Raw genomic sequence first — 144,179 nt, 5'->3', positions numbered from 1 at the left:
ATATCCGGATGACATGGATCTTCAGAAGATCAAATCATCAAAGAATTCCCTACACAAGTAATGTTAATTGGGCAATAACAATGCATAGCAGGCATGTTGAATGTCTCCATTGAATATCATGTTATGGTATTAGTGTGGGTGATTATAAGAGGTATGTTACTAAGGCATTAGCATGGATAAACGGTTAGTGAACTGTTTATCGAATACGACCAATTACGATGAATCACATGGATGTGGTCAATGATGCATCGTAGGATTGTGCTAGTGTACCACTGATCCTTAGACCTGAGACATCACAATTGGATTCAACATAGGATGCATATGGTTCTTATGGTGTATAAGCACAAGACTAGTCATGTCTTGTGTAATAAGCTGGTTTGGTCATATGTTATTCATGTGCGAGGACAAGTGATGGTCAAGATGGGATCCGATAACTCAAAATAGTCAAATCTTGAGTTCCCAGACGAATGTTAATAAACATTAGAAAAGGAAAATCTTTGGCTAGAGTATAATGAATGTCAGATGAAAAGTAGTTTCATGTTTACGAGTTTCATTGTATCGATTGACAATTCGATTAAAGATTAAGTTAAGGGTTTTGACATACCATAAACCATTCTTAATCGAGATTAGATAACGGAGGGATTTAACTACATGATATGTACGATCAAAATAGGTTCATTGGAGTTTACACTTCATTGTTGTTTAGGGGTTATGAAACATTACTAGACGTCTACCATAATCAGTAGGAGTTTCCATTATAAAGAGTTATAACGAAACATATCAAAATCCGATATTGGGCCCACGGCTAGATTACAGTGAACCAAAATGGTCACACATAAAACCAAGCTCAAGAAGAGAGAGTAATACATATTATTAATCAAATTAATGATGTTTGGATGTAAATAGTGCATCCGAATTAATGTATTGGTGAGAAATGATTATCCATGGACAGCTAGCACTAACCAAGGGTAATAAGGATTTATTAAATATTATTATTGAATCGGATTCAATAATGGGAACAAAAATGCATTGGTTTTATTCTAAAGAGTTAGAATATTTAATGGGATTAAAATTTAGGCTAATTATGAATTAACCATAAAACCAAGGACTTGACATAAATGCTCTTTTCCAAGATTAATTTTAAAATTGTTTGAGGACTTCCCAAGACAATTTAAAATTACACTTTGTGCCCATGGTATAAACCAAGTGTTATACCATTTTCATAGAATTGAAAGAATTGAAACAAAATCACTCTCTCATTTTCTCTCTCACTCTCTCGGCTCTCTTTTCCTTGGCTTGTGTGGATCACATTTTGAGGTTTTTCAAGTTCACTTGAAGAACTAAGACTCCAAGAAAGAAGATTCAAGTGTTGAATGGCAAAGAAGTAGGTAATATTCCATCCTTACCTTGAAATTTTTTGGGCTCATGTGTTATGTTTGTGTTCTACCTTGCATCCATCATCTTGTCCATCATTTCTACACCTTTTCCATGTCCAAAATGCATAAATCCTAGCATATAATAGTCGACTACGATTGACCCACCATGTGATTGGACTTATCTACTTACGTAAAAAAGTGCAACAGTTGCCAAAGATTCGCTCAAGTATCCCACATTCCACCAGAGCAACTCAATTCCATCCTCATTCATTAGCCGTTCATGAAGTGGGGGATGGGCATTGTGGAGAAGCTTCCAACCGCAATAGGGTAACGAGTATACATGCTCGCGGTTACTGATTATTTCACCAAGTGGATTGAGGCAGAAGCATTCGCTCAAATCAGGGACCAATAGTAAAAAACTTCATATGGAAGAATGTCATTTGTTGGTTTGACATACCGGAGGAAATAGTCACTGACAATGGCTCCCAATTTATCAGCTTTGGATTCCAAGGATTCTAAGAGATGTGGGGCATCAAGCTAAGGTAACTACAATCGTTGCTTGGTTGTACATTTAACTGCTTCATGAGACTTGCACTCCTTCATGAGATTTGCACTCCACATTCCTGCGGTCAAGGTTTTCTGAACTTGAAGTTGGATCGATGAATTTCAAATAAGCTAATCAAGAGTGAAGACTAGGACCCCAAATTGATGACATCTGAATCAACTTGGTTTGGTTAATAATCATTTCCATGATTAAGTTATTGAGGAATCTTCGTCATTAATGGAGAAGCAACTAAGTGGTATGAAAACCCTTTTTTTTTTTTTTTTGGTGAACAACTCATAGTTGTTTATCACAACCATTTAATGTATAGAATTTATAAGGAAAATGAGATAGAGAGAGATAGAGGTGGATGTATATATGTACACAGAGTAAGCAAAAATGTAAAAGCTTTTCAAGTTGAGCATAATTAAATCACTGAACTAATCTTTTTCTCTTGCATCTATCACAAATTCGGGTTAAAATTCGAGTACCCAGTAATCGAACCGAAAAGGTCAAAACCGGGTCGTGTACCTAGTTTTGAACACACTGTTAGATCAGGTGCCTTAGAGCTTGTCAATTTAGTGTAATTGACTCTAATTTATCATGTTCATATATTAATTAAGCAATATTTATATTATGTAATTCGTATCTCGTGTATGTTATAACCATGTCCTTAGGATGGCAAAACCCTAACAAGGGAATTAGGCATTTTAAGTCTTGATTGTGAGATCCCTATAAACACATATGGTGGCCATTCTAGAAACGTCCATAGCCCTAGTATTATTCTAACCTAAGGTACAAATAATACGGTAAGACTATCATAGCGTTGAACAACCCCACTAGAAGGTAGTGATAGGTCTCACATGTCAAAGTTGTTAGGTAAAAACTTGGTGCAACACATAGGTGCTTACTAGATGCAAGTTCACTGGACTGACCCACCAAAGGATTCCATGCAGATGGTAAACCCATTGTCTATGGAAAAATTCTCTTAAGAATGGTGGTGCATGTGATCCTAAGACTTAAGATCACCGGACTGTTGTGTGTACGTAGTGGTGTGGTTTGACACTAGCCTAACGTAATCCTTTTTAGGGTTATCAGTATGGTGGTGATTGGCTACATCATAAAATGTATCATGGCTATGGTGGATCAACAAAGGATTCATCACTCCTGGTTTCGAGAAAAGTTATCCCATTGCGCAGTTTGGTTATATGGCAACGACCATAAAATTATTGCCACAATGGAATTGAATAGTTGCTCAAATCTGATTTAATTCCAGTTGTTAGTTCGATAACCAAACACCAAATACATCAAGGGGATGATCTAAGGATGACACTATTTCTATTTCTGAACTTTGATGAGATAATGAATGATGAAAGGATTGGATTACATGGTAACCATACCATTGACAATATCAATTCTTCCCAGATCTCTAATCATTGGGTAGCCATGACGCCTTGCTAGAGACTAATCTTGGTCTATGAATAATGAGACAATTAATTGGTTATTAATCGCGATATTACTCACTACCAACATGATAGGGAGCTTATGGGTCACACACATAAGAAAGGTGATTGCGGAATGTATATTTAGTCAAAGAAGGGTTAAAGGGTAATTTAGTAATTCTACATGGGTAGGCACCTATGTGTATTAATTGTGTAATAAATAAACTACCAAATTAATATTTAATATATTAGTATTGATTGTATTAATTAAATTACCCTAAGTAATATTAAATGTTTATATTTAATATTAATTGAAAAATAAAATTCCTAATTAGTTGATTAATATATATAATATATAAATGCTATTAGGAAACCTAATTAATAATATTCTTATTTGGTTTAGGATTAAAACCAAACAAGGAAAAGAATAGTATTGGTTTTAAATTGCCTATATAAGACAACTTAAATTAGGTTTAGAAAGAGAATTCATTCAATCAAAAATTGAGAGANTCCATCAGTTAATAGGTTAATATATTCATGATGTGGAAGATTTTTGATCCCATTATCAATTATGTTGAATGTTTGATAATGCCGGGTCTCTGGTGCTGACTGCCTTGTATTGGGTAATGGTATCTAAGGCTTGCATTAAGTAAGATATTTGCTTATTCTTTAGAAATATAGCTTGGTTAGTTAGCTCTACATTCATTTTTATATCTTACCACCCCAATTCTTAAGTTTTACTTTGCTGCAGTTTTTCATGTTCCAGCCTTGGCAGCTTTTCTGTTTCTTCGCCAACATGGAAAAATTATTCTGTCCTTGGTCCTGACAAAGGTCACACTTTGTTGGTCCTCTGCATAAGTGTCTCGTTTTTGAAATTTTTTTCCTTCTTTTTTTTTTTTTTTTTTTTGTTTTTGGTAATCTTGTTTAGTCCGAAAGCTGTTCTGGAAATAAAATGAATAAGCATGGAAGTCATCACTCTGTAGCATAAAAACGGATTGCATAATTTGGTCTCAGTTCTAGGGAGTGATTTGCATAAATCAGTGCTATACCACTTATTTAGAAATGGACTATATCAAAAAAAAAAATATTTGCTTAATCTGCTGTATGTCCATAAATTCGTAAGAAAAGTATAATGTACTGAAAAGACTTATTCATAGTGTGCAAAATTAATGATGTCTTAACTTAAAATATAATATTTGGAACTTCTGAGATGTTATATTGACCAAGTTAATTACATAAACAAATTTGCTTTGCATCCTAGATGGAAAGTTTTAACTACTGAGTTAAAATGTTGGGATGAAATTCCTTTAGGTTTTTATTCGCTTAGGGTTGAGAGAGGGCCTGGCTGGATGAAGGTTTTGATTTGAGTAGATTTTAGTTTTCTTAAGCGATTTTTGGCCAAGATAGACATTCCCTATTTTAAACAATTTCACTTATTATTTTGCATATCATTCTCACATATATTGTTTGGACAGGTACCTGGAACATGGAGATGGATGTTAGGAGTATCAGGTGTGCCAGCTGTCATTCAGTTTGTCTTGATGCTTTTTATGCCAGAGTCTCCCCGGTGGCTTTTTATGAAGGTACAAAAAATATCTGTCAACTCTTATAAAGTTAATTCTGTGACTTGTGAATTCTCTCTTTTTCGGCACATTATCATATTAACATTCTATATGTACAGAGTGATAAAGATAAAGCCACTTCCATTCTTAATGTACAGAGTGATAAAGATAAAGCCATTTTTCGATTCTTAATGTACAGAGGGATAAAGATAAAGCCATTTCCATTCTTAATGTACAGAGTGATAAAGATAAAGCCATTTCCGTGCTTGCTAGAATTTATGACATTGATCGGTTAGAGGATGAAATTGATCACCTTTCTGCTGCTTCAGAGGAAGAACGCCAGAAAAAGAGTACTGTCAGATACTTGGATGTTTTTAAAAGAAAAGAGATCAGACTTGCATTTCTGGCTGGGGCTGGGCTTCAGGTACGAATTCAGAGTTTACTGGATTATCCTCATTAATTGTACACCACTGATTTTCTTTCTACTGCTAATCAGTGACGTAGTCAGAATTTTTAGTGAGTGAGTTCAAAACATTTAAGTTGATAAATCTACAAAAAAAATTTTTGGGGTCAATATGAATTTAAGTGGGGCCAAATTGTAAATATTATAAAATATAATATTTTTTTATTTTTTTCAAAGTTTGAGTGGGTTCAACATGAATCTCAGTGGGGTCAGAATTGTAAATACTATAATATATAAAGGTTTTTTTATTTTTATTTTTTTAAAAGTTCGAGTGGGTTCAATTGAACTCATATGTTATAGTGTGGCTACGTCCTTGCTGCTAATACAGGTTGAGAGTTATGCATCATCAGCTGTTAAGATGTTAGTTGCCTCTTTTCTTTCCTTTTGGGTAGAGCTTTGTTGTGATGATTCATTGTTCTTATTTGTTTTTTGAATAATACTACACATACATCATTTTCATACAACATTTCTCATACAACATTATGTGGCAAGATATGATTGGGTGAAAGCTTAATTTTAACTTTAAATTAGCCAATCATATCTTACCACATAATGTTGTATGAGAATGATGTATGTATAGTATTACTCTTGTTTTTAATGGACTGTGATTATCAGAAATTTCCCTTTGCAATAAGTGTTTAGATGGTAAGGTTTAGGCAAACTCGCATTAAATGGTGTTAAGAGTTGAATAAATAGACAACATACTACAGACGATTGTTTTTGAATTGTTTACATTTCCATTTGGGTTATCGATATCATTAAAGAGAAGCTGAATGTTTGAAACATTTACTAAGATGAGATAGGTGAAATAGTCAAGCTCAAGTTGGACTAAAGCAGCTCCAAATCTTGTGATGTAGCATCTTAAGTTTTACTTCATGCTTCAGGTTCATATTTTTCTCCAAAGAAAGATCTTTTTAATACCAATTTGTGAACACTCGGGCATGGATTATTATATATATGGAAGTGGATGGATTTAAATTTTGTTGCCAATGCCTGCTATTTTGTTTTTCATACCCTTACAGCTACCTCCCAACTCCAATTTTTACTGCTGGAAGTATTTTGCATATAGGTCACGGTCTCCATTCTTTTTCATTAATTAAATTAGTAGAGCTATATAAAAAATGTTGCACAAAAATTGTCAGAATTATGTAGTGACTTTGAAATCTGTGATTACTCAGGCTTTTCAGCAGTTCACGGGTATAAATACAGTTATGTACTACAGCCCAACAATTGTTCAAATGGCCGGCTTCGAATCAAACCAGCTCGCACTTCTCCTATCTCTCGCTATTGCCGCTTTAAACGCAGTTGGAACAATTGTTGGGATTTACCTAATTGACCATTTTGGAAGGAAAAAGTTGGCCCTCTCAAGTTTATTTGGTGTAGTTTTATCCCTTGTCCTCCTCGCTTGGGCATTCTTTGCCGAATCATCTGGTTCCTCTAGTGGGCTCTATGGGTGGATTGCAGTTCTTGCATTAGCCCTATATATTGCTTTCTATTCACCTGGAATGGGACCTGTGCCATGGACTGTGAACTCCGAGGTGTATCCTGAGCAATACCGAGGGACATGTGGGGGTATGTCCGCTACTGTAAATTGGGTCTCAAACTTGATTGTAGCCCAAAGCTTTCTTTCAGTAGCTGATGCTGTTGGTACCGGAGCCACTTTCTTGATTCTCGCTTGCATTGCTGTACTTGCAATTGTGTTTGTGATCGTATTTGTGCCAGAGACTCAGGGATTGACATTTCTTGAAGTGGAACAGATTTGGAAAGAGAGAGCTTGGGGCACTATTTCCAACACAGAAAGCCTCCTGGAGCATGGAAATGACCCCTAAGGTTCGTGACAACCCAAAACCGGTGTTTCGAGTTTACAGATTTCCAACAGTGTAAAGTTTGTGATAAGGTGAGTAGCATTTTAAAATTAGTACTGAATTTAGAGATTCCGAACATGGTTATAGATCATTGATGTACATGTGGATGCATAAAGTAAAGTTTATTACTAGGAACCCGATCCACGCAGACCATGGAATCAACTTTTATGTTCCATGGTTTAAGAATGTCATCATGGACGGGCATATAAACCTTAGGGATGTACGAGAGACGAGTAGACTGTTGTGTTGATATAAGGCTTGTGTAGTCATGTACTCGAGAGTGATTTGTTGTACCTCTAGTAAAGGTACATTGGAATTGTTTATATTGTTTGTTTTTGTATCAATGAAGCTGTTATTTTGGCTTGATAAACAACGACCAGAGATGGGATTGGAGTGACCAATCTTAGATGTAGTAAGGGTGAAAAATACTTTATTACGAGAAATTAAGATCCTTTCTTGATACGAGTTTTTTTAATCTGAAATCTCTAAACTTTTAATAGGTATTATGTCTTTTAAGTTGAAGAAGCTTTTGAAATTTGAATAATTTTGAAGGAAAGATTGTGTTTCTTTCAATGAGAATTTGCAATATGTGAAATCAAAACCTAATTCATATCTAATGACTATCTATTTGGGAGTCTCTTAGTTTTGCATCAGTGTTTGGGAATTTTTAATTTCTCTATAGGAGATGGAAGGTGGCTCTAACATGGTAATCCAAATTGAACTTTAGACATGTTCCCCACTAGATAAATGAGCAGCCAATGATTCTACTGGATGGGTGCTCATTTATCATCGACTTCCAGTATTAGTTGGTGAGAGTATTGTCATTCTAAAATTCTTATTACTTTAAAACAAGAGAGGTAATACCAGTCTACTAGGAATAGATAAATAGCAGACCGAATTTTGTAACTTTGAGTTAAATTTATGCTTCTGCTTTCTTTGGATAGTGAGGACCTTTCTTTCTTACTGAGTAATTATGAATTTGATTTTAGGTCTATATAGCTCATCCTGGTTGAACTTCTCTTCATTATTTATTTCTAAGAATGTTATCCATTTTAACTTTTTATTGCAGGTGTCATATCAGGAGCCCTTCTGTATATAAAAGTGATTTTGAGGTGGTAAACAGAGTAGTTTCCTGCAGGTAACAACTAGTAAAGTTTCCAAATTTTGTTTTTCTTCTTCTGATGAGATGGTTAGAGTTTATTTACCTTTGATGTATATATTGCATTTTGTGTTATCAAGGGAAAGCAAAATATATATATATATATAATATAAAAAAAAAAAAAAAAAAAAAAAGTTTTTCCTCTTATTGTCTTTGGTTGAGTTGGGAAAAGCAGAGACACTAAATGATTTATGAGCAGTAATGATTGGTATTGATGGTGATGATGGCAATTGAAGCTTGTTATCATAGTGAAATGCCGGCAGTATTCTCTGCAGGATTTGGGGTGCTTGGATGGGTGTTAGGCATGTGAGTTGTGTTTGTTTGTGTGGTTGGGAGAGAGGAGGAAGCAACCTAGAATTTATCCTGCCAGTTCTATGATTTCCTTATTTAATTTTGTTGCTTTTTCTTCTTTTTGAAACATTCTGATTCATTTAAGTTGTCAGGAAAACATTGTGAGCATGGCTTTGGTTGGTGCAATAATTGAGCTGCATCAGGTGGTTGGATTAATGATGCATATGGACGTAAGAAAGCTACTCTTCTTGCTGATATTGTATTTACGCTGAGCAATTGTCATGGCCGCTGCTCCAGATCCATATGTTCTAATATTGGGACGGCTTTTAGTTGGCCTGGGTGTGGGTGTGGCATCTGTAACTGCTCCAGTTATATACTGAAGCAGCCCCATCAGAAGTAAGGTGGACTTGTGAGCACAAATGTACTTATGATAACTGGTGGACAGTTTCTGTCCTACCTCGTAAATCTTGCTTTTACTGAGGTCAGATTTACCTTGCTTTATTTACTTTGCTTTCATCAACGTGCAATATTTTGTAGATACAAAAAATTCCGTGTATAAGAAAGTACTTTGGTTACATGGAATGTCTTTGCTATCATTTGTGTTTTTTCTTATCCAACCTAAAGAGGTCTAATAGCACTGTATGAAAAAGAAGTGAATATTATACTTTTTTTCTTTTTTGGTAGAAATTAAATTGAAATTAGGTTGGCAATGTTTTGCTAACTAGTGTTTGGGCATTCATGCTAGTCAGTAAAATGAAATTTTTGTGAGGAGCTGAATAAATCCATTTAGCCAGAGATTGAGGATAAAAAGACCTTTTGTTCTTATAGATAAACTGATCTTACTTTTTTAAAAGTTATGTGAAAAGCTATGGTACATAACTATTTATAGGAAAAAGGGGGAATGTTGAAGAAGGTTTTAGTAAAATAACTAGGGAATGTGAAGTTTAAAATAACCTTACAAGTAAACTTTGGGGATATTTATAGTTTTCTAATTTAATGAGCTAGGCAGTTATTCGCTTTCCTATTTCTACTTGGTTCAAATTATCATGCAGTCCTGGTGCTATATATCATTGAATACTACAATTGTGAAAGGGGTTATCTAAATTATTGGTTAATAAATCATTTTGTTCTGAAACTAGTGTATAGAATAAAATTTTCCTTTTGCACTTTTTCCGTTATTAGTGAATCGATTATCTGCTTCTTGAAGGAATTGGTTTTCTAAGTTATAGATGTTCTTCTTTTCAATGTGACCATTCTTGCTGGAATTTGTGTCATGTCCCTGCTCATTATATATCTCAGCTTGTGTGAAAGGTTTCTATTTTGCGTTTTAAGAGGCACTACCAAGATAAAATTTCGGGTTTGCATTTAAGAAACCCCCCTTGAGACACATAATTGAAGAATTCTCTCCTTTCTGGCATATTTAGATTACAATAACATTGTGATGTAAATAGCATGTGCATGAGATGGATTCCTCGTTTGGTTAAGTTATTATAGCTGGCTAATGGCAGTGTAAGCTTTGATTTTGATAAAAAGAAAAAGACATGCAAGTGAGTTTAAACCTTTCCATTAAGTGTTATTTGGTTAGCCTTTAAAATTTGGTTGTCTCTTTGATAGAGTGTACAAAAAGCTAGAAAGAGCAGTTTTGTTTCACTGAAGCAAAAAAAAAAAGATTTATTGCTTTTAAAACCAAAACTTTAATTTGTTGTAGAAGCAATGTTCTACTTGGATTTTGGAGTGAAAATGCTGGTGATACCTCTCTTCTCATTCTTGTTTTCACTCTTTCATTTTTCTTTGACATATGTACGAAAGACTAAGAAAGTTGCAAGTTGGTACTATAGTGAGAGTTATTGTTTTTCTCTATGTTAAGAGGAGAGGGAGAGTGACAAATAGTGAGAAAATGAGTGTTGCTAACATTTCTCTTATGTTATGTTAGGATCTACATTAAGGGAAAAGGGTGGGCATGTGGGTTTAAAGGGTTTGACACCCTCCCTTGGCAAGCCGTTTTTCAAGGAGAGTTTTACTCACGCCCACAAAGCCCACTACCAGCCCAATTGTTTGTTGTAGATGGGTTCATCAGTTAATAGTTATAATTCATGATGTGGAAGATTTTTGATCCCATTATCAATTGTGTTGAATGTTTGATAATGCCGGGTCTCTTGTGCTAACTGCCTATATTGGTAATGGTATCTAAGGCTTGCATTAAGTAAGATATTTGCTTATTCTTTAGAACTATAGCTTGGTTAGTTAGCTCTACATTCATTTTTATCTACCACCCCAATTCTTAAGTTTTACTTTGCTGCAGTTTTCATGTTCCGCTTGGCAGCTTTTCTTTTCTTCCGGCAACATGGAAAAATTATTCTGTCCTTGTTCCTGACAAAGGTCACACTTTGTTGGTCCTCTGCATAAGTGTCTCGTTTTTGAAATTTTTTTCCTTTTTTTTTTTTTTTTTGTTTTTGTATTCTTGTTTAGTCCGAAAGCTGTTCTGGAAATAAAATGAATAAGCATGGAATCATCACTCGTAGCATAAAAACGGATTGCATAATTTGGTCTCAGTTCTAGAGAGTGATTTGCATAAATCAGTGCTATACCCACTTATTTAGAAATGTACTATATCAAAAAAAAAAATTTTGCTAATCTCTGTATGTCCATAAATTCGTAAGAAAAGTGGAATGTACTGAAAAGACTTATTCATAGTGTGCAAAATTAATGATGTCTTAACTAAATATAATATTTGGAATTCTGAGATGTTATATTGACCAAGTTAATTACATAAACAAATTTGCTTTGCATCCTAGATGGAAAGTTTTAACTACTGAGTAAATGTTGAGATGAAATTCCTTTAGGTTTTTATTCTCTTAGGGTTGAGAGAGGGCCTGGCTGGATGAAGGTTTTGATTTGAGTAGATTTTAGTTTTCTTAAGCGATTTTTGGCCAAGAAGACATCCTCTATTTAAACAATTTCACTTTATATTTTGCATATCATTCTCACATATTTGTTTGGACAGTACCTGGAACATGGAGATGGATGTTAGGAGTATCAGGTGTGCCAGCTGTCATTCAGTTGTCTTGATGCTTTTTATGCCAGAGTCTCCCCGGTGGCTTTTTATGAAGGTACAAAAAATATCTGTCAACTCTTATAAAGTTAATTCTGTGACTTGTGATTCTCTCTTTTCGGCACATTATCATATTAACATTCTATATGTACAGAGTGATAAAGATAAAGCCACTTCCATTCTTTTTACAGAGTGATAAAGATAAGCCTTTTTCGATTCTTAATGTACAGGATAAAGATAAGCCATTTCCATTCTTAATGTACAGAGTGATAAAGATAAAGCCATTTCCGTGCTTGCTAGAATTATGACATTGATCGGTTAGGATGAAATTGATCACCTTTCTGCTGCTTCAGAGGAAGAACGCCAGAAAAAGAGTACTGTCGATACTTGGATGTTTTTAAAGAAAAGAGATCAGACTTGCATTTCTGGCTGGGGCTGGGCTTCAGGTACGAATTCAGAGTTTACTGGATTATCCTCATTAATTGTACACCACTGATTTTCTTTCTACTGCTCATCGGACATATAAAATATTTTTATAATAATTATTAATAATAAATTAAAACTACCATAATGTATAAATAGTAAAAAAAATTGTAGGTCGGCCTACAAAGCACGCGGGCTGCCCCGTGTGCTAGGCCCACAGCACGCTGTATAGCGGGCCGTGCCGTGGGCTTTCAGATTTGATGGGCCGACATGACATGACAAGTTACGAATTTCTGCGGCTATAGCACAACACGACGAGCCTTGAATTTTAGGCATGACACAGCCCACTATCGGCTCTAGCCAATAGGAGCATTTTAATATTTTCTAGAAAATCTTTGGAAGACTTTAAATCTCTTCGACCAATAAAATTTACCCCAAAATTAATTACTTATGAATGTTCGAGTGGTTCGATAGGAGACTCTTGAGTGTATTACCAAGAGGTCTTGAGTTCTAGTTACTAATAGAGGTAGCTATTATAGTTCTTATCAACTAATAATTCTGATATCCCAAAAGATTAGTTAAAGTGTGCATAAACAGACCAGATAACCCAGCCTTAAAAAAAAAAAAAAAAATTACCCCAAAATTTGAAGTAGAAATCTTAAAAGAACCAGAAAAGCGAGTAAAACCAACGCGAACAAAACGCGCGTAAGGCTGTTGTAATCTCGTGAAAAATGTTGTAGTAACCCTTATCTAGAACGCCACGTTGTAAAAAATTACACGGGTGAGTGCGAAAATAAATTAATTAAAATGATAAAATCACACGACAGTCACAGATTCCTCCAACAAATGTAAGTACTTTATTGGCTGCCTCAGTCACCTGCAAGAACAACCTATCATTTTATATATAAAAATTACGTTTCAAAATTTTCCTTTTAAGTTTTCTCGCCGTCTGGGCTCAGTTTCTTTCTCAACAACCTCTTCCCTTCTTCTTTCCTCCCAAGTTCCCCATGAACAAAAATTTTCCCTAAATTTCGGGAAAATTCGTCGTCTGATAGAATCGAAATCCTTTTCTCAATTCATTTCTGATTCTTCCTTGCCCTCCGTTCTCTCCTCTAGACGACCAAAACGTCGTCGTTGGGAAGACATTGTTGCTCTAAAAAAACTGCTTCAGTTGTCTTCTTTTCGAAGCTTCTCCACAAAATTAAAATCAATCATTTTGTTTTTGCGTTTTTGAATAGACTGGAGTAGTAGCTTTATTTTGACCTCTTTGACTTCCGTGATTTCTTGATAGTTTTAACCGTCGAGAGTCTTGAAGCAATAATCGTTTTTAATATCGTCAAGAATCTTGAAGTGATCAGTTTTGATTGTTTGTTTGTTGAAGTTAATTTCAGTGTAAAACGATGACGTTGGATTCGATTCCCGGTAGTTCGGGTTACTTGGACGCATTCCCGGAGAGGAGAATGTCGTACTTCAGTAACTCGTACGTTCTTGGATTGACGGTAATTGCCGGCATAGGTGGACTCCTATTCGGCTACGATACAGGTATTCTACTTTTTCTTTCTCTTAATTTGCTTCAGTACCAGTAACAGTACCGGATTCTGAGAGATCTCGGTTTTTTAAAAATTTTCGTACTGGTCCGGTAATGTTACATGAGTGATACTTACGGTAGGATTTACAGTTAAGTTTGTTAGTGATGTTAAGCAACAACATTAGCGGTTAGTGTTCTCACTTTGATGTTTAATAATATAAAAGTCTTAACATAATCACACATTTCCGGTGCTTTATTTTGTGCTGTAGGTGTGGGGTAAGTTTGCCACCATTTCAGCCCTTACATCAACTCCAAAAAAGTGATTGGGAGTTGATCCAAGGGCTGAGTATGGGGGGTTATCCTTACCACTCCAGCAACATGGCAGCTTCCACAGTTATTTTAGTGATTTCATCAATTAATGTACAGGGGCGACAGTGATTTGGTCAAGTCACTTTCAAAGATGTTGCTAAAGATGCGTTTTATACTTTTTCTTTCTCTTTTTGACTAAGCATACGGGAGGGGAAAGCTAGTTTCGCCAACTTTTCTGATTTGAAAATGGATTTTAGTTATGTGACATGTTGATAATTTGTGGTTTTTAATGTTATTTTTGATAATGAAAGTAAGAAATTTGGTCTCAAGAATTTAACCTAGTTTCTGTTTGGACTTTAGCTGAAGGGGCTGTTGGAATAAAAATTCTTTGTTTTTTAGAATAAGATAGATATTTCTTTTTGTAAAAGTAACAATTCCATTGTTTTTTTTGGAGTTTCCAAAATTACTTTTTCAATAAATCCTAAAGCTAGTTTAAAATCCAATAACACTAAAAAGTTTGTTTATGGTGTTCTATATCATATTAAGAGGCGTTAGATAGAATAGTATCTTAATTCCAGATAACTTTTTTCAGATTGTGAATGAAACACCCTGACAATTTTAATTTTAATATGAATTCTCTCCCTGCACTTTCCAAATTTTGGATTTGGCCAGATTTATGTAAATATAATATATGGTTCTTGTAGGTGCAAAATTTTTACGAAGATTGGTGTTATAATTTAATGCCATAATTTGCTTAATTTGGGATTTCTCTATAGGAGATGGAAGGTGGCTTTAACATGGTAATCCAAATTGAACTTTAGACATGTTCCCCACTAGATAAATGAGCAGCCAATGATTCTACTGGATGGGTGCTCATTTATCATCGACTTCCAGTATTAGTTGGTGATGAGTATTGTCATTCTAGAAATTCTTATTACTTTTAAAATAAGAGAAGGTAATACCAAGTCTACTAGGAATAGATAAATAAGCAGACCGAATTATTGTAACTTTGAGTTAAATTTATGCTTCTGCTTTCTTTGGATAGTGAGGACCTTTCTTTCTTACTGAGTAAATTATGAATTTGATTTTAGGTGGTATATAGCTCATCCTGGTTGAACTTCTCTTCATTATTTATTTCTAAGAATGTTATCCGATTTTAAACTTTTTATTGCAGGTGTCATATCAGGAGCCCTTCTGTATATAAAAGATGATTTTGAGGTGGTAAAACAGAGTAGTTTCCTGCAGGTAACAAGCTAGTAAAGTTTCCAAATTTTGTTTTTCTTCTTCTGATGAGATGGTAGAGTTTATTTTACCTTTGATGTATATATTGCATTTTGTGGTTATCAAGGGAAAGCAGAAAATATATATATATATATATAAAAAAAGAAAAAAAGAAAAAAAAAGTTTTTCCTCTTATTGTCTTTGGTTGAGTTGGGAAAAGCAGAGAACTAAATGATGGTTATGATGGCAGTAATGATTGGTATTGATGGTGATGATGGCAATTGAAGCTTGTTATCATAGTGAAATGCCGGCAGGATTATTCTTGCAGGAGTTGGGGGTGCTTGGATGGGTGTTAGGCATGTGGAGTTGTGTTTGTTTGTGTGGTTGGGAGAGAGGAGGAAGGCAACCTAGAATTTATCCTGCCAGTTCTATGATTTCCTTATTTAATTTTGTTTGCTTTTTCTTCTTTTGAAACATTCTGATTCATTTAAGTTGTCAGGAAACAATTGTGAGCATGGCTTTGGTTGGTGCAATAATTGGAGCTGCATCAGGTGGTTGGATTAATGATGCATATGGACGTAAGAAAGCTACTCTTCTTGCTGATATTGTATTTACAGCTGGAGCAATTGTCATGGCCGCTGCTCCAGATCCATATGTTCTAATATTGGGACGGCTTTTAGTTGGCCTGGGTGTGGGTGTGGCATCTGTAACTGCTCCAGTATATATAGCTGAAGCAGCCCCATCAGAAGTAAGAGGTGGACTTGTTAGCACAAATGTACTTATGATAACTGGTGGACAGTTTCTGTCCTACCTCGTAAATCTTGCTTTTACTGAGGTCAGATTTACCTTGCTTTATTTACTTTGCTTTCATCAACGTGCAATATTTATGTAGATAAATTCCGTGTATAAGAAATTACTTTGGTTACATGGAATGTCTTTGCTATCATTTTGTGTTTTTTTCTTATTCGAACCTAAAGAGGTCTAATAGCACTGTATGAAAAAGAAGTGAATATTATACTTTTTTCTTTTTTTGGTAGAAATTAAATTGAAATTAGGTTGGCAATGTTTTTGCTAACTAGTGTTTGGGCATTACATGCTAGTCAGTAAAATGAAATTTTTGTGAGGAGCTGAATAAATCACATTTAGCCAGAGATTGAGAAAATAAAAAGACCTTTTGTTCTTATAGATAAACTGATCTTACTTTTTTAAAAGATATGTTGAAAAGCTATGGTACAAAACCTATTTATAGGAAAAAAGGGGGAATGTTGAAGAAGGTTTTAGTAAAATAACCTTAGGGGGAATGTTGAAGAAGGTTTTAGTAAAATAACCTTACAAGTAAACTTTGGGGATATTTATATGTTTTCTAATTTAAATGAGCTAGGCAGTTATTCGCTTTCCTATTTCTACTTGGTTCAAATTATCATGCAGCTCCTGGTGCTATATATCATTGAATACTACAATTGTGAAAGGGGTTATCTAAATTATTGGTTAATAAATCATTTTGTTCTGAAACTAGTGCATAGATATAACATTTTCCTTTTTGCACTTTTTCCGTTATTAGTGAATTGATTTTCTGCTTCTTGAAGGAATTGGTTTTCTAAGTTATAGATTGTTCTTCTTTTCAATGTGACCATTCTTGCTGGAAATTTGTGTCATGTCCCTGCTCATTATATATCTCAGCTTGTGTGAAAGGTTTCTATTTTGCAGTTTTGAAGAGGCACTACCAAGATAAAATTTCGGGTTTGCATTTTAAGAAACCCCCCTTGAGACACATAATTGAAGAATTCTCTCCTGTTTTCTGGCATATTTTAGATTACAATAACATTGTGATGTAAATAGCATGTGCATGAGATGGATTCCTCATTTAGTTAAGTTATTATAATGCTGGCTAATGGCAAGTGTAAGCTTTGATTTTAGATAAAAAGAAAAATGACATGCGAAGTGAGTTTGAAAGTTTTTCTTCAATAAATAGTTTCCATTAAGGTGTTATTTGGTTAGCCTTTAAAATTTTGGTTGTCTCCTTGAATAGAGTTGTACAAAAAGCTAGAAAGAGCAGTTTTGTTTCACTGAAGCAAAAGAAAAAAAGATTTTATTGCTTTTAAAACCAAAACTTTAATTTGTTGTAGAAGCAATGTTCTACTTGGATTTTGGAGTGATAAATGCTGGTGATACTCTCTTTCTCATTCTTGTTTTCACTCTTTCATTTTCTTTTTGACATATGTACGAAAGACTAAGAAAGTTGCAAGTTGGTACTATAGTGAGAGTTATTGTTTTTCTCTATGTTAAGAGGAGAGGGAGAGTGACAATATAGTGAGAAAATGAGTGTTGCTAACATTTCTCTTATAGGTTAATGTTAGGATCTTACATTGAAAGGGAAAAGGGTGGGCATGTGGGTTATAAAGGGTTTGGACACCCTCCCTTGGCAAGCCGGTTTTTCAAGGAGAGTTTTACTCACGCCCACAAAAGGCCCACTACCAGCCCAATTGTTTGAGTTGTTAGATGGGTATCTATCAGTTAATAGGTTAATATATTCATGATGTGGAAGATTTTTGATCCCATTATCAATTGTGTTGAATGTTTGATAATGCCGGGTCTCTGGTGCTAACTGCCTTATATTGAGTAATGGTATCTAAGGCTTGCATTAAGTAAGATATTTGCTTATTCTTTAGAACTATAGCTTGGTTAGTTAGCTCTACATTCATTTTTATATCTTACCACCCCAATTCTTAAGTTTTACTTTGCTGCAGTTTCTCATGTTCCAGCTTTGGCAGCTTTTCTGTTTCTTCGGCAACATGGAAAAATTATTCTGTCCTTGGTCCTGACAAAGGTCACACTTTGTTGGTCCTCTGCATAAGTGTCTCGTTTTTGAAATTTTTTTCCTTCTTTTTTTTTTTTTTTTTTTTGTTTTTGGTAATCTTGTTTAGTCCGAAAGCTGTTCTGGAAATAAAATGAATAAGCATGGAAGTCATCACTCCGTAGCATAAAAACGGATTGCATAATTTGGTCTCAGTTCTAGAGAGTGATTTGCATAAATCAGTGCTATACCACTTATTTAGAAATGTACTATATCAAAAAAAAAATATTTGCTTAATCTGCTGTATGTCCATAAATTCGTAAGAAAAGTGGAATGTACTGAAAAGACTTATTCATAGTGTGCAAAATTAATGATGTCTTAACTTAAAATATAATATTTGGAAGTTCTGAGATGTTATATTGACCAAGTTAATTACATAAACAAATTTGCTTTGCATCCTAGATGGAAAGTTTTAACTACTGAGTTAAAATGTTGAGATGAAATTCCTTTAGGTTTTTATTCTCTTAGGGTTGAGAGAGGGCCTGGCTGGATGAAGGTTTTGATTTGAGTAGATTTTAGTTTTCTTAAGCGATTTTTGGCCAAGACAGACATCCTCTATTTTAAACAATTTCACTTATTATTTTGCATATCATTCTCACATATATTGTTTGGACAGGTACCTGGAACATGGAGATGGATGTTAGGAGTATCAGGTGTGCCAGCTGTCATTCAGTTTGTCTTGATGCTTTTTATGCCAGAGTCTCCCCGGTGGCTTTTTATGAAGGTACAAAAAATATCTGTCAACTCTTATAAAGTTAATTCTGTGACTTGTGAATTCTCTCTTTTTCGGCACATTATCATATTAACATTCTATATGTACAGAGTGATAAAGATAAAGCCACTTCCATTCTTAATGTACAGAGTGATAAAGATAAAGCCATTTTTCGATTCTTAATGTACAGAGGGATAAAGATAAAGCCATTTCCATTCTTAATGTACAGAGTGATAAAGATAAAGCCATTTCCGTGCTTGCTAGAATTTATGACATTGATCGGTTAGAGGATGAAATTGATCACCTTTCTGCTGCTTCAGAGGAAGAACGCCAGAAAAAGAGTACTGTCAGATACTTGGATGTTTTTAAAAGAAAAGAGATCAGACTTGCATTTCTGGCTGGGGCTGGGCTTCAGGTACGAATTCAGAGTTTACTGGATTATCCTCATTAATTGTACACCACTGATTTTCTTTCTACTGCTAATCAGTGACGTAGTCAGAATTTTTAGTGAGTGAGTTCAAAACATTTAAGTTGATAAATCTACAAAAAAAATTTTTGGGGTCAATATGAATTTAAGTGGGGCCAAATTGTAAATATTATAAAATATAATATTTTTTTATTTTTTTCAAAGTTTGAGTGGGTTCAACATGAATCTCAGTGGGGTCAGAATTGTAAATACTATAATATATAAAGGTTTTTTTATTTTTATTTTTTTAAAAGTTCGAGTGGGTTCAATTGAACTCATATGTTATAGTGTGGCTACGTCCTTGCTGCTAATACAGGTTGAGAGTTATGCATCATCAGCTGTTAAGATGTTAGTTGCCTCTTTTCTTTCCTTTTGGGTAGAGCTTTGTTGTGATGATTCATTGTTCTTATTTGTTTTTTGAATAATACTACACATACATCATTTTCATACAACATTTCTCATACAACATTATGTGGCAAGATATGATTGGGTGAAAGCTTAATTTTAACTTTAAATTAGCCAATCATATCTTACCACATAATGTTGTATGAGAATGATGTATGTATAGTATTACTCTTGTTTTTAATGGACTGTGATTATCAGAAATTTCCCTTTGCAATAAGTGTTTAGATGGTAAGGTTTAGGCAAACTCGCATTAAATGGTGTTAAGAGTTGAATAAATAGACAACATACTACAGACGATTGTTTTTGAATTGTTTACATTTCCATTTGGGTTATCGATATCATTAAAGAGAAGCTGAATGTTTGAAACATTTACTAAGATGAGATAGGTGAAATAGTCAAGCTCAAGTTGGACTAAAGCAGCTCCAAATCTTGTGATGTAGCATCTTAAGTTTTACTTCATGCTTCAGGTTCATATTTTTCTCCAAAGAAAGATCTTTTTAATACCAATTTGTGAACACTCGGGCATGGATTATTATATATATGGAAGTGGATGGATTTAAATTTTGTTGCCAATGCCTGCTATTTTGTTTTTCATACCCTTACAGCTACCTCCCAACTCCAATTTTTACTGCTGGAAGTATTTTGCATATAGGTCACGGTCTCCATTCTTTTTCATTAATTAAATTAGTAGAGCTATATAAAAAATGTTGCACAAAAATTGTCAGAATTATGTAGTGACTTTGAAATCTGTGATTACTCAGGCTTTTCAGCAGTTCACGGGTATAAATACAGTTATGTACTACAGCCCAACAATTGTTCAAATGGCCGGCTTCGAATCAAACCAGCTCGCACTTCTCCTATCTCTTGCTATTGCCGCTTTAAACGCAGTTGGAACAATTGTTGGGATTTACCTAATTGACCATTTTGGAAGGAAAAAGTTGGCCCTCTCAAGTTTATTTGGTGTAGTTTTATCCCTTGTCCTCCTCGCTTGGGCATTCTTTTCCGAATCATCTGGTTCCTCTAGTGGGCTCTATGGGTGGATTGCAGTTCTTGCATTAGCCCTATATATTGCTTTCTACTCACCTGGAATGGGACCTGTGCCATGGACTGTGAACTCCGAGGTGTATCCTGAGCAATACCGAGGGACATGTGGGGGTATGTCCGCTACTGTAAATTGGGTCTCAAACTTGATAGTAGCCCAAAGCTTTCTTTCAGTAGCTGATGCTGTTGGTACCGGAGCCACTTTCTTGATTCTCGCTTGCATTGCTGTACTTGCAATTGTGTTTGTGATCGTATTCGTGCCAGAGACTCAGGGATTGACATTTCTTGAAGTGGAACAGATTTGGAAAGAGAGAGCTTGGGGCACTATTTCCAACACAGAAAGCCTCCTGGAGCATGGAAATGACCCCTAAGGTTCGTGACAACCCAGAACCGGTGTTTCGAGTTTACAGATTTCCAACAGTGTAAAGTTCGTGATAAGGTGAGTAGCATTTTAAAATTAGTACTGAATTTAGAGATTCCGAACATGGTTATAGATCATTGATGTACATATGGATGCATAAAGTAAAGTTTATTACTATGAACCCGATCCACGCAGACCATGGAATCAACTTTTATGTTCCATGGTTTAAGAATGTCATCATGCACGGGCATATAAACCTTAGGGATGTACGAGAGACGAGTAGACTGTTGTGTTGATATAAGGCTTGTGTAGTCATGTACTCGAGAGTGATTTGTTGTACCTCTAGTAAAGGTACATTGGAATTGTTTATATTGTTTGTTTTTGTATCAATGAAGCTGTTATTTTGGCTTGATAAACAACGACCAGAGATGGGATTGGAGTGACCAATCTTAGATGTAGTAAGGGTGAAAAATACTTTATTACGAGAAATTAAGATCCTTTCTTGATACGAGTTTTTTTAATCTGAAATCTCTAAACTTTTAATAGGTATTATGTCTTTTAAGTTGAAGAAGCTTTTGAAATTTGAATAATTTTGAAGGAAAGATTGTGTTTCTTTCAATGAGAATTTGCAATATGTGAAATCAAAACCTAATTCATATCTAATGACTATCTATTTGGGAGTCTCTTAGTTTTGCATCAGTGTTACAGATGCTAACTGTTGAGATTAAGTAAATATTGGACATTGTTTCATTCTTTATAATTAACTAAGGGTTAAGTTATGTAACACAAATTTTGACACAAAAACAAATTTTAGCCATTGATTCAATATAATCAATAGATTTGGATGAGAAGTTGAATTTGTTAAATTTTAATGTAACTAGACAATTTTTAAGTCATTGGATCATCATGAATTAATAGTCATGAATTGTGGTTACAATAGTATGAACCTTAAACTAATCTTAAGAGATATATTGGTTATCAAAAACTCATGAGATTATATATATATATATATAATATATATATAATATATATAATTATATATATGAAAATGTCAAAAATAACTCATGGTTGAATATTTAATAAATTAAAAGATTGTGGCATTTGAAACTTATCCATCTCCAAATTTATGATAAAGATGAATATTAAATATTTTTCCTTACGAAAAGGTAAAGGGCAATCAATGGAGATATAATTGGTTCATGCGGCTTTAGCACTTGATCAATTTATAAACTTCAACTGGTATAAAATAAAGAGATTTTCATATATAAACTTAATAAATTATGAACCCACAAAACGTACCAATGACAATTTTGCCACTATAACAATGCGAGACTAAACAAACGAACAGTTAAGTACCAGACAGTATACTGATGGGCCATTTGTCTGCCTTCACTGCCTTACTTTCTAGTTCTTATCATCTCCGCAGATTGCCTAAAATTAAGCGCGTGTCTTCACCTTCTTCATGTTTAGATGTTAATTTTTGAGTAAAAAAAAAAAATATTAAGTAGAAGGACTCCATAGGAAAATAGAGGTAAATGTAATGACATTTAGTTCTTGATGTTTTTAAAAATAAAAATTTCTCCACTGTTAATAGTTGTAAGTAAGTTGTATAATTTATATTATTATGAATTAGTAAAATTACAAAATTGTCCTTCTATTGTTTATTTTAACACATAAAATTTCATTGAAGAATTTATTATTATTTCAAAAACTTTAAGGGGATTTGTTTTATGTCATACCTTAGGGATTAATTATTAACTCTAAAAATTATGATAAAGTAAAAATGATTTAATTAGCATTTTTCTGAAATTTGTTATTGAATCAAGCACATCATTTTCATTTTAAAATTGACTTTAGTTTGGTAAAAATAAGAAAGGCCAATAATAAAAAGTACCTAGTTTATATTTTTTCAATATCAAAAATTGATCTTAGGACATAATAGATAATATTTAAAAATTTGAAATTTGAAAGATGAAATAAATATTTAATGTCCGTTTGGTTTGTTATTTGGATAGGATTTTAGAAATAATATGGGTAGGGTGATTATTACAGGTAAAATTTAAAAATTAACAAAAAAAGCCAATAGGTTTGCTAATTTAACTAAACACCCCAATATCTAAAAATTTTGAAATAACAAAAACACCCCATACCCACAGTGCCAAATCCGGCACCATCATCTGAATCGGGTCAGAATATGACGTTATGACCTAGACTGGTCGGATCTGGCAGGAAAAGGCAGATCTGGCCGTCTATGGCCGCAAAAGTGGATCTGGGCGAAAAAAGGCCAGATCAGTGAATTAGTGGCCAGTTCCGGTCGTTTGTACAACGTTATGACAGATTTCGCCTACCACGATGGTGGTTGTCGGAATCTGGCAACTATGGGTGGGTGGGGGTGTTTTTGTTAATTTTTAAACTTTTTTCTGAGGGTGTTTAATTAAATTAATAAACTTAAGGGTTCAAAGTAATTGAATAAAATTAATAATATTTCTATAATGACAAACAGTTATTTTGAAATATGATTGGGAATGGGTATGAAATATAAACCAAACGGACCTATTATTGATAAAATCTAAAATTAAGCGTGTGTACTTCACCTACTTCATGTTTAGACGAATAATAGATTTGCAAATGAAACTTTTATATCATCAATACATTATACAATAACAATTATCCTCCACGGAATTTGATGTTTGAAAAGCAATATTGTTGGTACCCTAAACACATCAAATACATAAATCATATAACGAAGCCTATAAAAAGTACTAATTCTTAAAGATAAACTATAATTCAACAAACCAATTGAGTAGATTTAAGGTAATACGGAACCATAAATTATTAAGTTTAGGGAATATTGAGTTTTATATTTTTCTTAATATGTAATGAATTAATTAAATTTGTATAATATGGTATGGATCTTATTTATTATAATCTAACTATTCCATTATTCTTATTTTGCCATTTATTTATTTTTGGTTGTCTGTGTGTGTTTCTTATCAAGCTCGGAGAAGTCAGAAGTTAGTGAGATTATAGCTCGATCCAGAATCAGTTCGATGAATTGATTGTCCGACCCAACATAAGCTCGCCGAGATGTAGCTCGACCTAGCACAAGCTAGTTGCGACCAATCCCTATAGTTGTTCAACCAGCTCACAGATAACCTCGGATCGAATATCGAAAGGGTTCAGATCGACAGTAATCTCGACGCAATCTCAACGCTTAATCGCGAGAATATCGGAGTTGCATTTCAATTTAATTTTAATTCTTTTATTTTCGCTCTTTCCATTGTACAAAATCTGTATATAAACCCCCCAATGATGAGAAAGGGGGTCAGCAATTATTAGGATCATTATTGTAAACTCTCAAGCAAGTACAAAAACATTGCATGTAGGCTCAAGAGTATAACTCACTGAGCCACTTTAAAAACTCATTGTGCACTATTTTACTGCTTTTGGTTCATTACATTGTGGTTATCCATAATCATGCACAAATGAGTTCCAATTCGTTAAGATCAATCGGATTGCTCTAGTTAGTGCAAATATTGTATCAACATTTTGGCGCTAGAAGGGGGCCTCCGTCAAATTTTAGAATTTCCGGCGAACAATCCCAGTGACTCGATCATCAAGGCCTACAATTTTTTGTACAAGATTAAAACAACCACCAGAAACGACAACAACATGGAAACCGCTCACTAGGGGTTGCATCAAGATGCCACTAGGTGTCGACCACTAGTGCCGTGGTGCAGCAAGGGGCAAGGACGTTGAATCCCGAGAATGGTCAACTGGGGGAGATGATCAGAACAATGGTTGCACAGGCAGTGTAACAAAACGTGGTTAAGTTGAGAAACCAGTAGCGACACCCCAAGACCTTGATCGTCGAGTTCACCGATGTCACCCAATAGGTCAGAATTCAGCCGGTGACTAAGCAAACAACCCATAAGGGAGGATGAAGATAATGGTGCACCGGAGGGATACTCGACCTGTTCGACAATATCCCCAATGTTAACGTGCCGATTTTAACCCATGCCAAAGGGAACTAAAACCTGCAAGCTCGCGAGATGAGTCATACGCACCACCGACAATGATCGACGTTTCGATTTTAACTAACGTCGCGAGCAACGCACTGATGAGTATGATAACACCTACCAGCTCCGCCATCATGACTCAACCTCGCGCATCAGTGTGCACATAAGGTCACAAGCAATAGATTTGCAAACTCACCTGCTCAAAGTGAGGCTGAATAGAGCTAGCTAGGGCAATCCCATAACGAAGAATACATCGGGTGCAAAGAATGCTCGAAGTTCTAAGAGCCCGTAAGAACAACATGGTGAAAGAAATAGTGAGCACTCCATTCACAGACGAAGTTCGCCAGGCCCCGCTTCCTCAAGGATTAAGATGCCAAAGAGCAAGTTTGACGGGAAAGGGGACCAAAGACCACTTAGACTTTTTCAACAACTTGATGGAGTTACATCAGGTCGTGACTTGGCAAAATGTCGTTGCTTTGTTGTCACATGGTAGGGGATGCCAATAGGTGGTACAAGAGGCTCAAGGTAAACTGATTAGTCTTGGCAACAATTCTTTCGTTGTACCCATATAATTCCAAGCGAGGAGACGGTTCGCAATGCCACTCAACTACTTGAGCAATATTCGTCAGGAGAAAGATGAAACGTTGACCTCGTATCTAACGAGGTTCTAGAATGAACAGACAGGTCATAGATGCATTTGAAGAGTCAATCTAGACTTTGCTAATTGCGGGTATCAGGCTATAGACGGAGATGTGGAAGAGCTCCAAAGTGAAGAACACGTGAGCCTGACAAAATTCTACCAAATGGCTCCTAAACATTAGTGAGTGAAAGCTCGCTAGCGACCCTAGCAAAGCTCGCCACGAAGAGCACCAGATAGGAGACAAGATTGCTCATTAGATAAATGAAGGGGCTAAGACCGCAATGAAAGGGGCTAGAACAGGTTCCAAAAAAGGCAAAAAAAAAAAAAAAAAATCATGGGGAAAGGCAACCTTTTCCGCGATATGCAGGTACACCCCCCTCACTTAAGACATAACTATATATATAAAGTTTGTGAGGTTAAGAGATGAGAGGGGCTCTAGTAGAAGAGATTGATAGAATACTTTCGATCACTGGGACATCGGGCATATCACCAATGAGTGTTGGGTCCTAAAGGATGCCATGAAGATGATCTGAAGAGGCCACCTAAAAGAATTTGTCAAGGAGGCACCAGCTCGTGAAAGTACAGGTGAGCAGAATAATCAGATCCAGCAAGCCCCGATCAACAACGAGTCTTGATAGGCATGATCTATGAGGGTCCCAACAGCGGGAAGCTCAAGGGCTTTTAGAGAATATGGGTAAAAGGCTAGGGCAGACTCGGTCTCTCGAGTAATGAGCTGTGAACAGAAGCCGCCAAAGCCGTAGGAAAGAAAGTGAGGTGATAGGATTCACTGTGGAAGAGTGTGAAGAGTCTCCTTGCTACAACCAGATGCGATCGCGATCGCGCAGGATCGGCAAGCCTGAGTACTCAGAGTGGGTCGATAATGGCAGTGCAAGAACATCATCTTCTTTGGAGCTTTCCGAGAAATGGATTCACAGAGCGAGGACCTAAAGACGTGTCCATCATCGCTCTATGGATTCGCCGAAGATAGCCTAGTCCCCAAGGGAACAATCGACCTGCCCATGACCTTGGGGGCAAAACCCAAATCAGGACGGTGATGATGGAGTTCATAGAGTGAATTACCTGAATACTTATATTGTCATTCTTGGAAGACGATCCTAGATGTTCGAGTGTAGTCTCCTCGTACGTTGCCAAGCAATGAGTTTCAACTCCAGGCGGGGTCAAAATGATCAGGAGTTACAAGATAGAATCTCGGGGAATGCTACAACGGGCTATTCATGCTATACTAAAATGGTCGCTCCCGAGAACCGGTCATCATAGGTCCAAGCCAAACCTCGGACCTTGGAGGCACCCTAGATCATCACATAAATAAAGAAGAGCTGCGAGAAGTATCTGTCAATGAGGAAGACCAACTCGCGTGTTGAAAATGGCAGCAGTTTAAGCAAAGAATGACAAACAATTTGGTGGGGTTCCTAAAGAAAAACCTTGACGTGTTCGCCTGGGTACATGCAGATATAGTGGGGATAAGGTCCGAGTTAATGTGTCACATAGTAAATGTCGACCTAGCAGCTCGACCAATCAAACAAAAAAGATTATCTATGGATGCAAAACGGTCCAAAGCGTCAAAGATGAAGTTGACAAGCTCTTAAACATCAACTTCATTAGGGAGTGAAATACTCGGATTGGCTTGCCAACCTACTCTTGTGTGAAAAAGTCGAATAGCAAGTGGCGGACTTGCGTCGACTGCAAAATTTGAACAAAGCTTGTCCCAAAGACAGATTCTCGCTACCCTATATCTACCAATTAATAGATACGATAGTGAGAACGCACTACTAAGGTTGATGGATGCATACTCGAGATATAATTAAATCTGATGTAGTAGCCTGATGAGGACACACCACATTTATTACTGATCGAGGTATTTACTATTACTGGGAAATGCCATTTGGCTTGAAAAACGTTGGAGCGACCTATCAGCGTTGTGTGAACAAAATGTTTGTCGAGCAAATTGGCAAGACAATAGAGGTGTACATTGACGACATGCTGTCAAATCAAAAGTCACCGAAAGCCACATTGAGCACCTTAGGGAAATGTTTGAATCCCCAGAAGGTACAGAAGAGACTCAACCCTTTAAAGTGTGCTTTGGAGTAAGCTCAGGAAAGTTTATGGGTTTTCTTATCAATCAACGAGGTGTCGAAGCCAACCAGACAAGATTCAAGCTCTCTTGAACATGAAGAGCTGACCAACAAAAGCAGGTTTAAAGCTTGACAAGGTGTGTAGTCATACTTAGCAGGTTCTCTCCCGAGCTACAAACAAGTGCTTACCTTTTTTCAAAACCCTAAAGGGAAACAAAGCTTTCAAATGGATAGAGAGTGTGAGAAACATTCTAGAAACTAAAGAAGCACTTGGGGCAGCCCTCTTGGCCGTCAAAGCCTATCCAAGGCGAGCCTTACTTCTGTATTTATCAGTATCTAAGTCCGCGATAGTGTGGCTTTGGTATGCAAAGAGGGGGGTGCAATGACCGGTGTATTATGTGAGCAAGAGGTTGCTCGACACTGGACAAGATACCCGAGATGGAAAAGCTTGCCTATGCCATGGTCATCATCGCTGGAAGCTGTAGCCCTATTTCCAGGCGTACTCATGCATGTGATGAACATTCCACTAGAAAAATATACAGAAGCCCGAGGCATCGGGTAGATTGATAGTTTGGACGATGGAGATGAGTCAGCATGATATCAAGTACATCCGATGATAGCATAAAGGGTCAAGCTTTGACATATCTTATTTCAAAGTTCCCCTATTAGCTCGAGGGAGGAAATGAGCCGTCAAAAGCGAGCACTTGGAAGCAAGTGACCAGAGAGACCAAGGCTTGATAGTCTATGTCAGTGGACTCTATATGTAGACAGGTCCTCGAATGAGAAGGGGGTAGGAGCTGGGCTCTTGCTCGAAAACCCTAATGGGAACCTAATTCGAGTTGAAGTCAGATTCACGTTTGCTGCCTCAAACAATAAGGCTGAGTATGAAGCAATGCTCATGGGGATCCGTCTCACCAAATAAGTGGGGGTAGAGTCATAAAGATCTATAGCAACTCTCAGCCGTGGTCAGTCAGATTCATAGGGAATATCAAGCAAAGGGGGACATAATGACATCCTATCTTCGATAGGTTTTGTCTGAGCTCAAACAATTCAAATCTTTTGTTGTTTTTCAGATCCTGAGAGAGAAGAATTCAGTGGCTGATGCGTTAGCTCGCCTAGCTTTGGTAATGAGTCAAGAAAAGACTGATTCAATACCTGTCAAATTTCTCCCAACCTAGCATCCTGTTCATAGGAAAGTTTTAGTAACAGGATAGAGATACAATTGAATGGATGCAATAATTGCTTACCTAAGAGATGATAGTGCCTGAACGAAGAAGTGAAGCCAAGACACTTCGAGCAAAGTCAGCTTGGTACACGCTCATCAATGATAAACTACAAAAAAGTGTGTACAATTTGCTGCTCTGCGGTGTGTTGATCACGAGGATGCACAATATGTCTTGAGAGACATCCACGAAGGCATTTGTAGAAATCGGCAGGGGGCAGATCTCTAGCATGCAAGGTGCTTCACCAGGGTTATTATTGGCCGATAGTCTTTGACGACGTAGCAGACTTCGTAAGCCAGTGCGACAAGTGTCAAAGATTTGTAGATGCTCTGCAAGCTCCACTCTAAGAGTTGACCACGTTGACAAATTGTGGCAATTTCCAATCTGGGGAATCGATCTAATAGGCTTACCTCAAGGAAAATGGGGGTTAAGTTCGCAGTGGGTGTAGTGTACAACTCTCCAAATGGGCATAAGTTAAGTCTTTAGTACCATTGCGTCGAACAAGCTAAAGGATTCCATCTACAAGAAATCATTTGTAGGTTCGAAATTCCTCATACTATATAACTGATAATAGGAAGCAGTTTGATTGCGAAGACTTCAAATCTTTCTACAAAAGGCTCGGCATCAAGAAAAGCTTCAAAGTTGTTTATCGGCCTCAAGCGAATGGCAAGTAGAGGCTGTAAATAAAATGATCAAGCACAAAATAAAAAAGAAGCTTGATGCCCTTAAAGGAAGATGGGATGAGGAATTGCCCGAGACCTTATGGTCTTACAGAAGGACAACCAGAAGCTCGACAGGAGAAACCTCGTTATCAATTTCATACTGGTGTGAAACAATGACCCTAGTTGAAGTGGGGATTAGTTCGTTTCGGAGAGAGGTCCTTAATAAGAAGAAACAAACGAAGATCTTCTCCGCCTGAGACTAGAACTAATCGAAGAATGTTGAGTCAAGTCTCAGCTAAGGCCACCTTCTACCAGCAGCGAGTAGACAATACTCAACTCAAGGCAAAAACAGGGACTTTAGAGTGGGCAACCTGATCCTCAAAAAGGTTTTCCACGGAACACAAAACCTGAACTGGGGGTACTTGGGCCCAAATGGGAAAGTCCTTTCAGGATCTTGGAAAAGCTCGCACTAGGAACTTTCCACTAGAACACCTTAATGGTGAAGCTGTATTGATATGGAACGCCGAGCACATTACGAAGGTATTACCAATAAGCAGTTTGGGTTTCAACTATGTTTTGTGTTCTTTCATATTCAATGTAAGGTCTTTTATGGCCAAATTCTTTCAATAAAAAAGAGGTATATTCATGAATATTTTATTCGTCACTTTTATATTGTTATTTTGTTCATCATTTATATCTATGTTTCAAAATCTCTTCCTATACGATCACATCCAAAACTCAGAGTCAAGAGTTAGAAGGCAGCTTAGCTTATAAGCCACGCCAAAATTCATCTCATGATGGGAAAAACCCCCAAATCAATGAAGTTAAACTTGGAAAAACTCGAGTAAAACACGTTGAAGGAAAATCGACTATAAACTAGTGACAAAATCGAGATAGACAACTAGGCTAAAATCGGAGTTGTGCACATAAGATTTCTCATATGTTTGAAAAGTTCTCAAGTAGCGGGCTACAATAATTGGGCAAATTCGAATTTCTAGTAAGTCATTAGGACAATTGAAACGACTCTGCAAAAATAAAAAACATTGCTCGAAGAAATGGGCAAAATGAATTTTTCTAATTGATTTTGGTTTAGTTACAAACTAAACTAAAAACAAAAATAATAATAATAATAATAATAATAATAATAATAATAATAATAATAATAATAAATCTCTAGTAGTAGGAGGCAGGGCATCTCGCCAGCAAGACGGAGAGATCATCGCCAATGGGGGTAGGAGGATTATCAACAGTGGGAGTCTTGGCGACCTCTTAAGGGCAGGAGTGACATTCCTTTGGAGTCTCGACCGGGGAAGGTCGACAACAATAGGCGAGAGAGTAGCTAAAGGAGGGGGCTCTAACCTTTTGCTTAAAATCCGCATCCTCTCTCCCTCCTTTCTTCTTCTCATTTTCGCTGTTAGGCTCAAAGTCATCCGAATAGACATACTCCATGCCCCTGGTCTTAGTTTCATCTGTCGACCTCTCTCATAAGCTCTTGGAAGGAAGGAAAATTCGAGCGAAGGGTGAGTTCCCATAACTTTTGCATGAGAAAGACCGACGTTTCCCAATCACGACTCATGATGGTCGAGTTCAGCTCCCGATATTGAGTGAGTTGTCAACCTCCGCCTCGGCCCTTTTGCAACCTTCCACCTCCTTGGTAAGCTCGAGCAAGGCCTTCCATACTGGCCTCCCAGTCCGAGGTAGCCTTCTTAGCCGAGATAAGCTTGGAATTCAGTTTGTTGTTGGTACCCGTTGTTTTGCCAAACTTTTTCAACCTCGTCCGTTTTCACTCAGCCTTTGTCGAGTGGTTGCGGTCGCCTTGATTTTCTCAAGGAACTCATTTTCTGATTCAGAGGCATTGACTCTTCCTTGAGTTGCTCAACATGGCCTGCTTTAAGTCCTTCTCTTTTCTACCACATCGACGTGAGCTAAGGCATCCTCATTAGCTTCTTCGCCTTGGCCACCCTAGGTGAGTACCTCCAATGTGGGGTAAGTCTCATCGAATAGAGCTTGGTCGCCACGCAAGCCTGAAAAAGAAAGGAAAGTCAGTGGAGAAGAAGGAGAAACATATAAAAGGAAAAGAGGCGAACTGTTTACACCTTGGTCACGTAGCTGCATGCTCTTGCAGCTGCTGGTGAGGAGATGATCTTTAAGACCCATGAAAGTCCGTGGGGTGATGACATTCCTGATCGTTGTGGCCCCAACACCAAGTGCTCGAGGAGCTTATTGATTAGTGTGTCGAGGGACTTGAGTTGCTATCCTCATTTTTCTCTTGTTGAGGTGAGTTGATTACTTTCCACGGGAAGGGCAGCTTCACTCGTGGGAACAAACTTCTTTTGGCCAAGCCCTTGGTCACAAATTTTTTAGGGCCACTAGCTTGCCCTAAGACCTCCTGCTCGAGCCACCTTCTTGCTCGACGGTCTTTTACTTTCCCAAGCCCTTCTGCGGCTTGGTCAATTTCTTCTTGCTAGAGTTTCTTGTACTCCAACACTTTCTTGTCTGAGCCATCATGCTACTCGGACATCTTTTGTTTCCCCTAGCCTCCAATGGACTTGAGGGTTTTCTTCGCCAGACCCTTTTGGAGTCGGGGGCACCCTTTTCCTTGATGCCTTAGAGGCAGTCGCGGGCTTTTGGCACTTGGGCTTCTCAAGCTCGCCCCCATTGCACTTGAGGACTGGGCGTGAGACACCCTACCCAAGTGTTTGACAGCATCAACGGGCTGCTTCTTCACCAGAGTGACCGACGTTTCTTTGTAGCCATGACGTTGTTGTTTTTCTTTTAGGCCCTGGGGATTTTGGCCACATATCTGTGAAAGGAGAAGCAAACAACAGTCAGCGACCTAATAGAGCAAAAAAAAAAAAAAAAAAAGAGCAATTAACCACTTACCTTTCTCAAGAATGGTGTTGAATTGGCTTCGCCGGCACAGAAGCCGCACTCTCTCAACCGAGGAAGCATGATAAGCTTAGTAACGCTACCCTTATCCTTAGAGAGAATGTTGAAATTTGAAGTCGCTATAAGCTGCTCAGGAAGAAAGTTTTGCTCGACCTTACTGAAAGCAAGGAATTTGGTTAGTTCGACGGTCGAGCTTCAAGACATTCTTTACACGCACAAGGGTCAGAATCTTACTAGCTTCTGGAGCAAAAATGTCGGTCTCCCTGGCCTCGTAGAAAAAATATTGAGAGTCTCAGTGCGAAACTTTCTTTGGGACATTGACCAAACCGTTAAAATATGCTTTTCTGTCTTGGAAAGATACTACATTTGATCTGACTTTTTTTCAATCTATACAATTGGACAAGCTCCTTTAAGATAGCTCGCCCAAGTTAGCTACTCGGTACACTATATACATTCTACTATAATTATGTACGGTTCGTTGCAACTGAAGGGGAACAATACGAACCGTTCCAAAATGTTAGCGACGAAGTAATGAGAGGGAATGAACATTCCATACTCAAGAGGGTATCAAAGACCGCCACACAAACTGGCAGGGGGATTTTTGTGGGAGAAGCCTTTCGGAGCCTTTAGGGAAAGTTGAGGCACATAAACTTCAATTATGTGCCTTATATCTCGGCCCCAATAGAGGAATGTGGTTCTTTCCGGGCCTATGGGCTGGAGATTTCTGCAATTGAGAAATCTCCATGGAAACGTGGTCAGAAGAGCCCACTGCATTGGGGTCCAAGCTTCGTGCAACAACATCCTCAAAAATCTAGGGATTACATCCCTAGAAACCGTTGAGCCCACTGGAGAGGCGAAATGCGATCAATTCTATGACTACTCGATGAAGACATGTGAAAGCTCGCCTTGGGTACTCGAAATAAAATGAAACAAGTCTCAAAGCTAAAAAATTCGGCAACTATCCACACTTTGCTTTCAGTTCAGGCACCAAGGTAGCTCGTGTCAGACAACAGGAAAAAGCAAGCTACCAAGATTCCGATGATTACCATCGTAAACCTTCCTTAAACCCAAAAACGGGAGGAAACCACTTAAAATACCCTAAAAAGCTAAATGTGGCCATGACAATGGCCACCCTCAACCGCAAAAAGGTTTAAAAACAAGTAAAGGAGGAGAAAGTAGCCTTACTGAAGTGTAAAGGTGGAAGAAACTCACTGAAAAGCACCGTGAATCGAAAGAGTAGTGAAGAGGAGAAGAGAATCTGGAAATTGAACAAAGTGTGTAGGATTTCTACGAAGTTGCCCACTTTATAGTGGTTTATGGGAGATAAAGAGGCAGGATTCGACTATAGTCGTCAATCTATAGTGAATCTAACCCTCCATTCGTCAAGCAATCTGGCCATTGGACGTGGCCACATGTCAATCATCCATGATGGTCGATCAACGGTCAGACTGCCATAATTATAACCGTCATCACACGTCACCTTGACTTCGCGGTGGATAACTATAGTTGCCACTGTGCGATGAAAGTAGCCAAAGGCTGCTGCATTTAATGCGACATGAAGTGGAAGTTACACATATGCCCCTCATTTCAAATTCTGAGTTTGTTAAGAAATTCACAAAAGAGGAAAAACCAAGGTTGAGTATGTTGACTAGAGAAAGTCCAACAATGAAGCTTGATCAGATCTGCATTCAGCGACAACTAGGGCTGCAAAACAAAAACCAAAAAAAAAAAAAAAAAAAAAAAAAAACTGAAAACGAACTTAATTGGGAAACCGGACAGAAATCGAACCAAAAAAACTGATTTTTCGGATTAATTGGTTTAGTTTGATTTTAAAAGTAACCAAACCGAATTTTCGGTTCAATTAATGGTTTAAGGGCAATATTAAACCGGTTTTTTTAAAAAAAAAAAATATCCCTATTTTTTTCCCCACTTTTCTTGGATTGGGTATGGATACTGCATTCTGCTTCTCCTGCACATTTCTTTAGGTCTGCTTCACTCAGTTATTTTTCTTCTTTCTTCTCCTTTACCACTTTCTTTTCTTTTCAGACTTTTCAGTTTTTCTTCTTTCTTCCTCTCTTTCACCAATTTCCTTTTTCTTTTTCTTTTTGTCTTTTCTCTTCCTCTCCTTCTCCATTTTTCCTTTTTTTTTCATCTTCTTCTCTTTCACTTTTCTGTTTCTTTTTCTTTTTTTTCTCCATTTCTTCTCCTTCAATACTTTTCTATTTGGATTGGATAAGAGGCGTGAAGAGAACGCCATGATCGGACTTCAGTGTTTCCTTCGATGGTTTGGAAGCTCTGCGTCTGCGTTTTTGTTTATGAGATGTCTCAATCAAGACTAAGTGAGACTGATTCTATGTGTCTTAGGTGTGGTTTTTTTGTTATGTAAGCGTTGGATTGTGATTTGGGTATTTGAAATCGACAGTGTGAGGCCCCATTGGTGTCCTTGCTATCTAAAGAGTCCAACTTCAAATTTATTAAAATCGGTTATAAACTGGTTAACCGATAATCTAAGCGATAATTCGGTTTGGGTAATAAGCAGTTCAAGGGATAATATGGTTCGGTACTGTTCGGATTATCCTTTGAACCGAAAAACCAGTTCGGTTTGAAAAGTGTGTAATTGTTTGGTTAACCGGATTTCCATACCCTCACACAGACGACGAAGTTCGAGTGATATCAAATCAAGCAATAGTCCTCAAAGTTGAAATTGCACCAAACACTAGGGAGCAATGTGTGTGTGATTTTTCATCAAGCTCAGAGAAGTAAGAGGTCAGCGAGGTTATAGCTCAATCTAGAATCAGTTTGATTCAATCGATTGTCTAACCCAACATAAACTCGTCGAGATGTAGCTCGACTTAGCACAAGCTAGTCGCGACCAATCCCTAGTTGTTCAACCAACTCATGATAACCTCAGATCCGAATATCTCAAAGGGATCAGATCAACAACAAATTGGCGCAATCTCAATGCTTAATCGCGAGAATATCGGAGTTGCATTTCAATCTTAATTGTAATCCCTTTATTTCGCTCTTTCTTTTGGCAAAAATCTGTATATAAATCCCTTCCAATGATGAGAAAGGAGGTTAGCAAATATTCTAGGATCATTATTGTAAGCTCTCACAAAAATACAAAACAGTGGAGTAAACTCAAGACTATAATTACCGAACCACTTTAAAAACTCATTGTGTCATTTATTTTACTGCTTTTGCTTATTACATTGCTAGTTATCTGTAATCACGCACACATCAGTTTTGAGTCCGTTAAAGCAACTGCGATCGCTCTAGTTATGCAAAATCTTGTATCAACAACTTGCTCATTGGATCGAATAATATACATTTCATGAATTGATTAGGGTATAATTGTAACTTTGGAAAACTTGACATTTTTAGAAAAAAGTATAAATCAAATATTTCAATTAATAAAAAGTGTTGGAATTCAATTAATATTTCAATGTCTCATTATTTTGGATATTTTCATAGTGATTATATATTTTTAATTAAACAATTACAAAAGGTCACTAAATATAAACTATAAAAATTTATAATAATTATTAATAAAAATAAAAATTACCATAATGTATAATAGTAAAAAAATTGTAGGTCGACCTACAAAGCACAGGGGCCTCGTGTGCTAGGCCCATGGTACGCTGTATAGCGGCCATGCGTGGGCCTTAGATTGATGGGTCGACATGGCACGACAAGGCACAAATTTCTGCGGCATAACACAACACGACGAGCCTTAATTTTAGGCACAGCACAACCCACCACCGGCTCTAGCTAGTGGGAATATTTAATATTTTCTAGAAAATCATTGGAAGACTTTAATCTCTCTGACCAATAAAATTTACCCCCAAATTAATTACTTTGGATGTTCGAGTGGTTCGATAGAGGACTCTTGAGTGTATTACCAAGAGATCTTGAGTTCTAGCTACTAATATGGGTAGCCATTGTAGTTCTTACCTGATTGTAGTTTAATATCCTAAAAGATTAGTTAAGTGTGAACAAGCTGACCAGATAATCCTGGTCTTAAAAAAAAAAAAAAATTACCCCAAAATTTGTAATAGAAATTACTTAAAAGAACAAGAAAAGCGAGTAAAACCAACACGAACGAAACGCGCGTAAGGCTGTTGTAATCTCGTGAAAAATGTTGTACTAAACTTATCTAGAACGCCACGTTGTAACAACATTACACGGGTGAGTACGAAAATATAAAATTAAAATGATAAAATCACATGGCAGTTACAGTTCCTCCGACAAATGTAAGCATTAGGGTGCCTCAGTCACCGTAAAACAACCTATCATTTTCTATATAAAAATTACGTTTCAAAATTTCCTTTTAAGTTTTCTCGCCGTCTGGGTCAGTTTCTCAACAACGGGCAACCTTTTCCCTCTCTTTCCTCCCAAGTTCCCCCTGAACAAAATTTTCCTAAATTCGGGAAATTCGGTGTCTGATAGAATCGAAATCCTTTCTCAATTCATTTCTGATTCTTCCTTGCCCTCCGTTCTCTCCTCTAGACGACCAAAACGTGTCGTTGGGAAGACAGTTGCTCTAAAAAACTAGTGTCTCTTTTCGAAGCTTCTCCACAAAATTAAAATAAATCATTTGTTTTTGCGTTTTTGAAAGACTGGAGTAGTAGCTTTATTTTGAACTCTTTGACTTCCGTGATTCCTGATAGTTTTAACCGGCGAGAGTCTTGAAGCAATAATCGTTTTTAATATCGTCAAGAATCTTGAAGTGATCGTTTTGATGTTTGTTTGTTGAAGTTAATTTCAGGTAAAACGATGACGTTGGATTCGATTCCGGTGTTCGGGTTACTTGGACGCATTCCCGGAGAGGAGAATGTCGTCTTCAGTAACTCGTAAGTTCTTGGATTGACGGTAATTGCCGGCATAGGTGGACTCCTATTCGGCTACGATACAGGTATTCTACTTTTTCTTTCTCTTAATTTGCTTCAGTACCAGTAACAGTACCGGATTCGAGAGATCTCGGTTTTTTAAAAATTTTCGTACTGGTCCGGTAATGTTACATGAGTGATACTACGGTAGGATTTACAGTTAAGTTGTAGTGATGTTAAGCAACAACATTAGCGGTTAGTGTTCTCACTTGATGTTTAATAATATAAAAGTCTAACATAATTATACATTTCCGGTGCTTTATTTGGCTGTAGGTGTAGGGTAAGTTTGCCACCATTTCAGCCCTACATCAACTCCAAAAAAGTGATTGGGAGTTGATCCAAGGGCTGAGTATGGGGGGTTATCCTTACCACCCAGCAACATGGCAGTTCCACAGTTATTTTAGTGATTTCATCAATTAATGTACAGGGGCGACAGTGATTGGTCAAGTCACTTTCAAAGATGTTGCTAAAGATGGTTTTATACTTTTTCTTTCTCTTTTGACTAAGCATACGGGAGGGGAAAGCTAGTTTCGCCAACTTTTCTGATTTGAAAATGGATTTTAGTTATGTGACATGTTGATAATTTGTGGTTTTTAATGTTATTTTGATAATGAAAGTAAGAAATTTGGTCTCAAGAATTTAACCTAGTTTCTGTTTGGACTTTAGCGAAGGGGCTGTTGGAATAAAAATTCTTTGTTTTTTAGAATAAGATAGATATCTTTTTGTAAAAGTAACAATTCCATTGTTTTTTGGAGTTCTCAAAATTACTTTTCATAAATCCTAAAGCTAGTTTAAAATCCAAACACTAAAAGTTTGTTAGGTGTTTATATATTAAGGGCGTAGATAGAATAGTATTTAATTCCAGATAACTTTTTTCAGATGTGGAATGAAACACCCTGACAATTTTAATTTAATATGAATTCTCTCCCTGCCTTTCCAAATTTTGGATTTGGCCAGATTTATGTAATATATATATGGTTCTTGTAGGTGCAAAATTTTTACGAAGATGGTGGTGTATAATTTAGCCATAATTTGCTTAATTTGGGATTTCTCTATAGGAGATGGAAGGGGGCTTTAACATGGTAATCCAAATTGACTTTAGACATATTCCCCACTAGATAAATGAGCAGCCAATGATTCTACTGGATGGGTGCTCATTTATCATCGACTTCCAGTATTAGTTGGTGATGAGTATTGTCATTCTAGAAATTCTTATTACTTTTAAAAAGAGAAGGTAATACCAAGTCTACTAGGAATAGATAAATAAGCAGACCGAATTATTGTAACTTTGAGTTAAATTTATGCTTCTGCTTTCTTTGGATAGTGAGGACCTTTCTTTCTTACTGAGTAAATTATGAATTTGATTTTAGGTGGTATATAGCTCATCCTGGTTGAACTTTCTTCATATTTATTTCTAAGAATGTATCCGATTTAAACTTTTTATTGCAGGTGTCATATCAGGAGCCTTCTGTATATAAAAGATGATTTTGAGGTGGTAAAACAGAGTAGTTTCCTGCAGGTAACAAACTAGTACAGTTTCCAGATTTGTGTTTCTTCTTCTGATGAGATGGTAGAGTTTATTTTACCTTTGATGTATATATTGCATTTGTGGTTATCAGGGAAAGCAGAAAATATATATATATATATATATATATATATATAAAAATAAAAAAAAATTAAAAAAAAAGTTTTTCTCTTATTGTCTTTGGTTGAGTTGGGAAAAGCGAGACTAAATGATGGTTATGTGGCAGTAATGATTGGTATTGATGGTGATGATGGCAATGAAGTTGTTATCATAGTGACATGCCGTCAGGATTATTTTGCAGGAGTTGGGGGTGCTTGGATGGGTGTTAGGCATGTGGAGTTGTGTGTTGTGTGGTTGGAGAGAGGAGGAAGGCCACCTAGAATTTATCCTGCCAGTTCTATGATTTCTTATTAATTTTGTTTGCTTTTTCTTCTTTTGAAACATTGATTCATTTAAGTTGTCAGGAAACAATTTGAGCATGGCTTTGGTTGGTGCAATAATGGAGCTGCATCAGGTGGTTGGATTAATGATGCATATGGACGTAAGAAAGCTACTCTTCTTGCTGATATTGTATTTACAGCTGGAGCAATTGTCATGGCCGCTGCTCCAGATCCATATGTTCTAATATTGGGACGGCTTTTAGTTGGCCTGGGTGTGGGTGTGGCATCTGTAATGCCAGTATATAAGCTGAAGCAGCCCCATCAGAAGTAAGAGGTGGACTGTTAGCACAAATGTACTTATGATAACTGGTGGACAGTTTCTGTCCTACCTCGTAAATCTTGCTTTTACTGAGGTCAGATTTACCTTGCTTATTTACTTTGCTTTCATCAACGTGCAATATTATGTAGATAAATTCCGTGTATAAGAATTACTTTGGTTAATGGAATGTCTTTGCTATCATTTTGTGTTTTTTCTTATTCGAACCTAAAGAGGTCTAATAGCACTGTACGAAAAAGAAGTGAATATTATAATTTTTTCTTTTTGGTAGAAATTAAATTGAAATAGGTTGGCAATGTTTTTGCTAACTAGTGTTTGGGCATTACATGCTAGTCAGTAAAATGAAATTTTTGTGAGGAGCTGAATAAATCACATTAGCCAGAGATTGAGAAATAAAAAGACCTTTGTTTCTTATAGATAAACGATCTTACTTTTTTAAAGATATGTTGAAAAGCTATGGTACAAAACCTATTTATAGGAAAAAGGGGGAATGTTGAAGAAGGTTTTAGTAAAATAACCTTACAAGTAAACTTTGGGGATATTTATATGTTTTCTAATAAATGAGCTAGGCAGTAATTCCTTCCTATTTCTACTTGGTTCAAATTATCATGCAGCTCCTGGTGCTATATATCATTGAATACCAATTGTGAAAGGGGTTATCTAAATTATTGGTTAAATCATTTTGTTCTGAAACAGTGCATAGTATAACATTTTCCTTTTGCACTTTTTCCGTTATAGTGAATTGATTTTTGCTTCTTGAAGGAATGGTTTTCTAAGTTATAGATTGTTCTTCTTTCAATGTGACCATTCTGCTGGAAATTTGTGTCATGTCCCCTGCTATTATATATCTCGCTTGTGTGAAAGGTTTCTATTTTGCCGTTTTGAAGAGGCACTACCAAATAAAATCGGGTTTGCATTTTAGAAAACCCCCCTTGAGACACATAATGAAGAATTCTCTCCTGTTTTCTGGCATATTTTAGATTACAAAACATTGTGATGTAAATAGCATGTGCATGGATGGATTCCTCTTTAGTTAGTTATTATAATGCTGGCTAATGGCAAGTGTAAGCTTTGATTTTAGATAAAAAGAAAAATGAATGCGAAGTGAGTTTGAAAGTTTTTTCATAAATTTCCATTAAGGTGTTATTGGTTAGCTTTAAATTTTGTGTGTTCCTTGAATGAGTTGTACAAAAAGCAAAAGAGCAGTTTGTTTCACTGAAGCAAAAGAAAAAAGATTTTATGCTTTTAAAACCAAAACTTTAATTTGTTGTAGAGCAATGTTCTACTTGGATTTTGGAGTGATAAATTCTGGTGATACTCTCTTTCATTCTGTGTTCACTCTTTCATTTTCTTTTGACATATGTACGAAAGACTAAGAAAGTTGCAGTTGGTACTATAGTGAGAGTTATGTTTTTTCTCTATGTTAGAGGAGAGGGAGAGTGACAAATAGTGAGAAAATGAGTGTTGCTAACATTCTCTTATGGGTTAATGTTAGGATCACATTGAAAGGGAAAAGGGTGGGCATGTGGGTTATAAAGGGTTTGGGCACCCTCCTTGGCAAGCCGGTTTTCAAGGAGAGTTTTATCACCGCCCACAAAAGGCCCACTACCAGCCCAATTGTTTGAGTTGTTAGAAGGGTATCATCAGTTAATAGGTAATATATTCATGATGTGGAAGATTTTTGATCCCATTATCAATTTGTTGAATGTTTGTAATGCGGGTCTCTGGTGCTGATGCCTTGTATTGGGTAATGGTATCTAAGGCTTGCATTAAGTAAGATATTTGCTTATTCTTTAGAAATATGCTGGTTAGTTAGCTCTACATTCATTTTTATACTTACCACCCCAATTCTTAAGTTTTACTTTGCTGCAGTTTTTCATGTTCCAGCCTTGGCAGCTTTTTGTTCTCGGCAACATGGAAAAATTATTCTGTCCCTGGTCCTGACAAAGGTCACACTTTGTTGGTCCTCTGCATAAGTGTCTCGTTTTTGAAATTTTTTTCCTTCTTTTTTTTTTTTTTTTTTTGTTTTGGTAATCTTGTTTAGTCCGAAAGCTGTTCTGGAATAAAAGAATAAGCATGGAAGTCATCACTCTGTAGCATAAAAACGGATTGCATAATTTGGTCTCAGTTCTAGGGAGTGATTTGCATAAATCAGTGCTATACCACTTATTTAGAAATGGACTATATCAAAAAAAAAATATTTGCTTAATCTGCTGTATGTCCATAAATTCGTAAGAAAAGTATAATGTACTGAAAAGAATTATTCATAGTGTGCAAAATTAAGATGTCTTAACTTAAAATATAATATTTGGAACTTCTGAGATGTTATATTGACCAAGTTAATTACATAAACAAATTTGCTTTGCATCCTAGATGGAAAGTTTTAACTACTGAGTTAAATGTGGGATGAAAACCTTTGGTTTTATTCGCTTAGGGTTGAGAGAGGGCTGGCTGGATGAAGGTTTGATTTGAGTAGATTTAGTTTCTTAAGCGATTTTTGGCCAAGATAGACATTCCCTATTTTAAACAATTTCACTTATTATTTTGCATATCATTCTCACATATATTGTTTGGCAGGTACCTGGAAATGGAGATGGATGTTAGGAGTATCAGGTGTGCCAGCTGTCATTCAGTTTGTCTTGATGCTTTTATGCCAGAGTCTCCCCGGTGCTTTTTATGAAGGTACAAAAAATATCTGTCAACTCTTATAAAGTTAATTTGTGACTTGTGAATTCTCTCTTTTTCGCACATTATCATATTAACATTCTATATGTACAGAGTGATAGATAAAGCCACTTCCATTCTAATGTACAGAGTGATAAGATAAAGCCATTTTTCGATTCTTAATGTACAGAGGGATAAAGATAAAGCCATTTCCATTCTAATGTACAGAGTGATAAAGAAAAGCCATTTCCGTGCTTGCTAGAATTTATGACATTGATCGTTAGAGGACGAAATTGATCACCTTTCTGCTGCTCAGAGGAAGAACGCCAGAAAAAGAGTACTGTCAGATACTTGGATGTTTTTAAAAGAAAAGAGATCAGACTTGCATTTCGGCTGGGGTGGCTTCAGGTAGAATTCAGAGTTTACTGGATTATCCTCATTAATTGTACACCACTGATTTTCTTTCTATATTTATGATGGTTAGTTATTTTAATTTACTGAGTTTTTATTGATTTGTTTAAAATATAAATATAGATAGAGAGCTGGTTTATTTTCAAATGTTGAATTAAATAGGTATGAATTATAAATTGTTGCATATTTGTTTTTTAGAGCATCAATTGGAAAGTTGGTGCATATTTTTTATTCAAACAGCTATTCAAACGAGTTATTTGAACAAGTATTTACAAGTTATCGAACGAGTTATTCGAACAAGTATTTACAAATTATCGAACGAGTTAGTCGAACGAACACGAACGAGTTACGAACGAACGCGAATGAGCTTTTTGTTAATCGAACGAACACAAACACACATCCTGTGTTTGTTCGAACACGAACACGAACAATCGAATATACTTATCGAATAATTTTTGAATGGACCTGTTCATTCATGTTCGGTTTAATTGCAGGCCTAATTGTCCCAACCAAGAAAAATATTGTTCTTATCTTATCACCAACGTGATAGAATGAATATATGAGTTGTCAACTTCCTTACTCATATTGTTTAATCTCTTTATCAAATTTATGCTATACAAATCTTGGCCATGTGGCACTATATGAGCCTCAAGACAAGTATTTCAACAACAAAATTGTTCAAGGTAGACCATGAAGACAGAGTGAAAAGACATGAGCAATTTTGTCCTGATGTAAATCATTTCCTTTTAATTTTGTTGGTAGGTAGAAGCAAACACAAAAGATATGCATGATTCTCTTAATTTGTGAATGGAAAATGCCACTTTCACAAACGTAAGTTGTCTTATCTACCAAGGAGTCATTAACTACAATGGTTTTAGTTCACTAGAATATTCAAGAGTTTGAGTCTCTTCCTTGGAGAATCATTTAATAATAATGTTAAATGTCACAACTATAATGGGGAAATCCCAATTTTAAATAATATACATTGATTCTAGATCATCTATTTATTTTAATCCAATAAATTAAGGGGTTGTTTGAGTCCACAATATATAATAAATAATATATTTTTATTTAATTAAAACATTGATAGTTTGACGATCACTTAAGATTCTTACATGTATTATTTAACTTGTGGTTAAATCTCCATAACTACTGATAAGGAATAGCTATTGGAGGCTTACTTGCTCGTTAACTTCAGGGCTTTGAAAGACTAATTAAAGCATGCGTAAGCTGATCCGAACATTTCCAAATACTGAAAAAAAAAAAAAAAAAACGTTTTAGTTATAACATTATATAATAAAAAAATTGCTAGTAATTGAACTTATAATCTGTACTAAAAGAAAGAGTAAATAACAAGAAGGAAAGCCAACAAAACATGAAATAATTGAACCATATAACATGTGATTGTGATTGAAGCCAATAAAATTGTGGCCATGATAGGGACAAATGTCAAATGGATTGTGAATTAGTGGCACTTTGGCATGCCATGTGCAATGTACATAAGCAAGCAAAAGCTAAGTTCTCAACCTCTTGTTCATCACTTTTGTTTCGTAATGATAGAAAATAGAATCATTTTAAAGTTACATAAATATTATAGGCAAAAGTGGAGCAACTTTATTCTAATTTTAGAATATGATTTTGACACAAGATATAGTGACTAGACATTAATTTAACAGCTACTCAAGTTTCTATCATCTACAACATGAGAGATAAAAAAGTTTCAAACACCCATAGGGTTTTGTGAAAGTATTAATTATCTCACCCCTCCTCTTGCAGTCTAATGGTAAACTGTTTAGCGACTATAATTAATTTTACCTAGAGAATCTTATATTCGAGCCATAAGATAAGTATCCACCGCATTTTTACAATTACCTTGATTCATTGAGTTTGTAGGACGTTTCGTGGTCCTGAGGATTAGATATACTTTTATGTGGGCTCAGAAACCTCAAATACCTTTAAAAAAAAAAAAAAAGTATTGTAGACCTCCTTGCATTATCATTTATCTCCTTAAAGATTACACTTATGTCTTTAGGATTATCATTTATCTCCTTACAAAAGTATCAAAACACTTTCTCATAGCGGATATGTAATACTTTTCATAAACTATAGAAGTTTTAACTTAATTTTGTATTCTAGAATTTTTAACATGTGTTTATATTATATTTTTTCGAAAGCTATCAAAACATTTTTTTTGCTATTTTTTTAATGATAAATATGAAATATTGTAATACAGTATTATTTATAGTAAATGACATATACACCGCTAAGATTTGGCTTAATCATATAGATGAAAAAAGATGTTGAAGTTAATTGGTGAAGGGTAAAATTGTAACTTCAATTTCAATTATTTTACAAAATTATCTCATAAATCTAAAACATATGCTGTATTAATTTTTCCATGTCAACATAGACATACCATATGTGATAATAGTTCAAAAATTATTATTATTTTTTTTTTTAACTTCTATGGACACAAATGTCATTACATTAAAATCGATACTGATTTATTATTTCTACATCAACAGATGCTAACTGTTGGAGATTAAGTAAATATTTGGACATTGTTTTCATTCTTTATAATTAAACTAAGGGTTCAGTTATTGTAACACAAATTTTTGACACAGAAACAAATTTATAAGCATTGATTCAATATAATCCAACGGATTTGGATAAGAAGTTAGAATTAGTTAAATTTTAATGTCAACTAGATAATTTTTTGAGTCATTGGATCATCATGAATTAATAGTCAGGATTTGTGTTACAATAGTATGACCCTTAAAGTAATTCTTAAGAGATATATTGGTTATCAAAAACTCTATGAGATTATAAAAAATATATATATGTATGAAAATGTCAAAAATAATCTTCATGGTTGAATATTTAATAAATTTTTAAAAGATTGTGACATTTGAAACTTATCCATCTCAAAATTTATGATAAAGTTATGAATATTAAATATTTTTCCTTACGAGAAAGGTAAAGGGCAATCAATGGAGATATAATTGGTTCATGCGGCTTTAGCACTTTGATCAATTTATAACATTCAACTAGTATAAAATAAAGGGATTTTGATGAATATAATAAACTTAATAAATTATGAACCCCACAAAACGTACCAATGACAATTTTGCCACTATAACAATGTGAGACTAAACAAACAAACAAATTAAGTACCAGACAGTATACTGATGGGCCATTTTGTCTGCCTTCACTGCCTTACTCTTCTAGTCTTCTTATCATCTCCGCAGATTGCCTAAAATTAAGCGCGTGTGCTTCACCTTCTTCTATGTTTAGATGTTAATTTTTTGAGTAAAAAAAAAAAATATTAAAGTAGAAGGACTCCATAGGAAAATTAGAGGTAAATGTAATGACATTTAGTTCTTTGATGTTTTTAAAATAATAAAAATTTCTCTACTGTTAATAAGTTGTAAGTAAGTTGTTATAATTTATATTATTATGAATTAGTAAATATTACAAAATTGTCCTCCTGTTGTTTATTTTAACACCTAAAATTTAATTGTTGAATTTTATTATTGTTTCAAAAACTTTAAGGGGATTTTTGTTATTATGTCATACCTTAGGGATTAATTTTAACTCTAAAAATTATGATAAGGTAAAAATGATTTAATTAGCATTTTTCTGAAATTTGTTATTGAATCAAGCACATCATTTTCATTTTAAAATTGACTTTATCACAAGTGCTTGTTAGATTGGTAAAATATAAGAAAGGTCAATAATAAAAAAGCTACCTAGTTTATATTTTTTCAATATCAAAAATTGATCTTAGACGAATAATAGATAAATATTTAAAAATTTGAAATTTGAAAAGATGAAATAAATATTTAATGTCCGTTTGGTTTGTTATTTTGGATAGGATTTTAGAAATAATATTGGGTAGGGTGATTATTACCAGGTAAAATTTAAAAATTAACAAAAAAAGCCAATAGGTTTGCTAATTTAACTAAACACCCCAATATCTAAAAATTTTGTAAAATAACAAAAACACCCCCACTACCCACAGTGCCAAATTCCGGCCACCATCATCTGAATCGGGTCAGAATATGACGTTATGACCTAGACTGGTCGGATCTGGCAGGAAAAGGCCAGATCTGGCCGTCTATGGCCGCAAAAGTGGATCTGGGCGAAAAAAGGCCAGATCAGTGAATTAGTGGCCAGTTCCGGTCGTTTGTACACCGTTATGACAGATTTCGCCTACCACTGATGGTGGTTGTCGGAATCTGGCAACTATGGGTGGGTGGGGGTGTTTTTGTTAATTTTTAAACTTTTTTCTGAGGGTGTTTAATTAAATTAATAAACTTAAGGGTCTAAAAGTAATTGAATAAAATATAATAATATTTCCTATATAATGAAACAAACAGTTATTTTGAAAATATGATTGGGAATAGGGTATGAAATAATAAACCAAACGGACCCTATTTATTGATAAAATCTAAAATTAAGCGTGTGTACTTCACCTACTTCTATGTTTAGACGAATAATAGATTTGCAAATGAAACTTTTATATCATCAATACATTATACAATAACAATTATCCTCCACGGAATTTGATGTTTGAAAAGCAATATTGTTGGTACCCTCAAACACATCAAATAACATAAATCATATAACGAAGCCTATAAAAAGTACTAATTTCTTAAAGATAAACTAAATTCAACAAACCAATTAGAGTAAGATTTTAAGGTAATACGGAACCATAAATTATTAAGTTTAGGGAAAATATGAGTTTTATAATTTTTCTTAATATGTAATGAATTAATTAAATTTGTATAATATGGTATGGATCTTATTTATTTATAATCTAACTATTCCATTTATCTTATTTTTGCCATTTATCTTATTTTTGGCTTGTCTTGTGTGTGATTTCTCTATCAAGCTCGGAGAAGTCAGAAGTTAGTGAGATTATAGCTCGATCCAGAATCAGTTCGACTGAATTGATTGTCCGACCCAACATAAGCTCGCCGAGATGTAGCTCGACCTAGCACAAGCTAGTTGCGACCAATCCCTATAGTTGTTCAACCAGCTCACAGATAACCTCGGATCCCGAATATCTCGAAAGGGTTCAGATCGACAGTAATCTCGACGCAATCTCAACGCTTAATCGCGAGAATATCGGAGTTGCATTTCAATCTTAATTTTAATTCTTTTATTTTCGCTCTTTCCATTGTACAAAATCTGTATATAAACCCCCTTCAATGATGAGAAAGGGGTCAGCAAATTATTCTAGGATCATTATTGTAAACTCTCACAGCAAGTACAAAAACATTGCATGTAGGCTCAAGAGTATAACTCACTGAGCCACTTTAAAAACTCATTGTGTCACTTATTTTACTGCTTTTGGTTCATTACATTGTTGGTTATCCATAATCATGCACAAATGAGTTCCAATTCTGTTAAGATCAATCGGATTGCTCTAGTTAGTGCAAAATCTTGTATCAACATTTTGGCGCTAGAAGGAGGGCCTCCGTCAAATTTTAGAATTTCCGGCGAACAATCCCAGTGACTCGATCACTCAAGGCCTACAATTTTTTGTACAAGATTAAAAACAACCACCAGAAACGACAACAACATGGAAACCGCTCACTAGGAGTTGCATCAAGATGCCACTAGGTGTCGACCACTAGTGCCGCTGGTGCAGCAAGGGGCAAGGACGTTGAATCCCGAGAATGGTCAACTGGTGGAGATGATCAGAACAATGGTTGCACAGGCAGTGTAACAAAACGTGGTTAAGTTGAGAAACCAGTAGCCGACACCCCAAGACCTTGATCGGTCGCAGTTCACCGATGTCACCCCAATAGGTCAGAATTCAGCCGGTGACTAAGCAAACAACCCATAAGGGAGGATGAAGATAATGGTCACCGGAGGGATACTCGACCTGTTCGACAATATCCCCAATGTTAACGTGCCGATTTTAACCCATGCCAAAGGCGAACTAAAACCTCGCAAGCTCGCGAGATGAGTCATACGCACCAATCCGACAATGATCGACGTTTCGATTTTAACTAACGTCGCGAGCAACGCACTGATGAGTATGATAACACCTACCAGCTCAGCCATCATGACTCAACCTCGCGCATCAGTGTGCACAATAAGGCTCACAAGCAATAGATTTGCAAACTCACCTGCTCAAAGTGAGGCTGAATAGAGCTAGCTAGGGCAATCCCCATAACGAAGACTTACATCGGGTGCAAAGAATGCTCGAAGTTCTAAGAGCCCGTAAGAACAACATGGTGAAAGAAATAGTGAGCACTCCATTCACAGACGAAGTTCGCCAGGCCCCGCTTCCTCAAGGATTTAAGATGCCAAAGAGCAAGTTTGACGGGAAAGGGGACCCAAAGACCACTTAGACTTTTTCAACAACTTGATGGAGTTACATCAGGTCTGTGACTTGGCAAAATGTCGTTGCTTTGTTGTCACATTGGTAGGGGATGCCAATAGGTGGTACAAGAGGCTCAAGGTAAACTTGATTAGTCTTGGCAACAATTCTCTTCGTTGTACCCATAATAATTCCAAGCGAGGAGACGGTTCGCAATGCCACTCAACTACTTGAGCAATATTCGTCAGGAGAAAGATGAAACGTTGACCTCGTATCTAACGAGGTTCTAGAATGAACAGACAAAGGTCATAGATGCATTTGAAGAGTCAATCTAGACTTTGCTAATTGCGGGTATCAGGCTATAGACGGAGATGTGGAATGAGCTCCAAAGTGAAGACCACGTGAGCCTGACAAAATTCTACCAAATGGCTCCTAAACATTAGTGAGTGGAAAGCTCGCTAGCGACCCTAGCAAAAGCTCGCCACGAAGAGCACCAGATAGGAGACAAGATTGCTCATTAGATAAATGAAGGGGCTAAGACCGCAATGAAAGGGGCTAGAACAGGTTCCAAAAAAGGCAAAAAAAAAAAAAAAAATCATGGGGAAAGGCAACCTTTTCCGCGATATGCAGAGTACACCCCCCTCACTTAAGACATAACTCATATATATAAAGTCTCTTGTGAGGTTAAGAGATGAGAGGGGCTCTAAGTAGAAGAGATTGATAGAAATACTTTCGATATCACTGGGACATCGGGCATATCACCAATGAGTGTTGGGCTCTAAAGGATGCCATTGAAGATCTGATCTGAAGAGGCCACCTAAAAGAATTTGTCAAGGAGGCACCAGCTCGTGAAAGTACAGGTGAGCAGAATAATCAGATCCAGCAAGCCCCGATCAACAACGAAGTCTTGATAGGCATGATCTATGAGGGTCCCAACATTGCGGGAAGCTCAAGGCGCTTTTATGAGCAATATGGGTAAAAGGCTAGGGCAGACTCGGTCTCTCGAGTAATGAGCTGTGAACAGAAGCCGCCAAAGCCGCCTAGGAAAGAAAGTGAGGTGATAGGATTCACTGTGGAAGAGTGTGAAGAGTCTCCTTGCTACAACCATGATGCGATCGCGATCGCAGCAAGGATCGGCAATGCCTGAGTACTCAGAGTGATGGTCGATAATGGCAGTGCAATGAACATCATCTTCTTTGGAGCTTTCCGAGAAATGGATTCACAGAGCGAGACCTAAAGACGTGTCCATCATCGCTCTATGGATTCGCCGAAGATAGCCTAGTCCCCAAGGGAACAATCGACCTGCCCATGACCTTGGGGGCAAAACCCAAATCAGGACGGTGATGATGGAGTTCATAGAGGTGAATTACCTGACTACTTATATTGTCATTCTTGGAAGACCGATCCTAGATGATTCGAGTGTAGTCTCCTCTGTACGTTGCCAAGCAATGAGGTTTCCAACTCCAGGCGGGGTCAAAATGATCAGGAGTTACAAGATAGAATCTCGGGAATGCTACAACTGGGCTATTCATGCTATACTAAAATGGTCGCTCCCGAGAACCATGGTCATCATAGAGTCCAAGCCAAACCTCGGACCTTTGGAGGACACCATAGATCATCACATACATAAAGAAGAGCTGCGAGAAGTATCTGTCAATGAGGAAGACCCAACTCGCGTGTTGAAAAATTGGCAGCAGTTTAAGCAATGAACTGACAAACAATTTGGTGGGGTTCCTAAAGAAAAACCTTGACGTGTTCGCCTGGGTACATGCAGATATAGTGGGGATAAGGTCCGAGTTAATGTGTCACATAGTAAATGTCGACCTAGCAGCTCGACCAATCAAACAAAAAAGATTATCTATGGATGCAAAACGGTCCAAAGCGCTCAAAGATGAAGTTGACAAGCTCTTAAACATCAACTTCATTAGGGAGTGAAATACTCGGATTGGCTTGCCAACCTACTCTTGGTGAAAAAGTCGAATAGCAAGTGGCGGACTTGCGTCGACTGCACAAATTTGAACAAAGCTTGTCCCAAAGACAGATTCTCGCTACCCTATATCTACCAATTAATAGATACGATAGCTGAGAACGCACTACTAAGTTTGATGGATGCATACTCGAGATATAATTAAATCCTGATGTAGTAGCCTGATGAGGAACACACCACATTTATTACTGATCGAGGTATTTACTATTACTGGGAAATGCCATTTGGCTTGAAAAACGTTGGAGCGACCTATCAGCGTTTGGTGAACAAAATGTTTGTCGAGCAAATTGGCAAGACAATAGAGGTGTACATTGACGACATGCTCGTCAAATCAAAAGTCACCGAAAGCCACATTGAGCACCTTAGGGAAATGTTTGACATCCCCAGAAGGTACAGAATGAGACTCAACCCTTTAAAGTGTGCTTTTGGAGTAAGCTCAGGAAAGTTTATGGGTTTTCTTATCAATCAACGAGGTGTCGAAGCCAACCCAGACAAGATTCAAGCTCTCTTGAACATGAAGAGCCTGACCAACATAAAGCAGGTTTAAAGCTTGACAAGGTGTGTAGTCATACTTAGCAGGTTCGTCTCCCGAGCTACAAACAAGTGCTTACCTTTTTTCAAAACCCTAAAGGGAAACAAAGCTTTCAAATGGATAGAGAAGTGTGAGAAAACATTCTAGAAACTAAAGAAGCACTTGGGGCAGCCCTCTTGGCCGTCAAAGCCTATCCAAGGCGAGCCTTTACTTCTGTATTTATCAGTATCTAAGTCCGCGATTAGTGTGGCTTTGGTATGCAAAGAGGGGGGTGCAATGACCGGTGTATTATGTGAGCAAGAGGTTGCTCGACACTGAGACAAGATACCCTGAGATGGAAAAGCTTGCCTATGCACTGGTCATCATCGCTTGGAAGCTGTAGCCCTATTTCCAGGCGTACTCATGCATGTGTTGATGAACATTCCACTAAGAAAAATAATACAGAAGCCCGAGGCATCGGGTAGATTGATTTAGTGGACGATGGAGATGAGTCAGCATGATATCAAGTACATCCCGATGATAGCAATAAAGGGTCAAGCTTTGACATATCTTATTTCAAAGTTCCCCTATTAGCTCGAGGGAGAAATGAGCCCGTCAAAAGCGAGCACCTTGGAAGCAAGTGACCTAGAGAGACCAAGGCTTGATAGTCTATGTCAGTGGACTCTATATGTAGACAGGTCCTCGAATGAGAAGGGGGTAGGAGCTGGGCTCTTGCTCGAAAACCCTAATGGGAACCTAATTCGAGTTGAAGTCAGATTCACGTTTGCTGCCTCAAACAATAAGGCTGAGTATGAAGCAATGCTCATGGGGATCCGTCTCACCAAATAAGTGGGGGTAGAGTCCATAAAGATCTATAGCAACTCTCAGCTCGTGGTCAGTCAGATTCATAGGGAATATCAAGCAAAGGGGGACATAATGACATCCTATCTTCGATAGGTTTTGTCTGAGCTCAAACAATTCAAATCTTTTGTTGTTTTTCAGATCCTGAGAGAGAAGAATTCAGTGGCTGATGCGTTAGCTCGCCTAGCTTTGGTAATGAGTCAAGAAAAGACTGATTCAATACCTGTCAAATTTCTCCCAAGTCCTAGCATCCTCGCTTCATAGGAATAAGTTTTAGTAACAGGATAGAGATACAATTGAATGGATGCAATAATTGCTTACCTAAGAGATGGAATAGTGCCTGAACGAAGAAGTGAAGCCAAGACACTTCGAGCAAAGTCAGCTTGGTACACGCTCATCAATGATAAACTACAAAAAAGTGTGTACAATTTGCTGCTCTTGCGGTGTGTTGATCACGAGGATGCACAATATGTCTTGAGAGACATCCACGAAGGCATTTGTAGAAATCGTGCAGGGGGCAGATCTCTAGCATGCAAGGTGCTTCACCAGGGTTATTATTGGCCGATAGTCTTTGACGACGTAGCAGACTTCGTAAGCAAGTGCGACAAGTGTCAAAGATTTGTAGATGCTCTGCAAGCTCCACTCTAAGAGTTGACCACGTTGACAAATTGTGGCAATTTCCAATCTGGGGAATCGATCTAATAGGCCCTTTACCTCAAGGAAAATGAGGGGTTAAGTTCGCAGTGGTTGTAGTGTACAACTTCTCCAAATGGGCATAAGTTAAGTCTTTAGCTACCATTGCGTCGAACAAGCTAAAGGATTCCATCTACAAGAAAATCATTTGTAGGTTCGAAATTCCTCATACTATAATAACTGATAATAGGAAGCAGTTTGATTGCGAAGACTTCAAATCTTTCTACAAAAGGCTCGGCATCAAGAAAAGCTTCAACGTTGTTTATCGGCCTCAAGCGAATGGCCAAGTAGAGGCTGTAAATAAAATGATCAAGCACAACATAAAAAAGAAGCTTGATGCCCTTAAAGGAAGATGGGATGAGGAATTGCCCGAGACCTTATGGTCTTACAGAAGGACAACCAGAAGCTCGACAGGAGAAACCTCGTTATCAATTTCATACTGGTGTGAAACAATGACCCTAGTTGAAGTGGGGATTAGTTCGTTTCGGAGAGAGGTCCTTAATGAAGAAACAAACGAAGATCTTCTCCGCCTGAGACTAGAACTAATCGAAGAATGTTGAGTCAAGTCTCAGCTAAGGCTCACCTTCTACCAGCAGCGAGCTAGACAATACTTCAACTCCAAGGTCAAAAACAGGGACTTTAGAGTGGGCAACCTGATCCTCAAAAAGGTTTTCCACGGAACACAAAACCTGAACTTGGGGGTACTTGGGCCCAAATGGGAAAGTCCTTTCAGGATCTTGGAAAAGCTCGCACTAGGAACTTTCCACCTAGAACACCTTAATGGTGAAGCTGTATTGTAAGTATGGAACGCCGAGCACTTACGAAGGTATTACCAATAAGCAGTTTGGGTTTCAACTATGTTTTGTGTTTCTTTCATATTCAATGTAAGGTCTTTTATGGCCAAATTTCTTTCAATGACAAAGAGGTATTATTCATGAACTCTATTTTGCTCGTCATTTTTTTTTTCTCTATTTTATTCGTCACTTTTTATTTATTGTTATTTTGTTCATCATTTATTATCTATTGTTTCAAAATCTCTTCCTATACGATCACATCCAAAACTCAGAGTCAAGAGTTAGAAGGCAGCTTAGCTTTATAAGCCACGCCAAAATTCATCTCATGATGGGATAAATCCCCCAAATCAATGAAGTTAAACTTGGAAAAACTCGAGTAAAACACGTTGAAGGAAAATCGACTATAAACTAGTGACCAAAACTCGAGATAGACAACTAGGCTAAACTCGGAGTTGTCGCACATAAGATTTTCTCATATGTTTGAAAAGTTCCTCAAGTAGCGGGCTACACATAACTTGGAGCAAATTCGAATTTTCTATGTTAAGTCCAATTAGGACAATTGAAACGACTCTGCAAAAATAAAAAACATTGCTCGATAGAAATGGGCAAAATGAATTTTTCATTAATTGATTTTGGTTTAGTTACAAACTAAACTAAAAACAAAATAATAATAATAATAATAATAATAATAATAATAATAATAATAATAATAATAATAATAAATCTCTAAGTAGTAGGAGCAGGGCATCATCGCCAGCAAGACCGGAGAGATCATCGCCAATGGGGGTAGGAGGATTATCAACAGTGGGAGTCTTGGCGACCTCTTAAGGGGCAGGAGCTGACATTCCTTTGGAGTCTCGACCTGGGGAAGGTCGACAACAATAGGCGAGAGAGTAGCTAAAGGAGGGGGATCCTCAACCTTTTGCTTAACATCCGCATCCTCCTCTCCCTCCTTTCCTTCTTCTTCATTTTCGCTGTTAGGCTCAAAGTCATCCGAATAGACATACTCCATGCCCCTGGTCCTTAGTTTTCATCCTGTCGACCTCTTTCTCATAAGCTCTTGGAAGGAAGGAAAATTCGAGCGAAGGGTGAGCTTCCCATAACTTTTGCATGAGAAAGACCGACGTTTCCCAATCACGACTCATGATGGTCGAGTTCAGCTCCCCGATATTGAGCCTGAGTTGTTCAACCTCAGCCTCGGCCCTTTTGCAACCTTCCACCTCCTTGGTAAGCTCGAGCAAGGCCTTCTCATACTTGGCCTCCCAGTCCGAGGTAGCCTTCTTAGCCGAGATAAGCTTGGAATTCAGTTTGTTGTTGGTACCCCGTTGTTTTGCCAAACTTTTTCAACCTCGTCCGTTTTCACTCAGCCTTTGCTCGAGTGGTTGCGCTCGCCTTGATTTTCTCAAGGAACTCATTTTCCTTGACTTCAGAGGCATTGACCTCTTCCTTGAGTTGCTCAAACTTGGCCTGCTTTAAGTCCTTCTCTTTCTCTACCACATCGACGTGAGCTAAGGCATCCTCATTTAGCTTCTTCGCCTTTGGCCACCCTAGGTGAGTACCCTCCAATGTGGGGTAAGTCTCATCGAATAGAAGCTTGGTCGCCACGCAAGCCTGAAAAAGAAAGGAAAGTCAGTGGAGAAGAAGGAGAAACATATAAAAAAGGAAAAGAGGCGAACTGTTTACACCTTGGTCACGTAGCTGCATGCTCTTGCAAGCTGCTGGTGAGGAGATGAATCTTTAAGACCCATGAAAGTCCGTGGGGTGATGACATTCCTGATCGTTGTGGCCCCAACACCAATGTGCTCGAGGAGCTTATTGATTAGTGTGTCGAGCGGGACTTGAGTTGCCTTATCCTCATTTTTCCTTCTTGTTGAGGTGAGCTTGATTTACTTTCCACGGGAAGGGCAGCTTCACTCGTGGGAACAAACTTCTTTTTGGCCAAGCCCTTGGTCACAAATTTCTTAGGGCCACTAGCTTGCCCTACGACCTCCTTGCTCGAGCCACCTTCTTGCTCGACGGTCTTTTACTTTCCCAAGCCCTTCTGCGGCTTGGTCAATTTCTTCTTGCTAGAGTCTTCTTGCTACTCCAACACCTTTTCTTGTCTGAGCCATCATGCTACTCGGACATCTTCTGTTTCCCCTAGCCTCCAATGGACTTGAGGGTTTTCTTCGCCAGACCCTTTTGGAGCTCGGGGGCACCCTTTTCCTTGACTGCCTTAGAGGCAGTCGCGGGCTTTTTGGCACTTGGGCTTTCCTCAAGCTCGCCACCATTGCACTTGAGGACTGGGCGTGAGACACCCTACCCAAGTGTTTTGACAGCATCAACGGGCTGCTTCTTCACCAGAGTGACCGACAGTTTCTTTGTAGCCATAGACGTTGTTGTCTTCTTCTTTAGGCCCTGGGGATTTTTGGCCCACATATCTGTGAAAGGAGAAGCAAACAACAGTCAGCGACCTAATAGAGCAAAAAAAAAAAAAAAAAAAAAAGAGCAATTAACCACTTACCTTTCTCAAGAATGGTGTTGAATTTGGCTTCGCCGGCACAGAAGCCGCACTCTCTCAACCGAGGAAGCATGATAAGCTTAGTAACGCTACCCTTATCCTTAGAGAGAATGTTGAAACTTTGAAGTCGCTATAAGCTTGCTTCAGGAAGAAAGTTTTGCTCGACCTTTACTGTAAAGCAAAGGAATTTGGTTAGTTCGACGGTCGAGCTTCAAGACATTCTTTACACGCACAAGGGTCAGAATCTTACTAGCTTCTGGAGCAAAAATGTCGGTCTCCCTGGCCTCGTAGAAAAAATATTGAGAGTCTCAGTGCGAAACTTTCTTTGGGACATTGACCAAACCGTTAAAATATGCTTTTCTTGTCTTGGAAAGATACTACATTTGATCTTGACTTTTTTTCAATCTATACAATTGGACAAGCTCCTTTACAGATAGCTCGCCCAAGTTAGCTACTCGGTACACTATATACATTCTTACTATAATTATGTACGAGTTCGTTGACAACTGAAGGGGAACAATACCGAACCGTTCCAAAATGTTAGCGACGAAGTAATGAGAGGGAATGAACATTCCATACCTCAAGAGGGTATCAAAGACCGCCACACAACTGGCAGGGGGATTTTTGTGGGAGAAGCCTTTCGGAGCCTTTAGGGAAAGTTGAGGCACATAAACTTCAATTATGTGCCTTATATCCTCGGCCCCAATTGAGGAATGTGGTTCTTTCCGGGCCTATGGGCTGGAGATTTCTGCAATTGAGAAATCTCCATGGAAACGTGGTCAGAAGAGCCCACTGCATTGGGGTCCAAGCTTCGTGCAACAACATCCTCAAAAATCTTAGGGATTACATCCCTAAGAACCGTTGAGCCCACTGGAGAGTCGAAATGCGATCAATACTATGACTACTCGATGAAGACATGGTGAAAGCTCGCCTTTGGGTACTCGAAATAAAATGAACAAGTCTCAAAGCTAAAAAATTCGGCAACTTATCCACACTTTGCTTTCAGTTCAGGCACCCAAGGTAGCTCGTGTCAGACAACAGGAACAAGCAAGCTACCAAGATTCCGATGATTACCATCGTAAACCTTCCTTAAACCCAAAACCGAGGGAAACACACTTAAAATACCCTAAAAAGCTAAATGTGGCCATGACAATGGCCACCCTCAACCGCAAAAAGGTTTAAAAACAAGTAAAGGAGGAGAAAGTAGCCTTACTGAAGTGTAAAGGTGGAAGAAACTCACTGAAAAAGCACCGTGAAATCGAAAGAGTAGTGACAGAGTAAGCAAAGAAATCTGGAAACTTTTGCAAAGTGTGTAGGATTTCTAACGAAGTTGCCCACTTTATAGTGGTTTTTATGGGAGATAAAGAGGCAGGATTCGACTATAGTCGTCAATCTATAGTGAATCTCAACCCTCCATTCGTCAAGCAATCCTGGCCATTGGACGTGGCCACATGTCAATCATCCATGATGGTCGATCAACGGTCAGACTGCCATAATTATAACCGTCATCACACGTCACCTTGACTTCGCGCGTGGATAACTATAGTTGCCCATGTGCGATGAAAGTAACTGCCAAAGGCTGCTGCATTTAATGCGACATGACCGTGTGGAAGTTACACATATGCCCCTCATTTCAAATTCTGAGTTTGTTAAGAAATTCACAACAGAGGAAAAACCAAGTGTTGAGTATGTTGACTAGAGATAAGTCCAACACATGAAGCTTGATCAGATCTGCATTCAGCGCACAACTAGGGCTGCAAAACAAAAACCAAAAAAAAAAAAAAAAAAAAAAACTGAAAACCGAACTTAATTGGGAAACCGGACAGAAATCGAACCAAAAAACTGATTTTTCGGATTAATTGGTTTAGTTTTGATTTTCAAAAGTAACCAAACCGAATTTTCGGTTCAATTAATGGTTTAAGGGCAATATTAAACCGGTTTTTTTAAAAAAAAAAAATATCCCTATTTTTTTCCCCACTTTTTCTTGGGCATTGGGTATGCATACTGCATTCTGCTTCTCCTGCACATTTTCTTAGGTCTGCTTCTGCACTCAGTTATTTTTCTTTTCCTCTTCTTCTCCTTTCACCACTTTCTCTTTCTTTTCAGACTTTTCAGTTTTTCTTCTTTTCTTCCTCTCTTTCACCAATTTCCTTTTTCTTTTTCTTTTTCGTCTTCTTCTCTTCCTCTCCTTCTCCATTTTTCCTTTTCTTTTTCATCTTCTTCTCCTTTCACTTTTCTGTTTCTTTTTCTTTTTCATTTTCTCCATTTCTTCTCCTTCACTACTTTTCTATTTGGATTTGGATAAGAGGCGTGAAGAGAACGCCATGATCGGACTTCAGTGTTCTTCTTCGATGGTTTGGAAGCTCTGCGTCTGCGTTTTTGTTTATGAGATGTCTCAATCTAAGACTAAGTGAGACTGATTCTATGTGTCTTAGGTGTTGGTTTTTTTGTTATGTAAGCGTTGGATTGTGATTTGGGGTATTTGAAATCGACAGCTGTGAGGCGCCCATTTGGTGTCCTTGCTATTCTAAAGAGTCCAACTTCAAATTTTATTAAAATCGGTTTATAAACTGGTTAACCGATAATCTAAGCGATAATTCGGTTTGGTTAATAAGCAGTTCAAGGGATAATATGGTTCGGTTACTGTTCGGATTATCCTTTGAACCGAAAAACCAGTTCGGTTTGAAAAGTGTGTAATCTGTTTTGGTTAACCGGATTTCCATACCCCTACACACAGCCGACGAAGTTCGAGCTTGATATCAAATCAAGCAATAGTCCTCAAAGCTTGAAATTTGCACCAAACACTAGGGAGCAAATGTTGTGTGTGATTTTTTCATCAAGCTCAGAGAAGTAAGAGGTCAGCGAGGTTATAGCTCAATCTAGAATCAGTTTGATTCAATCGATTGTCTAACCCAACATAAACTCGTCGAGATGTAGCTCGACTTAGCACAAGCTAGTCGCGACCAATCCCTATAGTTGTTCAACCAACTCATTGATAACCTCAGATCCCGAATATCTCAGAAGGGATCAGATCAACAACAATCTTGGCGCAATCTCAATGCTTAATCGCGAGAATATCGGAGTTGCATTTCAATCTTAATTGTAATCCCTTTATTTTCGCTCTTTCTTTTGGACAAAATCTGTATATAAATCCCTTCCAATGATGAGAAAGGAGTTAGCAAATTATTCTAGGATCATTATTGTAAGCTCTCACAAAAAATACAAAAACAGTGGATGTAAACTCAAGACTATAATTCACCGAACCACTTTAAAAACTCATTGTGTCATTTATTTTACTGCTTTTGCTTCATTACATTGCTAGTTATCTGTAATCACGCACACATCAGTTTTGAGTCCGTTAAAGTCAATCGCATCGCTCTAGTTAGTGCAAAATCTTGTATCAACAACTTGCTCATTGGATCGAATAATTTATACATTTCATGAATTGATTAGGGTATAATTGTAACTTTGTAAAACTTGTACATTTTTAGAAAAAAGTATAAATACAAATATTTCAATTAATAAAAAGTGTTGGAATTCAATTAATATTTCAATGTCTCATTATTTTGTTATATTTCATAGTGATTATATATTTTTAATTAATACAATTACAAAAGGTCACTAAATATAACATATAAAATATTTTTATAATAATTATTAATAATAAATCAAAATTACCATAATGTATAATAGTAAAAAAATTGTAGGTCGACCTACAAAGCACAGGGGCCACCTCGTGTGCTAGGCCCATGGTACGCTGTATAGCGGGCCATGCCGTGGGCCTTTAGATTTGATGGGTCGACATGGCACGACAAGGCACAAATTTCTGCGGCCATAACACAACACGACGAGCCTTAAATTTTAGGCACAGCACAACCCACCACCGGCTCTAGCTAGTGGGAATATTTTAATATTTTCTAGAAAATCATTGGAAGACTTTAAATCTCTCTGACCAATAAAATTTACCCCAAAATTAATTACTTTTGGATGTTCGAGTGGTTCGATAGAGGACTCTTGAGTGTATTACCAAGAGATCTTGAGTTCTAGCTACTAATATGGGTAGCCATTGTAGTTCTTACCTGATTGGTAGTTCTAATATCCTAAAAGATTAGTTGAAGTGTGAACAAGCTGACCAGATAATCCTGGTCTTAAAAAAAAAAAAAAATTTACCCCAAAATTTGTAATAGAAATTTACTTAAAAGAACAAGAAAAGCGAGTAAAACCAACACGAACGAAACGCGCGTAAGGCTGTTGTAATCTCGTGAAAAATGTTGTACTAACCCTTATCTAGAACGCCACGTTGTAACAACATTACACGGGTGAGTACGAAAATAAATAAATTAAAATGATAAAATCACACGACAGTCACAGATTCCTCCAACAAATGTAAGTACTTTATTGGCTGCCTCAGTCACCTGCAAGAACAACCTATCATTTTATATATAAAAATTACGTTTCAAAATTTTCCTTTTAAGTTTTCTCGCCGTCTGGGCTCAGTTTCTTTCTCAACAACCTCTTCCCTTCTTCTTTCCTCCCAAGTTCCCCATGAACAAAAATTTTCCCTAAATTTCGGGAAAATTCGTCGTCTGATAGAATCGAAATCCTTTTCTCAATTCATTTCTGATTCTTCCTTGCCCTCCGTTCTCTCCTCTAGACGACCAAAACGTCGTCGTTGGGAAGACATTGTTGCTCTAAAAAAACTGCTTCAGTTGTCTTCTTTTCGAAGCTTCTCCACAAAATTAAAATCAATCATTTTGTTTTTGCGTTTTTGAATAGACTGGAGTAGTAGCTTTATTTTGACCTCTTTGACTTCCGTGATTTCTTGATAGTTTTAACCGTCGAGAGTCTTGAAGCAATAATCGTTTTTAATATCGTCAAGAATCTTGAAGTGATCAGTTTTGATTGTTTGTTTGTTGAAGTTAATTTCAGTGTAAAACGATGACGTTGGATTCGATTCCCGGTAGTTCGGGTTACTTGGACGCATTCCCGGAGAGGAGAATGTCGTACTTCAGTAACTCGTACGTTCTTGGATTGACGGTAATTGCCGGCATAGGTGGACTCCTATTCGGCTACGATACAGGTATTCTACTTTTTCTTTCTCTTAATTTGCTTCAGTACCAGTAACAGTACCGGATTCTGAGAGATCTCGGTTTTTTAAAAATTTTCGTACTGGTCCGGTAATGTTACATGAGTGATACTTACGGTAGGATTTACAGTTAAGTTTGTTAGTGATGTTAAGCAACAACATTAGCGGTTAGTGTTCTCACTTTGATGTTTAATAATATAAAAGTCTTAACATAATCACACATTTCCGGTGCTTTATTTTGTGCTGTAGGTGTGGGGTAAGTTTGCCACCATTTCAGCCCTTACATCAACTCCAAAAAAGTGATTGGGAGTTGATCCAAGGGCTGAGTATGGGGGGTTATCCTTACCACTCCAGCAACATGGCAGCTTCCACGGTTATTTTAGTGATTTCATCAATTAATGTACAGGGGCGACAGTGATTTAGTCAAGTCACTTTCAAAGATGTTGCTAAAGATGTGTTTTATACTTTTTCTTTCTCTTTTTGACTAAGCATACGGGAGGGAAAAGCTAGTTTCGCCAACTTTTCTGATTTGAAAATGGATTTTAGTTATGTGACATGTTGATAATTTGTGGTTTTTAATGTTATTTTTGATAATGAAAGTAAGAAATTTGGTCTCAAGAATTTAACCTAGTTTCTGTTTGGACTTTAGCTGAAGGGGCTGTTGGAATAAAAATTCTTTGTTTTTTAGAATAAGATAGATATTTCTTTTTGTAAAAGTAACAATTCCATTGTTTTTTTTGGAGTTTCCAAAATTACTTGTTCAATANGGAGGAGAGGAAAATTACAAGATCAGGTACATTCCACAGATATCATACATGCCTATGTCTGATCTGCAAGATTCATTTCCATTACCACCATGCACACCCACTGAGGAGGGAGATATGTTGGGGTGAAGAGAAGTTTTAGGAATCAAGTTATGTTGACCTGGCACATTCTGTACTTTAGAGATTTGACTTTGCACATATGCGTGTGTGAGTGTGGATCTATTCTCTTTTATGTTGTTTGTGTGGGAAAAAGCTAATTTTAGCACAAACTGGGACTTTATATTAAGATTCTTACAGGTTCAAAGAATCGAATTAATTATATGTAATTTATATTTGATCAAATACTATTAACAGTTGTGCCTAACACACTCTCTGTAATCAAAGGATTGCTGGAGTTCAATCACACACTAAGTACATTAAGGATACAGTACGGACAACTCTTAAGTAATAGGCCATTTATGACTGAAAAGTAATTGTCTACAAGGTTTTACCCTCAGCTCTCTCCACAAGTTCCAGTAATTCTTAAAAATCAGATTAATATCTAGTGCTGCAAGTGAGTGTGAATTTAATTGTCAATATGAAGTTACTGCTTCAGAAATTACAAAAATTAAATTTCTTCAACAAAACAATCTCAACAGAGTTGTTACATAGCAGTCATCTCTAGCCTTTGCCATGTATCACTACAGTGGTGCATGTATAATCAACGGAAGCTTTACAAATTTTTTACCTCTCCGGTGAGGATCCTGTCCACGAGTTGGTGTGAAGAGGATTTTATACATCATTTCCAAATTCAATCACTAGTGCCAACGATCCAGCTAAGTCCAGGTACTTTTCTTAGTCCACCATCTACTAAATCCCTCAACTTCTTCACATCATCCCACCTCCCATTGCTAGCATATATGTTAGAAAGCATCACTCTATAAGCACCTTTGTTTGGGTCATTTTTGAAGAGCAGCTGAGCTCCAATTTCTGCCAATTCTGAATTCTGATGAACATCACAGCATGATAACAGTGCTCCCCAAATGCCAGAATCTACTGGCTTTGGCAAGGACAAGATAAAATTGTATGCCTCTTCCAAATTTCCAACTGTCCCCAGAAGCTTCACAATGTAAACATAATGTTCAGTTCTAGCTTGGATGCGAAAGTCCTCCATCATCTGCCGGAATATTTCCAAGCCATTATTAACAAGGCCACAATGGCAGCAAGCACAAAGGAGAGCAGCAAAAGTAGATTCGTCAGGTTTTAATCCTTCAGCTATTATCTCCTCAAACATTTTGAAGGCCTGAGATGCAAATCCATGCAAAGCAAGACCCCTAATTACTGTATTGTAAGTAACAATATTCCTTTCCGTCATAGTCTCAAAAACACGAATCCCCAAGTCCACAAACCCACATTTTGAATACATGTCTGTGAGAGCAGAAGAAACCACAACACTCAATTCGAAACCGCGCTGAATAACATAACCATGCACCACACTACCAGACCACACATTTGTTGACTGAGCAGCAGCAACCAGCACACTGGCAATCAAAACAGGATCTGCCTTCTTGCCTTCAATATGCATTTTCCTGAAATAGTACAATGCCTTTTCATAATCTCCATATTGAGAATAACCCGTAATCAAAGCGGACCATGTTACTAAATCAGGCTGAAATAAACTACTAAAAACACTATATGCAGAATTCATGCACTTACATCTAGCATACATGCTCACAAGTACACTAACTACATGATCACTGGAATCAAAACCACTTTTCAAACAAAATCCATGAATTCCTTGGCCTATACGTAACAATCTCGATTCCCTTAAACCCGAGATCAACCCAACCAAAGTATACCCATCTGGCTTTTTCCCTACGCGTCGCATCCAATTCCAAAGCTGCAAGCTTTTATCCCAAAATCCACAATATTCATAACCAGAAATCATGGAATTACACAATATCAAATCCGGGTCCGATACCTCAATAAAAACCTTGCTTGCATCATCAATAAGGCTTAGGTTTGAATAGGCAGTAACAAGTGCACTACTAGTAACAGAATCCAGTCCTAATCCTGAAACTACCATTCCATGGACAAGTCTCAGTCCTTCTAAATCAAAACTCTCAGAACACGCGCGAATAATACACGCATAGGTGAAGTTATCGGGTCTTATTTCAGTTCTAAGCATGTTTTTGAATAGTGATATTGCATCATTAAGTTGGTTGGCTTTGGCGTAAGCACGAATAATAGAGTTCCAAAGGAAGACACTTCGTTGTGGAGTTTTGTCGAACAAGTTACGAGCAGATGAGAGGTCATTGTTCAGAGCATAGAGTCTTGTGATTTTGGTAGCATAAAATGGGTCACGTAAGAGGTGGGATTTGGTGACAAGAGCATGCAGTTGTTTGGTTCTTGACAGGCTTTGATGAGACTTTGAGAGCTCTAAGACAAGGGAATCAAGTTTGAAGAACATCAAACTATGGAACTTACGTAAACATATGAACTGTTTTGAGGTTTCAGTTTAGAAGTTGTAAATTTATCTTAGGAAGAAATAAACAACTGTGATTAATTCTTTCTAGGGGTTTATAAATTGAAATGATCAAGACATAAGGAACAACTAGATCGTACACCAAAATGTTTCCTATACCTGTCAAACCATAGGAACCATTATGCATTGTCTGTATCGTGCCAAATTTATTTATAGAATTTCAGGTCTGTCCAAATATTAAGAAATTTGTTTGATTAAAGATATTTTTATTAAATTTATTTATAAAGTGTTGTGTATGATTTTTCCATCAAGCTCGGAGAAGTCAGATGTCAACAAGGCTATAGTCCGATTTAGAATTAGTTTGACTTAATTGATTGTTCGACCCAGTATAAACTAGTCACGACCAATCTCGACAATTGTTCAACCAGCTCAAAAATAACTTCAGATCTTAGATATCTCGGAAGGGATCAGATCGATAGTAATCTTGACACAATCTCAACGCTCAATCGTGAGAATATCAGAGTTGCGTTTCAATCTTAATTGTAATCCCTTTATTTTCGCTCTTTCCTTTGTACAAAATCTGTATATAAACCCTCTCCAACAATGAAAAAGGGGTTAGCAAATTGCTCCAGGATCATTATTGTAAGCTTTCATAGCAAACACAAAGACAGTGGATGTAGGCTCAAGAGGGTAACTTACCGAACCACTTTAAAAACTCTTTGTGTCATCTACTTTACTGTTCGTAATTCATTACATTGCTGGTTATCCATAATCACGTACACATTCATTCTGATTCCATCAAGGTCAATCGGATCACTCTAGTTAATGCAAAATCTTGTATCAACATTTTGGCACTAGAAGAAGGGCCTCCGCCAAATTTCAGAATTTCCGGCAAACAATCTGAGTGACCCGATCACTCTAGGCCGACAATGGTTCATACAAGATCAAAAACAACCACCAGAAACCACGACAACGTGGAAACCACCCACCAAGAGGTGTATCAAGACGTCCATGAGTGTCGACCACCAGTGCCGCTAATGCAGCAGGCCACAAACCAGTAAGGACCAGGGACGTCGAATCTCGAGAATGGCCAATTGGTGGAGATGATTAGAACAATGGTTGCACAGGTGGTGTAACAAAACGTGGCTGAGTTGAGAAATCAGCAGCCAACCCCTCAAGGCCTTAACTAGTCGCGCTTCACCGACATCACCCCAACAAGTCAGAATTCAGCCAGTGACTAATCTGGTTCGTCGGCACCGAGGAATGGTTGACAATTTCAGCATCGTCGAGCACATTTCGCCTATAAACGAGAGTCCTACGAGCAAACTAAATTCGGGAGGTGACCGAGCAAACAACCCATAGGAGAGGATGAAGATAATGGTCGCCAAAGGGATACTCGACCTACTCGACGATATCCTTAATGTCAGCGTGCCACTTTTAACCCACACTAAATGTAGACTCATACCTCGCAAGCTTGTGAGATGAGTCATGTGCACCAATCTGGCAATGATTGATGTTCCAGTTATAACCAGCGCCGCGAGCAACCCACTGATGAGCATGATAACACCTACCAACCGAGCCATCATGACTTAACTTCGCGCGTCAATGCGCACAATGAAGGGGTCTCACAAGCAATAGACTTGCAAACTCACTTGTTCAAGGTAAGGCTGAATAGACCTAGCCAGAGTAACCCTCATAATGAAGACTTAGATCGGGTGCAAAAAATGTTCGACGATCTAAGAGTCTGCCAGAACAATGCGGCGGAAGAGAGATAGTGAGCTCTCCATTCACAGAGGAAGTTCGCCAGGCCTCGTTTTCCCATGGATTTAGGGCGCTAGAGAGCAAGTTCGAGGGGAAAGGGGAAATACCACCTTGACTCTTTCAACGACCTAATGAAGCTACATCAAGTCTGTGACTTGGCAAAAGGTTGTTGCTTCTCGGTCACTTTGGTAAGGGATGCCAAGAGGTGGTACAAGAGGCTCACGTAGAACTCGATTAGTTCTTGGCAAAAGTTCTCCTTGCTGTACCTACAGCAATTCCAAGCGAGGAGACAGTTCACAATGCCGCTTAGCTACCTGAGCAATATTTGTCAGGAGAGAGACGAATCATTGAGATACGAGGTTCCAGAATGAATAGGCAAAGGTCGCGGATGCATTTGAAGAGTCAATCCAGATTTTGCTAATTGCGGTTATCAAGCCACAGATGTAGGTGTGGAAAGAGCTTCAAAGTGAAGACCATGTAAGCCTGGCGAAATTTTATCAAATGGTTGCTAAGCTTCAGCTAGTGGAAAGCTCACTAGCAGCCTTAGCCAAAAGCTCACCACGAAGAGCCCCAGACAGGCGACAAGATCGCCTAGCAGATAAACGAGCCAAGACCATTATGAGAAGGATCGGAACAGGTTCCAAAAGAGGTAGAAAACATAAAATCACGGGGAAAGGCAACTTTTTCGTGATATGCAAAATACACCCCCCTCACTCAAGACATAGCTCATATATATGAAGTCTCCGAGGCTAAGAGACTGCCTACTCTAGAAAGGATAAGGGGGGTCCAAGTAGAATAGACCAGCATAAATATTGCTAATATCACTAGGACATCGGGCACAACACCAATGAATGCTGGGCTCTAAAGGATGCCATCGAAAATCTAATTTGAAGGGGCCACCTAAAAAAATGTGTCAATGAGGCACCAACTCACGAAAGTACAGGCGAGCAGAATAATCAGATCCTGCAAGCCTCGACCAACAACAAAGTCCTAGTAGGCATGATCTATGGGGGTCCCGACATTGCGGAAAGCTCAAGGTGGTCTCGCAAGCAATATGCGTGAGAGGCCAAAACAGACTCGATCCCCCGAGTAATGACCTATGAACAGAAGCCGCCAAAGCGGCCTAGACAAGTGGATGAGTATGAAGAATCTCCTCGCCACAATCATGATGCAATCGTGATCGCAGCAAGGATCGACAACGCCTGAGTACCAGGGTGATGGTCAATAATGGCAATGCAGCAAATATCATTTTCTTGTGAGCTTTCCAAGGGGTTCATAGAGCAAGACCTGAGGGCGTGTCCATCGCCGCTCTATGGATTCACCGAGGATAGCCTAGTCCTCAAGGGAACGATTGACCTGCCCTTGACCCTAGGGGCGAAACCCAAGATCAGGACGATGATGGCAAAATTCTTAGTGGTGGACTGCTCGACCACTTACAATGTCATTCTTGGAAGATCGATCCTGGATTATCTGAGTGCATTCTCCTCAGTACGTTGTTAAGCAATAAGGTTTCCAACTCTAAGTGGGTCATAATGATCAAGAGCTGCAAGAAAAAATCTTGGGAATATTACAACTGGGTCATTCATGCTACATTAAAATGGTCACTCTCGAGAACCATGGTCATCCTTAAGTTCGAGCCAAACCCCAGACCTTTGGAAGACACCATAGATCCTCGCATCCACAAAGAAGAGCTCGTAGCAGGGCCAACAAAAGAGCTACAAGAAAAATCTGTCAGCGAGGAAGACCCAACTCGTGTGCTAAAAATTGGCGGCAGTCTAGGCGATGAACTGGGAAACAATCTGGTGGGGTTCCTAAAGAAAAACCTTGACATGTTCGCTTGGGTACATGCGGATATGGTGGGGATCAGCCCCAAGGTAATGTACCATAGATTAAATGTCGACCCCACAGCTCGACCAGTTAGACAAAAAAGTATATCTATGGATGTAGAGTGGTCCAAAACGCTCAAAGATGAAGTTGACAAGCTTCTGAACATCAACTTCATCAAGGAAGTGAAATACCTGGACTCATGGTTTTAAAACCTAGCCCGGCCTAGCCGGTTGAACCAGTTCGACCAGGAACCCATGGCTAGATTGAGTCGGTTCATGTTAAAAACCAGAAATAGAAATTGACCCGCTTCCACCCACGATTGAACCAGTTTTTTTCAATGAACCACCGGTCCAACCGGTATAACCCGGGTTTGCTAAAGTAAAATATTAAAAAATAATTAAAAATTAAAAGTAACCCTTTTCAACTTTCTTTTCTCCCTTCCCTATTTTTATTCGACAAAACCAACACCAGCAGAGAAGAAAAAAAAAAAAAAAAAAAAAAAGAACCCATTCAAATTAAAATCTGCATTTTTTTAATACTTTTTTTGCTGACGTCAGCATGATGACGTCACGGTCTGACTTTCCGATCAGACCTTTTGACCCTTAAAACCTGTGACCCAGTGGCTTGGCCAAGTTGCCCCCCAAGTCGGGTTTTAAAACCTTGCCTAGACTAGCTCGCCAACCCGATCTTGGTGAAAAAGTCGAATGGCAAGTGGCCGAATTACATCGACTTCATAGATTTGAACAAAGTCTGTCCCAAAGATAGCTTTCCGCTAGCCTGGATCGACCAACTAGTAGATGCGACAACTGGGAGCATACTACTAAGCTTCATGGATGCATACTCGAGATATAACCAAATCCCGATGTATCAACCAGATGAAGAACACGCCTCATTTATTACTGACTAAGGGATTTACTGTTACAGGGTAATGTCATTTGGCTTGAAGAACGCTGGAGTGACCTATCAACGTTTGGTGAACAAAATGTTTGTCGAGAAAATTGGCAGGACAATATAAGTGTACATCGACAACATGCTCATCAAATCAAAGGTTGCCGAAAGCCACATTGAGCATTTAGGGAAAATGTTCGACATCCTTAGAAAATACAAAATGAGACTCAACCCTCTGAAAACAGGTTCAGGGCTTGACAAGGCGTGTGGCCGCACTTAGTAGGTTTGTCTCCCGAGCTACAGACAGGTGCTTACCTTTTTACGAAACTCTGAAGGGAAACAGGGGTTTCAAATGGATAGAGGAGTGCGAGAAAGCATTTTAGGAACTGAATAAGCACTTGGGGTAGCCTCATTTGCTATCAAAGCCCATCCAGAGTGAGCATTTGCTTCTGTATTTATCGATATCTAAGTCTATATCAGAGTCGCTTTGGTACGCGAAGAGGGAGTGGAGTGCAATGGCGGGTGTACTATGTGAGCAAGAGGTTGCGTAATGCTGAGACAAGATACTTCAAGATGGAGAAGCTCGCCTATGCACTGGTCATCGCCACTCGGAAGTTAAGCCCCTATTTCCAGGTGCACTCCATACAGGTGTTGATGAACTTTCCACCAAGAAAAATAATGTAGAAGCCCAAGGCATCGGGTAGATTGATTCAGTGGACAATGGAGATGAGTTAGCATGATATCAAGTATGCCCCAAAGACAGCAATAAAGGGTCAAGCTTTTGTAGACTTCATTTCTAAATTTTCCTATCAAGCCAAGGGAGAAGTAAGCCCGCCAAGGGCAAGCACCTCGAAAGTAAGCAAACCAGAGAAACCAAGGCTTGATAGCCTATGGCAGTAGACTCTATATGTAGACGGGTCCTCAAATGAGAATGGAGCAAGAGCTGGGCTCTTACTCGAAAGTCCTGAAGGGAACCCGATTCGAGTTACAGTCAGATTCAGGTTCACTGCCTCGAACAACGAGGCAGAGTATGAAGTAATGCTTGTGGGGATCCGCCTCACCAAAGAAATAGGGGCAAAATCCATAAAGATCTATAGCAACTCTCAACTTGTGGTCCACCAGATTTCTAGGAAGTATCAAGCAAATGAGGACAAAATGGCGTCCTATCTCTGACAGGTACAATTTGAGCTTGAGCAGTTCAAGATTTTCACTGTTCTATAGATTCCCAGGGAAAAGAACTCAGTAGCCAATTCTCTGGCTCACCTTGCTTCGGCGATGAGCAAAGAAGCGATTTATTCCATTCCTGTCAAGTTTCTACAAGTCTTAGCATCCTCTCGTCCTCGGAGTCAGTCTTAGTAACAGGGCAGAGATACAACTGATGGATGCAATAATTGCTTACTTAAGAGATGGAATAGTGCCCGAAGGAATAAGTGAAGCCAAGACACTACGAGCAAAGTCAGCTCGATACACACTCATCAATGACAAACTATATAAGTGTGGGTATAATTCGCTGCTTTTGCGGTGTGTTGATCACAAGGATGCATAATCTGTCTTGAGGGAGATCCACGAAGGCATTTGTGGGAATCATGCAGAAGGCAGATCTCTAGCATACAAGGTATTTCGCCAAGGTTATTACTGGCCAACAGTCTTTTACGACATAGTAGACTACGTGCGTAGGTGCGACAAATGCCAGAGATTTGCAGATATTTCGCGAGCTCCACCCCACGAGTTAAATATTTTGACAAGCCTTTGGCCATTTGCAATATGGGGAATTGATCTGATAGGCCCTTTACCTCAAGGAAATTGGGGGGAGGGGTGTTAAGTTCACAGTGGTCGCAGTTGATTACTTCACCAAGTGGGTAGAAGTCAAGCCTTTAGCTAACGTCACGTCGAACAAGCTGAAGGATTTTGTTTACAAAAACATCATTTATAAATTCTGAATTCCCCATACTATAATAACTGATAATGGGAAACAGTGTGGTTGTGCGGACTTCAGATCTTTTTATGAAAGGCTCGGCATCAAGAAAAGTTTCGCTGCTGTTTATTGGCCTCAAGCCAACAACCAAGTAGAAGCTGTGAACAAAGTAATCAAGCATACCATAAAAAAGAAGTGTGATGCACTTAAAGGAAGATGGGCTGAGGAATTGCCCAAGGCCTTATGGTCTTACAGGACGACAACTAAGAGCTCGACAAGAGAAACCCCGTTCTCACTTTCATACTGGTGTAAAGCAATGGTCCCAGTTGAAATGGAGATTAGTTTGTTTCGGAGAGAGGTCTTTAATGAATAGACAAATGAAGATCTTCTCCGCTTGAGGCTAGACTTAATCGAAGAACATCAGGCCAAGTCTCAGCTAAGGCTTGCCTCCTATCAACAGCGAGCCAGATGATACTTTAACTCAAAGGTCAAAAACAAGGACTTCAAAGTGGGCCACCTAGTCCTCAAAAAGGTCGTCTAGGAGGGTACTTAAAACCTAAACTTACGGGCATTTAGGTCCAAATGGGAAGATCCCTTCAAGATCTCTGAAAAGCTTGCACCAAGAACTCTTCACCTAGAACACCTCAATGGTGAAACTATACTGCGAGCATGGAACACCAAGCATTTGCGAAGGTATTACCAATAATAAGCTCGGGTTTCAACCATGTTTTGTTTTTCTTCGATATTCAATATAAGGTCATTTATGGCCAAATTTCTTTCAATAAAAAAAAGGTATTATTCATGAACTCTATTTTGTTCGTCACTTTGTATTCATTGTTATTTAGTTCGTCATTTATTATCTATTGTTTCAAAATCGCGACCTACGAGATCACATCCAAGACTCAAAGTCGAGAGTTCGAAAAAGATAGCTTAGCTTCGTAAGCCTCATCAAAATTCAACTCATGAAGAAAGAAATTCCCCAAATCGACGAAGTTAAACTCAGAAAAATTCGAGTAAAACACATCAGGGGAAAATCGATCATAAACCGGTGACCAAAACTCGAAAACTAGTCTAAACTAGAAGTTATCGCACATAAGATTTTCTCATATGTTCAAAAAGTTCCTCAAGTAGTGGGCTATGCATAACTTGGAGCAAATTCGAATTTTTTATGTTAAGTCCGATTACGACGATTGAAACGACTCTGTAGAAATAAAAAATTGCTTGACATAAATAGGCAAAATAAACTTTTCATTAATTGTACTAAAAAAAAAAAGAGAGAGAAAAAAAAAATCTAAGTAACAGGCTTGGGGAGATCATTGCCAACGGGCACAGGAGTATCATTGGCCGTAAGAGTCTTGGCAACTTCTTCAGAGGCAAGAGCTGGGACATCCATCCGAGGCGCGATTGGGGGAAGGTCGACAACAATAGGCAGGAGAGTAGATAGACATTTTGCAACCTTCCACCTCTTTGATGGCCAATTTCAGCTGCTCGATATCGAGCTTGAGTTGTTCAACCTCAGCCTTGGCCCTTTTGCAACCTTCCAACCAATGTTTCGAAAATCGGATCGGACTATGACCCGTTCAAGGGTCCGATTTCGGTTTGACCGGTTGGATTGGTCGATTGAACCATATTTTATAAAATTATATTTTAGTCCCTAAAGATTTGAAATTCATCAAAAATACCCCTATAATACTCCCTTAAGGTTTGAAATATGTCTAAAACACCCACTGTCGCGTGAAGAAACTGGTGAGTGGTGGGGGCAGCAACAATCGACGGCCAATTGAAGTTGGAATCATGGGGCTTTTGATGTATAGGTTCCGGTGAATCTAATGGTGGTGCTAGGGAGTTCCATCGGCGCCGGAACTCGCCGGAATCAACAAAAGAAGCCCGACGGTCGCGTGAACTTTAGGTGGATGGCGAGCGACGAAGGCTGGACCACAACAACTGAAAATGGTTGGGTTTTGTCATGGAGATGCCATCACGTCAAATGGTGGTGTTTTCTCCGTCAAACGATGCAGGAATCTGGCGAGATTAAGCGGCGATTCGATCGTGACTCGACAGTATTCCGATGGTCCAACCGCGGCTCAATCCAGTTTAACGGGAAATAGCAATTTTTATGATATACCGGACCGGAAATACCGTCAGCTCTTGGTCGAACCGGTCTGACCGGATGGTCTAGTCCGATTTTCAGAACACTGCTTCCAACTCTTTGATAACCTCGAGCGAGGCCTTTTCATAATTGACCTCCCCGCTGTTGTGCCAAACTTTTCTCAATCTCAACTGCTTTTGCTTCAGTCTTTGCTCGAGCGGTTCGCTCGCCTTGATTTTGTCAAGGAACTCTCTTTCCTTGACCCAAAAGGCCTAGGCCTCTTTCTTGAGCCGATCAAGCTCGGCCTGCTTCCAGTCCTTCTCCTTCTCTACCAAGTCGGCCCTAGCCAAGGCATCCTCCTTCAGCTTCTCCACCTCCTGCCACCCCAAATGAGTACCCTCCAACATGGGGTAACTCTCATCCTGGTTAGTAATACGGGTACGGAAAAAAAATGGTACAGGAATTTTACAGGTATGATACAGCAAATGGTGAAAAATAGGTTTGTAAAAATTCGGCCATAAAATTCGGACACGGGAAAAATACGGTACGGGTATATATGGGTTTAATACAGTACATTGTCAATAATATGTTTTAAAAAATACGACAATATTAATCCTGATTTTAGCACTTTGTATGATCATTGAATTAATCCTCCTTTGTTTTTCCTTATAGGTGTGTGATTTATATATTTTTTAATTATAATATTTCAGTTTATAAAAAATTGTATTATTTGATTCGTAATTAATTACTACAAATATTGTAGAAGTGGACCAATTACTAAACAAAACAAACATTTTTATTTGTCATTAAGTTGAAGAAGAAGAGACGAAGAGTGGTACTTGTTAAAGAAGAAGAAAGGAAGAAGGTGCCAAAAAAAAAGACTAAGCCTAAAACGACGTCGTTTTGACCAAACTTCACCTAAAACGACGTCGTTTTGGCTCATTAAATAACTAAATTTTATTTTCAAAAATACGGTCGAATTATACAGGAATTATACGGTTGGGGCATATAATTCGCATATAATTGGGTTGTGCTTATAAAATATGGGAATTTGCGTTTTATACGCGAATTATATAGCTGGGCGTATAATTTGCATATAAAACGCAAATTTACTAACTAGGACTCTCATCGAAGAGAAGCTTGGTTGCCACGCAAGCCTGAAAAGAAAGGAGAGTCAACGAAGAAGAAGGAGAAGCATATAAAAAAGGAAAGGGGGCAAACTATCAATACCTTGGTCATGACTCATGTAGCTACATGCCCAAGCAGGCTGCCGGTGAGGAGACAAATCTCTAATACCCGCGAAAGTCTGTAGGGTGACAACATTCCTGACCGCTGAGGCCCTAATGTCAATGTGCTCGGGGAGCTCATTGATCAGTGCATCGAGCGCGGCCTGAGTTACCTCATCGCCTTTTCGCCTCCCTACTAAGGCGAGCTTGATTTACTTCCCACGGGAATGATGGCCTCACTCATGGGAACATACTTCTATTTGGCCAAGTCCTTGGCTGCAGATTTCTTAGGGCCACCAGCTTACCCTACAACCTCCTTGCCCGAGCCACCTTGCTACTCTATGATCTTCTGCTTTCTCGAGTCCCCCTACGGGTCGATCAACTTCTTCTTGCCAGAGCCTTCTTATTGCTCCGGCACCTTCTTCTTGCCTGAGCCATCATGCTGTTGGGAAACTTTCTGCTTCCCTGAGCCTCTAGTTGGCTCAGGGGTTTTCCTCGCCGAGCCCTTTTAGAGCTCAAGGGAACCCTTCTTCCCGACTGCCTTGAAGGTAGTCGTAGGCTTCTTTGCATTTGGGCCTTCCCCAAGCTCGCCACCGCTGCGCTTGAGGACTAAGTGCGAGGCACCTTGCCCGACCGTCCTGGTAGTATCACCGAGCTGCTTTTTCGCCAGAGCAACCGATGGTTTCTTGGCAGCCCTAGTCGTCGTCTTCTTCTTCTTCAAGCCCTTTGGCTTTTCGGCCCACATATCTGCAAAAGAAGAAGAAAACAATCAACGATCTAAAAAAAAAAACAAAAGCGAGCAAGTAAGCACTTACCTTGCTCAAGAATGGTGTTGAATTTGACTTCGTCAACACAAAAGTTGAATGCTCTAAACCGAGGAAGCGTGATAAGCTTGGTAACGTTGCACTCCCTATCGGAGAGATCGCTGAAATGCTAAAACCACTCTAAGCTCGCTTCAGGAAGGAAATTATGCTCAACATTTACTACAAGCAAAGGAACTTGGTTAGTTCAACAATTAAGCTTGGAAACACTATTTGCACGCATAAGGTTCTGAAGCAAAATCGTCGGTCTCCCTGGCCTTATAAAAGAAAGCCTGAGAGTCCTAATGCTAAATCTTCTTTGGGACATCGACCAAACTGTTAAAATATACTTTCCTCGCCTTGGAGAGGTAGTATGTTTGGTCTTGACTGTTTTTTAACCTATACAAGTGGACGAGCTCTTCTACAGATAGCTCACCCATCTCAGCTATTTGGTGTGCTATGTACATGCCTACAATAATTATATATGAGTTCGCCGACAATTGAAGGGGAACGATGTCGAATCGTTTCAAAACACTAACGATGAAAAATGAGGGGAAATGGACATCCCACACCTTAGGAGGGTATCAAAGACCGCCACACAACCGATGTGGGGATTTTTCCAAGAGAAACCTCCTAGAGCCCTCACAGAAAGTTGAGGCGCATAAATCTCAGTTATGTGCTTAAGATCCTCAACCCTAATTGAGGAATGTGGTTCATTCTAGGGCCTATGGGTTGGAGATTTCTTCGGCTGAGAAACCTCCGCGGAAGCATGATCAAAAAAGCCCGCCGCATCGGGGTCCAAGCTCCGCACAATGAGGCCCTCAAAAACTTCAAGGACTATGCCCCCGAGAACTACTAAGCCCGTTGGGCAATCGAACATGCAATCTATGCTATGGCTGCTCGACGAAGACATGATGAAAACTTGCCTCTAGGTACCTTAAACATAAGCAAACAAGTGTTAGAGCTCGAAAATTTGATGACCTATCCACACTTTGCTTTTAGTTCAAGCACTCAGGGTAGCTCACGTTGGACAACAGACACAAGCGAGCTACCAGGATTCCAGCGGCCACTATAGTATACCCTCCTTAAACCCAAAACCGATGGAAACACATTCAAAAAACCCCAAACAAGCCTTAAAAAAGCTAAATGTGGCCATGGAAATGGCCACCCTCAACTGCAAAAAGCATAAAAATAAATAAAGGAGGAGAAAGAAACCTTACTGAAGTGAAAAGGTGGAAGAAACTCACCAGAAAAGCACCGTGAAATCATAAGAACAGCACGGAGTAAGCAAAGAAATCTGGAAACTTTTGCAAAGTGTGTAGGATTTCTGACAAAGTATCCCGCTTTTATAGTGGTTTGCATGGGAGATGAAAGGATGGGATTCAACCGTATCCGTCGATCTATAGTGAATCTCAGCCCTCCATTCGTCGAGCAATCTTGACCGTTAGACGTGGCCACATGTCGATCATTCGTGAAGGTCGATCAACCGTTAGACTACCATAATCATAACTGTCGCCACACATTACCTTGACTTCACGTGTGGATAGCTATAGTCGCCCACGTGTGACGAAAAGTAACTACCAAAGGCTGCTACATTTAATGCGCCATAACCGCATAGAAATTACACATATGCCCTTCATTTCAAATTCCAAGTTTGTCAAGAATATCATAGTAGAAGAAACGCCAATTGTACAGTATGTCGACCGGAGATGAGTCCGACTTAGGAAGCCCAATCAAATCTGCATTCAGCGCACAACCGACGAAGTCTAGGCTTGAAATCAAATCGAGCAATAGTCTTTGAAGCTCGAAATAAGCACCGAACAGTAGGGGGCAGATGTTATGTGTAATTATTCCATCAAGCTTGGAGAAGTCAAAGGTCAACAAGGCTATAGTCCGATTCAGAATCAGTTCGACTCAATCGATTGTTTGACCCAGCATAAGCTCATTGAGGTATAGCTCGACCCCAGCATAAGTTAGACGTGACCAATCTCGACAATTGTTCAACTAGCTCACAGATAAATTTAGATCCCGGATATCTTGGAAGGGATCATATCAACAACAATCTTGGTGCAATCTCAGCGCTCAATAACAAGAATATCGAAGTCGCATTTCAATCTTAATTGTAATTCTTTGATTTTCGCTCTTTCCTTTGTGCAAAATTTGTATATAAACCCCCTCCAACGATGAGAAAAGGGTTAGCAAATTGCTCTAGAATCATTATTGTAAGCTCTCACAACAAATACAAAGACAGTGGACGTAAACTCAAGAGTGTAACTCGCCGAACCACTTTAAAAACTCTTTTTGTCATCTACTTTACTATTCTTAATTCATTACATTGCTGATTATCCGTAATCACGCACACATCCATTATGATTCCGTCAAGGTCAATCGGATCGCTCTAATTGGTGCAAAATCTTGTATCAACATAAGGTTTATAAGTCTCATATTTAGATTGAAATTAAAATAGTTAAAAAAAAAAAAAAAAAAGAACAAATCCAAACCCCATCAAATGAGGTGGATAAGACAATTTGTGATGATCCAAAACCCATTAAAAAGAGATGAATAAGAAATATTTGTTTCGATGATCAGAGTGTCCGGACCAGCTTGCGCATACCTCAACTAATCTCAGAGGATCTATTGTGGGGGCCTATCGAACACTCTACCAGTCTAATGTTTCAGAATAAGCCACAAATGTAATAAATAACCCCAATATGGTTCGAACCCAAGAAGTCAATAAAGGGAGTAAACCTTCTTGATTATCAGGCCAACCCTTTGGGGTTATGAATAAGAAATATTACTTTACACACCAGTAGAGACATGATTCAAATACGATCAAAAGATGAGCATGTCCATAAGCTAAACATCCTGTTATTACACTAATTTCTTTGTTGCAACTACCGAGTTGAATTATTGAACACTGCTGGAATCAGCATGAATAGGAAAGCACTACAATGTTTGTGGAGGAGGTGCACGTGAATTAAATGCCGATCGTCTGCCTATAGCAGGAGGAGGTGGAGACTGTCGGATGATGGCTCTCAATTCCCGAAAGCCCACTTTCTTTGTCCACAGAAATCCCACATTTTCACTTCCTAAGCTACCTTCTTTTCCTGGAAATGTCTTCCTTGAGATGATTCCATGACAGGACAAGCTCTTCTCACAACCTTTCGGGCATAGCAAGAGAGAAATCAATGGTAGATTAGACTTTAAAAGACCACATAACATGCAATTATATAATTGCAAAAATAATATATAGTAAAACAACATGAACACCATAACATCAGATTATCAAAGTCTGTGGAGCAAATGGATTTTCAGAATAAGAATTAGAAGAATACCATTTAGCAGTAATGCACTAGTATTCACCACCAGAAATACCACCAGGATTGCTGCTGCCAACTTAGCCTGAAAACCACTCATCATGGGAGGGAAGGAGATACGTAGCAGTAGCAGACCGTCAGTTAACCTTTATTATGAACACAAAACACTTCAAAGAAGCAGGAAACTGCAGGATTTAAAGATTTTACTCTAATGTTAAGCCAACTTGTCTTAATCTATTTGTTTTGTAGATAAACAATTTTAGTTAGGTTTGGATAGACTATTAATAAAACCATTATAACATGTGCTTAGGTACAAATTTTCAACAGTTTACCTGGATTTTGAGGTTTCAACTCCTAGTTTTATAATCAAATATATGTACAGATCTCTCGAAGACTTACAAAAGTCAGAAAGAGGGCGCCCTCTTTAGCTCATTGGTTTGTGAACGACTCAGACGAGGGCTAGTGACTCATGGACTACAGAAAGATTAGGTTGCAAATGAAGGACAAAAGAGAACCAAACTAAAAATAGGAGTCACCGTCAGTAAATTCCACAGTTTAATACTCAAGCTTATGAAATTCTTAGCTACGCAATCAACATCCAATATGCCATTTGAATATTAATTTGTACAGCTGGAACTATAAGTGATGAAGATGACTATTCTAAGAAGCTACCAAAAGGCAACTTGACGAATTTGTTTAGCTTATGATAACGAGTTTACTACTACCAATAAACCAGCTTACCAACTCAAATCCTCTTGAGCACGAAGCGGGATGACGCAGCCAGCAGTTCTTCCTTAAATTGAGGGTCACTGTTTAACACATCCGTCCAAAATGCATTTAAAGAAGTCCAAGGATAGAACGTTAACACCTAGATAACGTGGTACTTCTTTCTCGCAAGTACACACATGTGGCATTTACACGAGCTTCACATTACAAAATGGATAACTAGAATCGCTGAGATTTCTCATCAGCAAGGAACAGTTTTGATAACCGGCATAAGAGCAAAATCATAAACAGAATCCATCTTTAAATTCAACCTGTTAAATACTAATTTGGACCACCCAGAACTAAGTTACCAGATTTCCCACGTGTGTTTGTGGTGCTTCTAATGGTTCAACTTCACACAAATGAGCTAAAAGTGGGTCGCTTGTCTGAGTTGAAGTTTCATCTTTTAGAAAATGGCTAAGAAAACGGCATTCACAGGATTCATCAGTTACAAAGTGCACTCAATGGACTATGGATAGATATCAGTTGACAAAAAGGAAGTTATAAAGAATCATGGAAGGCATAGTTATCAGTTGAGGTGGAGGATTATATGGCTACATCAACTTAAGTTGTACCCATGTAGCCACAATGGACAAGCAAGCTAAAACACCGTTCTAATGAATCTAATATATTATGTTCCCACAGAAATATGTGAAGGATAAAACATTATAAGGTATCATATGTCAGGTATATAATAGAGAAGAGATGAACAATCAAATATCAAATGTGGATTCATATAGACATAAACACGAATAGAAGATGCGCAATAATATATCACCAACTTCCACCATTTCATTTAGACATACAAACACCAATGAACCCATAAAAAAACCCGAACATACCATACTATTCGCTAAATGGGATCCACATATCAACATAGTACTTCAAAGAGTGCGGTAGTGCCTTTTTCCATGCAACAAGATCAGGCAATTCACCGGTAAGCGCAATTGAGCTATCATCCTTCCTATTTCCAAGATGCAGAACAAAAAGATTTTCACCAAAAACTCTTTGCATTGCCTTCAAAGTATCCTCCATAACAACCTTCCCATCTCTTCTTGAATCCTCTGCCTCCACACAACTACCTCCAACATTAACCATAACCCTCCCACCTTTTCTCAAACATTTCCTCAGCTTCTCCCACGTGTTGGGATCCTCGAGTTCCGGTAACAAACTACCTTTACTAAACAAATCAACTAAAATCCCAGAAAACCCTTCTCGAATACTAGCATTCAACGCATTGCCTACATAAATGAAAAGTCTACCTGGGTATTTTTTTTCCAGTTTTACAAGTCCAAAGAACTCTTTTGCTACTTTTATCACAGATGGGTCAAGCTCCCACCCATGAATAACAACTTCTGGATACAATTCTAATATCAAACGGGCCGCGGAGCCCGCCCCGAAACCCAAAATACCTATTGGTCCAGGTGGGAGGATGGGAGGTAAAGTGGCAAAAACATCAAAGTACGTGTTGGTGAGTGACTTGAAGAGAAAGGAAACGCTCTGGATGTTCCCAGGGCCGTCAAGAAGGAGAAGTCTAGAGCCTGCAAAAGGGTGGTCGGTTTTTCTGGAAACTTCTAGAACACGGATATAATTGTGTCTTGACCTGAATTTGGCTATTATTTTGACGTCATCGGCGGGAACGCCATCGTCTTGAGTCTTGGTCTGGTGAGAGGGTTGGGATTTGAGTGGCGATGGGCGGAGGCGGAGTTGTTTCGGTGGGGTGTGGTGGAGAGAATGGCGGGAGATTTTAAGTGGATTAGAAATAAATGGTCTAATTTGGTGAGTTGAAAGCCCTATTGACATTATGTTTCACTTTGTTTCTCTTCAATCAGGGTAGTTTGGTGAAGGACATGTAAATTTATACGGTGGCGGGTGGGGAACTAACGCTAACTTCGGCGCACGGGATTAGAACATTTGGCGGCCCATAATATCCAGTGACGGCAGTCGAGAATAATTTTTACGTTCAAATGTTCTTAATGGGAATTATTCGACTCTTAAAATTGGAGGCATTTGCAAATGATGAAATTGTGTTACGATAAATAGATACAAGGATAAATTAAGATAAGTTCAAACAACGAAGCTGATAAAGATACAGGTATCATGAAGAGTGATGTATTGTTGTAGAAAGAGCCATTAACAAAATAGATATAAAACAAAATTCAATTCCAGATCATAACATCACCATGTATGTTTTCCTGCACAGTGTATGTATCATACATTGATACTATGTTTGAATACTGAATGTAAGATTAATTTTAACACATCTTAAATTCAAAACAGACGGGCAACAAATGCCTTAATCTTGTCTGTATTTCCTACTCTAATGCCTCCATCAAAAGAATCTAACAATATGCCTCCTTGAAAAATCTACTGTAAATAGCTCTGAGATGATGATAGATCTCATGTCTACATGATACAGAAATACTGGAGATTAGATGCCACATTGTTACACCGATGTCAACATGATGGATGATGTCCCGATTTATCTTCTTCCATGTCATCCGGACCATCCCTGTCAAAAGAAAAAACAAAGAACTTATTTTATTATGCTAATGAGCATAACTTAAGAGTTTTGTCTATACAATTCTCAAATAATCAAATTATTAGAATAAAGGGAGATAAAATTTTAATGAGTGCAGACTCAAATCAAAATTAACAAATTTATTAGCAAGACTATTTCCCAATCCATTAATTTCTCCGTATCTTACCCTCAGCACACAGGTCCCAAGAAATCATTAGACCATAACTAAACTGTCATCCCCTTCAAAAATGGTGATAAATTTTAAGAGAGAAGACAGACCATTTTGTGTATATACCGTTAAGAAATCTTCTGACTTACCTCATCTCAACTTTTACCATTTTGTGTGGAGGCTTCTCATCCTCCTCGTGATCCGACGCATAATCCTCACCACTCCAAATGCGAGGTTTTGGTCTTTGCTCCATGTCCTCTTCGGGCTGAGATCAAAAAACATAAATCTCATTCTGTCAAAATTAAAGTAGATATGGCCAAGAGACAATGTCTAAGGGAAGTATATGAATAAATTAGACACTGGCAATCAACCTCTTCTGGAACTTCTGTAATGGGTGGTGTTGTCTGAAAAGGTACACTGGGAGCATGAGATAACCTAGAAAGTTGCTCAAGTAGTGTGGCCCTGGAAGAAAATGTCATTGTCAGAAACTTTTAAACAAAAATGAGCCATGAAAGTGAGCATATGATTGGGGCAGACTGAGCAACCAATGCACATGATTAAATTGCATGTTGCACAGAGGCGAAAGAAATAAAGAGCATTTGAAGCCAAAAGCAAATACAGTAGAACCTCTTTATAGTCATAATGTTAGGACCAACTAAATTTATTACTATGAGCAGTTTATAATTTAATAGAGGTTTAGCTACAAAAATTATTGTTTTCATTAAAAAATTATTATTTTGATTTATTATTTTATACTTCATGTTTAAGTAGTATTAGGATTTTAATTCATTGTTTTAGTAACATAAAATAGTAAGAAAATGGATATCAAAGAGTCATTGTAAAATTGTATGATCAGATTCGACAACTTCACTACACTAATCAAATGAATATTAATGTTTTCCTCAATTATCCAAATGAGCAACAAGTTGTGTATGTTTTAATTACTGAAGAAAAAATCATTACTGGAATTAGACAAAAGAGAAAGGAGATAATCCTGAGGATAATAATACGGAAATATCAAAAATTTTGTGCCAAGAAGCTCTAAACATGCTTGAGATCTAGAAATATTTTGGCTTCAATAAGAAAGTGTCCATGCTGGTGACTTATTACGTATCCGTACGATAAAAGATCTGGTAACAACTCTAAAGCATAAATCATTGTCCCAAACAACTTTAGATAAATAATTTATTTCATCTTAAACCTTTAATATAACATAGCATATATTTTTTACAATATACATATAATTATTGCTATGTAGAGGCAAATTCCTTAAGACGGGATCTAGAAAAATTATAACTTATTACAATGTGAAATTTATTCTTATTTATAACTGGCTCAAATTGGGACCAAATTTTTTTATGACTACGTAGAGATTATTCCTATATAGAGTATTATTATAGAGAGGTTCTACTGTAACTATAAACTACAACTGTCAAGGTAAATGCATAAAACCAAGGACATAAGATAACAAAAGGGAGGCTCCTTGGTTCCATTTTCCAATACAATGCATTTAGTACACTGATTTGAAGAAATAGAAGATGGGTTAGCCTAGTTCCACCGGGACTTGAGAACCACAAATAACAAAATCCCTCCATGGAGTTGAAAAACCGACAGTAGAGTGCTTGAACGATAGCCCTCAAACAACAAACTAAAACTTTCAGCTAGCTGGCATGGCTGCCGAATTAATATTAGCCAAAAAGACGTACATGCATAATGTATCATACACCCCCACCTTAACACTGACCGAGTAACAGTACCAATAATTCAGTGTACATGACAATAATTAGGAAAGTGCAGTATCAGAGCTAATAGAAAATTTAATATAAAAACTAGAAAGTAATAAAACGCACAAAATCACCTTATTCTCTCCATGTCTTTGGCTGTGTTTAGGTTCTCCATGTTGCACGGTTCAACGTGAAGAGTGTAATCTGGTCCAAAATACTCATAATATTCATTGTAAGGCAATTTATTATCAGGTTCAACACCAACTGCAACTGCTGTCTGCAACAAAGAGACTGAAAAAATTCATAAGGACAACATTCCTTATTTGTCAACATCAATTTTTTTAAGAATCTCTATAAAAAGGTAAAGGGAAGACCTCATAGCACCAACATCGAGCAACATTCCGGATAGTATATCCTCCTCCACCCAAGACCATCAGAGGAACATTGAAGGATCTAAGGAAGTGAAGGCAATCAGCATGGCCTTTTACTGACAAGTTAAAGCAGCCCAACCTATCACCAGACAGTGAATCTGCCCCACACTGAAGAACAACTGCATCAGGTTGATACACTTCCATGACCTTTTGGATGATAGGCCGAAACAGACCACGGAAACTTTCATCATCCAAGCCATCATTCAGTGGGACATTCAGGGCATAATTTTTACCTTGCCCCGCCCCAACATCCTTGATATGCCCAGTCCCAGGAAAGAAATCCCCAAATTTATGGAAAGAAACTGTCATCACTCTGTCAGTGGTGTAAAATGCCTCCTCAACTCCGTCTCCATGGTGAACATCAATATCAACATATAACACACGCTGCCCAATGCCATTGAAACAGAGTCTTCAGAAAAATATACAGTAACTCCATGAAAAACACAGAAAAGGAAAAACAAAGGTTTAATAAACACATTGTAAAATCTTTTCTAATATGTAAGATAAGAATGTTCTGCTGATCCTGTTACAACCCTAATCTAGACCACAAAGGATGGTGGCAAGTTCTAAAAACGAATTTCTACAATAAGATATAAAATAATGCAATCAGTCAACAAGATGTGATGTAATATTAAGTATTCGAATCTACACATAAATCTGAGCAAAAACTAAAGTAAATATCATATTAATCGACAACTGCTATTTCAGCTATCCTCCAGAATTTAATTTTTTTTGATAGAGAGAATTGGAGGCCAGAAAATTCATTGAAAAAGAAAAAAAAAAAATTATGAGCATTTGTAAGCAAAATATCAGCAGCAAACAGTGTCTTTCGTCTCATCAATTCTTTTATGTTGAGTAAAATATTATCAGTAAAAAAACAATTTGTTTTGAATGAAACCCAAACTAACAACAAATCTACCAGTAAATAAGAAAAGGCATCTTTTTGTTAATTTTTTGAGGAAACAAAGCAGCTTCAATCATCTGAACTACAGAATCAAGCAACAATCGTAACAAACATAACACAACAATCAAAGCAGAAATTTCTATCATTCCGGAAGCCTGAAAAAAAAAAAAAAACAAATCATAAGTGGCCTATGATTTTACCAACTCCTCAAGACAAACTAACAAATACAACATTAGATAAAAACTAAACTGACAGCAAACTTAAACAAAACAAAACCCAAAAGAAAGAAAGAAAAACACTACCTTGTGAACCTTAAGCAACTCGAGAATGCCAAGAACAATATCATTAACATAACAAAACCCAGAGGCTTCACTCTTCTTAGCATGATGAAGGCCACCGGCCCAATTCAAAGCAATATCAGCATCACCTCTATTCAACTTGACAGCAGCTCCAATGGAGCCGCCCGAAGAGGCCTGGCAGAACCCAAAAAGGCCATCAAACACGGGACAATCTTCTCCAACATTGAACCGTTTCAAGTGTCTCGAAAACGACGGGTCACCGGAAGATTCGGGTGAGACGGAGGCCAAGAATTCAACATATTCGTCACTGTGGAATCTGCGGATGTCAGAGGGTCCGGCAGGGAAAGGACGGTTGACCTCCATCCGACGGTGGAGAGCGTAATGGACGATGAGATTGTGGGCCATGCGAATTCTGTGTGGCTTCATTGGGTGACCCTGGCCGTAGTAATAGTCGCCGATCGTAGGTTCATAGAAGTAGCTGACACGACGCTTCTTGCCGTCGGGACCTGATGGCAGCGACGCACCCTCCTCCATATCGCCGTGCTTTCACTTACTCAAACTATACTCTTTTATTTTTTGATTTTTAATTTTAAGGGCTTGGGCTATTAAGTTATTATATTTAATATTTATGTGTTCAACGCTTGAACCCGCCTCTCCCTCTAGTTTCAGACTTTCAGTAAAACCAGTGGATGTGTATTTGCACTTGCAAGCCAAATAATAGATGATAATTAATGTCTCAAGTTTATATTTTGACCGGAAATTTACAATCTTATAGACATTATATATAAATTTGAACCATGTAATATTATCCCCATGTCAATACATGACTTAGATAAGAAAAAATTTGAAAATTATCTAATCAAAATTAGGGTGAAATTGATATTTCATAATTGTGCAGTTTCACGCATGGTTGTCAAATCGCGTATCGTATCGTGTATTGAAAACCTAATTTTTTGAATCGTGTATCGCGTATCGTATTGTATTGTATCGTAAAATACGCCTTTTTCAAAAAAATTAATAAAATAATCAAATTTTCTAAAAATTAATATCATCCCCAATATTAATTAAAGAATTTTATAGTATTATTGGCTTTAAATTATGATATTATATAATCAAAATTAATCACAAAATTAAAAATCTATATTATTTTCTCTTAACCATTCATATCATTTCCAAGATCAATGTCAATATCTATATCTCCACTTATATTATTATTATCATGTAAAATGGGCAACACATATTCCTCTTCACATTCTCCATGCAAAATGGGTAAATTTGGATAGGTTTTAGTGAATCGAGTTGGGTGAACCGGTTTCGACCCAAAAAAATTTTTGGGCCTTTGGCCCAAATTAATAAAGTCGTATCGATTTATATCGATATTTTTAAGGATACGAACGGATACGTATCGTATCATATGATACATATCAACGTATCGAAAGGTTTATGATACACTCTCTGATACGTATCGTTGGCGACCTATATCGAATCGTATCGTATGATACGTATCAGGTATTATAGGATACTAACAACCATGGTTTCACTAACGGAATGGGGGCTGCCCTCCCATTTTTCATAGTGGCGAGTGACATCATAAATAGGAGAATTTATGGTGACTTACAAAACAGCCATAGAAACTAATCTCAAAAAATATGAAGAGTAAACAACATGTTCTCACCCAAGCTTTAGTGAAACCGCCGATTGGTACCCCTGGTTTCATAAATTCTAGATTCTCACTCTTAAATAGACATTGTTTCCTTTATTTTAACCGTTAAAAGCTAAAATGGTCTTCTTCTCTCTTCCATTCCCATTTTTTCTTCATCTCTGCCTCCTCCTCCCATCTTCTTCTTTTTCCCTCATCTCAAAACTCTATCTCAAAACGACTATCGTTTCAAGCCCACCCATTTGATTCCAACAACGTCTTGACGCCCCACCACCACCATCTGATCTCCCAACCCCACCCCACCAAAACCCCTCTATCCCCCACCCCGCATATCTTGCAAATCACCCCCTAGTCCTATTCTGAAATCAGTCCAACCGCCAGCCTTTTTGCCACTTTTCTGGCTTTTTTTCACCCAAAACCACCACCACCTACCTCCCTTAACCCCCCATACCAAAACCCTAGCCTTACCTCAACTGAAACTATAGTCGTCCCCACCTAGAAAATGCTGACCACAACTAGGTTTTTCATGCGTCGCGCAATTGTCTCCAATCGAATTCTGGCTGATTCTGGTAGCCTCAACCCCAAACGACACCACTCATGCACTCACAAGCATCTCCCCTTCAAAACTCCCAACCTTCCCGAACATGATTGCTCGCCATTCACCGCCGCCACTCAACTTTGGGTTTTGCAAAATCAGTTGAAATGGGAGTTTGATTGGGTTGTGGAATTGATTTTTGATTTAGTTTTTAGTTTTGTATTTTGTTTGATGTTTGATGTTTTAGTTTGATTGTTGTGTGCTACGGTGATTGTGTTGGGAAAGAAGAAGGGTCGAATGTGGTGGTGATTTGGCCGGCTAGTATTAGGAAAGAAGAAGGGTTGATTGTGGTGGTGGTGGTGGTTTGGTTGGCTGGTGTTGGGAAAGAAGAAGGGCCGATTGTGGTAGTGGTTTGGCCAACTGGTGTTGGGAAAGAAAAAGGGTCAGTTGTGGTGGTGGTTTGGGATGGGGTGGGTTTGGGATGGGGTGGGTTTGGAATGGGCTATGAAGAAGAGAAGGGGAGATGAAGAAGGAGAAGGTCCAAGGGTAATTTGGTAAAAGAACCATCTACCCTTATATCGTCACTAACAATGTCCATTTAAGGGTGGGAATCTGGAATTTATGAAACCAGGGGTACCAACCTGGGATTTCACTAAACCTTGGGTGGGAACATGTCATTTACTCAAATATGAATTATAATAACCCAGGACTAGCCCAAGTCAGCTTAGCTCGAGTCCAGGACTTTCATCTTTAATTAGAATACATAAATTTTATTTCTTTTTTTTTATTTATTTCTATTTCGGCTATGGATCGCAGATCCATAGTTGAAACTGCCAGATCTATGGCACTGCCAACGGACGTCGGCGATGGTGGCTAACTACCGGTAGTGGCTTGGGATGGGTGGGGGTGTTTTTGTTAAGTTTAAAACATTTTTGGTTACTAGGGTGTTTTTGCTAAATCTGAAAAGTAAGAGGTTAAAAGAAATTATTCAAAAATTAACAATAAAAATTACTATTATATTAATATTTAAAAATGAGGGCAATTTAGTAATCTATATAACATACCCACCCATTTATCCTCCCAACCAAATATATTATTCACTTATTTATTCGAACAAACCAAACACATTTTCTAAACATTCCCAGTAATCTTTAAGGTGATATTTCTTCCCGTTAATATAATATTCCTCTATAATAAAATATTATATGATCCAAACACCCCCATAGTTATTATTGTTGGTAATATAAAAGGTAATATGATTATCTCCACTTTCCGTATTTTAAGATTACTTGGTAATCTTATTTTTGTTACAATTTTATACTTTAGGAGCCGTTTAGATCATAAAATATTTTATTATAGGGGGATATTATATTAACGGAATAAAAGATCACTTTGAGGATTACTAGGAATGTTTAGAAAATGTGTTTAGTTGGTTCGAATATATTGGTGAATAATATGTTTGGTTGGAAGGATAAATGGGTGGGTATGTTTTATAGATTACTAAATTGCCCTCCTTTTTAAATATTAATTTAACAGTATTTTTTATTATTATTTTTTGAATAATCCTTTTAACCCCCTACTTTTCAGATTTAGCAAAAACACCCTAGCAATCAAAAACGTTTTAAACTTAACAAAAACACCCATACGCACCCTAAGCCACTGCTGGTAGCCAACCACCACCATTGTCGGCCGCTGGCAATGCCACAAATCTAGTTGTGACTCTAGTAGTGCCACAGATTTGGCCGTGAAATGGCCGGCGTTTCACGGCCAAAAACCTGGCTGTTTCATGGCCAGATCAGTCGCTGTTTCACGGCCATAGATTTAGCTGTGAAGATCCATGGTAAAAAAAAACCTGCATGAGTGATTGGGTGTTTTGTAAATATTAGCAAATATAAGGTTAATTTGGACCAAATACTCAACTGTTTAGGGGCAATATGGGAAAAAAATTGTAATACCAGGGTAAGTTTTAATAACAGCCCCCCTAGGTATTAAGATTATCGGAAATTTACCCCCCAAATGCTACTGTTTGTCATAAAATATTCCGGGAATAATTTTTTACAAACCAACCAAACATCGTCATCTGCTCAATTTAAAAATATTACCCCAGTTATCTAATATTAACCTGATCCAAATGGCTCCATAACCATATAATTCATGCATCATTAATAAATTAAGGGCACATTAGGAACATGGACTACCATTATTCAATATCTAATACCTTTTATGTTGCATTATGTTTACAAAAATGCTTGTTGGATCAATTGATCCAGATAAAATAGGTATATATTTGACTTTTCATAGCGTAATCCATGTATTAAAAGACCTATTTGCCCTTGATAAATTAAGAAGTAAAAAGGTGATTTAATGAATCAAATTTCATTTAATTCTCTCTGTCATCATTAAGTCTGGAAATCAAATTCCAAATGGAGTATTTTCAAAATCTTGGATTTGTTGTAAAATATTGGATTTGTTACCAAGAACAAATCCAATGTTTTAATTTGATTATATGATAAGAGTTATTATACACGTGACTCATGCCAACAATTATAAGTTTAATTATAATCAAGACATTTATGATAAAAATTCAATTTCAAACAAAATCTATATTCCATTATAGGAAAAGCACTTGCTCTTCGGAAATGCATAGTCTGTGGTCTAGGCTTTACTGTAAATTCAAAAGTTAATGTCAATTTAATTATATGATAAGAGATATTATGCACGTGACTCATGCCAACAATTATAAGTTTAATTATAACACCAATAATACTATTTTTCTCAAAATTTTATCCCAAATTTTACTTCCCAAGTGATGTATCATCACATGTGACATTAACATTTCAGTCTATTTTTTTTTTAAACTACCTATAAGTGGTTGAGTGGTTCAATATGGACTCTTGGGTGTATTACTTAAGAGGTCATAAGTTCGAGTCCTTCCTCAATTGCTAATAGGGGTACCAACTGAAGCTCTTATCCGGTCGGTAGTTCCAGTATCCTAAGGATTAGTTGAGGTGCGTGTGAGTTGGCCCAGACACCAACTATCATTAAAAAAAAAAAAAAAAAATTAGTCTTTTATGAAAAATAACAGGAGAAACAATTACATTCTCTTCTTTTTAGTTTTTTTTTTTTTTTTTCAAAATATCATTTTAATACTATAGACATTTGATTAATATAGTTCTTATCTAGTGTGAAAGTTAAAAATTTCAAGGCGTCAATATTTAATAATTTTTTTTTTTTTTTTTGGTAACTGGTAATTTTATAAAGCATAAAGAATAACAACTAAATGGGGGAACCCCTAAACAAATCGACCCTTGAAAAGAACAAGGGGAATTGAAAACAAAAGCAACTAGGATAAACAATCCTTTACAAGAGAACCTATTTCTAGGACAAGGGAACCAGTGAGGTAATCAAGCAAAATCCTTCACACAAGACATCGCACCTTCGCAGCAAAAAAAAAAAAAAAAATGAAACCAAATGCTCCATCTTACAACAACCAAACACAAACATGAAGCAGCACCAAACAAATGGTTCAAGCTGACAGTCCACCTCCAAAACTTGGACAGAAGCTTAATCCAACGCCCTCATCCTGTCCACTTCCAAATCCAAAACACAACTACATTCCAATCTCCATACAACAAATAACCAAAGCAATTGGCCTACATCTCAACACATAAAACCGCCCCAAATAGCCATTAAACCCAACAGACAAAAAAATAAACAAAATTCACATAGCACAAAACAAAGCAAAAAAAGAAAGATTTTACAAGCATTTTCCCCACACTACAATCAAAACCATGTCCCCTAACAAGCACCCCAACCAATCCTTGCTTTCACTCCCCTCCACCCTTAAGGACCTGACCCAAATCAACCGTATCCATTTCCATCACCATCATCATCAATACAGTAGCCAGGAATGTCCCATTCCTCAAACAATCTACGGACTTTAATCGAATCCTTAAACCAAAGGCTAATAAGCTTAAGCCTCACAACACTATGAATGCGATTCACAACCCAATGACAATTCTTCCTAACATTTTTAAATAGCCTATGATTTCTCTCGTGCCAAATCCCACACACAACAGCCATAAGAAGAAGACGATTAATGATTGATCTAACCGATTTCCCTTGAAATTACTAGCGCACTAGGATATTACATTATCCCACCCTCCCACTGGAACTTGAAAGTTACCCTTGGCTTGCACCATCTGCCAAACAATAGAGGAGAAAGGGCACTAAAAAAAGAGATGGTTGTGCAAGTCCAAAAGGCCATTACACAATACACAATTTGAACTCATTGGCTCCACCCAAGCACTCATCCAGTATTGGGTGAGTAATTTACCCTTAATGGCTAACCACATGATAAACAAGCGACGAGGAATACTCCGGCTGAACCAAATAAGCCGATACCAAGAAACAATGGATAAGGATGGAGAAAGATCATACCAAGTTTGATTGATCAAGAACTTAACTTATTTACCTTCGACGGTCTTCTAGACCACCATATTCCTATTACTGGAGGGATGAAGGAATGCAAGGGGCTTGATTGATAACTTAAGGGAAGCGCTCTCTAATAACATCCGACCATGTCCATTGACCATTCGATAAAATCTTGCTAACCATGGATCCTCGGCCTATTCTCAACTCATACACTTTTTTGGTTGAAATAAATTCATCTAGAGGACCTAACGGATGCCAAGAGTCATGCCATAAAGAAGTCAACTCACCATTGCCTAAAACATAAACAATGTGTTTTCAGACTTTATCCCTCATATTAAGAAGTTTCCTCCATCCCTAGCTAACGCCCTAAGGGATTTTGAGATTCCATAAACTCTTTCCACGCAATTTAAATGAGTGAATCCATTTCACCCAAAGAGAGTCCTTACTTGTAACAACACTCCAAAGGTGGTAAGTCATAAGAAAAAATTTCAAGACTTCAAAGGGCGTATGCCTAATCCCCCACTAGCTTTAGGGATGCATAAGTCTTTCCAAGCCACTAACCTTGCCATTCACAAGCTCGTTACCTGACCATAGAAAAGCTAAACATCGAAGCCCAGTAAGCTTACATAGAGGAAAGCACTGAAATAACTAACTGCAGTAGACCTGCGTAGGAAAGGTACTTATTCTTCCAAGATTTCAACCTTTTTTTCACTTTTTCAATGAGAGGCATGCAATCAATATGGCAGAGTCTAGAAGAGATCAGGGGGACCTTAAGATACTTCACAGGAAGCTGACCAACCGAGAAGCCCATTATGTCTCTAATACGGAGATGAAACTCCTCATTGACATTGCACATGAACACAACACTTTTCAAATGATTTGGATGTAGGTCCGATATAAGAGCAAACTTTGTCAAAGCATTCTTGAGGACCTTAGCAAAGAAAGGGTCCCTATGACAAAACAAGAAGAGGTCATCCACAAAGCTAAATGGTTTATCTTTTGATTTTTACATCTAAAATGGAACTTAAACCCTTTATTCTCCCTGATCTTTCGATTAATGATCAAGGATAAGACTTGCAAAACAAGGGTAAAGAGATACGGGGATAAGGGGTCTCCTTGTTAAAGGCCCTTTTTACCAAGGAAAAAACCATGGAGCTCACCATTAACCAACACTAAGAAAGATGTTGTAGTCACACATTCATGTATCCAATGAATGATCAGCCCAAGGAACCCAAAACAACGAATGGTTTCCATGAGAAACTCCCAATCAACAATATCGGAAGCTTTTTGAATATCCACCTTAAATGCACAACGAGCATCCCCGGTATCTTTGTGATAATTTCAAAAAATCTCTTGGGTAAGCATAATATCGTCACTAATTCTTGTCACTAGGATAAACGTTGACTGCGTCTGATCAATAATATCCTCAAGACTATCTTTAATTCGATTGGCCACAATTTTGGAGATACACCTGTACAACACATTACAACAAGAGATAGACTGAAAGTCACTCACAAAAGACGGTATTTCCATTTTAGAAACTAGGGCAATGATAGTGGTGTTGACTTCCTTAAGCATCCTTATGTTTCTAAAGAAATCAATCACAGCAAAACAAACATCTTTGCCCATTATATTGCAAGCCGTATTAAAAAATTTAGCAGAATAGCCATCCTAGCCGGAAGCTTTTTCATCTCCCATAGAAAAGATAACACTCCTAACCTCCTCATCAGTGATTGGCCTAACCATTCTTGAGCAATTAGAATATGAAACCTGCCTATTAAATAAATCTGGCCACCCCCAATACAAGAGACAAGAGAAGTCGTACCTAGCAATTGCTTGTAGAACGACACGAAAGCACTCCCCATGTCCCGAGACTCCAACACACCTCTAGAATCAGACATAGTACCATCAATACGACGAGTATTCTAATTGGATAGAAGAGACTTTGGAAGAACGCCAAATTCTGGTCTCCCACACTTAACCATAGAACTTTTGATTTCGGCTTCAAGAATCTCTCCTTATCAATAAGAGCAGTTCTAAAAGCTCTTGAAAAAACAGCCTCATGCTATGAAGCTCAGAATTACTAGGGTATTGATCAAGAGCACCCTATATCATCTCGACCTCACTCTTAAGAATCTCAACTCTCATACTCAAATTACCTTACTTTCTATTAAGATCTCTCATAAAGGGTTTGATAGTTTTAAGTTTACTGACAACAGAAAACATAGGTACCCCATAAACCTCTTTCTCCCACACCTTAGAAATAATACCAGGTAACCCCTTAAAGGCAAGGTAGTTAAGGAATTTAAAAGGTCGGGGCTTCCAACCGAGAGATGAGGGAAAGACGTAATAAAGGGGTTATGGTCACTTATCCCAAGAGGCCAGAAGAATGAACTCGCTTAGGGGAATCTAAAAACAAATGGCACATTACCCCGTCAATCTTTTTCAAAACTCCATTATCCCCATGCGGTTTACCATTTCAGGTATACATTATACCTGAATAACTAATATCTTCAACTTCAATCTCATCAATACACTCTCTAAGATCAGACATACCTATCGTTATAGAATTAATACCCCCAAAGTCTCACTTGGAAACAGTGTGGCTTTAAAATCCCTCAGAACAAGCCAAGCATTTTCCTCAATCCCAGAGTTATGTTGCCTTAGATTATCCCAAAGCTCTCTCCTACCCAAGATGTCGTTTTCAGTATACACAAATGATGCATAAAACCAATTATCACCACGAATCTCTTAAATCCTGCAGTCAATAACTTGATCAGTCATTCCTGCAACATCAATGCTATAAATCAACGGATCCTAACCAACAACAACTCCACAACCCCTAGAGCCATGAGTAGCATTAGAGATCCAATTCCACCCTTAAAAATACCACTAAAAATGTGACTAATATTAGGACCCGCAACATGGGTCTCTAATATAGAACATAAGGAAGACCTTTTCTCTTTAATAAAAGCTCTAACTTCCCTCTGCTTAATAGGCTGATTAAGGCCCCTTATATTCTAGCAAGCAAGATTAAACATTAGAAAAGGTGGGGGTGGGAAGGATGGCGAGGTCCCCTCCCTGACTGTTCACTTTAACATCAACATCGACTTTACTTCCCGAATTAAGGAACTAGGCCATCGAGGAATAATCTGATTCTAAATCTGAATCATCTTTATCTTCTTCACTATCGGCTTCCACACCTTTATCAACCTTGCGCTTTACACACTAGTTGACAACATCCTCAATAGGATCATTTATAACCATAACTGAATTCGTGACAAGGCATTGGAATGAGTTACATGTTCTGATACTTTGTTTCCATTTACTGAGTCTAATATAACCATCTTTATTAATACTCTTCGCTTTCTTAGACGTTGGGGGAGTAGATAACTTCTTTAGGGGAGCACTTTGGGGAAATCTCGACTTCCTCCTTGCATCTATTTTGCCCTTAGAAGCGGAAAATAAGGGAATTAAGGGGCTAGCCACTTTTTTTCCATTATCCTTTTTGGTGACTTTTTTGAACCCATCGTTATCCCTATCAACTACTTTCCTTGCTTCCAATGACGAACTTTGCTCTGTGGCCCTAGGTTGAAGAGGACAGGATCCATCTAAATGACCAAACACCTTACACATCCCATACTGAGAGGTTTCCATTGAAATTCAACTATAATACTCATGGGTTTTAACTCATCATTAGACTCAGAAGGCATTCTAACCCTGATCACTTCCGAAAGTTTCTTAGCAACGTCCACTTTTATAAGAATTCTGACAAATCTAGTACGGCCCAATTTTTCTCTACATGAATCTTCAGTAATCATGTCTAACACAATGGCTTACCTACTGTGCTTGCAACATAACTAAGACCATCTAGGCTCCATATTTCCAATGACATGTCATAAAATTTTAACCACGCTGGAATGAATCTAGGAGATATTTTGTTTAGTTCCAAATCAGAGTGCCATTTTTGGAGCAACATTGGTTTGTTTTGGAACATCCAAGGCCCATCCTCCAAGCACTGAACCATGTCCCCTTCATCCTCGAATCTAAAAAAGAAAACTCCCTTGTCATTCAATATCACCTCTTTGAGCCCATACTTTTGCCACATTTTCATTGCAAAAAATTGGATAGCATGGAATGGGGGTTTTTTTTTTTCAATAAACGACCCAACAAGACAAGTTTCCCATTTTTTTCAACCTGCCGCAGCCACTAAAAGAGGAAGGTAGGAGGTTGCAACTCCATCTTGTTCAATAGTAGGTTCAAAGAACTTTAGCTTAATTTTTTTTTTTTTTCTTTTGTTGGGGACTCTCCTTAGCAATTTTCGCCCATGAAGTTATCCTATTAATTGGATTTCCCACTTCCTGGTGAGAGGTTTTAGTTGCCTTGATTGGAATGCTAGGAACATCAATCTTATCAACATGGTTTCCTAACCCAGAGCTCATATTCGGGTAACTCTCCTTATCATCCACATTATGAGTCACACCATCCAGCCCATTCCCACTTAGAACAAAATTAGAAGACCCCACAATTAAAGGGTCCCTATTAACCCCTCATTTCTCACACAGCCCAGCTCCTTTTGACCCATTAGGAATCTCATTAAGCCCATGCACCAAAATCCCCTCCGGCTCACATTTACTCTTGTCTCCTAGCCCAGACCCATTAACCCATAACTGATCTGAGCTCGCCTTCTTAGGAGCCCTAAGATTATCTTTGTCTTTATTAATGACACCCACACCAGTCGCCAACCATGAGGTCAGCGCATTGTACTGCTTGACGAGTCTCAGAAGGGGACTCCTCAAACGATCACGGCCACTTTCGTCATCAAGGGACACCCAAGAACCATTGCCAACCAGAGCCATACCATACCTAGCCACACAATCTGACTTCAGCGAAACAACAATTTTAGTGTTATTCCTAATCAAATCAACAGCATTGCCGGCCGACTTCAGATTAGACTCCTCTATCAAACACTTCACAGATTCACTACCATCCATAATCATCTCCCTTACTAAAGAAGCCAAAGGAATCAACACCTCTACTTTTGTGAAAGATGAGTCTTGCCCACCGCTATCAACGTCCACATTAACTTCCTCACCTACCGTCTCCATTTCATCCGATGACTGAAAGCTTTTTCCAGAATGACCCCCTAGATTTCTCACTCGAAGCATGTGATGGTCTCTAGACCCTGAACCATCTCCAATTTCTATACCTGGTTTCGTAAACCTTGCCACATAAAATAAATTGTTCCGTCAAAAGAAGAAAAGAGCCCAAGCTCATACAACCAAAAATGCCACCAGTCATATGTATACATATTAGTTTCAAAATCTAAAGTATTTGAAATATAAAAACTAATATAGATATTTATTTGCCTAGTGTTTTAATCAAATTTTGATGGATACTTTTCTCTTAATAATAAAATGCTAGTATATTATAAATTTGCATATAAAATTTCAATGATTTTTTTAATTAAGCACGAGAGAAGGCCTAAATTAGAAATTTTCGCCTTAAGCCTCTACTTTCCTTAAGACGACCTTGTATATATATATACATAGTGTACCATACATATATATGTCATATATATAGTGTACTGTATATATCTTTACATGTTGTATATATATATGGCAAGAGGGGGGTATGAAGCGTGGGAAACTATGCAAGAAGTGTATGATACAACAGGTAACCTTAAGGAGTGGCGGCAAAGCTCTTGATTGATCAATGCGAGTGAACTGTGCTTAGACGCTTCGTAAAACCGCACCGATCTACGAGAGGAGCTGATGGATGAGTAGGCTTCCCCTTTCGATTCATGGAATGTGATCTAGGGCACGATGGGAGTTTGTGTGCCTCGGTAGGAAAGACATCACCGAAGTATAGCACAAGATCACCTTTTCTTGCTGCCATGTGATCGACCTGTAAACAAGGTAAACCCAATGGGAACCAAAAATCGGGAGGGTACCGTATTGGGCAGAAGACGATCCAAAAAGCGAAGGCTCACCCAGCTGAAGGAAGGAGTTTTGGAAGCTATATATATATATATCATGTACCATATATATATATGGTATAAATATGTGATAAATGTATTGAAATGATTGACGTACTATATATCTTTACATGCCACACACACACACACACACACACACACACACACATATATATATATATATGTGTGTGTGTGTGTGTGTGTGTGTGTGTGTGTGTGTGTGTGTGTGTGTGTGTGAGATAAATATAGCATATAGTATTGACTTACTATGTGATTTTTTATATAGTGTACCATATATAAATATCTTTATCTTTACATGTTGTGTTTCACATTTTAGAATTGAGTATACCTACATGTTGCATATACTATGTGATTTTGTATATAGTATACCATATATATAATGTACTACATGTAGTATTGAGTATATATGGCAATATATATATGCAATATGTAAGTTAACATGTAATTTGGTAAATGACATGATTTACCAAATAACACCATACATATATATTATTGAAATAACATGTTTGTCACAAATTTTACGTAGTAATATAACTTTTTTTTTTTTTTTATCTCTACGATTTTGTGAATTATAATTTTTTTTAATAGAATATCTACATGTCATTTTAAAAAATCGTCTTACTTGCATTAATAGTATAGCAGTATATGACTTAACATAGTATTCTAATATGAGAATAGGGTTCACATTATCTTTTAAGACCACTAACGATAATATTATATTTTATAACTATTAACTATAGTATTCTAATATGAAATTAGGATTTACATTATCTATTGGAGACAGGTACTGATGCCATCCATCGTCGCAAATGTAGCAGCGGTAGAAATGATAAAATCTCGAGGAAAGAGTTTACATGTTTTGCTTTTTTTTCTGGAAAAAAAAATTAATTATTACAATAAATTAATTCTAACTTTCCAACTTCTATTCTTGGAAATATTGAAGTAATCATTACTTCTCTCTCATCTTTCCATAATGTCAATCGAGGGAATTGTTTTCCCTCCAAAAGGTAGGGTTTAGGAGACAAAAATAAATTTATTTTATTGAAGGCTAAATTTGTAAATTTACTTTCCCAAAAGAGTTTTTGATCTGGATATCCAAAGAGCACTGTCCTTAACTCCTTATGTTTATGTCAATTTTCAAGTAAACAAGCTAGGGCTAAAGAATAGGGTTCATAGTTTTCAAGGATGGGCTAAAGAATAGCGCTGCCCTCACTGATTACTTTCCCTTTAGCCCAAATTCCAAGCTCCAACCCTAGATTTTTGGGACTAGGGATGCGGTGACCCCGCGAGAGGAATGCACTATCTGGTAGACTAGTGCTTGCAAAACCCCAAAAAAATAAAAAATATTTAACTTTAAAACGAAATATTAATTATATTTATTTAATATATTATATATTTCTTTCGAGGACAGGTTTTGTGTGTTTCCACCTTTTCCCACTCCCTAATCTTGGACTTTTCTAAGCATTCTCTAGTATCTCTACCCAACAGGATCGGGTTCTTTTGGGTATCCAAACTTGACGGGTTTTTCTATCATTGCCACTCAAGAAATGGAACCATATTGATATGGTATACTGTGAAAAGCCTTCAAACGTTTGGTAATAGGGCTTCAACAGTTCAACCTTCTAAGTCCTAAGTCCCAATGGGTTTAAGTCTTTAACAACGACATTTCAGCCCAAGCTACATCTTCTCTAAAAGCCCTCAATCAAATTTGATTATTATTCAGGAGCATAAATACATGTCCAAAATACACTTGTTATCTGGGTCTTCACGGAGTCCAATTAACAAGCCTATGCTGAATCAGCAAAAGTTTTTTTCTTTTCTCTTTACCTGAAGCAGGCAAAACAAACAAAGACCAAGGCTCCGTTTGGTTGCCAATTGGGAATACTACTTTTAGTATTCCCAAAAAAGTTAAACAGTAAAATACCCAAAAACTCATAATATTATTCAACTTTATTCAACATTTTTTAAACCCCCTAAATTTGTTAATTCAATTAAATACCCCTAAATATTTTTAATGTTTTTGTTACAGCAACTCCGGCCACCCTCCGGCGGTAGTGGTCAGCTGTCCGTATTTGACATTGGGTTGGGGGTGTTTTTGTTAACTTTTAAGATTTTATTATAGGGGGTGTTTTGTAAAGAAACAAATATAGGGGGTATTTTATAATTTATAAATCCTACATCGTAATACCCGCCCAATTCAACTTTTTTTTTACTTTTTTCAAAAAACTTTTCCCAAAAACACCCAATTGTGAACCAAACGGAGCCCAAATATTTGAGGTAGGTTTGGACGCTATTTCGTAAATGGATTGTGATCACAAATGCACACAGTCGTGCAATTCACTAGACAAATAACCAGGCAAGTAAAGTAGAACAAAATGACCATTGGGTAGTCTGATAGTAAAAAAACAAAAAAGAATTTAATATAGTCTTTTAAGTTTAAGTCCCCTTGATAGTACAAAAACAAGAGGAGAATCTAACATGGTCTCCCGAGTTTGGATTCTCATAATTGCTAATAGGATTGGTCATTGGAATTCTTACCCGGCCAGTAGTTTCACGGTCTCGAACTGGTCCAAGCATTCTGACCATTAAAGCAAAAAAAAAAAAAAAAAAAAAAGGTAAAGTAGACCACTTGTTTGCCGCCTCCTGCTAATTCTACAAATGAAGCACAATGATACATAAACGTTTTTCTCAAGCCAACTCACATTCACAACTGAACTTTCTCTGTCAAATGAACTGTGATAATCGTTCTTCTCTGTTTAGTCAATAAAGAAGCACATAATTCATAGTTAACGGCGTTCAAAGATACACGAAATCTTTGCGTAAGATGGAGACTAGATGCCAGTGGACTAGACTACGACTTCGAGCAATAAACAATTTTTTTTGCAGACAAGAAAATATTCGGATTAATGTTAAAGCTTTAAATTAATAAAGAAAATCTTGCACTAAAGTCGTGTCGGCGTGTAAATAACATCGATTGCAATGCTCCCATCCTAAGATTACACGAGGATTTGGGTCAGCTTTCGATTACGTTGAAACTCTTGGAAATTTCAAAGGGCTCTTCTTGTAAAACTATCAAGTGTCGGCTTGGGTTGTGGTCCTAAAATTCATGAGATTCAAAGGTAAAATGGGTCAGAAAGTGAGAAAATAGTATAGATGTTAATTGGAGTTTAATGGTGTCAAATCATGAATTTGTTATCAATTGGAGACAAGAACCTTTAATCAGGGTTATCTCTTTAGCTTTATGATTAGACAATGGAAGAAGGGTTTTTCTTCTCAAGGCACTCTAATTGCTACTTTTGACCTGAAACCTTAGTGGATTGGGTACATGGATGGAGTCATGGGGACCGGGGAATCCTCAATTTTCACACCTAAATAAATAAATAAATAAGCCTTAATAACCCAAAACTCAAGTTAACCACTGCAATTATGTGATGACTGATATTTCCCACTTAAACAACCTGGCAGAATTGCTCCCGTTGTCAATTTCCATACTATTAATTAGGTTAAATAGTTTAATAGTTTATATCAAGGGTATTATTTATTAAAAAAAAAATTAAAAAGCCTCTAATATCTATTGTTTATGTCCCACATTGTTAGAAAATGTGCTTAAGATTCAATTTATAATGTTTGATTCCTCCTAACTTAATAAACTTGTTTTGGGTCAGGACATTTGTGTAAATACGAAAACAAATATGTACACCCTAAACAAAAAATATTTATTTAATTGGACCTAAGATTTGACAATTATGTCATAGTGGGCTCCTTACCTAATAAGACACGTGTAATAATTTCACAAGGATGTAAGGTGACTAAGGTCCATAAGATGGAGAGTTTGTTCATCTCACATCACTAGCGAATGAGCCTCTGAAGCAGTTTTATAAGGCTTAAGTTCTCTTAACTTAGTAAACACAATTTGGGTGAAGGATGTTTGAGTGAAGCCTGAAAATAAACCCATATGAAACTAAACCTAAAGCGAACAATATCAATCATCAAATTACATATCAAATTTCATTACTTAACATTAATGGAAATAATAAAAGAGATCGGATATGAGATTTGATATGTATGATAATGTTTTGTTATTTGACAATCATAGACATGATAAAAGAGATTGGCCGGCACTATGGATGTTTGATGGTATGGATGGTGAATGAAACAGTGATTTGAGAGACAAGAAGAGATGGAATTGTTTTTTAATGGAGACAAGGAAAAGTTAAGAAGGAGGCAAAGGAGGTAATGATTTGGGAGAAGGATGAAGGGAAAGAAATGGGGTTTCTAAAGCTTTACTTTCACTATCATTTTGTGATCATCATGTCTTGAAAAGGAAGCTTTATTGTTGGTTGATTGATTGAGACAGGGTGTAATAGAATAAAATAGAAATTTGAAATTACAAATTGAAAAAGGGGCCTATGCTTTTATAGTAAAATTACCAGTGCTTTCTATTCTTCACTCTTTCAGCTCTACTACTTTTAATCAACACAAAATATGACTTTTCATCTAACTCTTTTTTTTTTTTTTCTTTTTTAGTTGTTTTGATGACTAGGTGTACCTCAATTAATCTAGGATTTTAAAACTATCATCGGTCAAGTAAAAACTCCAATGACTATCAGTATTAGCATCCAATGAGAGACTTGAACTCACAACTTCTTAAATAATACATCCAACAGTCTTTATTAAATCATTCGGTCATCCAGAAATAATTCATCTAATTCTCTAACTTTCTTCAATAATTTTATAATTAATTTTCTCCTTTTCTTCTTAATAAATGTATTAGTGAAGTTAAACTCATATAAACATTAATAATTATGTTGCAGAAATTATAAATATATATAAGTATATATTATGCTATAAAAGTTTGTTTCTGTTTGCTGTAATAACAACTTTACAAATATAATTGAGTTGACTTAATTATAACCTTTCGTTTAATTATTTGTCACCTGATCATGTCATACCAGCAAAAGCGCACCACAAAATATTTATCTTTAAATTAATTCTCTCTCTCTTTGAACATAATTCATTTTGTATAATATGTTAGATAAGGATCTATACATATATAATATTTTTGTATATTTCAATATAATGGTGAATAACGGGTAACATATATAATCTTCTTCTCGGGTTCATATTATATGATTCATAGAAAAAATGATATTAAAATTCTTAGTATTTATATATAAAAAAATTTCAAATATTAAAAATACCCAAAACATGTAATCGTAAAGAAAATACAAAGTACCTATAAGAGAGTTGATGATAATTCAAAGATTATGAACAAAACAATAACAGAGACACAAAAAGAACAAGTTGACCTGTAGTAGACCACGTTGGGGATGGGTTTTGTCGGAGACATATAATGTCGACGTGGCCATACCAACACTCACGTGGCATCACAGTTCATGGTATGGGCCGCCGAGAAAAAAACAAACATTAACAAATGTTTGAGTCTGATGTATCAACTTGGACGTGACGAGATCTTACTATATAAATATAGTATATAATATACAAGGACTGTGATGTACGTGATCAATTCTCCTCGCCAACGCTTTAAATCTATAATGACAGTTTTACGCTTGACGACTGGCGATGCTTGAATGCACCTATACCTTCACGATTGTGAAACATCAGTTAAACACCCGTGCAATATGTCTAGGGGTTTACAGCAAATTTTTGTATCCAAATATATGGCAACTAGTCAGATACTACGTACTAAAATCTTTTGTGAATGAACAGTTATCCAACATTTATGGACGCCAGCCCATATTTAATGAACTTCCGTTTATATTATATTGACGGATATCCACTTATTATGAGATGGACGCCCGTCCAAAAAATTTTACATTCAGTAGACAGACGTCCGTTTTAGATGGACGATGGACGCGCAGTTGAACATTGTCTAGCATTTCATCTTATATTTCATCTAAAAAAAATTTGAAAAAAAATTTTTTTTTTTGAACAATGGACGGCCATCCAAATGAGTGGACGCTAGTACATTCTCAATTTTTTTTTTTCATTTATAAACAAAATGCAAAGCAAATAAAACCTGTTTTGGGAAGCCTAAATTTTTAAACATTTTAATTGAAAATTTAAAAGAATGTTTTTTATTAAACTAAAATTTGTTAATATTGAAAGATGGGGGCGTCCATAAATAATTTTGACCAATTTTTTTTTTTTGTTTAACTATGAACGGGTAGCCATTCTAGGTGGACGGCCATCCGTATAATATGGACGGGAGTCCACTTCGAATTAACGACCATCCAATAACAATGGACAGTCGTCCATATTTGATGGATAGTCGTTCATTCACGAAATATTTGTTAACGTGATACGCGGCTCGTCTGATTCAGTGGACACGTCGTTCGGTGTAAAAATTCAGTGCAAAGCGTCGGTTTCGTAGCATTTTTCATATGTTTACATGATCTTGCAAAATATTAAAAAGGATATTGTGTAAATATTATCTTATAATAAAGAGTTTAACATAATTTAATAAACTCTTAATTAAAGAGCTTAGAAATCGTTGATGTTTGATTTTGATACTAATGACTCGCACGTGCAAAGTGTTAAGATGCTCTTAGAAATTACACTTGAATGATTAATGTAGTAAATAAATGAAAGATGATTTTTAAAGTGGTTCGGATGCTCAAAGTGAATCCTACGTCTACTGTTTTTATATATATGAGAGATTACAATCAAGTCCCGTATAGCAAGCTGAGATACAATTGGAGTATAGTTTTTGCTATCAGAATCCCCAAAATAAGAGGGGGTGTTCTCTATTTATAGTCGAGCGATTCAAGGTAATGGTTACAAGTCTACAAGTGGGCAGGTATCATATAATGCCTACCTTACTTCCCATTGGCTGATTACATAGGAGATATCCTTAAATCGCGTGGGGCTTGGACAAGTTTGCGGCCCTTATTCACCTATAGACAAAACTTGAATCTGCTAAGTTGATGACAACTATATTATTTATGTCTTCGGGCGACATGGCAACTCTTGGACTGCACAAAGCCTTCTTGAACTGTGAATGTCGCTTGCTAACATAGGCTCGCTTCAGCCTTGATTTTTTAGGTATAACAGAAGCTCCTTACTTCTTAAGGTTCAAGAATTGAATCTTGAGAACTTCATGATTATGTCGCGATCTGACTTGTCTCGAGGAGCATCTGCTAGGACTAACAGTTGAGAACAACCAAAATAACATGAGGTCAATGACTCAACTCGATCAACAAAACGAGTAGAGGTCGCGACATGGATCTTCAAGAGTTACACAAGCGACCTAAGGTGATCGTCCCAAAAAGGTTCCGTGACCTATGTCGGACCCTACTCAGTGCTATTCTGATGCATTTCAAACTCTATTTTTCATCCACGACCTGAAAATACTTAGGATATTTTGCTGTCAAAAGCTGGGAATCACTTCGCTCCGAGCTTGACATATGGGGAAGTGTGTTTTATTCGAACTATCTCTTCAGATGTTATCCATTACACTTGACAGTTGTCCTAGTCAATAAAATAATCTTTATCTGACAAACGTGCCTTTACGCCATAAGTGTCAGACATAAGCATTAAATGCAAGCTATCTTGAAACAACTTTCTCTTTTAAAACATTAAATGCAGATGATGGCACATTTAATGTGGAGGAGATAACCACGCCGACGTTTAGCGACTCCAATGGGGGGAAATGTCGATTGATCTCCACGAAGCATGAATGTTACTCTTCACGAGGATTGACGACACGTGGTTGCAATCAATGGCTAGAAAAGTGTCCCGCCCAAACATCGCTTATAAAAGAAGCCAAACATTGTCTTCTTCCCTATAAAACCCTAAGCCCATTTCGCATTTTTCATAGAATTGCACTTTCAAAGAGAAAAATTGTGTTTTTACTCTCAAGAAATTAGTTCCTCTTCTTCTCAATTGATACGCACTCGTCGCTACGACAGAACGTCCACTCCTCGCAATCCAAAGGTAAAGAAAATCTCTTCTCTTTTTCTCTTTTTTATTTTCTCTAAAAAACTCAGTTTTTACCGTAATAGCGGGAGTAGATGTCTGTTAGGATCATACAATGCACATTCTCAGGTAGCGTTCGATCAAAATGGAACACTTTTAAGAGTTAAAACCTAGGGCATAGATCTTTGAAAAATCATCCTTAAGAATTTTTACAATTTTTAAGGTTATGGGAGAGAAACTGGGGTTTCTTTTATTCTTTTAAGTTGTCGTACGAGATAATATCTACAGAGACTGAGTCATCTCTGCATGTTGCACATTTTCAAACTTTAAGAGCAATGGATGCTTATGAAGTAAGAACGGCCGAAGGGGCTGGCTCGCAGCCATTGGGCACCTCAGCAAGTCCCAGACAGGTGGTACAAACAACAGTCACAGCGGACAAAATATAAAAAGCGATAGATCAGTTTGCGATCAACATAAATGTCTATCAACACAGGTCACACACTGCTCAGGACCCTCTCGAGGGAATAGCTGCGATCTTAGAAGCAATTTGCAAGTGTGGGGTGACGATACCTTTTCACCCCTTCATTAGGTCGATTCTTGACGACTTAGACGTCGCACCATTTCAGCTAACACCTAACGCGTATATGACAGCGGTCACTATGTATATCGCATGTGGCGAACACAAACTCGGCGAGCTAAAAGCAGTGGAGCTCGGCTACGCCTACTATTTAAAGAGAAGGAAAGATAAGGATTCATACTATCTCTCAAAACAATCAACGATCAAATAAGGGATATTCGGTTACCCTAGCAACATCAGGGCTTATAAAACCGAATATTTCTTCTTTGAGTATGACGGAGTTTGTAATTTTAGAGAGCCGAGTAGGTTTTCCCTTTAATTTACAGACTACTTATCCTTTATCTTTAACTCTTCCTTAACAAATAAGGCTTACACATCCTTTGCTTTCTTGCAGAAAACAAAATGACAAGGTTATCAACTCTAGAAGGTTTTAGCCATATCGAGGCATTTGGTCGATTACCTGACTAAAGTCACGACGCGAGGCTGCTCGTGACCACTGCTAATTTACAAAAGTATGGCTTCTTCAATCCCAAGGCGTCCTTGGAAGCTCTAGCTTGTAAGTATCTTCCCATGCAGGAGAACTTTACGTCTTTTATTAACAAAAGAAGACTTTCTCTGTTGATACATTTTCCTATCATACAGCAACCATGCCACTAAGGGTCCTGAAGACGTCGAAGAGAACTAGGGGATTCACATTCCCCAGGATTGACCCTACCGAACCAGTCGCAGCGACCACTAGTGGTATCCCACAGGGGGGAATACGAATTGGTGCCTAAAGGCAACAACTCGCGGAGCGACGCGAAGGAACTCCCTAGCCTGACACCGCCCGGGCTTTGAAGAAGAAGATTGTGGGCTAGAAGACGAAGAAGAGAAAGCAACTACTCGTCGAAGAGGAATCCGAATCTAAACTAGAGGGCTTCAGGGTGTTGCCAGAAAGACTTTAGCCCTACCGTGCCTTTCGCCCGGGGATGCCCTCAAGGGATGCCCTTGGCACTTCGGCTACCCCCGAGAGTTCACGAAGGAGAAAGGGAGCGACCACAGATGCCCAAAGGAGAGCTTACGAACAATGGGCCAGACGGGTGCTTGCCTCCACGAGGCTAGACCCGTCTGTCCTGGATTCACTAGGGCAACTTTCGGACTATCTACAACCGATGGTTTACACTCTCCTGGAATGCCAACTCGCCACAACCTTTGATGAGTTTGTGGCTTCTCAGCCTACTGACCTAGTGGCCACTGCACTCCAACTGCAAAGTCAGGTAAAATAGCCTGTTCTCTTCGAGAACTTTTCAATACCAATCGATTCTTTAGTTTTTTAAGATCTTAAAAAACTAACTTTATTTTCCTTTCCCGTGCAGTTTTTGCTTGCCTTAACTGTGGCCCAATAGAAGATAGATATGGACTCTGCGACAGACTTCACGAACTGAAGGAGGAGAATGCCAAGTTGAAGCAAGATCTCGCAGCTTTAGATGCAGAGGCCAAAGCGGCTCGCATTTAGGCGGATTAGTACCTGACTGAAAGAGATTTTGCTATCTGAGCAGCAGACTTTCAGAAAGGCGAGCTCGAAAAGAAAGATGACAACAATAAAAGGCTCTAACGAACAATGGCAAGGCTCACCAAAGAGTTGAGTGAGAGAGAAAATGAGTTGAAGGCAAGCACTGATCGTGCAAAGACAATAGAGGAGAATCGAGCTCGGTTGTGGGAAAACACAGAAAAGCAAAAGAGGGCACTGCAGACAGACCTCAAGCTACTTTAGGGGCGAGTCACTTCATTGACCAAGCAGATGAAGTGGCAAAACCTTGAGCTTAAGAGGAAGGATGCTCAATGAGCAATTCAAGCTATTTATAGCTTGCGGCAAAGAATCCAAAAATGGACATCTTTATCCTCTTTGATGATTACCAAGCCATTCTTGTTGCTATGCTCCAAGCCGAAGAGGCCGAACAGCAAGAGGAACAAGAACCTCCCCCGAAGGACGATCAGCCGAACATGGGCATTCTTGTAGATCGAATAGATGATCCGGAGGCTAGCGATCAGCTAGACGATCATGGGGTCGCAGCCAGGGGTCCCGGGAACAAAGAACAGTGATTCCTCCTTTTTGCTTTAATAGTCTTTTCTGCTCGTCATTTTTTTTTTTGGTCGCATTCATCAAATATATATAAGGAATTTTTTTTATCACTTGTGATGATACTTTTATACTTAAGCACTTCACAAAACAAATATGACATATCTGATCATCAAACTCGTAGAAAGTTATAAATAATAAGATTAAAAACTTGAGATTATGACACAAGTGATTCTTCGAAGAGAATTGGAGCAATCTTATTCATGATATTTATAATAGTGAAAACTTTACAAGTTAAAATGATCAAAACTATAAGCGAGTTTGGAATTACTGATAGTATGGGAGAAGATGTTCAGCATTCCAAGCTCGCGACACTTTAGAACCATTAAGCCTTTTGAAGTAATACGCTCCAGGTTGTATTACCTTAGCGATGCGGTATGGTCCTTCCCAGTTAGGTCCCAATACCCCCGCACTTGGTTCCCTTGTGCCGAGAATGACTTCTTTCAAAACCAGGTCGCCAACCTAGAAATCTCTTCTCCTGACTTTAGAGTCGAAGAATCTTTTTATCACCTGCTGGTAGGAAGCTATCCTTAACCGAGCCTTGTTGCGGTTTTCTTCAATTGAGTCCAGACTCACACGTAAGAGTGTCTTGTTGTTTTTTTCATTGACAAATTCTCTTTGAAGTGAACCAGTCCCTACTTCCACTAGAATAATTAGCTCGCAGCCATATGCTAGCGTGAAGGGTGTTTCTGAAGTAGAGGCTCTCGGAGTTGTTCTATATGCCCATAAAACTTTTACGAGATCATCGGCTCAATTGCCCTTAGTTGTGCCAAGCTTGGCCTTCAACGTGTGCTTAATACTCTTATTGACACCTTCAACTTGACCATTGGCTTGCGATCTTGCTACTGAGGCAAATTTCTTATGAATTCCCAGTTCGTCGCAAAACTGCATGAATTCCTTATTGTCGAACTGCTTCCCATTATCAGAGATGAGTGTACAAGGAATCCCATAGTGGCATACTACATTCTTGAAGACGAAGTCTTTGAGTTTCTTTGTAGTGATCGCGGCTAAAGGCTTTGCTTCGACCCACTTAGTGAAATAATTCACTGCGACCACTGCATACTTGACAACCCCTTTACCTATTGGCATGGGCCCGATGAGATCGATTCCCTACATAGAGAATTGCCAAAGACTAGTCATTATCATTAGTTAGTGGGAAGGAGCTTGTGGGATGTTCGCGAACCTTTAGCACTTGTCACACTTTTTCACAAAGTTGAAGGTATCTTCGTGAAATGGGGGCCAATAATATCCTTGACGGACAATTTTATTAGTGAGAGATCATGCAATAGTGTGATTACCATAGATCCCTTCATGTATCTCTCTCATGATGCAGTCTGCTTCATCATCGGTTACACATCGGAGGAGTGGAGTGCTAACTCTCGCTTATACAACTAATCCCCGATAAGTGTGTAACGAGCAACTCTAGTTCGTAGAAGTCTTGCCTTAGTCTTACTGTTAAGCAGATTCCCATCTCGAAGATACAGAATAATCAGAGTCATCTAGGAAGTAGATTCGGTCGCAGTTACGATCTGATCAAGTGAGTTGATGTTGGGAACCTTGATGTACTAAACTGGAATACTGTCTGGAGCATCGGAATCCAACGATGAGGCTATCTTTTCCAAAGCATCCACGATAGAGTTACTGTTTCTTAGATTTGCTTGATCGTATAATGTTTGAAGGGCTTGAGTGCGGCCTTGGATTTCTTCAAATAACTGATCATGTTCTCTTCTTTGGCTTGATATTCTCCCAAAATTTGATTGACAACCAGTTAGGAGTCACTATTGACGTCGATCACATCTGATCCCATTTCTCTTGCTAGTCGTTGACCAACAAGTAGCGCTTCATATTCAACCTCATTATTCGTAGCTTTGAACTCAAACCTAAGGATTCCATGAATGTGAGTCCCTTCAGGACTGAGGAGCACTAGACCGTCTCCAGCTCTTCTTCTATTCGAAGACCCATCAACATAAAGGCTCTAGGTTGACAAGTTTCGAATAGTTTCCTAGACAACTTCGCTAGCTGACCGTTCGGGTTCCCGATCTGGCTGATAAGAGAACTCTAAAATAAAATCAGCGACAACCTGCCCTTTGATTACTGTCTTCGGTCTATAATGTAGATCGAACTAACTCAGAAGCAACTTACCCGAAGCCTTCGGTTTCTAAAGAACATGTCTGAGTGGGTAGTTGGTCAAAACATGGATGGTGTGAGCATGGAAATAAGGTCGCAGCTTCCTGGAAGCGATCAGCAGGGCATAAGCCAATGGTTCCATCTCTGGATACCATGTCTCGACGTCCAATAGTCACTTGCTCGTATAATATACTGGTCACTGAACTCTGCCTTCTTCTTGTATGAGAGTTGCGTTGATTGCATACTAAGAAACAGACAGATAGAGAAATAAGATTTCTTTGGGAAGAGGCTTGGATAGAAGAGGTGGCTTTCTAAGGTGCTATTTTATACTTTGGAAGGGTTGCTCGCATTCTGAAGTCCATTCAAACTTCTTGTTGGCCTTAACCACATTAAAAAACAGCAAGCGATGATCTGTTGCTCTCAATATGAAGCGACTGAGAGCCGCTATTCTCTCGTTCAAGCTTTGAACTTGCTTTCGATTGGCGGGACTTTTCATATCTAGGAGAGCTTGAATCTTTTTAGAGTTAACTTCAATTCCTCGATGATTAACCATATACCCTAGGAATTTCCTTGAGGATACTCCAAATGAACACTTAAGAAGATTAAGTTTCATTTTATATCTTTGGAGAACATCAAACATTTTTGCGAGATTGGCTATGTGATCTGAAATGACACGCGACTTGACTAGTATGTCATCGACATAGACTTCCATTGATTTTCTGATCTACTTGGTAAACATACGGTTAACCAAACACTGGTAGGTTGCCCCAACATTTTTAAGACCGAAGGGCATGACCTTATAACAGTACAGTCCTTGATATGAAATGAATGAGGTATGCTCATCATCAGACGTGTATATCGAGATCTAATTAAACCCAGAGTAGGCATCCATAAAGCTTAACAACTCGTACCCGAAAGTGACATCAACTAGTTAATCAATTCTAGGTAGAGAGAAACTGTCATTCGGACAGCCTTTGTTGAGATCAGCATAACGCTCTTGGTCCATGGCTCTTCTCTTCTGGCAAACCGGCTTGATCATGCTGTCAATGTTGAGTGCATGACATATTACATTCGGACTGATCTCGACCATGGCAGCATGAGTCTATGCAAAAATATCAATATTTTGTCTGAGGAAGCTCATTAGATTTGTAGCAAACTGGGGGTTGAGATTGCTTTAGATTCTCAATACCCGAGTCGGTTCACTCTGGTCGACCGATGCCTCAGATAGAGTCTCAATAGACCCACAGTGGGAATACTCCTCTTAAACATAAGGATCTATGTTGTCTTCCACTGGACCTGGCTGTGGTTTGATCCTGCTGATCGCCATGGCCTGTTTGGGAATGCCCACTGGCCTCCCTTTTCTTCTCCATGCCATATGCACTGCTCTTACATAGCAGTCATGAGATTCATTCTAAAACCCTTTGACTCCCCCACACCTTGTTGGAATGGGAAATTTTATCTTCAGATGATAGATGGAGGTGACGGCTTTGAAGTTCTATAGTAGAGGTCGTCCCAAAATGTCGTTGAAAGCGGATGGACAGTCTACCACTAAAAATTTCGTCATCTTGGTCACTTCGTGGGTCTCACCCAAAGTGATAGGAAGTGCAATCGTTCCCTTGGGAATAAGATGATCCCGACTAAAACCATAGAGAGGGATAGAGACAAGCTTCAGATCTGCCTCGTCCAGTTGCATTTCTTTAAAAGCTTACTGAAATAGGATATTCACAACACTACCATTGTCCACTAGCATCCTGTGGACTTCGCACCGACCTATTTTCAAGAGCGATAACGAGTGCATCCTCATGGGGGTGATGCAATCGTACTGCGTCTTTCTCTGAGAAGGTAATCTCTTTTTCTTTGCGCACCTTAGTAGGTCGCGACACCGTGCTCATTACACTCACAGGGTCATGATGAGCTTCCCAAGCGTACCTTTCCTGAGCACCTCAAGAATTCCCCACGAGATGCGGTCCTCCAAATATGATCCCAATAAGGTGGAGACCTTTGCGACCACGATGCTTCTTTCCCTCTACCTCTTGATCCTTCTCCCGAACGGGGGTTAGACCATCAACATACTTCTTGAGGTGCCCCTTTTTAATGAGGTCTTCAATTGCCCGACATTCATTGGTATGGTGCCCATTATCCCAATGATAATGACAATATTTCTTGATGTTCCTTGCTGAAAGGGGATTATTCATGGGCTCTAGCTCTTCAAGCAGATTAGCTTCTTCTGATTTATCTAGAATATAGTTGACACCGATGCATTCAGTAGAGTATACTGATTCTTATCGCGATCACGACGAGGAACCTGGACATAAGATTTCTTAGGCTCAAACTGTTGTTTCTTTCCCTTTCGCTGATCGTCATTGGCCTATTTGCAATCGACTCTTCTACTACTCTCTCCTCGACTTTCCTCCCCCCGACTAGGGGCACTAGTCAAAGGACCGGGGTCATGGTGATTTAAAGCAACCACAGAATTTTCGATTCGAAGGTACTTCCCGGTAAGATTATAGAAGCGAGCGAGGGAAATATCGTCCTCAGATTGCAGCTTTTTCCACAGGTCGGTTTGAGGATGAACTCTTGCAATAATGAGAGTCCGAACTGACTCCTCGAGTGTATTAGCCACCTTATGCAGCTCCCTGTGGAACTTGTCAATATAGGATTGAAGGGACTCATTCCTTTCCTACCGTATGTTACTCAGATAGCTCAACGGCATTGAGAACTTCTTATTAGCCTGGAGGTGTCTCAAGAATAACGAACTCATCTGCTGCCGCGAGTTAATAGATCCTGGTGGAAACTATCTAAACCAGCGCTTGGCATGGGCAGTCAGAGTCACTACTAAACAGTGACATTTAGCCAAGCTAGAAACTTGATGAAGCTCCATGAGGTCATTAAATTCATAGAGGTGATCGTGCAGATCAGAATTCCCATTGAACCCTTACATATCAGGCATTTTAAATCTTAACAAGAGAAGAGTAGCTAACGCTGTTGGAGAAAAGGAAATCGCTTCAGCTACTTGCTCGCGCTCATTTTGTTGAGCTCTAAGCTGATCAAAAGCACACTATAACTCCTCAATCTGAGGAAGCGGGGCTTCTTAGGGATCACTTTTCGCAATGTGGGTTCGACCCTCATGATTGCAATTGAGGAAAGGCCGCAGGTCGGACTCTTCCTCACCTCGACCAGAGCCTTCAGCATGGCTTGACACACGCTGGTTGGAGCCATGTGCAGGCACTAAATGGCCAAGGGAGCTATCCTGACCTCTACAGTGGTCAGAACCGACCCATGTATGGTGGTCATTTCCCTCACGGTGATGGTCGGAACCATCACGCTGACGATAAAGGGAATCTCCTTGCCTTGCACTCTTGTGGGGGTGCCTATGTGATGTGGCGTGGATGGTTCATGATGTGACATATCGCCAAGTCGTAAAGTCACAGGTATTCTACCTGCTTCACAACTGGAATTCGTTGGTCCCTTGGAGCCCTTTGGCCCATTATTTGCCACCCGATTTCCCTTGTCTTTGCACGCTGTAGTGCGTGCGGCATGGGCCTTTGCCCGTTTCTGTGCTTTAACGCGACCTACAAGCGTCTTTGGCATTGGCACCGCCTTGTTGGACTCGGGTGGTATGACCTGATCCAAATAATCTAGCCTTCGGCTAACTGTTTGAAGAGTATTGTTGAACCTCTCTAGGTAACTCCTCACAGTTGGATTGAGTTGTGAGCTCGAGGGAAAATCTATTGCAGTATTTTGCAGAATGGGAGGCATTTCAGGAGTAGGATCATCTTCCCCCTAAGGGATCTCCTCAATGTTGGTGCTAGTTCATTCGATTTCAAAACCAAGAGCCATTCGTTAGCGAGTAGAAATGATTGATCAGAGATTCTTGATGAAGAGCGGATACTAAATCGACCTTCCTTCTAGCGTCAAATTGCTAATGCTTGATTTTGACACCAACGACTCACACGTGCAAAATGCTAAGATGCTCTTAGAAATTACACGTGAATGATTAATGCAGTAAATAAATGGAAAATGATTTTTAAAGTGGTTCAGATGCTCAAAGCGAATCCTATGTCCACTGTTTTTGTATATATGAGAGATTACAATCAAGTCACTTATAGCGAGTTGAGATACAATTGGAGTATAGTTTTTGCTATCAGAATCCCCAAAATGAGAGAAAGAGTTCTCTATTTATAGTCAAGGGATTCAAGGTAATGATTACAAGTTTGCAAGTGGGCAGATACCGTACAATTCCTACCTCACTTCCCATTGGCTGGTTACATAGAGATATCCTTAAATCGCATGAGGCTTATATAGGTGTGCGGCCCTTATTCACCCATAGACAAAACCTGAATCTGCTAAGATGATGACAACTATTTTCTTTTTGTCTTTGGGTGACGTGGCAACTCCTTGACGACACAAAACCTTCTTGAACTCTGATTGGCGCTTGCTAACGCAAGCTCGCGTCAGCCCTGATTTTTTAGACGTAACAGAAACTAAAGGGGAATATAAGCAACATTTTCACAGTGTTATTGTTTATCTTTTAGAGTAAACGACTTTTTTCAACCTAAATAATTGTTTGATGACACTTTCCCACCAACAGACTTTTAAAATACCTTACTATCCAAATTTATATTTCGTTTCCAATTTCGGCATCATTGCGACCCCACACTACCACCATTCTTTTCCCTGATCATTACTCACCAAAATCCCTCAAACCCTACTCTTGTTGACCCCGCCAATCGCCAACAATCAAGCGATTAGGATTTACGCAGCCACCTCTCCTAAGTCAAATTCCAATCAATCTCAATTACCAAAATCCAACATTTATCATCAAAAGACTCATTGACCTCCCCTCTTTAAAAGCCCCAACAGTTTGGACCGAGTTTTTTTTTGTGCACCGCCTAAATATAAATTTTGGTAGTGTTATTTTAAAAATCTGTGGGTGGGAAAAAGTCATTAACTCTTATTTTTTAGGTAGTTTATTATATTAATGGTCAAAGTTTAAACACTTAAATTTCTAATATTAATAAATATAATTTAGCAAATTTTATATAGTTATTATTATAATAATTAGATAAAACTTAGAAAATTTCTAATTACTTACTATCATTATATGATATTGTCTTCTAATTAATATTACAAATGATAAGTTAGTGTTTCAATGGTAAAAGCTTTGACCACTTATATTTTATTAATTTTTATTTAACCAAGTAATTTTACTAATATGATGACAATCTCAAACTATTTGTCATAATTTATTATGATAATATGTTACCTTTCTAATTAATATTGAAATAAAATTTTAGTGTATCACTGATGAATTTATCAATTTCAATATATTTTATTTAATCTACTTATTTTATTAAATTAATAAATAATAAAATAATTGTATCTTATAAATATCCTAATAAATTATTATAATCATTCACATTGAAGTGAGATTTTATTGTATTAGTGGACAGGTCTCTGAACAGTTTATTTTATAAATATCTTTATTTCATCTATTATTTTATCTAAGTAATATAATAATAATTAAATAAAAATCTTAGAAAAATTGTAATAAATTATTATAATCATACGGTATTACATTTCTAATTAATAATATAATTAAAGTTTTGTAGACGTAAAAATCTACTTGTAAGGAAAGGGGTCTGATCCCATGAGGTTGAGGTCACTAGCGATCCGCTGCACTGCACACGTAGAGAAACAAATGCGTGAAGCGAACGGAAAACATCGGGGTGGTGTTTGCCGTAGGCACTCTGACGCTCAAGTCAGCAAGGCTATAAGAGGCTAATTTAGTGAGGGCTAGGGAGTAAAGAGGTTACCGGAAGTCTAGTCAGGGACTGTGACTACGACAGTGATGTGTAGCTCTCAAGTAGGAGCTTCGGGTGAGAATGTGTAATGTAATCTCCCTTGTGAGAGGGCTGGCCTCTGCTTATATAGCAACTGTCTGGTCTCCCAATCCTGGTGGGAGTAGGAGTCCTAGTGTGACTCTGATACGAACCCTAGAGGAATTAGGGTGGTGGTGATCTATCTTACCAGTGTTCGAATAGGAAGGTGATTCCGAATAGGAAGTTGTCCTTGAACAGGAAAGTGATCCCGAATAGGAAGGTGACCTTGAACAGGAAGGTAACCTCGAATAGGTAAGTGGTCTGTGGGTGCCTTAGGCTCTGGACTCGCTCATAAGTCCAGGAAGTGAACTGGGATTGGGAGGCTTGCGCCCAGATGGTTTGGGCCGACTGTACCTCGTATCAAATGGGCCTAATCCAGATTGGGCCGCATCGGGATTGGGCCTGGTCTCTTCCTCATTCAATCCCGTTTTCCTATTTGGGCCAAGGACGATTTTTTGCCCTAACAAGTTTATTGTATAAATGGTCGAAGCTTTGGCCACTTACATTTTATTCTATGTATATATATGTTATTAGATATAGTAATTTCATCAAATTATTTTTATAATAAAAAGATAGTAATTATAAAATCTTAAAAAATTATAACAACTTTTTTTAATTATATGAGATTACCTTTTTTTAATTATACGAGATTACCTTTCGATTTAATATTATAATTGTTGAGATTTTCTGAATATTATGTGATCTCTTAATTTTGTCAGTTTTATGATACTCATAATGTTTTTGATATATATCCTGTAATCTCCTAATTATATCAGTATATTGTAATTGACATAATTAGGAGATTTCATAGATTGTATCTCCCTTATATAAAGCCTGTAACTCTCAGTGTAAAATCAATGAATTGAAAACATCTAATTCTTCAAAATAATAATAATAATAATAATAATAATTATTATTATTATTATTATTATTATTATTATTATTATAGCTTATTATAGCTTATTATAGCTTATTATATTAATGGTAAAAGTTTTGACCACTTATAATTTCCTTATTTTAAACATATTTTTATTTTATCTAGTGATTTTATCTAATTAATATAAAAATGCCTAGATAAATTATTCTAATATTATTGTGAATATATTGCTTACATTTATTTATTTTCTAAATTCTTAAATTAAAAATAAATTCGTTTCACTTCTCAACAAGATTATAATAAATTCAATTTGATATGTATATTATTTTCATTTTTCTTCATTTTAAAAATAAAATATGCTTTTGAATGACAATATTCATCATATTAAATATGTTCATTTTAATTGACACATTTTTCTCACACACACACACACACAGATATATATATATTCTCAACCATCTCAAAATTAATTTTTGGTTTTTTTTTTTTTTTGTATTTTTGTATTTTTGTTTTTTTTTTAGCCCTCTTGCAAATTATTTTTTTATTCTACCCCTAAATACACGTTGTGTATGATAGCTCTCTAAGTAATCTATAATTGATACAAATGATCCTGTTTTGTCTCGATAATTTTAGTAATTCCAATTATTAATATAACTTAAATTTGTTTTTTTTGTTTTTAAAATAGCACAATATTATGATGGTTGGATATTTGTGAAGTCACTATTAATTTGTGTCATCAGTGATTATCGACTAATTTAATGAAAAGTGGGTTAATTTGATTGTGAATTAATGGGAAAGGAAATTAAATTATAATGAAATAGGCTTTGTTTAGGGTTCATCTTATTAATTAACTCCATTTATAAGAAATCAGTTGAAAATTACAATCAAAATAAATAATGGTTATGCTTTGTCATTTTCCACCTTTATCTCATTTTGATTTTGATGTTACAAATACAATTGTGACTAAACCATAAACTTATGTATCAAAATTAATTAATATAATATTTAATATTTCAAAACCATCTTATCATAAAATTAATTAATTTGATTATATTTTAAGGAATAAATTTTTGTCTTCTTGCTGTATGTAGTTGATTGTTTGTATAAATATATTTTTCAATATATGACTAATCATGAAGTAATTGGAGATTAAAGTATGAAGCAGAGTTTTTTAGGTTGTATGTTGTCTAACTTAATTTCTAAGAAACCTAGTGAAGATTACTGTCAGAATATTTAACGGTTATGATTGGTCATTTTCTAGCTTTATCATTTTTTTGACTTGGACTCTATATTGTGACTAAACCATAAAACTTTTTTTTTTTTTTTTTTAAATCAAAATTAATTAGCTTATATTTGTAGTTCATTTTCATTGTCTCCTGTCCTGCCCCGCACTATAATCTTGTTTTAATTTTTACGTTTCTTAATTCTTATACATATATGAATTATGCCATCGCATCATTTTCAGCTAATAGAGGCAAATAACGTATTATTCGATTTCCTGTCATTTCGTTGAAATTTTGACATTACGATAAAATAAATAAATGCAAAAGTATGTACGTGTGCACCGCCGCCACCGCAGATATTTGATAATTAGATTTGAAAAACGAACAAACGTGGGATAAATTAATTAACCAAATTAAACACTACTAAGTACAAAAATTATATTTAACCGTTTCATTAATTAATTGGATTTATCTTAATCAACTAATTAATTAGTTTCCAACGCTGACGATATTTCACGTGTGGTTCAGGATCTTCCAGGCCCAAAATTATTTGTGAATAGCCATGATTGCAAGTATATTATTATTAACTAACAACAAAGAATGGTGGCCGTGCGATGAAACAGTGATTGATTAGGCGTGTGTTGGTGATGTGGCTGCGTATTTTCCGAGACAAATTCCAATTAAGTTAATCCTACGTGTAACTGTCGGTCATGAAACGTCCATCAAATTTCCAATCATTGACGTTACTTGTGGATGGAGGCATTTCTAGAATGTGCACACTCACACTGTAATTTATGTTACATCACAAAGTTTATTAAAATTAATAAATAAATAGAAATCTAATACATTTTTGGATTGAGCAGAAATTAATAATAATGTTAGTAATTCAATATAATATGATAGACAATTTGTGCCTTTTCGGAGTATTGGCAATCATAGCCAATGTATTATGGAAGCTTATGATAATATATATATATATATATGAGAAGTGTGGTAAACGCCTTCTTTTATTATTTTAAAATTCAGAAAATAAATGAAGATTTATTTAATTTTTTTATGGCATATTCTTAGTGTTAATTAGATATAAAATGTTATTATAAGTCAAATATATAAAAGGAGGCCACAGTGTCAGCCGTCTTTTATGATTTTATTAAAATTGAATGGAACAAAGAGGCAAGGCAAGTACAACACATTTCACATGATTTAGAAAAACTGGATCAAATGCATTGCACTGGCTATAGTAGTAGCTGGCAAGCAAGGCCAAAATCATTTTTTTTAATTTTTTTATTTTACAGAATTTTCCAAGAAAATTTTCTCCATTGAGAGTATTTTTGGAATTTAAAAAAAAAATATATATATATATATAGTACCATTATTTTCTTTGGACAATTAATAGCATGTACCATTTGGATCCTGACATTGGAGTAGTAGTAGGTTATCAATAATGCAAATGGCATAAAATAATTTAAAACCAAGAAAAAGGTTAATTGTTAAAATATTCCATAATTAGAAAACCCAACCCTGTGACAAGGCATAATCGAAATTATTTATAAAATGAAGTAAATATTTTATACGGTTTTGTACTGTAATTATTAGTGAAGCTCTGACTGTATTTATACTCATAAGTAGACGTTTATGGAATTATTCTCATGTAAATCACTTGATAATTTTGTTGAGAGAGAGATATCTTAAAAACCAATCTAGTCCAAATGCAAAAGCAGCACCAGATTTGCGTAAAAACTACTTGATTGCTTTACCTTCCTCAATCCTCAGCCCTCTCTCTGTAACTTCAATTCTAAGTATAATTTAGTTCTTCCTCTTTAAATCATCAAAACTTATTCTTCATTTTTTTCTCTCTTATTAGTAAACATATTATCAAACCCACCTTCCTCATTCCTTTCCATTCCGCTATCCGTTTACACACTCTTGCAAAATGGGACGCCATTCGTGTTGTGTCAAGCAAAAGTTAAGGAAAGGTTTATGGTCACCTGAAGAAGATGAGAAACTCTACAATTACATTACAAGATTTGGTGTTGGTTGCTGGAGTTCAGTTCCTAAGCTAGCTGGTATATATATATATTTCTACAGTCATTTGCATAATATTTTTACACTTCTTCTTCATGCTGTCTTAATACTTGAATAATATTGTTCTAATTGTTTGATTATTGTTGTAAATATTTAGGTTTGCAAAGGTGTGGAAAGAGCTGCAGATTGAGATGGATAAACTATTTGAGACCAGACCTCAAAAGAGGAATGTTCTCTCAGCAAGAGGAGAATCTCATAATCAGTCTTCATGAAGTTCTAGGAAACAGGTACTGTGATGTTATATAAGTGGATACTCCTGCTTATATATATATATACTCTTTCTTATTATATAATATGAATTACTTTTTGGTGAATTTCAGGTGGGCTCAAATTGCTGCACAGTTGCCAGGAAGAACAGACAATGAGATAAAGAACTTCTGGAATTCATGTTTGAAGAAGAAGCTGATGAAGCAAGGCATTGACCCCACCACCCACAAGCCCATAAGCGATGCTGAAGTGAAAGAGGAAAAGAATAGCAATAGTGATAAGGCATATAATTTGCAAATGGCGCCACAGTCTAAAGGGGTACCAACTGTTTCACCATTCACCGCTCAGGAGCCAACGTTTCTCGTTAATGATTCACCTTATTACACTGCTGGATTAACCGACAATACAAAAGAGCAATTCATGAACAAGCAAATCTATGATCCTTTTTCTGGCTTCGAGTTTCAAGCAACTGCCACCGCCGATCAAACCGGATATAATTCCAATCTTGTATCACAATATCACAACGGGCAGTTTGAGACAAATAATTCTAATTTTGCATTCTCTTCGATGCCCAGTTTAACTAGTTTTGATCATGGTAACATGTCGGGGGCTGACTTTTCTGATAATTCAGCTTCAAGAGTAAGTTCTTTCTTCTTGAATGAAGCAAAGGAAAGTTCTAGTAACAGTTCAAACATGAGCAATTACACTGGATTTCAGGTGAATAACATGTTGGAAAATGCAGCAGCTTTCTCGTGGGATGCTGAGAATAAGTTAAACTCTATGTTTCAGTTTCATGTTAATGGTATCAAATCTGAAGAAATGACACCAAGTTCCTGGCATGAAGCCCAGCTTCATACTCAGAATTCAGTAGATTTCAGTAGCTATCCTTTAACGTCACTATCAGAAGATCTAACAGGCGCAAATTTTGATGTCTTCCACCAGTTATGAACTGTAAATTCATATTTTTTTTTTCATTTTACCTTTCTTTTCTCTCTGTTGTTCTAGCTAAACATACACACAGATGTTGATAGTACAGGAATTTCTACTGAAAGGTTTGAGATATGAAGATTTTTTCTTTCTCCTCGTTAAATCTGGAAGTAAAAGTGATTTTCAGTTGAGTTTTCTTAAATTTCTATGCCCTATTGGTTGTTTCTGTAATTGTTTTGGTAAAGGTGAAATAATGTTAATTCTTCTTACAGTTTAATTCATTGAATGAGTGAGAACTAATTTTAATGGTCCAAGTCTTTGTATAATATCTAATAAATATAACTAATTAATTATCATTATCAAATGCTGTTATGGTGGTATTTTCATGCGTGTCTTTTTCCTTTTTAAGCTAAACCCCTTTTAAGAGCAAAGAAATTCGGTCTGAACCCATATACCGTACCAAACACTTCCAGTCTTTTATCAATTGAATGCAACACCGCACCGATTTTAAGTTCATGATTTACGGATCATAAATTATTTTAAAAAATATAAATAATATTGGAGATTCCGTGTATGCATATTCATATACTCTAGGGTAGTGTATGTGTGGGGTAGGTTTAGATTGCGATATTTTGAAGCGCTGGCAGAAAATTAAGAGAGCAAGATCATCTGGGCATAAATATATACGACCTTATTCTCTGGCATTTAATATATCCAACTGTTAATTTGCTCGACCCTCCAAAAGGCTGATATTGGCTGGCTCTCTGGACTGCCCTCTCTATTATTGGAGAGAGAGCAAGAGGTCACGTTACCTAAAATTATGGTGGATGATCCCACAACTCTTCAATTATCTATGTTTCCAAAGCCTTTGGATTCTTCATAACCTGCATCATAAATACCTTCAATATTCAAAAGGGTACTAATATGCTAAAGCAGTTCATGCAACTAAGTTCTAATCCTCTCATCTACACAAATCTATATCGATTCTTCATTTATTTGCAAAATAATTTAAAGCTGCTTTGAATTTCTACAAACAAAGACAGCCAAGATGTCTGCGATATCTCTTCTACTATATTATCCTGAACAGCAGGAACGTCTCATCTCATGGTGCTGAAACGATCATTATATCAGGTCATCATCAACTCGAATTGGTTGTAGCACTGGAAATCGATTAATTAATGGAACCATTACCTAACAAAACCCACTAGAAATCTTTACATTTTTGAATTGTCCATGAAATGGAGATAATTATGAGCTGGATATTCTCATCCATAGTACTATAATCTATATGGATGCAACTAAAGACTTCCCTTTACAATGGTGAAAAAAGCAGTGGTGCCGGTCCTATGTTACACAAAATTTTTTGGGCACCGACAAGTTAGAATGCGATGGATTAGATGGTGACAATCAACAACTTAGTTGTCACAATCCAGCAGGAGTTTTCTTATAATCAAATTTTGGAGCTAATGGAACTAAAATCCTCAACCCATAATCCTGTCAACTGTTATCAGAATAGTTCGTAGCATAATTACATGCAATGAAACAGTAGAAATTTCATATAAATATTTAGAAAAGTTGAGAAGGGCATCAGTTTAATAGGTTAATGGGTCCAGGGTGACGGTAGCTTATTAGTATGAGTTCAAAATTAATACATGATTAAAATGTGCTTAATTAAATTCCATCATTCGTAAAGCAATTTGATTGTTTTGAGAGGTTCAATTTAAAGCAAGTGCAGCTTTTAAGTATAAATTGTTGGAACTTTAGACAAATAGAAAGAGAAAAGGCTATGATTAATTATATAAAAGAGAGAGAAGGTGAGTCCCAAATACAGAATCCAAGTATGCCGACAATACATTATGTAAAGGGAAATTAGAAAATTAAAAAAGAGGTCAAGTAGTAAAAGAAACACAGCTTTTTGGTTGAGTCAAATCAATTGGTATCGGCATGCTTTAGTTAATGATACCAATTCAAACATTCCAATTGTAGAACTGGACCGACATCAATACAATGACTACTACATTAGATTTGGTCATGAGGATTCTGTTACTTTAATCTAATTATATAAAGAAGAAAGGTTATGGTAATATATATATATAGAGAGAGAGAGAGAGAGAGAGAGAGAGAGAGAGAGAGAGAGCTTAGTGCTTGTTTTGAAATATTTTTAATAAATAAAACCTTAATTTACAAGGTTTTAGTGGGATTTCTTCGATTCAAAGGTCAGGAAACAAAATGTCTTTACCAATAACGTATGAGCTGGACTGGAACTAGCAAGAGTACATATTACATATATAGTACGTTTTAGTATAATATGATTGAATTAATCAACACATCCATAATGAGGATGACAAATCCAGAGCATGCAATTATCAAATTACTCATGCAAAGATATAACATATGGTAGTGACTTTAATTCAAGCAAATTCATAGTTTGTTTTTTAAGGGAGAGGATGATGGGAAAGGAAAACAATAAATGGTTCAAGAATGTTGAATAAATATGATAGTTTCCAAGAATAAGTTGTTCACAGACGTAAAGAAGAATTAAAAACTCTTAACAAATACATCATATCATTAAAATCCCATCTAAATACCAATTTACTTACGGATTGGCTACAAGGGTCCTGCCAGTAATGATAATTAATGACTCCATTGAATTTGGTTTAACAGCTTTAATAATGACATTAAACATGAAAGAGCAAGGAACCTTAATCCACAGCTTCCTTAAGTTTAACGTTTGGTTATAGATATATAAATAGCTTCTCATTAAAGATAAGTTATCCAATGGCAACTTGGTGTGATATATGAAAACTTCTAAACACATGTTTCATGATTGTGTGAGATAGAAAGGTTAGCCAGGAATCACTTTCTTCAATCATAGTTTACTTATTTTTGTTTAATAAAGTTTGGTGGAATCATAGCTTTCCTTTTATTTTCAATTCTATAAATAGTACTGCCCCACCATTGCTTATAAATTTAAATCTCTCTTATGAAGCCCGACAATTGTTTGCCCATAAACAAAACTCAAGGCTCAGCTCCGACCAGCCCAACCCATAAACTCATCATCCATGTCGCCATGACCCATGCCAATTGAATCGAGAATTGGGCACTTGTCAACTACCCCAATAAACTAACTTATCAGATGATGTTGTTTTATAAACCTTTTAAGCCGAAACCCAACTCATGTTTACCCAAAGTCGAAAGCAACATAAACAGGGGAGAGGTTTAAGCTTTAACGAGTACATGAAGCTTGAAGTTGCTAATGTCCACTATGCCAAACGTGTGGTTGGGAAGAAGATAGTGCGAATTCGGGTTGATTGTGGTAGAATAGGATAGGCAGGGGCAGGGGCAGGGGCATAGGCATGAGAGTTGAGTGGTTATTATAAATTCCGCGTCATGAATATCATCTTTTGTTTTTGTTGGGTGGATGTGTGATATGGAACGCAAATTGAATAAGAATATTGTATAATGTCCAATGGCCATCTCTAAGAACCCTACTCTCACATCACTGTTCAGATTACTATTTCTACCCACTTCTACTTCTCTAAGAATATTAAATAAGGATAATATCTGGCAGAGGCCAACCCCCCAACACCCCAATCTTCCTTCTGAAGAGGAATTTTTTTTTTTTTTTTTTTTTTGAGTAAGCAGATTTTGGAAAGTGACAATGTAATCACAGCAAGGAACTTCAGAAAAAATGGATAGCAATAGCATACCAGCATTGTACTTCTCAAATCATTACAGGTGACAATAAGAAAATTGCAGGAAGAAAAGCAAAAAGGTAGATTAGTAGAAGTTAGCATACAAGAAATCAACCATAGATAAGGGATTACAATTAACATAATAAAAAGTTAAAACATATTTCAAATACAACAGCAGCATCATCTATGGATTCATGTACCAAATATCTAAACTTAGTGAGACAAATAAAATTTTTGACGGATGAATATGAACTACTGAGTGTGGCTTTCAAGCACGAGGGACATATTCCATATATATCAGACATCCTTAAAACACAACTGATCTACATCCTTCCTAACACCAAATACAAAGGAAGAGCATAAAGAAAACAACCCCTATCATAATTCATGGTCAACAGCGAAAAATGCAATAACTAAAATGTTCATGATTCATGTGAGGAAAAAATTACTATTCAAACAACAAAGTTAGCAGATAAATCATCATCATATAAATGGTAATATATTAGTTAAGTGCAGGAAAAATAATTTTTGATAAACTAGATTTTATTGAATAGATGGAAATAAGCTAGCTTCAAACTTTCATTCCTCAGGGATGTGAGAAAAATAGCAAATATACAAGAAACTTGGCCTCAAAGATATGGACACTTCATCTCAATTCAGTGTACAAAGAGCAGAAACTATAACTAAATTACTGAAACAAATCTATTAGTTCACAATTATTTACCATCTCTCCCTCAATAAGTTTCCAGCCACAACTAATTTAATTGCAAGTGACCTCTTCCATGCCTAAAGAAATCTGTAGAAATTCCTGTTACAATACGTGTAACCAATTACAGATAAATTTTACAACATATAATCGTATTGCTAAAGGCAACTAACCAGCATCCTTAATTGAAAGTACGTCTTTAGTATCATCATACCTTGCTTTGGACAAATTTTGTTCATAAGCTATCAGTCTTTTCTTAGTATGCTACAACTTACAACACAAGCAGTTTATGACATGTTCCACCAGCTAAACAAAGGCCTTTATGGTGCAAAAGACTGAATATTCGGACGGGCACCAGCCTGATAAAGAGCAAGGCGGCACATAGCTTCATTAAACAAATCCCTTAACTCGGGATATTGGGGTATCACAGAGCGAGCTGCCCCCTCCAGGGCATTCAATGCTCTTGCTTGTTCAAGAGCCTTACTATCACCAGCATTAAGTGCAAGGTGACATAACAATACAAGCCCATTCATTTGTGCTCGATCATTTACCTTCAACAACCTCATCAAAGGCGGCACCCCATCAAACTCAATAATTGCCTTTGAATGCTCCACACGATTAAAATTATCATGAGACACAAATTTTCCCAAAGCAATAGCTGCTTCTGTTGCCACATCCACATCCTTATTACCAAGCAACGCAACCAAAGGACTAACCATTCGCCTTTCCTTTGCTGGAAAAGTTTTCGCCAGGTACCCAATTGACCTAATGGCAGGAATTCGCAGCATTGCATCGCTTTCTTCCTGAACAACTCTCAAAAGTTGATCTAAAACAGCCTTTGCAGCAGGAGAATTGGTCTTGAAAGCCCCACGTCTAAGCTCAGCATTAAACTCTGCCACTGCAGTAATCTCCATAACCGTCATCAAACAATTAAACTGCAAATCCCCTTTTTCCCTCTCAATAATCTTAGCCAAACAAAGTAACCCTTTTGTCTCACTAATTTTCCTACAACAAGCTAAACTTCCTTTGGATAGTTTCCACAAAGCCTCAGCACAAGCAATCTGAACCTTAATCTTCATTTCCGGGGTCTCTACTTCTCTCTCCTTCTTATGTTGCCCACTGTGACTACTCCCATCTGAATTTGACCCAGAACGATGATTATATTTATGTGCTGAATTCACAGTCATTTGTTTATTCATTTGAACAATAGAGTGAATACTAGTTTTAACAGGTTGATGTTTAGGTAATTCCAACACTATATCCAGACATAACAAAGAAATTAAAGGCCTTGTAACATTCACTCTGACAAACTCCTCTTGTGCAACTGAATCAAGCTCCGCAATTCTCGCCACCAAATTCGCAACCACAATCTGAACTTTCATCGAACATTCTCCTAAAACTCCTACAATTATAGGAATCCCTAAAACACTAACAATTACTCTCACCGTCTCCTGGTCGCTAGCGAGATTGAACAGCGCATTCACCGCCGCGATTTGCGCCTCAGCTGACGTGCTTTCTTTGAGAAGCTTTAGTAACGGCAAAATTCCGCCTTCTTCAACTATCATCTTTTTGTTACGATTGTTGTCACGCGCCAGAGAGGCGAGTTCGTTAGCGGCGTCGATTCGGGCCTTAATATCGCCCACGTGGATGGCGGAAATAAACGCCCAGACCCAGGCGAGTATGGGGTCGTTACTGGCAATAGGCGGGAGAGAGAGGTTGGTTTCGTCGGAGTCAAGGATAGTCAAAAGCCAACGCATGTCGCCGATGGAAGATTCTAGAAGGTTGAAGACTTTTCTGAAGTCAGCAGTAGTGGAGATGGAGAAGACGTGGCGGAGGATGCCTGAGTGCTTACACTTGCGAACAAGGGTTAAAGCACGGTCAAGGTTATTGGTGACGTCAGCAGCGACGTGGCGGATAGGGCGTTCGTAGATGGATTGATTGGAGGTGGTTGGGGTGGCTAGGCGGACGCAGGAGCGGAGCATTTGGGAGAGACGCTCAACTTGTTTTGCAAGTTCCGCGCACTCTGATTTGAAAGATTCAGCTTCTTGTGCCGATTTTATGACACGATCGGCTACTAAAATTGGATTGATAAGTTCTTCTTTAAGAGATTTTTCTTCTTCGGTAGCCAAAGCCATTTCTTAGTGAAATGAAATGGAGATGTTGTTGTGATAAATTTAAGAGGAAAAGTCGTAATTTTGAAGTTGAAGTTTGGCAGCTTGCTTTTGGTTTGTGCAGTTCATCAGAGTTGAGTTGAGTGGACCTAAACGCAGTGAACAGTGTTGACCGAACCAGCTTGGAAACTGTCGAAACAAACCTAGAATTAGGATATTGAATAAAGAATTAAGAATCCTTAAGATATTAGTAATTACTATTGACTAAAATGAGATATTAAGATAACAAAAGGACACGTAAAGTCGTAAAGTCGTAAATGGAGAATATTAAGTGTAATTAAATATTTTAAAAAGGTACTAAAGTAACATATTACGACGACCAAGAAGAAGTATTAAATTCTCTTTCGGACGGGTCCTAAAAGCAGAAGGAAGGTTGGAATGCTAACAAGCGTCTATTATTGAATTCGCCTAACCTGATAGTATCAATTTTGGGAACATCCAATGCCAAAGTCACTTAACGGGTAAGTTATCAATCCCTACAACGGACTATGTAATATACTTTATCATTGGGTTACTAGCGAACATTTTACCAGAGGTTTATATTGTATCAATCTACTCTTGTGTGATTCCTATTGAAGCACATACTCTGGGGGTGAGTGTATTAGCATGTGATCGGGTTTACGCAGCAAAAAAACACAGTTTTAAAGCAAATAAAACCGATCATATGCTTTAATCCCAAATCTGGGTACAGATTATAATATTTACAAGTTTTGCATTACAACAATATGATAAATCCATTGAAGGATTCTGAATGCTTACACACGTTTGGAGACTCCTCTGAATATCTCTGATTACGCTCACGAATACTGTTCACAGGCTACTGTTCATCGAACACACTTCACGTGATTCTTCACTAATCAATCCAAAGTAGGATCGCACTCACAGTAATCCACATGAAGATAATCTGGAGAACCCTTGATTATTTTGCTAGAACAATCAAGGGCTTCAAGAATCAAAAAAGAAGAACAAGAAAAATATTCTTCTTCACTCAAGAGTGTAACGTGAGAGAGAGAGATAGGGTGGTTAGGGTTTTTGATTATTGAATAATTCTTGTTTCTTTTAATTTTAAGTTGCACTTACATAGTGCAACAATTAAAACCCTATTCTACTTAAAAATAGACATAGGCTCCAACCCTAATTCACCCTTGCAACCAAACACACCATTTATGGTATTTTAATTAATTAATTATTATTGTAATTAAAATCAATTAATATATAATAATATATTAACATTTAATTAATAATAATTCATTTAAATATATGCATAGATATATTTAAATATAATCTCACTAATTTAATTTTAATATTAAAATTAAATACAGACAACAATCTCAGCAAATTTAATTGCACTGTGAGATTACCAAAATATCATTTCGTCTTGAAAGATGAAAATACCCTTCTCACAAATTGATTATTAAATTATCTTCTAAGTGTGTGACTCGTAGGCTCCTCATCATATCGGCAGTGTGCAGTATCGCAATTAACACCAATTAATCGTCTCACTATACACAAACCAAGATTGACCCCTAGCAAGGCATCATGACCACTCGATAGATTCAGATTCAGCAAAACCACAGCCTGTCAACGGTATAGTTACCGTACAATCCAATCCTTTTATCATATGTTATCTCATCGAGACTGAGGTACATAAATAGTGTCAACCTCAGATATCTTCGATATGTTTGTATTCAGTTAACGGACCAATGACCCGAATAATAAATTGGATTGAGCATCAACTCAATCCCACTGTGGCCACATATTTAGGGTCATTGTCATTTACTGAATTACCCAGTGAGATAAGTTCTCCATACCCAGGAGTGATGAATCCTTTGTCGATCCACCATAGTCTCGATACACTTTTCAATGTAGCCAATCACTACTGTATTGATAACTCTGAATAGAACTACGTTGGGCTGGTGTCAAACTACACCAATTTGTGCACAAGGCGCTCCGGTGATCTCAAGTCTAAGAATCACATGCACCACCATCCATTAGATGATTTATTCCATATACACTGGGTTTACCATCCATTTGGAATCCTCTGGTGGGTCTATCTAGTGAACTTGCCTGTAAAACCCCTCCCTAGCCGGGTATTTCCTAAGTATTACTTGGCCATTGAGAACCTAGAACACGCAAGCCTAGGAAAGAAATTTATTTTAAAATCCTATTTAAAGAATAAACCTGTAGTTTAAAAATATATTTTTATAATTTAATTTCTAAACTATAATAAGTTCTTTGTACAAGTCAAAAAATATAGTTTCCTTTCTTGGAGTAAATTATGAAATCCATAGCAATACTTACTAGAACATACACACTTTTATAAAATTTACTAGCAATTTGATTTCCTTATTAACACAACATATTTACTCCATTATAGAAAATGGACATATTTACTGCATTATGAAATATGAACATAATTACTACACCAAATACTAGCAAAACCATTCAATAGTCATAATTAAAACATCCCTCATGCTCATAGCGTCCCTCGGAATCCTCTCCCAGCTTCATGCCTTAATCCTTACCTGCAAAACATTTTAAAACATTTCGTGGGGTGAGCGCTAATCGCTCAGTAAGGGAAAATGGCCATTTATAAACTATTAAGGTTCATTATACAAGTATATTACCTAGGACCTTACCTACCTACAAAACATGACCTTCATTCTTTGACAAAACAAGTTCATAAAACATATCATACACTTTGGACTTTTCTCATAAACATAAGTCATAACATAATCATACATAATATAACATAGAACATATATGACTTATGAAATATTCATGTACATGGCATGCTTATTTCTTTTGTCTTTATACTTGATGGTTTCATTAGTCTTTGTTATCCGATCGGATTCATTTAAACCATTACCTTGTTCTTGGTCGTCACCTCAAAGGACTCATGGTTTCCATAAGAATTTCATTCCTCTGATCTTGGTTTATACCTCAAGAGACTCATGGAATTCATTCTTTAACATTTCATAAATTTTTTCATAAGTCAACTAAATAAGCTATATGCATTACCATTATGAATGCAAACATATAGAATAACATCTCCCATGCTTAATCATACTATTCATTCATTTAACATGTACCCTTGGCCAATTGCATAACTCATCAATCAATTTAGCAAAACTCTATGACATGAATATTCTCCTACTAAATTCCTTAACTTAATTCATTCAATTTCTTATACAATACAAGGAATTGCAATAGTAAGATTATTCAGGGATTTATTAGAATTAAAAACAAATGGGAATTTCCATTAAGAAGGTGGATGCCATATAGTTCGTCACTTTTCAAGCAATTTTTCCCTTATCTTCTAATTCGAATTGATTTTTTGCTAAAACATAAAAGTTTTAGGTATATTTCTCAAATTTTTAATACTTCAAGAATCAACTCAATTGGACTTCTATAACTTCAGTTATAACCGATTCAATGAAGCATGTACAGTATAAGTCTTAAAAAGCCAAATTCGAATTCTATTGATTTTAACCATTTCACCTTCATTTGCACATTCATATCATTTACCATATCATTCTAAGTATAAAAGGCCATAAAAACCTCCCTTTTTACAGAACCAAAAAGTTCCAAAACATCGTCCAACTACAAATCTCTTAATTGGCATAATCATCCTCCATATGCACACATACATTAATCAACACACCCATTTAAGCAATCCATAACCAAAACATAGCATCACACTCATATTAACATAAATAAATATAGGTTCCATAAACCCTAGGTGTTATCAATTGTAGTCATAAGGGAGATTTTTTCCTTACCTTAGTATTCAAAGCACAAAGACACTCCTCCTTAGCTCCAAAGGTTCACCCTTTCTACCTTATACACATAACCACTTAAGAATTTCTCTTTTAACTAAAAGATCAGAACAACTAGGGTTTTGAAACTCACCGTAAACCCTGAAATTGAAGTTCTTTAAGTGTGGATGGTGATCTCCTTTGAAAATCAACTTGAAATCCTATGAAAACTTGATAATAAAATGCTTGGATTAGTGGCTTTTATGGTGGATTTGAGAGATGAAGAAGAAGATGATGCATTTGGGGTGTACAAGGCCAACTCCTCTCTCTTAAAACCCTGTAAATATTTATTCCATTGGTACTCTATTATGATTGGTCAATAAAAGTTAGATGTAACGGTCATTTGGCATAAATTTTTCTTATAAAGGCGTTTTGGTCATTTACACCACAACATAAAGATTAGCACTCATTTAATGTCATTTGACTTCTTTAAAACACTTAACAATTAAGCAATCCCATTAGGTAAATGACTAATTTACCCTTGGTGCACTTTTATGGATACTTAATTCATATGGATTTTTATGAAAAGACCATTATACCCTTGGTAACCGTTTACGCCATTTAACCATATCAATCAACTTTATGACCATTCTACCCTCATTTCTCTTCAATGACATCACCCCTTACACTTTATAATGGCCACATCTCGAAATACATGTAAATTGACCATTTTCCCCTTCCATTCAAAAAAAGAAAATTACTTGAAAAGGTAAATTTCATATCTTAGGGCATTGGAATAATAACGCGGGGTTTACATTGCCTCTAGCAAGCACCCATACTTTGCACCAGGTTTTTGGCAAACAATCTTGACAAGTGAGATCAGTCAGTGCCTTTCGAATAGTCATTCAACACTATGATAGCCTTACCGTATTATCTATGTCCTTGGTAAGAATAATACTAGGGCTACGGACGTTTCTAGAATGGCCACCATATGTGATCATAGGGTTCTCACTATTAAGATTTGAAACACTTGATACCCTCGTCACGGTTCTACCATCTTAAGGACATATATCAATACATATAATATGATTTACGAGATATAGTAGAATATGCTTTTTATTGATAAATAAACATTTATTACAAAGTCAATTTTACAATAATTGATTGGCTTTAGGGCACCTACTCTAACAATCTCCCACTTGCACTATAGCCAATCATTCATGTATTTAATACTGAATGACCTTAAGTGTTTTTCATGCTTCTACTACGACAGAGGCTTCATCAATGGATCGGCGAGATTGTCATCAGTATGAACTTTATTTATCTGTACATATTTCCTCTCAACCACTTCTTTGATGAGATGAAAACGTCTGAGTATGAGTTTGGACTTCTAGTGAGACCGTGGTTCCTTTGCTTAAGCAATTGCTCCATTGTTGTCACAATAGACAACTATCGGATCAACAATCATGGAAACCATATCAAGTTTGGTGACGAACTTCTTAATCTAGACTGCCTCCTTGACCGCATCAGATAATGCAATATACTCAGCCTCCATTGTAAAGTCTACTACAGTGCTTTGCTTGGAGCTCTTCCAGCTCACTGCACCCCCATTGATACAAAATACAAACCCTGATTGCTATCGATAATCATCTTTATCCGTTTGGAAACTAGCATCACTGTATCCTTTTACAGTGAGCTCATCTTTCCCTCCATAAACGAAGAATATGTCCTTAGTCCTCTTCAAGTACTTAAGGATGTTCTTGACAGCTATCCAGTGATGCTCACCTGGATTCGATTGATATCTACTACAAGTGTTTAACGCACATGAGACATTAATCCGAGTACATAATATGGCATACATGATGGATCCAATTGCTAACGCATATGGGATCCTCTTCATTCTATCTCTATCATCTTGTGTTTTAGGACACATATCCTTAGAGAGATAGACACCATGTGATATTGGAAGAAATCCCTTCTTGGATTCTTCCATATTGAATCTCTTTAGTACCTTGTCAATGTATGTACTCTGACTTAGGCCAAGTAACCTACGTGATCTATCTTGGTAGATCTTTATTCCGAGGATGTAGGTTGTTTCTCCTAAGTCTTTCATGGAGAAGCACTTAGATAGCCAAGTCTTTACGGACTGCAAGTTCGGTATATCATTCCCGATCAGAAGTATGTCATCGACATACAACACTAGGAATGTCACTGCACTCCCACTCACTTTCTTGTAAACACAGGGTTCATCTTCGTTCTTGATAAAACCGAATTCTTTTACGGCTTCATCAAACCGAATATTCCAACTCCTTAAAGCTTGCTTGAGTCTATAAATGGATCTCTGTAACTTGTATACCTTCGTAGCTTGCCCATCAAGAACGAAACCATCGGGTTGTGTCATATACACAACCCCTTCAAGGTTTCCATTGAGGAAAGCTGTTTTGACATCCATTTGCCAAATCTCATAATCATGATATGCAACAATTGCAAGCATAATGGGGATGGATTTAATCATGGCAACCGGCAAAAAGGTTTCCTTATAGTCAATACCATGAATTTGTTTGAAACCTTTGGCAACCAGTCGTACTTTATAAGTGTGCACCTTGCCATCCATGTCAGTCTTTTTCTTGAAGACCCATTTACACCCTATGGGTTTTACCCCTTCAGGTGATTCCACCAAAGACCATACTTGGTTCTGGTACATGGAGTCCATCTCTGATTTCATGGCTTCAAGTCATTTAATGGAATCTGGATCCGATATAGCGTCTTCATAGGTTCTGGGTTCATCATCTTGGTAGACAAGTACGTCACACGAGAGAGTCATATCTCTCAGGCTCATGGCGTACTCTTCCAGATCTACGTAGCTCATGTGCTACTTGAGGTGATTCACTTTGATCCACAAGTTGTGGAGCAACCTCCTCCTAATGTTCAACCACTGCTTGTGGCACATCTTCCCGTCCTTCGTCAAGTATATCTTGTGGCTCTAGAACTTCATTGAGTTTCACTTTTCTCCCACTAGTACTTCTTACAAAAAATTCATTTTCTAGGAAGACACCAGTATGGGCAACAAAAATTTTGCACTTTTCTGGATGGTAGAAATAGTATCCTTTGGTCTCTTAGGATACCCCACAAATATACATTTGTAGGATTTTGGGTCCAGTTTGTTGGAAGTCAATTTCTTGACATAAGCTTTGGAACCCCAAATCCTTAGATAAGACAAATTGGGCTTTCGCCCATTCTATAGTTCAAATGGGGTTTTGTCTATAGACTTTGACGGCACACGGTTCATAATGTGAGTCGCAGTCTCTAGGGCATAACCCCAGAATGATGCAGGTAAATCACTAAAACTCATCATGGACCTAACCATGTCAAGTAAGGTTCTATTCCTCATTTCAAACACTCCATTGTGTTGGGGTGTATACGGAGGGATGAGTTGTGATACTATCTCACATTCCTTCAAGTATTCAAAAAACCCTGAGCTTAAGTATTCACCTCATCGATCCGACTGGAGAGCTTTAATATTTTTGCCCAACATATTATGTACTTCATTCCTAAATTCTTTGAACTTATCAAAGACTTCAGATTTATGTCTCATGAGGTAGACATAACCATATCTATTGAAATCATCAGTAAATGTGATGAAGCAGGAATATCCACCTTTGGCTTCAACTGTTAGTGGACCACATACATCGCTATAGATGATGCCTAATAGTTCAACAGCCCTTTCATTTTGTCCTGTGAAATGTGACTTGGTCATCTTGCCTAAAAGGCATAACTCGCAAACGTTAAATGGCTGGAGGTCAAAAGGGTCCAAAACTTCATCCCTTTGAAGTTTTGCAATGCGGGTCTGATTAACATGATCCACTCTACAATGCCAGAGGTATGTATGGTTTTGTTCGCTATGTTTAGCTTTCTTAGTTTCAACGTTGAGAATATCCTTATTGTTCAAATCAAGAACATATAATCTGTTATATAACCTTGCAATTCCCAATGGAATACCATTTAAACTAAAGGACAACAATCCATTAGAAATCTCAAAACGATATCCTATATTATCCAAAGCGGATACTGAAATAATGTTTCTAGAAATCGCAGGTACAAAATAACAGTTTTTGAGTTCTAATAATAAGTCTGAAGGCAAAGACAAACAATAAGTCCCTACAGCTAATGCAGCCACATGTGCTCAATTTCCAACTTGTAGGTCCACTTCTCCCTTGGCGAGCAATCTACTCTACCTTAATCTCTGCACATTAGTACAAATGTGAGTACCACATCTTGTGTCAATGACCCAAGATATTGAAGGAGAGAAGTTAATCTTAATCATAAACATACCTGAAGTCGAAGCATCTGACTTCTTCTTGTTTGCGAGAAAAGCCTTGCAATGCTTCCTCTAGTGGCCAGGCTTGCCACAATAGAAGCAGACTACCTTCCCACCTTTCCTAATGCCACCCGCAAGCTTGAGAGCATCTTGTCCTTTAGGCTTGAGCTTGGGCTTGGGCTTGGGCTTGGGCTTGGGCTTGGGATTGGCCTTGGCCTTTCCCTTGCCTTTACCCTTTTCCTTTACTGGCAACTACTGATAAAATAGGCTTGGACTTCTTCAAGTCTTGCTCTGCAGTCCTTAGCATGTTCAAAAGCTCCGACAAGGTTTTCACCATAGCGTGCATATTAAAGTTCATTATGAACGATGCATAAAAGTTATGCAAGGATTGCAGAATTAAATCCACTTGTAATTTTGCATCCAACTCAAACCCCAAAGTCTCAAGCATCTCCATGTGCTCGATCATTTTGAGCACATGAGGGCCAACTTGGGCTCCCTTGGTCAGGCGACTTCCAAACAATGCTTTTGACACCTTGTACCTCTCATGTCGAGCATTCCCTTCGTAAAGCTTCTTGAGGTATAGAATAATGGCAGCAGCGTCCATATTCTCATGCCGCTTTTGCAGCACTGGTGACATCAATGCTAACATCAAGCATTGAACGCCATCAGCATCATCAAGGAACTTTTGATAAGTATCCTTTACTCCTGAGTGGCATTAGGATCAGGCTCAGCCATGTATGGCTTATCAAGGATATACAATTTCTTTTCGGACTTAAGTATAATCCAAAGATTATGATACCAGTCTGAGAAATTGGATCCATGCAACCTGTTTTCTTTCTTGATTATCGGTCGCAGGTTCATAATACTCATTTTTAAGTGAATCTAAAATTCAGAAAAGTTAAGTCAATATAATGTTTATTATTTTTTAATATGGTCTTTTATTAAAAAACACTCTCACTATTTTTCTCAAGCCAATAGCCCTCACTATTAACTCGGGAAAGCCCGTTGGCTTTTCTAGTGGACTGAGATCCCATCTGGCCCATTTCACACCTTCGTTGTGGCGAACAAGCCAAAATGGGTTGATTAGGTAGGCCAACAAACTTAATCCACACCAGTTGATAGCTCCCACTACCAACCTCAAATGTGAAGTAAGCCAACAAGCTAATCACACAATCCAACGGCCTAGCCATCATCCTCAATGTGATTCCCAGTATCAGTAGAGTGGACACTACATGTCGCCATGTACACTCAACATGTATACTTATCTACTATGCCTATGACGTGTTTATCAACTTCGCTATGGAGAACAAGCAAAATTGTCATTTTAAGTCGACCCATCATCATTAAGGAAAACTCTAATGAATTTTAACCTCCCACTGGTAGTGATGGCAATGCGCTGGGCCGGGACCAGGTATCCCTTGGCCCAGGCCCAGGCCTAGGCCCGACCCATGATAAAGGCCCAAGCCCGTCATGGTTATGACAAGCCCAAGCCCAGTCCGACGGGCTTTTTGTAACCTTAGGTCCGGCCCAAGCCCGTCCATTTTTATAATGTGAATTTTTAAATATTAATAAATTTCAACTTTTTTTATATTTTTAATTCTAGAAACAATTTTTAAATATTAATTTATTTTTGAATGCTCACCAAATATATAAATAACTTTCCACAAAGTGCATCCATCCATCCATGTAGGGTTTCGGAAAAATGAGTATATATATGTAGGATAATCTTGTAATTAAATATATAGTATAAGGGTAATTTAGTATAATTAATACTAAAATTGTTGGGTCAGGCCTAAAGACATAACCAGGCCCGATCTGTACTCGAGGTCGGGCCCTAAAATCAGGCCCAGGCCTAAGCCCAAGCCCGCAAACATTGGGTAAAGCCCGACCTTTTTGGGACAGGCCAGGCTGGGTATCCAAAAATATCGGGCTCATTGCCATCTCTACCCACTGGTAGAAGTGTACCCTTCGCTGTGGCGAACAAGGTTCCGACAAACAATGGTTTGATTAAAACCATGGTGATGGAAGGCATACGTGACTTAATATATCTTATTTGAAGGTTTTTATATAATGTCTCACTAGTTTATTATCTTTGTTAGAATGTCATTATTTGGCATGTTATTGAACATTCAACCTTAGCATGCATTCTAAACAAAATAAAACGTGTCGGTACATGGCCGACTAAAACCGATTTCCTCGAGCCTAGAGGAATCGGTGGGTCAATCTAGGGGTTTAAAAGTAAATCTTGGGTCTTCAAGTTATTCCTCTTCGTAGCTCCTACGTTTCTTCTTCACGATCATTACAAATAATTTTATAATCAAAAACTTATTCTAATTTACATCAATAAAATAGAAACCTCACGTTACATAAGAGGGGAGTGAGATGAGGAGAAGAAATACATGGAGATTTAAGAGAGGGAGGCAGGACACGCAGATCTTATTTGTTTATAAAAATTACAAACAAACCCCAATAAACAATAAACAATAGGTCTAAGGCTCATGTACCGAGCACCATGCAATTATCAAACAAGAACATTGCATACATTAAAAAAAATCAATTTTTGAATTGGGTGGGTTGAATTATCAACTTACCACCTTAAACGTGCATAATAAATATTGACTTTAAAGGTTCAAAAACTACAATTTAGCCCCTGTGTGAAAAACGGAAAGCAAAAACGGAATAGTAGGTTTCTTGCCGCAGCAAAGAAATTCTTCGCCCCGGTGAAGTTCATGCACGCATGATCACTGTGGCGAAGTTTTATTTTGCTGTGGCGACCGTGAACTTTCAAAAAACACAAATCGTTCAAGAGAGATCTACTTTTCTGGAATTTCGCCACGGCGAAGATTTATTTCGCAACGGCTAACGCCGCAAAACAGTGAATCGGGCACAGTAACATCTTTTGTAATTTTTCACATAATGACATGGATCCAAATCAAATCGAATGCTTAAACATTCGACCAGGACACCAACCAACCAATACACATTCAATCAACACATTATTTAATCAATTGATTAATTAAGAGATTCAACATACAGAATTTTCCAGATTTAAAAACACTTCAAATCATGCAATAACATGTTATCAAACAAATATGCATGTTATCAAACATCAATTAAACAATATAATCTAATACCCGAGGCTCTAATACTACTGTAAGTAATTGATCTACCATACGCAGCGGAAAACAAAAATTCAATCGATAAATCAATTACCTTTCTTTGTCTAGATCCGAGTATAGATTATACCGTTTACATGTTTATAAACAAAAATCTGTATAAAGTAAATCCATTCAAGGATTAGAATAGTTACGTACGTTTGGAGGGTCCTTCGAATATCTTTGATTTCAGACAGGAACATTGTTCATGTACCGTTCACGGTTAATGTTCACGTGATTCTTCGCTAATCGATCCAAAGTAAGATCGCCCTGACGGAAGTCCACACGAAGATAATCCGCAGAACCCTTGATTATTTTGCTAGAACAATCAAGGGCTTCAAGAAACAAGAAAGAAGAACAAAAAAAAGTTTTCTTCTTGAGAGAGAGAGAGATAGGGTGGCTAGGGTTTTAATTGAATGAATAATTCTCTAATATTTTAATTTTAAGTTGCACTTATATAGTGCAACAATTAAAACCCTATTCCACTTAGGAATAGTCATGAGCTCCAATCCTAGTTCACCCTTGCAACCAAACACACTCTTTATGGTATTTTAATTAATTAATTATTATTATAATTAAAATCAATTAATATATATTAACATTTAATTAATAATAATAATTCATTTAAATATATACATAGATATATTTAAATATAATCTCACTAATTTAATTTTGATATTAAAATTAAATACAGGCAACAACCTCAGCAAATTTAATTGCACTGTGAGATTACCAAAATACCCTTTCGTCTTGAAAGACGAAAATACCCTTCTCACAAATTGATTCTAAATTATTTTAAGTGCGTGACCCGTTGCTCTCATCATATCGGCAATGTGAAGTATCACGACATTGGCCCCTAGCAAGGCATCATGGCCACTCGATAGATTCGGATTCAGCGAAACCGCAGCTGTCAATGGTATGGTTACGTGCAATCAAATCATTTCATCAACTGTTATCACATCAAGACTGAGGTACAGAAATAGTGTCAACCTCAGATATCCTCGACATGTTTGTATTCAGTTACTGAACAATGACAAGAATATTAAATTGGATTGAGCATCAACTCAATCCCACTGTAGCCAGATTTAGTGTCATTGCCATTTACTGAATTACCCAGTGAGATAACTTCTCCCTACCCAGAGTGGAATCCTTTGCGATCCACCATAGTCTCGATACTCTTCTTAATGTAGTCAATCACTACCGTATTGATAGCTCTGAATAGAACTACGTTGGGCTAGTGTCAAACTACACCAATTGGTGCACAAGGCTCTCCAGTGATCTCAAGTCTAAGGATCACATGCACCACCATCCGTTAGAGGATTTATTCCATAGACACTAGGGTTACCATCCATATGGAATCCTCTGGTAGGTATGTCCAGTGAACTTGCCTCTAGCCAACACCCATTTATTGCACCAGGTTATTGGCAAACAACCTTGACAAGTGAGATCAGTCACTGCCTTTCGACAGGATCGTTCAACGCAATGATAGCCTTACCGTATTATCTGTGTCCTTGGTCAGAATAATACTAGGGCTACGGACGTTTCTAGAATGACCACCATATGTGATTATAGGGTTCTCACTATCAAGATTTGAAACACTTGATACACTCGTCACGATTCTACCATCCTAATGACATATATCAATGCATATAATATGATTTACGTGATATAGTAGAATATGGCTTTTATTGATAAATAAACATTTATTACAAAGTCAATTTTACAATAATTGATTGGCTCTAGGGCACTACTCTAACAGGAACCACATCAAGTTTAGTAATGAACTTCTTGATCCAAACCGCCTATACGGTTGCAATAAACAATGTGTTATACTTAGCATCAATTGTAGAATCTACTGTAGCTCTATTGAGACAAAATATAAACCCGGATTGTAAGCGAAAGTCATATTTATCTGTTTGGAGATTAGCATCACTGTATCTTCTTACAATGAGCTCATCTTCCCCTCCATAATCCAAGATCATATCTTTAGCCCCTTTTTAGGTATTTAAGGATGTCCATTGACACTTATCCAATGTCACTCACTTGGATCTGATTGATATCTTCTACAACTTCTAAATGCACATAAGACATCAATCTGAGTACATAACACATTACTCACTAAGATCTTATTGATATCTTCTGCAAGTGCTTAATGCACATAAGATATCAGTCTGAGCATGCAATCACGGCATCGCTCTCTTGGATCTAATTGATATCCCCTACAGGTGCTTGATGCACATGAGACATCAATCTGAGCATAACGGATGGATCCACTTGCTAAAGCATGTGGGATCCTCTTCATTCTATCTCCCTTAATGTGTGGTTTAGGACACATATCCTTAAAGAGATAGACACTATGTGCCACCGGAAGAGATCCCTTCTTGGATTCTTCCACATTGAATCTCTTCAGTACCTTGTCTATGTACTCCGACTTGGGCTAAGCAAACTTCCTAATCTATTACGATAGATCTTCATTCCAAGAATGTAAGCTGCTTCTCCTAAGTCCTTTATGGAGAATCATTTGGATAACCAAGTGTTTACCGACTACAAGTTTGGTATATTATTCCCAATCAGAAGTATGTCATTGACATACAACACTGGGAATGCCACTGTGCTCCCACTCACCCTTTTGTAAACATAAGTCTCATCTTCGTTCTTGATGAAACCAAAGTATTTTATGACTTCATCGAAACGAATGTTCCAGTTCCTTGAAGCTTGCTTTAGTCCATAAATGGACCTCTGCAACTTGCATATCCTTTTAGCTTGTCCATCAAGAACGAAACCATCGGGATGTGCCATATACACATCCTCTTCAAGATTTCCATTCAAGAAAGCATCACTAACATCCCTTTGCCAAATCTCATAATCATGATATGTAGCAATCGCAAGCATAATCCAGATGGATTTAATCATGGCAACCGGCAAAAGGTTTCTTCATAGTTAATTCCATGAATTTATTTGAAACATTTAGCAACCAGTTGTGCCTTATAAGTATGCACCTTGCCATCTATGTCAGTCTTCCTCTTGAAGACTCATTTACACCCTATAGGTTTTACCTCTTCAGGTGAATTCACCAGAAACCATGATTAGTTCTGGTGCATAGAGTCCATCTCAGATTTTATGGCTTTAAGCCATTTAACAGAATTTGGATCCAATACAGATTCATTATAGGTTCTGGGTACATTGTCTTGATGGACCAGTACGTCACCATATTGAGTCACGAGATAATCGTATCTCTCTGGCTCATGGCGTACTCTCCCAGATCTACGTAGCTCTTGTGTTACCTAAGATGGTTCACTTTGATCCACAAGTTGTGGAGTAACCTCCTTCTGATGTTCAACCACTTCTAGTGGCACATCATCCCGTCTTTCGTCTAATGTATCTTGTGGTACTAGAACTTTATCGAGTTTTACTTTTCTCCCACTAGTACTTCTTAGGAAAAAATTCCTTTTCTAGGAAAACACCAGTATGAGCAACAAAAGGTTTTGTGCTATTCTGGATGGTAGAAATAGTATCCTTTAGTCTCCTCAAGATACCCCACAAATACATTTTCGCAAGATTTCTAGCCCAGCTTGTTCGAAGTCAATTTCTTGGCATAAGTTTCGCAACCCCAAATCTTTAGATAAGAGAAGTTGAGCTTTCACCCATTCTATTATTCATACAGAGTTTTATCTACAAACCTTGGCAGTACACGGTCTAGTGCGTGAGTCGTAGTCTCTAAGGCATAACCCCATAATTATATGGGTAGATTACAAAAACCTTATCATGGACGTAACTCCCACATTCCTTCAAGTATGTTTAACTCAACTTGCCACATTCGACGTAGATGTGACTTTGAGAATATTCTTATGGTCCATTTTTGAAAACATATTATTATGAAACAATTCCATAGAATATTATTTATACTAAAAGACAATAATCCATTAGTAAAACACTATTCTTACTTGTCCAAAGTGGACACAGAAAAATTATTTCTAGAAACTGAACAAATATCATAACAATCCACAATCCACAAGTTCCAAGTAACAAGCCCATAGGTAAAATCAGACAATAAGATCCTACAGCTAATGCAGCATCATGTGCTCTATCTCCAACTAGTAGGTCTACCTCTCCCTCGGCGAGCAATCTACTCTGCCGTAGTCCCTGTACATTAGAACAAATGTGAGTACCACATCCTATGTCACTGACCCAAGATGTTGACGGGAGAAGTTAATCTCAATCAAGAACATACCTGACGAAGAAGTAACATTTTTCTTCCTTTTTGCTAGAAAGGTCTTGCAATGTTTCCTCTAGTGGCTAGGATTCCCACAGTAAGGACAAACATCATTTCTATCTATAGCAGTTCCTTCCAACG

General features: G+C 37.5%; 7 protein-coding genes and 1 pseudogene across 13 annotated transcripts; 4 read left to right on the top strand and 4 right to left on the bottom strand.

Moving 5' to 3' along the window:
• Positions 1–3,882: 3,882 nt before the first annotated feature.
• Positions 3,883–7,586, top strand: LOC116119611 (inositol transporter 1-like). Of its 4 annotated transcripts, none has more exons than XM_031405554.1 (4): positions 3,883–4,190; positions 4,835–4,942; positions 5,121–5,345; positions 6,563–7,586. In XM_031405554.1, exons 2-4 carry the CDS (start codon positions 4,856–4,858, stop codon positions 7,211–7,213), a joined length of 963 nt encoding a protein of 320 aa, XP_031261414.1. In that variant the 5' UTR covers positions 3,883–4,190; positions 4,835–4,855; the 3' UTR covers positions 7,214–7,586. The 4 variants fall into 4 exon arrangements, with proteins under 4 accessions (XP_031261414.1, XP_031261416.1, XP_031261415.1 ...); XM_031405556.1 differs by having other exon boundaries at positions 4,055–4,190; positions 5,160–5,345; XM_031405555.1 differs by lacking the exon at positions 3,883–4,190 and having other exon boundaries at positions 4,236–4,942; positions 5,251–5,345.
• A 5,565-nt stretch (positions 7,587–13,151) lies between these two features.
• On the top strand, positions 13,152–21,454 carry LOC116119610 (inositol transporter 1-like). Of its 2 annotated transcripts, none has more exons than XM_031405552.1 (6): positions 13,152–13,716; positions 15,186–15,256; positions 15,732–16,067; positions 18,703–18,810; positions 19,028–19,213; positions 20,431–21,454. In XM_031405552.1, the coding sequence occupies exons 1-6, from the start codon at positions 13,575–13,577 to the stop codon at positions 21,079–21,081; spliced, it is 1,494 nt and encodes a 497-aa protein (XP_031261412.1). In that variant the 5' UTR covers positions 13,152–13,574; the 3' UTR covers positions 21,082–21,454. The 2 variants fall into 2 exon arrangements, with proteins under 2 accessions (XP_031261412.1, XP_031261411.1); XM_031405551.1 differs by having other exon boundaries at positions 18,989–19,213.
• Positions 21,455–37,373: 15,919 nt separating this feature from the next.
• LOC116119606 lies at positions 37,374–43,303 on the top strand (annotated as a pseudogene).
• A 19,691-nt stretch (positions 43,304–62,994) lies between these two features.
• Positions 62,995–64,915, bottom strand: LOC116119626 (putative pentatricopeptide repeat-containing protein At1g64310). The gene has a single exon (XM_031405574.1). It carries the CDS (start codon positions 64,780–64,782, stop codon positions 63,124–63,126), a length of 1,659 nt encoding a protein of 552 aa, XP_031261434.1. The 5' UTR covers positions 64,783–64,915; the 3' UTR covers positions 62,995–63,123.
• A 13,215-nt stretch (positions 64,916–78,130) lies between these two features.
• LOC116119617 lies at positions 78,131–81,363 on the bottom strand. 3 transcript variants are annotated; one of them, XM_031405563.1, is made up of 3 exons: positions 80,228–81,363; positions 78,639–78,805; positions 78,131–78,464 (listed from the first exon to the last, which is right to left on the bottom strand). In XM_031405563.1, exon 1 carries the CDS (start codon positions 81,186–81,188, stop codon positions 80,232–80,234), a length of 957 nt encoding a protein of 318 aa, XP_031261423.1. In that variant the 5' UTR covers positions 81,189–81,363; the 3' UTR covers positions 78,131–78,464; positions 78,639–78,805; positions 80,228–80,231. The 3 variants fall into 3 exon arrangements, with proteins under 3 accessions (XP_031261423.1, XP_031261424.1, XP_031261425.1); XM_031405564.1 differs by having other exon boundaries at positions 78,639–78,766; XM_031405565.1 differs by having other exon boundaries at positions 78,639–78,705.
• A 400-nt stretch (positions 81,364–81,763) lies between these two features.
• LOC116119625 (histone deacetylase 6-like) lies at positions 81,764–86,063 on the bottom strand. The gene is made up of 6 exons (XM_031405573.1): positions 85,437–86,063; positions 84,174–84,614; positions 83,934–84,076; positions 82,447–82,537; positions 82,225–82,340; positions 81,764–81,897 (listed from the first exon to the last, which is right to left on the bottom strand). The coding sequence occupies exons 1-6, from the start codon at positions 85,965–85,967 to the stop codon at positions 81,843–81,845; spliced, it is 1,377 nt and encodes a 458-aa protein (XP_031261433.1). The 5' UTR covers positions 85,968–86,063; the 3' UTR covers positions 81,764–81,842.
• A 34,517-nt stretch (positions 86,064–120,580) lies between these two features.
• LOC116119624 (transcription factor MYB86-like) lies at positions 120,581–122,179 on the top strand. Its single transcript, XM_031405571.1, has 3 exons — positions 120,581–120,869; positions 120,986–121,115; positions 121,209–122,179. The coding sequence occupies exons 1-3, from the start codon at positions 120,737–120,739 to the stop codon at positions 122,041–122,043; spliced, it is 1,098 nt and encodes a 365-aa protein (XP_031261431.1). The 5' UTR covers positions 120,581–120,736; the 3' UTR covers positions 122,044–122,179.
• A 4,564-nt stretch (positions 122,180–126,743) lies between these two features.
• On the bottom strand, positions 126,744–128,558 carry LOC116119605. Its single transcript, XM_031405547.1, has one exon. The coding sequence runs from the start codon at positions 128,556–128,558 to the stop codon at positions 126,744–126,746; it is 1,815 nt and encodes a 604-aa protein (XP_031261407.1).
• Between the last annotated feature and the right edge of the window lie 15,621 nt (positions 128,559–144,179).

Source organism: Pistacia vera, unplaced genomic scaffold (assembly GCF_008641045.1).
Source record: "Pistacia vera cultivar Batoury unplaced genomic scaffold, PisVer_v2 Contig897, whole genome shotgun sequence".
Taxonomy (NCBI): domain Eukaryota; kingdom Viridiplantae; phylum Streptophyta; class Magnoliopsida; order Sapindales; family Anacardiaceae; genus Pistacia; species Pistacia vera.
Note: the sequence above shows the minus strand (reverse complement) of the source record. Positions and strands in the feature narration are given on the sequence as shown.

What these genes read in the sequence shown, in the direction of transcription:
- LOC116119611 (XM_031405554.1), top strand. Translation starts at nt 4,856, where the DNA reads ATGTTAGGAGTATCAGGTGTGCCAGCTGTCATTCAGTTTGTCTTGATG. An exon ending in CCCGGTGGCTTTTTATGAAG is followed by an intron (nt 4,943 to 5,120) that starts GTACAAAAAATA and finishes CTTAATGTACAG; the next exon opens with AGGGATAAAGATAAAGCCAT. An exon ending in TGGCTGGGGCTGGGCTTCAG is followed by an intron (nt 5,346 to 6,562) that starts GTACGAATTCAG and finishes GTGATTACTCAG; the next exon opens with GCTTTTCAGCAGTTCACGGG.
- LOC116119610 (XM_031405551.1), top strand. Translation starts at nt 13,575, where the DNA reads ATGACGTTGGATTCGATTCCCGGTAGTTCGGGTTACTTGGACGCATTC. An exon ending in AACAGAGTAGTTTCCTGCAG is followed by an intron (nt 15,257 to 15,731) that starts GTAACAAGCTAG and finishes TTAAGTTGTCAG; the next exon opens with GAAACAATTGTGAGCATGGC. An exon ending in CCCGGTGGCTTTTTATGAAG is followed by an intron (nt 18,811 to 18,988) that starts GTACAAAAAATA and finishes CTTAATGTACAG; the next exon opens with AGGGATAAAGATAAAGCCAT.
- LOC116119624 (XM_031405571.1), top strand. Translation starts at nt 120,737, where the DNA reads ATGGGACGCCATTCGTGTTGTGTCAAGCAAAAGTTAAGGAAAGGTTTA. An exon ending in TTCAGTTCCTAAGCTAGCTG is followed by an intron (nt 120,870 to 120,985) that starts GTATATATATAT and finishes GTAAATATTTAG; the next exon opens with GTTTGCAAAGGTGTGGAAAG. An exon ending in CATGAAGTTCTAGGAAACAG is followed by an intron (nt 121,116 to 121,208) that starts GTACTGTGATGT and finishes GGTGAATTTCAG; the next exon opens with GTGGGCTCAAATTGCTGCAC.
- LOC116119617 (XM_031405563.1), bottom strand. Translation starts at nt 81,188, where the DNA reads ATGTCAATAGGGCTTTCAACTCACCAAATTAGACCATTTATTTCTAAT.
- LOC116119626 (XM_031405574.1), bottom strand. Translation starts at nt 64,782, where the DNA reads ATGTTCTTCAAACTTGATTCCCTTGTCTTAGAGCTCTCAAAGTCTCAT.
- LOC116119605 (XM_031405547.1), bottom strand. Translation starts at nt 128,558, where the DNA reads ATGGCTTTGGCTACCGAAGAAGAAAAATCTCTTAAAGAAGAACTTATC.
- LOC116119625 (XM_031405573.1), bottom strand. Translation starts at nt 85,967, where the DNA reads ATGGAGGAGGGTGCGTCGCTGCCATCAGGTCCCGACGGCAAGAAGCGT. An exon ending in TTACAGAAGTTCCAGAAGAG is followed by an intron (nt 82,341 to 82,446) that starts GTTGATTGCCAG and finishes TTTTGATCTCAG; the next exon opens with CCCGAAGAGGACATGGAGCA. An exon ending in ATGGTAAAAGTTGAGATGAG is followed by an intron (nt 81,898 to 82,224) that starts GTAAGTCAGAAG and finishes TTCTTTTGACAG; the next exon opens with GGATGGTCCGGATGACATGG.